Below are 126,463 nucleotides of genomic sequence, written 5' to 3' on the forward strand. Positions count from 1 at the left end.
GAGTGAGTGGGTGAATGAATAGATGAGTGCTGAAGAGGAAGTTTCACTTAGAAGCTGGCCAGCAGCCCTTGGCCAGACCTAGGATCATATTCGTACTCCATCCTTGGATGGAGGGAAAGGGGACAGAGGGCAGCGTGGGGACACAGTGTGATCTAGTCTTTCAGGTCACGGGATCCTTCGTCCACCACCATCTGCCAATCCCCAGACTCTGACAAGTCACAAAAAACTGGCGAGGAACATCTTGTTAAAAAGGCTGTATGGAAATGCCCATGTGAGGTTTGGACCCACAACTTCTGAGGACTTGAATGTGCTCAGCAAAATGATCAAAAATGCAGAAGGGACAGGGAAGCAGGCCCCCTGGCTTCCACTGGCCCAGGCTTAGAGCCTATCCAGGGCTTTCAGGAGCCAAAGCCTGCCCATGGCCAGATTGTATGGAGCAGTTTCCGCTTGGAGAGAAACAACTGGTGTTCCTGTGTGTGAGGGCTCCAGCGCAATGAACTACGGGTCAGCGACCCCAACCCTCTCGGCCCTTGGAGGTCCAGACCCCCCTCGCCCTCTAGGTGGTCTATTGCACACCTACTCTGTGTAGACAGCACTCAGGATACAGAAGTGGTTAAGTACAGCCTCAGTTCTGGAGAGCCCACATTACCGGATGGGAAAAGCTCAACAATGGATCATTTGAAAATACAGCTGGATAAAGCTGCTCGAGGAGGGACCTTATCAAAATTTTTATATTCTCACATCTGGCACAGTGTTTGGTGCACATAGAAGACACTGAATAAATGTTGACTAAATCCTCGAATTCATTTCCAGGAAGTGTCCTGATGGAGGATGCACAGGTTATTTCGAGAATGCCCAGAAAAGACCCTAACTCGTGGTGGTGGTGGTACTGGCGCTGGGTCAGAACAACTTCCTGGACGGGTTTGGGTGGGTTCAGCTTGACAAAGCTATGGAAGCTGGCAACTGTACCATACCTGTGACTATAGTTACAAGAGCATAAAGTGAGGGCAAGAGTGAGGGGAAGGGAGGGGAACAATGGGACCACAAGGCTGCACCAGGAGGCTCTTTCATGCCCCTGAAGAGCTGAGGCTCCTCCATGAAGCCTGTGGGGGGTGGGTGGGGAGGGGGGTTAGTCGCTGGTGGACAAGGACTGATTTGCAAGTGAAGAGTTCACACACCAATTCAACAAATCTTTACCTGAGCACCTGTTATGCACTAGTTGCTACAGGGACAACAGGTAGCCCTTACAGTCAGATGGGGCCGCTTCCCAGGCACAGCGGTAAAGAGTCCACCTGCCAATGCAGGGGACGCAAGACAGGTGGGTTCGATTTGTGGGTCAGGACGATCCTGTGGAGGAGGAAATGTCAAGCCACTCCAGTATTTCCTGGAGGATCCCATGGACAGAGAAGTCTGGTGGGCTACAGTCCACGGGGTCACAAGGAGTTGGACATGACTCAGCACACACACAGTCAAATGGGGGAGACAGTATGAAGGCAGAGCTGTAGGGTGCTGTGGGAGCAGATGGGGGTGCCTAGAGAAGACACAGGGCCAAGGGTGTGGGTGGGAGGCAGGGAGGGCATCCCAGAGAGGACTTGTCAGCTGAGCAGTGACTAAGGCAGAGTGGAGAGTGCAGTCCAAGATCTAAAGAAGCACCTGAGCTGAGCTTGCTTGGGGAAAGGAAGCGAGTTCAGTCCCTGTGTGTGGAGGCGGAGTGGGGACTTGAGGATCACTTACTGTATCCAAACAGAGCATGAGGGTTTGGATGCACTGTGGGAGGACAGGAAAGGGTAGAGTCTCTACATATTTAGTAGGTAATAAGGCTTCCCATGTTGGCTAGTGGTAAAGAACCCGCCGGTCAAAGTAGATGTAAGAGACTTGGGTTCGACCCCTGGGTTTTGAAGATGTCCTGGAGGAGGGCAGGACAACCACTCCAGTACTTTTGCTTGGAGAATCCCATGGACAGAGATGGTGGGTAACAGTCCATGGAGTTGCAAAGAGTCAGACACCACTGAAGCAACAGCATGCAGGTAATGAGAAAATTTGGGAATTGATTGGATATAGGAAATAAAGAGTAAGGGGTCTAAGGCTTCTGGTGGAGGGTGAGGGGCGGTAAATGGGATACAAGAGATGTTGGAGACATACTAAGTTTGACAGAAATGGGCCAGCCAGGAGGCCTCCAGCGGGCATTTCAATATAAGGGGCCGGGATCCTAGCCTCCAGTCCCCCTACCGATCCCTGGGTATTGAAAACTCACTTCAGCCCCCGGGGTTTTGTGAGATCTTCCCCTCGAAACTCCTGTTTCTGGGTGTTAGGAGATCTTCCTTCTACAAGTTGTGTTGGAGGACCCCTTTCTCATCCCTGGATGTTTCCCCCGCCCCTAGTCCCTGGATGTGGGAACCTCGTTCCTCCCACCCATCCGTGGATGTTGGCGCCCCTCCCCACCCCGCCCTCCCCCACCCGCGGGCATTCGGAGCTCCTCCCCCCACAGTCGGTGGATCGCAGTCACCGCCAGACGATGGCGGCACGGGCTCCGGCGGAGGCCCTGGCGCTGGCGCTCTGGGTCTGGGCTTTGGCTCCGGCGGGGGCAGTGGACGCCATGGGCCCTCACGCGGCCGTTCGCCTGGCCCAGCTGCTAACCCCGGAGGAGTGCGGCCACTTCCAATCGCTGCTGAAGGCGCCGGAGCCGGACGTCGAGGCTGAGCTGGCCAGGCTTTCGGAGGACCAGCTGGCGCAGCCCGAGCCTGTGCCCACGTCGGCGATGCCAGGCCGACGGCGGCGGAGGCGCGAGGCAGCGGGGAAGCCGGCGGCCGAGCCTGCCGACATGTCCGACGGCTGCCGGGAGGGGCTGGCGGCCTGGCTGGCTGCTGAGGCCCCGTCCTTGTCGTGGGACCGCGTGGCCCGGGCCTTGCGGCGCAGCGGCCGCCCAGACGTGGCCCGGGAGCTGGGCAAGAACCTCCACCAGCAGGCAACACTACAACTGCGCAAGTTCGGGCAGCCCTACATACCCACCGCCGACGCCCCCGCTGCCCCCGTCCCGGCCCCGGCCCTGCGTTCCCGCCGCTCCTCGGTCCCCGAGCCCAACTGGGACGAGCTGGAGCTGATCGTGGAGCGACTGCCCCAGGGGCCGTATCAGCGGAGCCCCGCGGGCTGGGCCGGGCCGCTGGCTCTAGGCTTCCTCACCGGCTTCGGGGGGGCGCTGGGCGCCGGGGCGCTGCTCATCCTACTCATTCCGTGGATCACCGGCGGCGATGGCGACTGGGTGCGGCTGGGCAGCCCCCGGCCGCCCACCCCGCCCCTGCTTCGGTCCGCCAGGGCTCCTGGCTGTGGGGAAGCGGAGCCACTCTTGACTGCAGAGCCGCTGGCGTCCCCGGCGGCCTGGGCTGCAGGCGGGCCCCATACTTCCTTGCCTCTGTGACTCCAGCTGTGAAATGGGAGCACAGACCTGGTGGCGTGCCGCTTTTGACATATAAAAGTTACAAAACACGTAAAGGTGGGAACGATCAGTTTATCTGTTGGTTGGAAATGACTGCATAGCCAGTGGGGCTGCCAGTGGAAGAGGAGGGGCTCAGGTGCCAGTCTGCCGGCTAGGGTAGGGGAGGCAGGCCCTCCCAATTCGCGTCAGCTTTAGTTCCTTCATCTTGCACTTACTCTTCTGCTAAGAGCTACCATTTATTGAGCACTGTGTTCCAGGCCCTAGGCTAAGCAGTTACATACATTATTTGTTACCCTCTTTAGAAACCCAAGAAGGAAGGTGTTATCTACATTACACATAAGGAAACTGGTCACAACTATTAAGTGGCATAGTCAGGTGTTTGAATGCAGAGCTGCTTTGAACCAAAAGTTTGAGCTCAGAGGGAAGGATCTGTGAGCAGCAATGGAGCTGGGGCAAAAGGACACAACGAGATGCAGAGCTTGTTTACTCTGAGGCCCTGCTGGAGCTGCGCCCACTTCCAGGGGTTGCTGTGCCCACTTCCAGGGGTTACTGTCTCCAAGCTGCTTTCTCCACTCAGGCAAGGCCTCCTGAAGCTCTCCCTGGAGTCCCAAACTCTCCCTACCCACCTGAGTGGGTGGGGCACTGCCAGCCCCACTGAGGGAGCTGAGCCTGGGTGAGCCCCTACACCAACTTCACTCAGACTGTGCTCCCACCACGGCAAGGACAGCAGATGCCTTGGGGTCCTGCTGGGTGGGCACCCCTGGGCCAAGGGGCTCCGGTGTGCGAGTAATGACAGAATGACAGGCCAGTCCAAGAGGAGAGTTGAAAACAAGATTGACGTAACCCTTTATTGCAAATTCTAAAGTAAAAAGATGTACAGTACAAAGTAAAATTGAAATTTCAGACTATAAACTTCCAATCCACTTATACATTCTCATTTCTCAAGCACTTCTGCCATTTCCGCATAAACGGAACAGGGAACAAGTCGAGTGGGTGAGGGAAGGAGATACAGCAAGGGTAAAAGAATTGTGTCTAGAACAATCACAAACCCCAGAAGCAAGTGAAAGGAAAGACATTTTCTCGACCTGCTGTCCTGGTGATGAGAAGCGGGGGTGGTTGGAGCAGTGCAGTTTAAAATGGCTCTCAGAATAGCAGCATTTATGGTACCATTTCATCTTCCGGAAGTCCAAATAAATACTTTGCCCTTCCCTAGTGCCTTTGCCTCTGTATCTCAAAAAACACTTTACAAAACATTTAGTTAAAGCCTCACAACACCCCTGTGAGGTAGGTCAGTATTATTATCCCCATTTTACAGACGGGGAAACTGAGGCACAGAGAGGTTAAGTGACTTGCCCAAGGCCACACAGCGAGTCAGTGGTTGAGCTAGGGATGGAACACAGGAGTTCTGTCCCTTCTCTGGAACCACTGGACCGCGCTCCCCTTTACCTATATACATTCTTCACACACACACACACCACACGTGCACACCCGCCCACCCCACCCCACTTAGCCTCTATGTACAGCAAACAGCAGTGGGGGGCAGGGGCAGGGGGTGCCTCAGGAGCGTTTTGACAGGAAATCTTGGTGCTCTTGGAAGGGGAATCCAAGAAAGCACAATGCTGAGCCACAGCCCAGATGGCAAAACTTGGGCCCCTCCCCACCCAGACTCCCTCTTCTCTCCTGATGTCCCCCCTGGCTGGCTAGCTGCAGCCAATTCTTTAGGGGGTGGGGGTACCTGAAAATGAACGAAGCTTTTTGCAAAACTTTGGGCAACATCTGAGAAAAGAAAGAGGCATCATTACAGAAGATGCCCAGGACTCAGTCACTAAGTCACAACCGTGGCCATCTAACCTCCACAGCAGGCCTGGAGGCTGGGGGCCAAGAGGGGAGGATGGGGACTGACCTACCAGCCATCTCTCTCCAGAGCGGAGCTCCTGGAGCGGACTAGAGTGGGCACTTCAAAATCCTCCTGAGTGTTCCTGGACTGGGAGACGTGGCCTAGAGAGGGGTGTCCCCAAAGCGGGGCGGGGTGGTGCCAATGAGACCAGCCGAGTCTGCTGGTTTGTGGGTGGGGGAGATGGAGGGCAGGGCCCAGCAGTAGCTAGCAGAGTGGAGGCTGTTGGGCATTGTGCTCGCCCGAGCTATGGGGCGTTGGAATGGTCTTCTTAAAATACTGGTGAAAAAGGCAGGAGTAAGGCCAGTCCAGCTGGGTTGGCTGGCATCATCTCTGGGGGCTCTGCCGGGGGTGAGGAACAGGTATCAATGGGCCTGGAAGCAGCGGCCCAGCAGGGGGAGGAAAGCCACACGCAGTGGGTGAGTGGGGACCTGGGGAGATCAGGACTTTGCTTTTCTCTCCAATCTTGGCTTTTTAGCCAGAACTTTGCAAGAAATCCCCATTTCTCTCCCTTTCGTTCCCCTCCTTTCCCCAAATGTGCTCAAGTCCCACTTCCCAGGTATAAAAAATATTGGGAGAGTCAAGCAGCAAACGCACACCAAGACAGGCTTCCCTTGTACAGTAAAAAGGGTCATTTTTATTGTTTCCTTTTGGCTTATGGAAGTGATGTACTTTTCATCACGTCTTGGTTAGAGCAGTGCTGGCCTCCATGCATCCACTAATACACTAGTCTTTACTATTGGTCTTTTACAAGCTTACGTTGGTTGCAGCAAAAAATGAGAGAACTCTGGGCATCGCTGTTCCAGGGGCTTTGACCGGGAGTTTCTGTTAATCTCTCCTCAGTCAACTTCTGATGCCAAGAGTGGCTCATTCAGAGGGGTGGGTCCAAGGCAGCTGACTTGGGAAGTGTCTCCTGCTCTCGCCCTCGGCTTTAAATGACGGAGTCTCCTCATCCTAAGCAACGAGGAGGTTAAAGAAAAGAAGAGGGGAAAGTGTTTTTCACACACAAACCAGCAACCATGTCAGCTGCTGCTCGGTGGCTTTGGCTCTGCGTTTTAAATTAACAGCATCACACATGTCTTTTTGCTTTTTGTCCTTTTTTTAAAGGTGGATTCTGGAGTATAAATACTGCACCAAGGACCTGGCTACAAAAAATAAATATTTATATCATATTTATATATCTATATATATATATGTGCAGTGATACTGTGGCTGCTGCTGCTTTTTGATTGGCTTTGTTAATATTTGGCAAAGCGTTGCCACTTATCCACTGGGTGAAGACGTGCGAGAACGCCTTCATGACTCTTTCAGTTCAATGCCTGTTAACTGCGGGTGTAAACTGCTGGTGATGGTGTCACTTACTACCAAAGAAGTGTGGAGCAGGGCGGGTGAGTGCGAGAGTGCGTGAACGAGTGGGTGGGTGGAGGGCCATCAGGTGGGGAGAAAGAAGGTGGGAAAAGTTTTTAGAAACAAACAACAAAAAAAGTGAAACTTCAAATAGAGTGGAGGTGGCTTCTTCCCTATGAAGCTGGCTGATGGGTGTCAGATACAAAGGCCTGTGTGTGTCACTGAGGAGACAGCCTGCTGGGTGGGGAGAGCAGGGCCTGGGGGAGGAAAAAAGGTCAGAGCTCAAAAAATCTCATTAATATGCTCTAGTAGCTTAATGACATCACTAGCACGAGCACTTGGAGGACGGAGCGGGATCTTATAGCTCTGTGGCCCATCTCAAGACCTAAGAACAAGAACAATTATGAAGTTTAGCCAAATCTTGCATAGAAGTGGTTAGAATTTATTGCACATTGGAACAAAAATATATATATTTTTTTGTTGTTTTGGAAAAGACCATTAGCAATAAAAAATTTTTTGTCTGTCTGTCTGGTTTGGGGATGTACATTGGCTGACAGCATCTAAATTCTAAGAAGAAAGAAAAGTATAAAAAATAAAAATAAACATGACAATGGCATAAGCCAGAAGCCATTTCCTATTTAATAAGTTAATACTTTGTATTTACAAAAAGGCATGCCAATAAAATAAAATGATATATTACAGTATTTATAATTCTCTTAAAAAGAATAACCACACGTCAGCTTCTGTTTTGTGCTGTTTACGATGTAGCCTGTACATGTTACTATACATTCATCCTAGCAGTTAGCAGGGTCACTGAAGAGAATGCCTTCCCAACCTGGAATCGGGTGTAGTACAAAAAGTTCTACGGATGACGTCGCAGAAGCAGGCTTCTGAGAACTGGACAGAGTTTCTAACGGTCCAGCAAGATAGGAAGCTCTGCTTACCGACTGGCTGTGGTTTGTTCTATGCAAAACTAGTCAGGTGGACTGTGAAATTACATCCAAAGTGCTCCTACTGCAAGGCCGACTGGTGTGTCTGACTATGGGTTGTTTTTTCCCCTCTACCGTATGGTTCAGGAAGAATTCATTTTGATTTGGTTTGCATGCTGAAGTCTCTCCTCATTCTTTGAATCGACTTCCTGACACATTCACCTGCAGCATCTTAGCTCTGAAATCTAGTCATCGGATGAGAAACCCCTGGACTAAGAACTCTCTTCCTGGAAGTGGGAGATAGAACAGAAGCTATGACGCTCCCCGCCAAAGCCACCCTCCAATGACAATGTGCAGGTCGCTAAGCAGATGGCGAAACTGGCTGAAAGGGAATGTGCTGGGGAAGCTGGAAGTTCTTAAGGATTCATATTAAATCGCTTTCTCATGAGAACCAGTGCAATAAAGAAATCAAGTGGGCTGGGTTCAGAGGCGGCTCCATCTCTCCTGAGGTCCCACCAGTGATCATCGATTCTAATAAGAAATGAAAGAAACCACAGCCATAGCTCAGCGCTGCTGCCCTCACTCACCTCTGTGGGTAAAGGAAGCCCTGCATGGTGCAAGAATGTGATGCAGGCAAGAGGAACTGTGCAGCAACTGAGCTTGTGACAACCACTCCATAGAAGAGAGAGGCCCGTTCGGAATATCTAAACCCCCTCCATGTGGACCCCAGCCCGGAGAAAGCCACAATGCAGAGGACATGATACGGATGAAGTGAGCACCCCTTTACCCCCAACGAAAGGTTGTTTTAAGTTCCCCAAATGACCTTCTAGAGATAACATGCTACTCTGAATAGCACTTTTATCTCTACCCCCCAAAAGTGTCAGTTCTCCAGTATGAAGGCTAAACAATCATCATAAATATTGCAAGATATAAATGAAAAAAATTTTTTTGATTTTTGTTTTTAGCCCTAAGATTTGGTTTTACAGTGACATTAATACAAGCCATTCGAGATCAAAGTTTCCCCACGTATGGGACACAGAGCAGCATTAAAGAGTTCATCTTTCAAAATGTGCAACAATGGCTGTATGTTAGAGATGTCTGTTAAACATATACACACAACGGATCCATCTGCTTGTTGGACTGGGTTTGTTTTTTTTTGTTGTTGGTGGTGGTGGTGGTCAATTGGTTGGTTATGTTTCCCTACCCAGAAGGTGTATGAAAGACTTCTAAGAATTCAGAAAGAATTGCAGCGGGCATGGAATGCTTACCATTTTTTCTCCAAATACAGTGAACGGTGCAGGGCTGGGTCCTGTCCAAAGGCTGACCCAGTGCAGGGGACAGGGTTAGTAGTGTCCTGTGGTGTATGGTTCTCATGCATGACTCCTGATCACGGCATGCCATCATGCAAATCATTTCTACGCATTGAACGAACACAATGTTTGGAATCGGCCTGAGCAAGTCCTCCTCAGCCTGAAGAAACCTGATTGTTTTCCCCCACCCATCTCCAAACCACGTGAAGCCCATGTGGAGAAGATGCGGCATTATGTCAAAGAAACTGACAAGTAAATGACATGGGCTAAATGTGAGTGTGTGTGTTTTTCCTTTTTGCTGCTTAGCTTAACTAATGTAAGAATGCAAATAGAGTTTGCATGAACAAACAAACTTTTAAAGTGATGCTTTCTGCTTCTGAGAATCAACAAAATAAAAAACAAACAAAAAAAATCCATCTGGCTGCAACGGAAATACACTGGTCCCGGCAGCCTGACCTCTGTTTTATGTATCCTGTTAGTTTTGTCCTAAGTTGCATTGACTGATGTGGAACATGCAGTAACCACCTGCCCAAGCATTAGAAAATCTGTGAGTCCAGGGAGCAGGGTCCTTTGCCCTTGGCAGGTCACTGCTCAAGATGCAACCGTGGTACGTGGTAAGCAGACTACGTTTGGTATAGATCTTCGGGATAAAGTGTCTCCACAGCTGTTCTGCATTGATAATATTCAGAAGTTTGTAAACAATCTTTCACTTGCAAGTTTTAAGTCTGTACAATGTTGAATTTTTGCTTTCCTCTAACACTTGGATTCTCTGACCTCTTTTTGTCTTTTGGCTCTTTCCCTTCGTCCTTCCTCCGCCCGTTGCTGTTTCTCCTTCTCGGGTTTAGTCACACTGTCATAGGAGGGGAGGGAGGCTGTGGATGGGGTGCTCTCTTTTTTCTCCCGGTGTGTGCCTCCATTCTCCAGCTTATTGGAAGTTGTCTTTTTGCAGATGAAGCCCCGCCTGGCTAAATGTCCCCGGTAGGCACGCTGCAGGACCACTGCTGATACCTCTTCCTGCTTGCGCCGCAGCGTGGTCGTGATTGGCTCATAAGACACTTTGGAAGGATTGGACGCCACGAACCTCTCCTCCATCTGTTGCCGAAGGATGTCCAACTCCCCACTATCTCCCAGGACCCGCTTGGTGAAGGCAAAAAGGATGTCCAAGCAGTGGATGCGATCCCCGCTGACCATTGGCAGATCCATGGCGATGAGCTCAATGGTGTTGGGCTTGGGCACGCGGAGGGGATGCTCCAGGGCATCTGCAAAGTCTGCCAGCTTACAGTACTCGATGAACTGGGTGGCATCGGGGTCGAACTTCTCCCAGATCTCATAGAAGGTCTCAAAGTCGTCCTCGCTCAGAGGGTCTGCGCTTTCCTCTGTGGCTACGCTGAAGTTTTCCAAGATGATGGCAATGTACATGTTCACCACAATCAGGAAGGAGATGATGATGTAGCTCACAAAGAAGAAGATGCCCACTGAAGGGTTCCCGCAGTCTCCTTTAAAGCCACTCCCTGGGTGTTCCTTATCCAAATTGCAGTCAGGGGGGCGGTTTAGGATGGGCAGCAGGAGGCCGTCCCAACCAGCCGACGTGGTGATCTGAAAGAGGCAGATCATGCTGTTGCCGAAGGTCTCAAAGTTGAACATGTCATCAATGCCAGCCTCGTGCTTCACGTATGCAAAATTAGACATCCCAAAGATGGAGAAGATGAACATGACCAGGAAGAGCAGAAGGCCGATGTTGAACAGAGCAGGCAAGGACATCATTAAGGCAAAGAGCAGGGTACGAATTCCCTTTGCGCCTTTGATCAGACGCAGGATGCGCCCAATACGGGCCAATCGGATGACTCGGAAGAGGGTTGGGGAGACAAAGTATTTCTCAATGATATCAGCCAGGAACATTCCTAAGAAGGGGAACGGGAGATAGGTTACTGAGATTGGAAATGCCCTTTCTCTTTACTTATGTCATCTGGCACTATGGAACCCTTAACTTCAAAGGACTTTATAGAGTGAGTGCCTTACTAGTCAATCTGAACTCATAATAAAAAAAATTTTCTCAAAAGAAAATCACATGTTTCAAACATACAGAAAAGCAGAGAAAACAACAGCACCCAGAGACCACATCTGCTTCCACTCATCACCTCCAAAAGCACCCACTATCCTGTAGATGGCATGCATCATCTCAGTGTCTTCATAATTTTGCTATGTATGAAAAATATAGGTAGCAGCCTACAAGGTTTAAGGAATTATACTGTATCTATCTTTCTAGATCTCTAATTTCCCTTAAATTTTTTTTTCTTCTAGATCTCTAATTTGCTTTTGAAACCTAATATTATGTTTCTGAGATTGATCTTTGGTATTAAATTTGGGTTTTGTTTTTTTTTTTCAGATTTGTCTGTGCATAACTTCCTGAGATGTTATGGATTCTTCTCCAAAATGCTGTCAAATTGCCACATTCACAAACAGTGAATGAGAAGTCCTGGCTCCACCCTGTGGTTGCAAAATCTTAGTCTGCTAAGGTCACCAATTCTCAGGGCATTTTCTTCCTGGCTCTAGAAAGACATTTTTGGTTTCTCATGGCCCCATGTCCCTACCCCACCAAACTAGCCTGCAAACTAAAGGGACTTCTCAGGAGTGGTTTTTAACGCACAGCTTCTAGATTTTGTGTTTAAAGTCATAAATCAGAAACCAGTATCAGCAGATAAAAATGTCAAGGCATTAATAGGATATGAAAGTAGGGGGCAAAACACACATATCAAAGGGCCTGTTTCTGTTCACATTCCTCCAGGGGCCCACCTCCACCAGACCACTTGCCTTTAAAACTACAGAGCGAAAATGGGAGGGTCACGGAAGGAAGAGGCAATGAAACGGCTGGGAAGTGACAAAGAAGGGCGGCAGTGACACCACGTGCTCTTCCTCCAGTGTCCTCTCCTGCTTTAGAGCCCCCCATGGGATAGTGTGAGCTTCATTTAAAGAAAGAAATATCCCCCAATCCTGGGGACTCATAAACACGGGGGCAGGGAACTGCAGAAGAGTTAGTTGAAGGTTTTATGCTAGGAAAGAGTCTTAACTCTCAGAAGGGACAAGGTGCTGGAAGTGCACACTAGGCAGACAACATGCTGGGGTCTCGTCTGGAGCTAGAATCTCAGGAGGCATTTGAACTTTCAAGAAAGTCTACCTCAGCTGGGACCCAAGAGGACTTTCTCAGCTCTCCTCTTTTTACCTCTCAATTAAGTCATAACCAGTGTAATGCAGGTGATGTCTGCATTCCATATATGATGGAGAGGAGGCTTCAGAGAGGAGACAATGCCTGAGTAAGGTTTTCTAGGACCAGTGTTTTATTGTGCCAGAGAAAAGTGGGGAGAGATAGGCAGGCAGCTATCGAGGCAGTGGAGTCAACTTTTAAGAGGTTCTCTAGGAGGTGCCTACAAGACCCAGTGCTGGGCTTCCCTGGTGGATCAGACGGTAAAGAGTCTGCCTGCAACACAGGAGACCTGGTTCAATCCCTGGGTCGGGAAGATCCCCTGGAGAACGGGATGGCTACCCACTCCAGTATTCCTGCCTGGAGAATCCCATGGACAGAGGACCCTGGTAGGCTACAATGGGTCGCAAAGAGTCGGACACAATTGAGTGACTAACACTTTCATTTTTCACTTTCTAGGAGGTGCCAGGGTAAATTTTACCCCAACGCCTCTTAATTTAAAAAGATTTTTTCCTACACTTTTGTTTCTGAACAAAGTAATGATACTAAAAAAAAAATCCCAAGCATCAAGAGAAACACTTCTTCCTACTTCTTTTCAAGTACCATCTGAAAATAGGGGGCATGGTTTGATCTGTGGGTTTTCCATCCCACTCAGTGATGGGTGAGCAGAAAAAGTTCAAGAACAGTGGTCAAGGGCAGCATCATCCAAAGTGTGTTTGGTGGGAGGTTTCGGGTGTGGAGCTGAGGCCAGGGCCGGGCTTGCTCGCTCATCAGCTGCGTGTCTCAGTAACTGCTCTGTGCCTTGGCTCCTCAGGATATTTACAGGGCTGTTGTGATGACTGCATGAATTAAAACACGTAAAGAGCTCAGAATGATGACTGGCACAGAATATATTCCGTTGAAGTCTGAGAAACATTATTATTACTTGAAAACAGGGTGTTGTGATTGGATAAAGGTGGGATGGTGTTTTAAATAGAATTCTTTACCCCAAGACTTCCAAGCGCCTCCTGTGGGCTAATGTGCCCTGTGACCCTCTGAAGGGAAATGCAACGTACAGTGTTGCCCAAAGTAGTTTCATTATGGGATTCTTTGCTTGAGGAGAAATACATGAGATTACACAACACATTTTTGGACATGGTGCTCTGGAGGACAGGACTAGACAGTGGGAGGACAGTTGCCTTCTGGTGGCCACAGTCACCACCTCAGCTCTGGGACCGGTTCCCTGTCTCGGGCACTCTGGCTCGAGTCACACCCACCTGGGACCAAGGCAGTGTGGCATCATTCGAGAAGCCTGTGAGGAAGGCAGGGAAATTTTGAGGAGGGTGGTCAATAGGACAGCATTTCCACTGCCTGCCAGGACACCAGCCCTTCCAGGCCCTTTGTTGGTTAAAACAAATGCCACAAAGTCACTGCTAAAAACCAACTTGAATTCTGTCTCTGCCACCTCTGAGTTGAGTGACTCTGGACATCTTCACAGCGAAGATAATAAAATACCTTGATTCCTGGGCTGTCATAATGAGATAACACAAGTGAAGAAACTCTCAAACTACTCAGCACCATAAAATTGTAGTAAATGAGTGTTGGCCACAGCCGAAGTGTTGACACAGCCACCATCACCAGAATTCTCATTAACATCCAATGTAACAATCTCTTACCAGGGCTTTTTTCACGTTACACTGCTACTGATAGATTTTAAAATACAATTTTTTTTTTTCCCTGTTAGAATGTAAACTCTTTGAAAGCAAGAACCAAATCTAATCTTTTCCCCCTCTTCAACCACAGAATTTGGAATCCAAGACTACCGTGAACACTCACAGACACTCGCTGACCCATGTCAGCGATGTGGGCAGCCCCACAAGATGACTGAGGGCACCATGGGGGTAACCCTGCAGGCCCCTCGGCCGCATGTCATTCGCTGCACTCCCAGGAATCCCATCCTCAGGGTCCGCCGGGTCCCCTCCCCTGCCCCTCCTGCCCCACTCACCCACAATGGAGAGGATGACCACCACGAAGTCGAAGATGTTCCAGCCAATGGTGAAGTAGTAGTGCCGCAAGGCAAACATTTTGAGCACACACTCACAGGTGAAGAAGATGACGAAGACCAGGTTGATCCAGTAGAGGATGTTCTCCATCTGCTTGCTCTGAGTATCTGTCTCCACCATCATCGTCACCATGTTAAGGCAAATGAGCATCATGATAACAATGTCGAAGGCTTGTTGAGTGACAAAATCAAAGACGATCCCTTGGATTTTGTTCTGGGTGGGGAGGGAGGAAAGACAGAAAAGGCTTCTTGAAAACCTTCCCCAGCAGACTGTGGGAGCTGCCTCCCTGTGAATCCAAGTTCTCTCTGCTTTCTCAGTTGCAGTGCTGGCCGGCAGCAGGAAATGGACAAAGACTACCGTCAACGTCCCCTCATCAAGAGCTCTTTGAAATCACCACTCTTTTCTTTATGCCATCACATGCTTCCGTGTGCCTTCCTGCGTCTCCAGCTGTCCCTTTTTGGTCTCATTTGCTGGCCATTTCTGCTCTCCCTTCATCTCTTCTTCCTTCCCTGGAGAGCTCACGTGCCATCTTTTCCTACTGCTCACACATTACCTCTACACTTAGTTTCCCAAGCGTTTTCTCGTCCAGCTTGTAGCTTTCCTCCGAACTCCTGGGCTGTTTGCTTGGCACTGCATAAGCATCTTGAGCTCAACAAGTCCTTTCTCCCACCATCCCCCAACCTGCTCCTTTCTCACTGCGATTATTCATCCAGTATCTAAGCCAGAAATCTAAGGGTCATTCTTGCTCTTCCCTTTCCCTCATCCCTCATTCAACACACTGCAGACCCTGTTGATTCTTCCTTGAATTCATCCACTTCATTCCATTCCTGTTGCCCTACTCTAGCCTAAGCCACAGTCTTCCCTCTGGACCTCTAGAAGGGTCTCCTGATTGGTCTTCCCGCTTATTCTCTTGCCCTTATCCAACACAGTCTCCACGCAGTGGCAAGTGTCGATTACTTAAAAACAGAAATGGATCACATCACTCTCCTACTTAAAACCTCTCACCGGTTTCCCATCAGGCTTGCAACAAAATTCCTCTGGTTAACCTGGTTTAAAAGTGCCTACCACAGTCTGGTCTTGCTCACCTCACACCCCCCACCTCTAGTTCATCACCACCTGGCCACACTAATATTTCCCACTTTTAAGGCCTCATTTGCTTTTCCAGGATCTCGTTCCCTGGCATTCTGACTCCTTTTCATCTGCTCAAATAGACCCAACTCTGTTGGAAGAGATCCTCCACGCCAGGCTTCCATTGTTTTCTATCATGGTCCTTCAGTGCATTTTTTTTTTCTCACAACATTCCACATTTTATAATTACTGTTGGTTACTTATTTATTATCTGTAGCCCCACTATACTGTAAGCTCCATGATGGTGGTGCCTAAATTTGATCACTTTTTGCATAGTGCTTGGTACACAGTAGGAGATGTGTAACTATTTGTGGAATAACTATTAACACTTCCTACCACACTGAGCATTTCTGTTAGTGAGGGAGAAAACACACGCAGGCTCCCATGTACAAAGTACTGAACAGAGCTTTAGAAATGTCAGCCCTCTTCCATTCCCTTTGGCCACACTTCTATCACACTGTGGAAACTAACATCAAAGAAATAATAGAAAACGTTCTCTTTCTTAAGAGCTCCCTGATTTTTTGGGGTACCTAGGCACTTAAGCATATGCTTCTTCTTAGGATTACTTAACTTGGTGGTTTTCAAACTGTTCTGCAGTGAGGAAGGGCTTTCCTTGCCCTCAGAAATTGGGGAGAGGAGGTCGCCAGGAACAGGGTATGTGGGGCTAAGTCAGGAAAAGGCTCTCAGACACCCATTCTTGTTTTTTGCTCTTCTCAGAAGACTGGCCCAAAACTGGGACTCCCCTTCTTGACTCAAACAAAATAGCCCCACTTTTATTTTTACAAATTAGGTTGTCAGGTATGCTTTTAAGAGTTCTGCTGTAGGTTTTTAAATTTTTATTTTAAATAAAAAGTTACTTTAAATAAAAGTTACAGAAGATGGAACTTTGAGCCTGGCTTTTGGGGGTCACATCCCACCTAGCAGGGTGTACGGCTTCAGGAACATAGCATCTCCTACTTTGAAGCAAGAGGACAATCCCCAACACAAGGGCCATGCAGAATCCCTGTCCCCAAGTCTGTTTTACAAAAAGCTCCGTTCAAGGGAGGCAATCAGGCCATCTGACTTCCCTAGTTTCACCTTCTCCTGCTCTCACAAATTATTTTCACTTTCAGGCACATCCCTGCAAAGACTTACTTGTTAAGGAGAGCATGGAGAAAATAATGACCAAATCCTATCTTGTACTTATAGGAAAGAGATCAGCTTTCACTGCACATTCTGCTGTTAATTTTCAGGTGGTCTCTTAAAACAAACATCTCTCTACCAGGGCAAGAGCCAATGTGGTCAACATGTCGATTCTCTGTTGCCACCCAAGGAAGGCTCCGAGAAAAGGCTGGGTGCAAATGCAAAGGTCACTCCATACCATAACCCATCCTCCCTTCTTCCTCAGATCTTTTCGTTTTTGGCCGCTCCGCATGACAGGGTCTTAGTTCCCTGACCAGGGACTGAACCCGTGCCCTTGACGGTGAAAGCACAGAGTCCTAACTACTGGACCGCCAGGAAATTCCCTTCCTTAGATCTTGTGGATGGACAGCGAGGGGCGGACTGAAGGGCACAGGCCGCCCCTCATTTGCCCCCTCCTTTCTCTGCAGTAACTCCGCCGTGTCTTTCTTCATATGGAGTCTCACCTGCCCTGGGCCGGTACAGTGAACTCACCAGAGGGCGGGGGATGGGCTTCTGTGGTTTCTTTGAGCCCAGCTTTTTCATGGCATTGTAGTACTTCTTCTGTTCTTCGGTCATGAAGATGTCCTGACCTCCAAAGTAAAGGAGGGAAAAAGAGGATGCGCAATTACAACTGGCTCTTACATGCTGTAGGTGCAGCCCTGGGAACCCGGAAGGCCTTACTCCCTTCACTGTAAACCAGGGGTCACCCTCTTAAGCCAGAGGTCAGTTTAGCTAACGGCTGTCCCAGAGTGAGGAAGACCTGACAACTATTCTAACTCAAAAATATACCTGTCTTTGTTTTCAGGTTGGGATTTCTGAGACCTGCTAGGAGATGGGAAGGAAGGAAGGAAGAGAATAGACTGACAGACCCTCAGGGAAGGGTAAATTTGAGAGCTATGATTCTAAACGCATCTTCATAAATTTTGGGGGGCTTGCTTCCTAATACAATTCTTAAAAAAGACATTTTAAAATGAAAGGAAAAAACACAAATAAATAAAATGAAAGGATTTTCAAGTTCTAGCTAGTGGCCCATTTCCGACAATATTAAAAATTTAGAAATCTTGGTGGGAGCAATTTGAGAAGTTCCTTGGAGTCTGTTGGGACAGACTTGATTTAGAAAATGAATGACAAGAGTAATCTTTTCAATTTGCTTTAGAAAAAGTAACCATCTGGGACAAGTGAGGAAGGAGCTTTCCAAGGTTGATCTCTCAAATCCCAAAGTGCTGGTGGTCCAGGGAGGAACAAAGATAATGCCAAAACGAGACAGTTTCTACTTCTAACTTAAGCTGTTCATCTGCTGCTTTCCTTCTCAGCTGTTGCTAGACCCTCTGGGACCCAACCTCCCTCTGGTGGGAGGTCAAACCCAGTAAAGAGCCTCAAGAACTGCTAGTGAATTTGGTACCAGTAAATTGCTGGTTTGGTCTAATAAGTGTGGAAAACCTCACACTGCAAAATCCAGCAGAAGACAACGAGCTGGCTGGGCCTACGGTACTGTGAGGCTGTGCCACAGTGACGTCGTGATGTGGATTCTAAAGAAAGAGAGGCCTTTTTCTCCAGACAGAGGGACAGAAGTGCCTCTCGTCTGGGTTGACCTCTGGCCACTGGCAATGCGGGGAGGAGACCTATCTTTTTCTTTTGTTGATTGAAGTTATCAATGATGACACCAATGAACAGGTTCAGGGTGAAGAAGGAGCCGAAGATGATGAAGATGACAAAGTAGATGTACATGTAGATGTTGTCCTCATACTTAGGCTGCTCATCAGGCTGTCAAAGGACAGGAGAGAAAAGAGAGTCAGCTCCTAGCTTGGGGGATCAGATAGATTTTGACACGCCAAGGCCATCAGCTACGTCAACCACTTGAGCCGCTGAGCAAGCTGGGTGGCAGCCCTAGATTCTGTCTGCTTTTCCACACTGGCAGGTCCTGCCCTGAGAAGGTGTTATTCCTGCCAGGACATAGGTGGAAAATATGCAAACTGGGAGGGGAAGGAGAAGGGAGGGCTGTCTGCTCGGAGCCACACTTAGTTCAAATCAGCACTGAAGAGGAGACAGCTCCATGAGGGTCAGGTGAAAGCCAACAGCCTAACCATCTGGAGCCACTGGAAGAGAGTGATTGATAACTCACTGAGAGGGGGAAAGTGATCTATAATCAATAAGACAAGCAGTAACTGTTCTAACCCTTTCTCTCTCTCTTGACTGAGCTTCACCATGCCATGAGCTTTCTAATCATTTAAGAAGGCTGTGATCTCACCAGGTATATCCTTACCTTTCGGGAATCTACGGCTGCATACATGATGTCCATCCAGCCTTTGAAGGTTGCCTGGCAAACAGAGTCAGTCATTAGACTGTGCCTGTTAGCGGGTGGGTGGGTGGGAGTCTAGGTAGGGTCGAAAAGGCAGGCTTAGGTTCTGTGAGAACACAAGTTAGGGAGTTTGGGTGCAGCCTCAAGTGGACGCAGAAATTTTCTGTTTGTTAATACAGATCCCATGGGAGCTTTGTCTAAGTCCCTGAGTATAACATCAAAGTCTGGCAAAGGAACATGTTGACAATGGTAGTTGAGTCAGCACTTTTACAAAAGGTCTTCAGAATGAGTCTAAGAAGGTGGCCCAAAGCAAGGGCAAACTCCTATTTATGACTGGCAGGGATCTACTGACGTTACTTAGAACTGACCCCTCTTTTACGAAGGAGTCACTTTTAAAAACCGTGTTAAACAAGTAATGGGGGTTTGAAAAACTCATAGTTTCACTAAGAAAAAACCTCAATTAGAACTTTTCCCTCTTCAGTAACACACATTTACCCTCCTGTAGTGGCAATACCGGCTTTATCCTAGGCAGCCCCTACTCAATTCTCCCATTGTGCCTAACCTGATTTTGGAAACTAATATGGGTAACCAATTTAACAGCCTCCATGTTTACCATTTAAGTAACTCAACCAGATTCTAAGTTTTCTCAGGGCCTGGGCAGTTCTTTATTCATCTGATGGCCCTGGTAATGCCCAAGCACAGTGCCTAGCATATGGTGGGGACTCAATACAACATTTGGCCAGCTAATGGGCACTGGTTTCTTGAAGCTGCTCCAATTCTGGTTCAATCTGTGGGTCCAATTTTTTGAACCGGGACAGAACAACTAAAGAGCTGTGGAATGGGATAAACCCCTGCTCATCCCATTAACTCCGCCTCCTTCTAGCTAACAGTTAAGAGTTTACTACACTCAAGGCTGAGTTGAGTGCTTCACCTGCACTATCACATTTAATCCTCCCAGAAACTATATGATGTAAAAATAGTTGTAATAGTAACAAAGAAACGTAAGAGCAAACACTATTAATTAAGCACATGCCTGCTGTGTGCCAGGCATTGTTAGGGAATGTTAATAAATCACCATGAATCCTCTTAACTACCATGCAAGGTATTACTATTCAAATTTAAGAGATGAAGAAAAAGACTCAGGGAGGTTGAGTAATTTGTCCAAGGTTACATATCCAATAAATGTCAGAGTGTGGCTCAAACCTACATCTGATTTCAAAGCCCAGGAGTTTTCATTGCATCATACTATCCTGTCAAACACTCCAGAAAATTGGCCAGAGAGAGAGAGAAAACTAGACATGATGAAATGCTTCATTTCTTGCTGTGATACATGGAGACCCTTCTCTGCAGTTGAGATGACATAGTGGCAGCATCATAGCACCACCATATTGTCATATTCTTCAGTTAACTCTGGCATAGCAGTTAATGTGGGATTGTTCTGCTCCATCAAAATTGCCCTTTTTTTCTTTTTGGTCTGTGACTTACCTATTTTCTCTTTAACTACATACTTCTGTCCTGGAGAAAGAAGGTGATCTCTCTGCAACCTTACTGTGTTGCAGAAATCCTTATTTGCTAAGCGGAACTCAACTTATGAGCACAATGACAGATTCCCTTGACTGAGGTCTTAGAGACCTCACAGTACTCTCAGGAGAGGTGTCTCCCTGGATCTGCTTTGGGAAATGACAGTGACCCCTTACTTAAGAGCAACCCTGATTCTGGACATAGGGTTGAAAAAGAACGAAAGGAGATTTCTGCTAGCTGTCCTATTCTCACAGGACTGAAAACAATCTTACCACTTGAAGAAGCGCCAGATATCCTGCCCCAACATTGTCAAAGTTGATCTTCACGTTCTTCCATCTGATTTCTGTGTTGTTCCCCTCCATGAGCTTTTCGCACTCTGTTTTATTGTTGACATCTTCAATTTCAAATCGGATCTCAGAAGACTCATTAAAGCAATAGTGGTACTTTCCCGCAAACAGGTTAACTCCCATGATGCTGAAAATCAGCCAGAAGATGAGACACACCAGCAGCACATTCATGATGGAGGGGATGGCGCCCACCAAGGCATTCACCACCACCTGCGTTGGAAGGGGGAGGTCGCTGAGTGTTGGCAAGAAGTACAGGCACGCGCACTCTTTTGATTTCCAGGGGGGGAATGACACTGTATGGCTTGTTATGACTATGGAAACATTATGTTCCCTTTGGAATTAGGGTAATCAGACAGATCCATAAACAGGACCAAAATTTTGTATTTCTCTGAAATATACTTTGGGGAATTCTAAAAATTACTTCTTTAGGGAACACAAATTCCCTTGCCCAAGTTGACCTAGGTCTTTCTCCTAGGCACCAATCTGGGACTGAAAAAATCATTTCATTGTCTAGTCTTCCTTCTTACCAACTCATGAAATATGGCCCTCACAGGACAATCTGAGTGATTTCAAGCTCGCCAGCTGCCTTTCCACAGACATTCCCCCTCTGCAAATCAAGGTGAGATTGCTCAAAACCACAGAGAACTACCCTGAAGGGTTAGCAGTGAATCACTTGACAGTACATAAAGTCTCTTTTATGACTATGCAAGGCCAGTTATCTTACTTCAGGCAAGAGCTGAGCATGCATCATTTTGCAGGCTCAAGAAAAAAAAAAAAAAAGCTATATTCCCTCTACCAAACAGTATAAAACAAAATCTGAACAGTTGTGTTTTTCACGCAAGGTTCATTATTCTTCTTCAGTCTTTTTATCTTTCTGACTTTGCAGGCTTCTCAGTCTGAGTCGGCCCCTGCTTGGCTAATGCTGATATCTCTCTGGTCAATCCCGGGTTTGACTTGACTCTTCACAATGTACTACTGGAAAAAGGGTTTTTTGGAGAGTTTTGGGTTAGATCATCGCTCTTGAAACCCCCCAAACTGGCTTATTGTTAAAAATCACTGACTACAGTAGACTCAGGAATGAAAAAAAAAGGAAAAGAAGTCCCATTAGGAATCTAAGTTTCTGGGTTGTTTTTAACTTTGCGTCATAACTTAGATGAGAAGAGCTAGACAGTACTTCCACTGCTGCAGCAGTTTTCACTAGAGGAGTTCAAAGTGCTTACAAAAATAGCCTTTCAGGTAGCGGGACAGAAAACAATGCTGGCGATCATTCCTGCCCTGATTCTTACTTGCTGTTGTCTTAAGCAGGACTGCTAAGGCCCAGAAAGGTGACCCTGAAATGGGAAGCCTGTTTTTCTTTTCTAGCATCCTTGGAGGATAAGCGGAGTTAAAATAGAGATCCTGTATATAAACAAACTCTTCTCATGTTTTGTTAGAAGAAGGTGACAAGTATCACCACACTCCTGCACCCGTTTTTCCGTGTAGGGAAGAAGATAGGGTCCGCTGCCAACCAGCACAGGACCAAAAGGGCTTAAAGGGCTGTGCTGTACAAGGAACACCAGGGGGCAGCTCTGGGCTCTAGTTTGAGCCTGAGCGGGATCCGATTTTCCTCATCTCTGTTGCGCCTTAGATTGTAATGCCACTCATTGGCACATGTGGCTGAGAAGAGCTGTCTCTTCTGTCCTCTATCAGAAAGGCAATGATACTCTGCTAAGGAGTCACTCTCCCTTAAATTAAAATATTAGTTTTGTGCTTCTCCAATTCATGTTAAGAAGGCCTTTAGACTGAGAGGCAGTTATTTCTTAATTCTTAGACCAAGAAATCTCTTTTAGATCTAACATTTTTGTCCTTAGAATAAAATAATTATACTTGCATTCTTCATCACTTTGAACAAGGAGAGCCAGGATATCTGAAATCTGGAAACTCCCCAAGGTTATTTTTGAGAATGATACTCATATTTGCTTATGTTACCAAATTTGTCAGGTGATCAGACTTGAATTTAACCTCTTTCTATAGCTGTTCACCCTTTGATGGGAGCACTATGAGGCAATGAAATGTGCAAAAGAACAGGCAAAAGGAGGATGACCTACAAATGAAATAATTATTTCTCAAAAGTAAGAGAGTAGGTTATGTAAAGTTTCAAAAGCTCCAGTCTGTGTGACAGCATTTTGCAGCAGAGCTTGGATGAGAGATAATGACCTTCTATTAGACCATCACAGGTCTGCAATATGGAAGTTGGTCCCCAAAGATCTGAAACCTAGAAATCTTGCTTTTTATATCAAGTCAGAATATACCTCCTCCAGGAACTCTTCTGGCTACCTTAACCCAGTCTAACCTGTCCTGCATGGTGTCTGTGTCTTACAGTCAAGTATGGGGTAATATTTACAGCAGGGAAGAATAATCAGCTACTTTCACTGTTATACTCACAGATCTGCACATAGGAATCGATACACAGAAGTATTTACTGGGTGTTCTGTGATACACAGGACATAGAAATCCCATAAAGTCCAATGTGTACTTAAAGATGTAAATGTGCTTTCACTTATAATGAAATGTACTTTCATTATAATCAAAGAAGAACTTAGCTTCATTTCATGAACAGAACAGTAGAGAGTTGATGACATTTCTAATAATTCTTCCTTGTGAACATTAGCTTAATATTCTCAGCAACCAAAGAACAAGAAAATATGCTTTCTTATTTTAACTCTTATACTACAGGTATCTATGTATAAAAGTGACAACTTAAGTTTCCAAGGATAATTACATAATTGGATCTCCTCTTCTGACCTCTAAGAGCTCAAATTACTCTATATTGTTTTTAATTATGATGAAATTATTTTTAAAGATCAGGTATACAAATATTACTTAAAGCTAGGATCTAGCAATCTATAAAGCTACTTTTTTCAATAGAAGTTTATATTTAGCAATTGATACAAATCTCATTGATGAAAAATTCCCACGTGTACTAATTCTTTCAGCATTTTTTGTCTTCTCTATAATGCCTGGAACATTAAATACTATAAATACTCATTAAATACCATAAAATCTGTCAAATAGCTTTTAACACATGGCAGAGGGAACATGGCTTTAATGGACAACTAGGTACTGACAATCAACAGAAATGCATGCATGTTTCATAGCATTACTACTGTGTGCCCTCAAAAATCTAATAGCACAGCACAGTCCTTAAATGAAGATTACTATGGAGGAGAGAAAAGCAAAGAACTACATTAAGTATTCCTTTGCCAACAGCATGAGCATTTCAGTGTTCTGGTCTTTGGTTTGAGGAAGAGTCTGAAGTCAGGGTCCCAGGACAAGCTAGGGCCTTATGTTCCCTCGCAAGTGAAGGTCTGAGCCTCTCACTGGAGCAGCACAGTGACAGTTGAGTCCATCTGCGTTGATGGTATTTAGTTCTTGTTTAACATTTTCTAAGGGTAGTCTCTCAAGTGGTGGCACACCCAAGGACCCAAACCAAGAAGTAGAAAACACATCCCTGTGGAAGGGCAACGTTCAGACGAAACGTCAATCCCTGACCCTGCTTATTACTGGGGGACTTACAATAAGCTCAGGCAAATTCACTCGTCCCTTCTTGCAGGTCTTGCACAAAAGGGCTGGGGGACTGCTGCCCAGGAACGGGTCATAAGCCCTCACCTCCGGCCCAACCAGAAATGGCCATGCTGTTGATGACTGGAGTCAACCAAAGGTGGGGTCATCCGTTACCAGAACTTTCCTTACTGAATGTCTACTGTTTCAAAGCCTGATTTTGGGTTCAAACTTGCGCCTGCCCTAATTATCTCATCTCAAAAAAACCTTTGTTAATGCTTTTCAAATAAAACTTTCTATTCAAAGGTCACCCATTCCAGATCCCTGCGTTCCTAAACAACTTGAAAGTTGACAAGTTTTGAAGGAATGAAACTGGGAGTCCAGGAAAGGAGAGGAAAGGGGGAGGAGCTAAAGGGAAGAGGTGTGGCCACCAGAAGGGCCCTGGTGTTCAGACTATTCACACAAGGTCCTTGTGAGTCAACTGGCCACAGCTGGTCAATGAGGGCTACCTCTGCCACTGGGTGGGACTGGCAGTAATGGGCTCCCAGACGGAGAAAGATTGTAGCAAGTGTCAACTGGGCATCTCTTTTTCAGGCTTTCTTTGGGTATCACTGGTTTCACTTTAGGAGATCTGGGACCCATCCTGGGGCATGGTGGAGGATCACAGGCTACTGAGTTGAGGCACAATGTTGCAATTATTGCCTTCAGTCAACAAAATGGATGATCAGCTCTATAACAAAACTATTGCTATTGCTAAGTCACTTCAGTCGTGTCCGACTCTGTGTGACCCCATAGACGGCAGCCCACCAGGCTCCCCTGTCCCTGGGATTCTCCAGGCAAGAACACTGGAGTGGGTTGCCATTTCCTTCTCCAATGCATGAAAGTGAAAAGTGAAAGTGAAGTTGCTCAGTCGTGTCTGACCCTCAGCGACCCCATGGACTGCAGCCTTCCAGGCTCTTCCATCCACGGGATTTTCCAGGCAAAAGTACTGGAGTGGGGTGCCATTGCCTTCTCCTAACAAAACTAGTACAACTTATTTAAAATATTTAACTAACCTCTTCTGAAAATAGTAGGAAGGTTGGGGAGGAGGGAAGAGCATTTTAACCCTATCTTCAATGACACCAGAGCCCCCTAAAATGCTAAGCCCTCTTCAATAGACTCTCTCCCTACTTACATTTGGCCTAAGCATAACAATGACCTAATTGCACACATTCTAAAATCTTTTATCTGTGGGAGAAAGACTTAGAATCCCAACTTTTTTTCCTTAATTCAAATAAATGTATGCTGCTGTGGAACGGACCTTCCTGCAGATGGTTTCAGGTGGGCTGCAGAAAGGTTCTATTGAGTAAACCAAACTGTGACTGTGCTACAGCAGAAATGCAAACGTCTTACAGAAAGCATTTGTCTGCGTAAACTAAAATCATAAAATCCCCAAGGCCAAGGGAGATGTTCATCCTCCTGGGCAGATGCGGGTGGCTTCATGGAACAGTGGCCAGGAACCCACAGATGAGAACGGAGTGACGCAGTACTGCTCTGGTACCTAGTTTCCCTGAGCAGTCTTGCTCTGTGTGGGTCATTCCAACAGTTTAATGTTTGATCTCTGCATATTTAAAAAATATCCTCTGGTTTGCTCTCCTGCATGTATTCAACATCTGAATTAAAGTGAGTTTTCTTGGTCTCGTTAAGTATAACAGACCTCTCTGATTACCACCGGACAACTATTACCATCAACAGCCAGTTGTCCATTTGATTTTAGGAAACTGACTATGTGTGTGCTCATGCACATACATGTGCCCACACACAAAAATTTTTTAAACCAAGAGAGACAGCAAAAAGGCACCAAAAGAGGAAGGCTTATTTCTCAGTTGGCAGGGTGACAGCACCTTGCACTGTTTGGATTTGGGTGGAGTATTGCCCAAGCAGGTAACAGCAGGGGTTGAGAAATTTCAGATGAATTAGCTGATAGTCATCTATCATTGTACCTGGTTGTTATTTTAGCAGTGTTACAACAGGGGACCAGAGAGCATGGGCAGAGGGGTAGGGGATGAGGAGGAAAGCTTTGCTATCAGACAGAGGCTGCCAGTCCTTATGGGACTGGGCTGAGAACAACAAGGTGCAATAAGAGGAATCAGAATAGAAAGAAAAGCATTTCTTTTCCCAGGGTCATGCCAAATTCTGTTCCGTCCCCATTTCCAGGCCTACCGTCCCAGCTTCCAGCCCCTTCTCAGCTGCTTTCTCAGCGACTCCAAGGCCACGGTCCCCACCTGGCCCACACCCCTATCCAGCACTCTCCCTGTCTGTGGCCTCTGCTTTTCAGTGAGTCTGTGGGTGACAATTCCCCTTCTTTGCACCTGGTGATTCTCCCTATTAAATCAACAGCCCAGAAAGCCGCCCCAAGTGCTACAGGTAAGCCAGGCCAAATGAGAATAGCCAATGTTAACATGGTCTGCGATGGCATGTTGTTGGGGGTGGGGCCAGTATTAATATGATGAGGCAGCTTAATGTGAGTCCCCTTCGCACAGGGCAGGTGCGGGGGAGAGAGAGTGGAGGATCAAGACAGCAGCTGCATCACAGAATTCGTGTTTGAATGATCTTCCCACCATGTGATCAGTTCTAGCATGCTTCAACAGTTTCCACTGGCATGCAGAAGGATCAGCTGCTCTTAGTATCTTACCCTCATCCCTTCAAATCGTGATAAGGCTCTTAAGGGTCTCAAAGCTCTTAGGGTCCTAAGGGACTTTATGGCACCTAGTTCCGAGTAGCCCAGGGCATTAGCTATAAGGCTGACTAAAGAGACCTACACGGAAACAGAAGAGAAAAACAAAAACAAAACAAAGGAAACAAAAGATAAAACAGCAACAACAACAAAAAAGAAACAGAGGATCCAGAGTGTTAGAATAAAACCCCTAGCCCTGATTACACAGACTGGGCCCCGCCCCCCCGGAAGAGGAAGTGCGTTACACCAGCTGCCTACTTCAACTTGGACTCAAACGACCTGGAAGGAAAGGTGGTTGAGGCAGAAGAAAAAAAAACAAAGGGAAGAGAACGTCGAGAGAGGGCAGAAGAACAAACATACAAACTGGCAAAGGGAAGAGGCTGACGGGATAGGGGGAATGAGGAAGTTCCATTGGAAGGAGAGGAGCCTGAACAGATGACAAAAACCTTACCCTCGCCCTTTACAGTCTCTGCAGGTCCCAGAAGTTCCCATTAAATTAAGCCAGACAAATTTAATGGTACCTATGGAAAAGAATACAGATAAATACACACACTCCACACAGGCTGCCCCCACCTCAGCTCATTCACCACGGACTTCCAACAAGGACAAGCTCTCTGACTCCTGGTTGACAAGAAACCATTTGTTTGAGAATTGGATCAGTTACTACATCAACAAGGAAACAGATTCAATGAGTACCATAGTAGGCTTTGCAGTTCCCAACAAGAAAAGGACCAAATGAAGAAACTTCTTGACAGAACTTTGGCTCCATGGGAACTCAAGTGACTCTCTCACTTTTAACTGCAACAATCCTTCCATCTTTTTAACTAGAATCACAGCTCTTTCATGGTCATGAGAACTTGGGTAGGTCTGGACAACTGAATCCATATTTTCCCTTATAATTCCCATACTTTCTCTCCACAAAGCCCCAAAAGAACTGGCCTCAGGTCTAACCTTTCTAGGAAAATCTTCTCTTATTCTTATCATCAGGATAACGGCTGGAAGCCTTCTTGGATGAATTTTTTATTTACAGATAAGGAAACTGAGACCCACACACAAGAATTTGCCCAGTATCAACACTGGCAGTTCTGCAGCCAGGATTAAAGGCCCAAACTCCTGATTCCCAGGCAGAACTCTTTCTTCCACAGACAGGCCAACACCCCCACTGGCTGGGTGACAAAAACCCCAAGAAAGGATTATGGTATCTGCACAATTTGGAGCTGCGTATATTGCCACACTGGGGAGAAGTAGTCTGGTGTCTAGGCCTGGAGTCACAGTCAAATGCTTTCCTGCTTTTACAGAGGCAAACCCACCTTATTCTACCAGAGCTCGCAGAGTGGCTATCCCACAGATCCCTTAACTACACGGAGGGCTGCCTGGGCCTAACCTGAGAGACACAGAGCTCTTCAGGGGGAAGACGACTGGAAATATCTTTAGTTAGACTGTTTGGGCTCTGGGTTTCTTAGAGAAGTATTTCCCTTATACTGCACCACAAGTCTGGGATAGGTTAAGATGCTCTCATCAACAATTCTTAAATTCCCTGTACTGGGAAGTAATGATTATAGGTTGGCTTAGCCTAAACTGATGGTATTTTAAAGCAAATTTAGAGGCAAAAAAAGAGAAACAATCCACAATTTGGTTCTTGGTTACATTTGATGCTTTTAAACTCTAGCTAAGGGAATTACTTCTCAAGATTCTGTATCTCTGAACTGTACAAAAAGTTTTTTCTTTTTAAAAACAAAGATATTTATAATTAAGCAGCAGGCTGGCAGGGGTAGAAGTAGCATGTCAATGGCCTAGTGAGGGTCAGGGATGAGTAGGCTCAGAGGTTTCAGAGTTTAAAGCAGTGTGAACCTTTGGCTATGCCTGTCCTAATAATCCATGAATGGAGACCTCTTCCCTGGAGGCCCGGGCAGTAGCCAAAGCAAGTCTGGAATGAACTGCTGCCCTATTCGGCTACTCAGGTTCTTTGAAGGGTAGATGGCTCAGAGTGTAATTTCTGTGCAAAACAACAGCCTCAAAAGCTTTATCTAGAACACAGCAGTACCAGCCAATCATTTTCCCTCCATCCATCATTGACAGTAAGAATCCACATGGAGTTGTCTTTGTCTACGACTGCCAGGCGCGTCCAACTCTCAACCCTGAAGCATCTAACACTGTCTCATATTCTTAAGTGAGACCTTGGGTACATCTGAAGGTAAGCTACTTTAACCAAATACTCGAGGTCAAAATACCCAAATCAATTCTGCATAACTATGCCAGGTAAAGATTACAGAAAACTAAGCTTCATATAAGGCTTTTTTCTGATGATAAATAGGCCCAAAGTGGGGAAAAGGGTGGAGGAGGTATAGATGCCAATTCAGAGGCTGGCTGTAAATGCTGCTGAGATGGTCTGCTATTCAACTGACCAATCTAACCAAGATCTCCTCCCAAAACAGCATCGGCAAGCGTCCTATCTGAGTCGTTAGTGGTAATTTTATAATCTGCTGAGTCTCCATGTTAAACACTCACTGGACATAATCAGAACATTGCTTAAAAGAATTAAGGAAAGAATAAAACCTGAAAAAGAAAAGGAACTGAGGGCAAGTAAAAATCCAGGCTATCTGTGGCTGCAGGCATAGAAGAAAAGGGAGACACTGCGTGACTTTTTTAAAATGACATGAACATTTCCAAATGCAGAGTGTTTTCAGTAGTGAATTCAGGATGAGGTGAATCGTCTCTGCAAGTTCCCATCCCTGGAACAGATATGCTGGCTAATCTCTGGATCTGCTGGGGATAAATTTCCCTGGGAAAAGATGATGAAATTCTCTTCCAGGACACAATCTCCAGGGCAGCCAAGGACCTGGGCAGAAGAAAATGTTGTCTCCGGGAACTCATGTGGCTTATAAACAAAGAAAGTTAATCTTGGAAGTTGTCTAGATCATCTCCATGATTCTAAAAAGTACTCTTAGAGGCTCCAAGAGGCAATGAGGAAGACTGAAAATCCATTAGAGGAACAAACAAGGTGATGGATAACAGGTTCCGGCGTCGAGTCACTGGTGGATGAGACGGGAGGGAAGAGAGTCTCTCAGGGAGGCTGCTAAATGAGGGCCGAAAATTCACACCTGCTGGATGTTCTAAACGCCAAAGGGCCCAGACTTTTTATGTAAAAGGACAGCAAAGCCTCTGATGGTTCCAGCTGTCCAGGTGTCAGTCTAAGCCTTATTCTCCATCCATAACTCGCACAGTGCAGCCAGGGCACAGACTGGAGCTACCACCCCTGCCCCGACTCTGGCATACTCTGCTTCCCCACACCTGGCAGGAGGTTTTGTGCTGTGGGTGTTGAATAAACATTTGATCCATGAAGAATAAAGGCACTGCTCTGTCTGAGAGAAAACTGAGCGAGACCTGTTCCCAGAATGCTGGATTTCCACAAGCCTCGAATGAGACAAGAGTGGCCTGGACAGCTAAGGTGAGCTTCCCAAGGGCCAGGGCCATCCCTCCCTGTCCCCTGTGACTCCCTATGGCTCCTGGGACAATTCTACACGGAGAATGGTATTTTGTTGATTTCTGTTTATTAGTTACTCGTCCAGAAGTGTTTCAGGAGCCAGAGTCAGGTCTCATGGCAATGGAAGAATCCAGCAACTCCCCAAAGTTAGGGGGATTTAAGGATTATTGTCAGCGGGCTCCATGTCTTTCTCATGTCTTTCGCTTCCCTGTCACTTAGTATAAAGAGTGCTGAAAGTATTTGCTAAATACATAGAGACCTGCAGAACGGTTACTTCTTCTATAATAGCAGCGGAATGTGGGGTACTTGATTGCCCACCCAGAGGGAAGAGGAGGGGAGTGGCACAGGTTAGGGTGAACAGGAGGCAGGTCAAGGTGGGGAAGGTCTGTGCTGAATCACAGCTTCCCTAGGGCTGCTGGAAGTGTGGGAGTGGACGTAACCATCTTGAGTTTCTGGAACATCTAGAAGACAAGGGGCCCCTAGGTCTCCCGCGAGGGTCCACCTGACTCTAAGCGGTCCTGAGGAGTCACAGTGAAATAAGGCCCCAGGGAACTTCCACTGTCCTGTAGGAAGAAAACTGGCCTGTGTCACCTCAGGTCTCTGGGTTTAATCCCAAACCCATTCCTCACCTCCTAGAACTCATGCTTCCCATCTGTGGGAGGAGGCAGAGGCCCTTCCGTCACAAGGGGCTGCCACCTCTGGCTAGAGGCGCTCATGCCCGCCACCCTGGGGCAAGACCTCCCTCTTCACTCTAAGGGCAGTGACCTCCTCACCCCACTGGAGCACAGTGACAGCTCTCGGAAGGAGTAGAGGATGCTGTGTTGGGAAAGGAGTGCATTAACCCAGCAGAGATCACCCTGGTGCGGAGTGCCTGGTGCCTCTGACTTCTGTGCTGCTTCGTGCCAGCCCAGAGGGGCTCCGTAGGCAGTTCACCAATGAAACCTATTTTAAAAGGACCAACCCAGCCGCCAAACACTCCCCTTCTCCACCCTCAGAAGGAAGTGAAGCCACCTTTGTCCCTGCTCCTGAAATTCCCATTCATTCTCATTCAAATGCTGATTTGACTAGAAGAAAAAAGCTTCAGTGATCAGACAGAATAAGAAGCACTCATCATAGTTAGAAAGCCCAATAAGGAACAGTTCCTGGTGGAGTGAGAAATAGTTATAGGTGACGTGGCTTCAGCCTGAAAAATAACACAGCAGGTAAAGACCACTGAGCCATGGAGATGGTCTTGAAACCTGGAGAAAAAAAGGATTTTTTAAGTTTGATCACCACTGTGGAAACAGCCATGTGTGGGAAGGAGTGGGAGTCGGGGGAGGGTTTCTTTTGGGTTCTTTCCTCTCTTTGGCAGATTTGTTCGGATGAGTCTGGTATGAAGACTTGAGATGGATGGGAGTGTACCTGGGCATGGTCAGCAGGAGAGTCTACTTAGATCCCACCCAGCCCACCCCGTCCTCTCAGCCCTCTCCTGGCAGCAGCAGGACAACACTGCTGGTCTGGGGCCAGAACCTTCCTGTTCCCAGTCTAATAACAAAGCTTGGACACCAGTGATTCCTCTTCCCATTCCTAATCTCAGAAACTTCTAGGTGAAACCACTAATGAACTGGTGACTTAGGCCCTGGAGCAAATGCGGGGACTTCAGCGTCGCTTCCCAAGTCACCACCTGAGTGCTCTGAAGGGAACTTTACCCAAACCTCCTATCGGCCTAACCACTGGGCCCCAGGCAACACTAGCCAGTAGAGGAAGGACAGTCCCTGTCTTTGTTTTCCTGCTGGCAGCGGAGAGAAGGAGAAAGCAGGACACGTACAGCCACGATGAGGAAGTCCAGCCAGCACCAGGCATTGGTGAAGAACTTGACGAAGCCGTAGGCTGTCCACTTGAGCAACATCTCCAGGATGAAGATGTAGGTGAAGACTTTATCAGCATACTCCAGGATGGTACGGATGGTCTTCCTCTGCTCGATGTAGATGTCCTCGAAGGCCTGGAAGAGAGGCAGCAGCTGCCTATAGCGCCTACAGGGAAATGAGCAACACAGAAGTACCACCCCCACCCCCGCAACCCCCGGTAGCCTTCCCACCTGTGCTGGCGGGTCATCAGCTCCCCGTCTCCCTTCACTCTGTCCCTTGCTACACATGGCTTTTCTTTGTAAAAAACTTTTCTTGAGATGTAATTTTCATACCTCATAATTCAGCTACTTAAAGTTTACAGCGCAATAGCTCTTAATGCATTCAGAGTCATATATTCATCACCTCAGTCGAATTTAGAATATTTTCATTACCCTCCAAAGAAACCCCACACCCTCCAGCTGTCACCGTCTAGTCTCCCGATCTCCTCCTAGTTCTGGCAACCACCAATCTGCTTTCTGTCTCCAGAGACCAGCTCCTTCTGGACATTTTGTATAAACTGAATCATATAACATGTGGTCCTTTGTGAATCAGGGGTTTAGGGAAGTAAGGGAAGTTGCTTTGAATGAGGCAAGCTAAGCAGTGAAGATACTTGGTCATTCGTATTCTTATCCTGATGAAAAGGGGGCCTTGGGCTCAAGAGGGATCATGCTGAGGTCTAGGATGAAGATACAGACAAGTGTGAATTCTAATCCCCAGGACTCAAAACACCAGCCCGAAGCACCGGAGTAGATCGTTACTCTTGGTCTACAGCCAGACTGTGTTGTTTGAGAAACTGGGCTCAGGCCACCCAGTCTTTCCTGCTGGTCTCTATACCCCTGCCCAGTCAATCCCCCAGCAGATTCTCCCCAGACCTCACCAGGGCACCACTGCTGAGTAGAATCATGAAGATGATGAAGGTCTCGAACCAGTTGTGCTCCACGATGAGGAAGCAGGTTTTCCGCAGGATCCACCAAGACTTGCCCAGTCCCTCCTCAATGTTGACCTGGCAGCACTTAAATCTCTGGACACAACCTGGCACCGGCGGGAGAGGCAGATCAGACTGTGGGACGTGCCCCGCCCAGAGCGCCCAGGCCCCCCAGGTGCTGCCCCACCACACAGCACAACAGGAGTTCAGCGGCTGACTCAGAATCTTTGACTCAGAAGTGGAGGGGTGGTGGGGCTGAAGCTATGCTGCCAGGCAGCCAGGGCAAGGCCCTCTGGTGATGGGAAGATATCCTATAAAGAAGCAGTGAGCGGGAGGAGAAGAGGGTAGTCAGGAGGCAGACACGGTGGAAGTCTTGGGGCTGATGTTGAGAAAAATGGACAAAGAAAAGTTTGAGAATAAAAACTTGTTACAGCTGAGCATCCAATGGGGAAAATGGTATCAGCCTCCCTGAAACTGATGAGGCAGGGAACAAAGTTCCTGCAGATACCCACAGAGCCCCCTTCTCCCCGGCCAACCACGGACCCTAGCATAAACGTTGTCTGCAAGCCATGCAAGTGCTACATGCCATCCGCTCTCCTGGCCCCCTTTCACCTTCCGTGAAGCAGGCATCTGGATCCAAGTACTCCTCAGGCTGCTCCACAGGGACTTCTTCTACTTCTGGTTTGATGTCAATGGTGCTTCCTTCAGAGGAGCTGGTGTCGTCCAGTTTCTAGATACATAAGGAGAAAGGAGAGAAGCATTGCTATAGCAGCGCGTCTGCTCTATGCTGACTACACTGCCTTTGGTACTGATGACGCAGCAGCTACAATTCAGGCTAGAAACTCATCATCATGCAATTCACCATGGGCTGACAATTATCACAGGGCCTGCAGAACCTGTCAGGAGGGCGTACAACATCATAGCCTGCTCGCGGATGACGGGGGTCCATCCTAAGTAGAAGGTGCCTATAGCTGGTCTCAGTGGTACAGCTCAGATAGATTGATGGCAGGGAAGTACTCGAGGGTTTCCTCCAGCCCCTGATCCAGATGACTCAGAAGCAAGAGGGACAATCTCAGGAATCTAGCGCGTCTGGGGTGGGTAGAATTGGTTCTCAAAGTTGAAAGTAAAGTGAAAGTCCCTCAGTTTTGTCCAACTCTTTGTGTCCCCATGGACTGTAGCCTGCCAGGCTCCTCTGTCCACAGAATTCTCCAGGCCAGAATACTGGAGTGGGTGGCCATTCCCTTCTCCAGGGGATCTTCCTAACCCAGGGATTGAATCCAGTTCTCCTGCACTGCAGGCGGATTCTTTACTGAGTCGTCAGGGAAGCCCAAAAGTTCAAAGTTGAGAGTTGGCTATTCCAAAATCTCTCTGCCAGGCCCATGGCTGGACCAGTCCCAAGGCTGATCATTTGTTCCTACACAGGATCAAGACAGGTTTCTCAGCTGGGACCTTACATCTTTGCTGCCTTCAGGATCCGACTCGCTGCTGACGTCCTCGGTGTTTAGGTTCTCAAAATCGGACTCGCCGACGGCGATGGGCACTCGCACAGTCAGGTTGGGATTGTTGATGAAGGACATGTGGTCCTCGTCGATGATGTACTTCTCCACGCTGCTGCCGATGCCGCTGGTGGTGCCATTGCCATTCTTCTGGAAGTCACCGTTCCGGTGGATGTCGGCGCCGGTGTGGTTGGCGATGCAGTTGGCTTTCTTCTCGTACAGCTCGTCCAGAGGTTTCACTTCGTCGGCCTCGCGCTGCTTGAAATGGGCCTGCATGAAGGCGTGCACTTTCAGTTTGATCCACGCCACGCCCTTCTTGATCCGGATCACGGAGATTTGCAGGTTGTTCATTTCTCCATCATCGTCTGTGGCTGCCAGGTTGTCAGCACTGAAGGAGCTCAGAAGCAAGGCCAGAAACAGGTTCAGTACCTGCACCAGGAGCATTAGGAAAATGGCGAGTGAATGGAGAATGGTGTTGGGTACAGTTATCCACTCAACTAGGGCTGTAAACTGCAAGCTCACAGGCTTACGTAAAAGACTCCAGAGTTTCTACTGTGTTCTGTTTGACTCACGTAGTGTTTTAAGTGCTCGTGTCACTATGTGGACATTTTGTTTGGTTTTGGTTGTAATACAAGGAGTTTAGTACTCCTTTTTTTGGTTCTTTTATAGTGCTATTCACATATATATGTACTTCAAAACATATTGCTTTTCTTATAATCAGAACAAGCAAAGGTTGTACCCATTTTGGGAGAAAATTCTCCAAAAATACAAACAAATACAAAAATACAAAAAATACAAAAAGGTGGGCATGGATTATTGAGAAGGATCAAAGAATGCCTAGACGCCACGTGTTCTTCAGCAGCAGGTGTCCTGGAGGACCCAGGTTAGAAAAAAACTAGGCTTGGAGAACCAGACTTTCATGTAACAAATCTCGAAGGTGGAACTGAAATATATTCCATGTTATCCTATTTTAAGAATTGATTTTCTTTGTTTTCCTAACATTTATCAAAATTAAGTAGCTCTAGCAAGAGGGTGATGGTGACTTTGGGGTTCTATATCTAAGTGTCAGGCCATTAGAAACAAGTTCATTTATTTTTCTTTTCTTAACCACACTGGGCATTAAGATTAATTTATTTTTATTAAGACTTACTTTTGAAAAGTGGGAGAGATGTTCACTTCTTGATTTACACTTGGCCCTTACTTTGTCATACTTCTGAAGAAGAGTAAGGCTTACATTTTAGGTGGAAATAATCATATGTACAAGGTGGGGGAAACAGAAACAATATATGAACTCTACGTATCTGGGTTACCTTGGCCATTTGCAGCATTACAGAGGAATACAGTCAGTTAAGTGGGGGTCAGCTGATGAGGGCTTTGAAGGCCAGGCTGAAATATTTGAATTTTAATTGGATCCACTATTGGTCCTTGAGTAAAGGAGTCACAGATGATGACAGAGATTTGAGAAAGTCATTCCTTCTAGGTACACATGTGGTAGGCTGGGAGGAGGGGTTGGGAGTTAGGAAGCTGTTCCTTGCATGAGTTGATAAGGGTCTGGATCAGGCTATAGGAACCTCAAACCTTAGCAAGCAGAAGAATCTCCTGGAGTGGGATGCTTGTTAAAAACGAGCATCTCCTTGGTCTCACCAGAAAGATTCTGATTCAGTAGATCTGGTGTAGGTCCTGGGACTTGGCCTTTTTTAATGAGTGAAACTCAAGGTGACTGTAACGAAGATGGTCTTCCTTGGACTTTTAGAAATACCAGATGGGTTGTAGAAATGGAAAGGAAGGGGCAGATCTCAGAAATACTACAAAGAAAGATGCATATATAGAAATGCTAAGAAGAAAGATATGAGAGACATCAGGTATTTACCCGGAATGGAGAGAAAAGTCAGAGGAGACTGACAGATTCCTAGAGATGACATGGGCAGAAGGACTGAGCCACGGGGGAACTGGGAACAGTGTCATCACAGGCAGAAATAATAGTGGATTTTGTCATGTGCTCAGGTGTCTGTAGCCAGTCATGGGAAGATGTCCCTGAGACTACCGAGGACAGGAGACTAGAGCAATGGGAGGTCAGGGCTGGTGATGTTGACTCTACAATGGATAGGAGCTGCAGGCAGCAGCTGTCTCCACTGAAGGAGTGGGAAGACTGGAGGGACCAGGACTGAGGGGAGATGGCTGGGAGTGGAGAATGGGAGTGACTAAGAAACATTACATTGCCTGTTTTTATAGGTCCAATGAGAGACTAGAGTGGGCAAGGCTGGTTCAGAGGTTGATGAGTAGGAATGCCCTACTGGCATATGCTTCTCTATGGCAGAAAAAGGAAGAAAACCACTCTCGGTGAGCTTATAAGGGGTCATCTGAGTGTGTCTTCTTCCAACCCTCCTTCTTGTACACTTGCACGCGGGCTCTGGCCTGATTTGAAAGATGAGTGCTTCTCAAACTATAATGTGTATGTGGATCACCTGGGAATCATGTTAAAAATGCAGATACTAAAAAAAAAAAAAAAATTGCAGATACTGATTGTGGGGAGTGGCCTAGGATTCTGACTCTCTAGTACACCCTTGAACGTTCTCACTGCTGCTAGTTCTCGGATGACACTTTGAGAAACAAGGTGTTAATTTCTGTTGGTGAACATTCTATTTCCAGAGGCAAGTGACAGCAGGTGGACAGAGTGAAGTAAGGAAGTGATTTAAAATTTATAAACATCAGATAAAATCCTAGGATGGCTTAGATCCATGGTTCTCAAAGAAGGGCAATTTTGCCCCCTGAGGACAGTCGGTAATGTCTGGAGACATCTTTGGTTTTTACAACTTGGGCTGGGGGTCACTACTGGCCAGTAAAGAGCAGATGCCAGGGATACTGCAAACACCTTACAATACACAGGACAGTTCCACAACAAACAATTATCCAGCCCAAAAGATCAGGCTGAGAAGTTCTGAGGTTTTTTTAATAGTAGAAAGACCACAGACTTTGAAGTCAAGGATCTAATACAAGCCCTGACGTTTATTAGCTGCGGGACTTTGGAAAAGTGCCTTAACTGCTGAATTTTGTTTCCACAGTTATGAAAAGGTTGACAGGTTGTGAGGCTCATGACCCACTAGGCCTCTGAAAACAGCAGTCTCTTTTCCTTTGTACCTTAGGGTTCTTGGGCCAAGACAGAATAAAGACCAACAGAGACATGGAAGGACTAAGTAGACTGGGCTTCTGGGTCAAGGGTCAAATGCTCAGAGCAAAGAAAAAAAGATGTACAAGTTAGTACTAACCACCAAGTTGCCAATAACCATGACCATCATGAAGACAATGAGGCACATGGCCTGGCCAGCCACCTCCATGCAGTCCCACATGGTCTCGATCCATTCCCCGCACAACACTCGAAAGACAATGAGGAAAGAATGGAAAAAGTCATGCATGTGCCAGCGAGGGAGTTCACAGTCCTGGTTGATCTTGCAGACACATTCTTTGTAGCTCTTTCCAAAGAGCTGCATCCCCACCACAGCAAAGATGAAGACAATGATGGCCAGCACAAGGGTCAGGTTGCCCAGGGCACCCACTGAATTTCCAATAATCTTGATCAGCATGTTCAGGGTGGGCCAGGATTTGGCCAATTTGAAGACTCGGAGCTACGGAAAAGAAGCCCAAACAAACCCAAATGAAATTCAATTAATTTATTCTTATCACATGGCTACAATAAAAACATACAAAATTAGTAAGATCATTACATTTACTGAGCACCCTTGGGAAATTCTCAGGGTTTTCTAACAGTATCTTAAAACTGAGAGAAACTGAGGAACAGATAAAGGAAAACTAATTAACTGCAAAATAAGTGAAAGACTTAGAACTAAGAACCAAGAATACTGCTTCTAGTCCCTAAATTAGTCTCTAGGTCAATCCACCTTTTAAAAATCCATACATGAACATATCCTTTTCCTACTGATTTTCCCTTGACTTCTCAGCAGTCATATTAAGGAAAATGTGATTTGTAGTGAACCGAAAGATCAGCTTGGTAAGGACAGTGAGAATAAATCATCTGTCTCTTTAAAAAAGAAAACATTTAAAAATTCTACATATCTCTCTTTTTGCCTGCCAATAAATAGGTAATGGTTGATATGAAACTTTGTGACATGCTTAGACTAACTGGGAGGAAAAGCAGTTTCGAAGGGGCAGTTCTAATACAGCAAAGGCCTTATGAAAAGGGACTACACTGATATTAATTCAGAGGGCAGAACTTTTGGTATCTGTTAATCAGAAAATTTCTGTATTCTGTGATGAATGATTATAAGGTCTTGGCTAGCCAGCTGAGAATTATAATAAAGCCCATGAACAGAGATCACCATCGTATGTCTTAAGTTAATAACTACACATGTAGTAGTATGTGTAACAGGATGTTAACAGGAATTCTCGTAGAAGGCAACCATGCTGATTTGGACATTTTTTTTCCCCTACTGAAAATCTGAGTTTTGTCTGAGAGTTCAAGATTTACCAGTGATGCTCTGTACGTAATCTGGGTCTCTCACAGTTTTCCACCATTCTGACTGGCTGTTAATTTATTCAGAGTATTAGTGATAATGCTTCTATCACTTAATTCTTCATATCTTCTAAATAACAAGAACTACTCTCAAAAAGTCTACTGTTGGCTGGATCCTAACCAAAGACCAGTAAGCAGAAGTTCCAGAAATGTGACAGATGTTATTTGTGACTTGGATTGAATGAGATTTCTGTTTTATAAACAAGTTTCATTCTAATCCAATTCTCTTTCTTAGATAAGCTGAATATCCTTAAATCCTTTCAGTTATCAGTGCTTAGGTATTTTCCCAATAAGAGAAACAAATCTAAGCCATTTCTGATGCTCTGTCTGACTGGGATACCCTCAAGGTAACTCAGCTTCTCAAGGGACTCAATCAGGATATCACTCATGCCTATGCTTCATAGGAAGCTATTCTGAGGATATTGTTAATTATTAATACATTCAGAGGCATTTTAGTAATTTGAACACTAATTTCTTCAAATACATTAAAAAAATCCTTCTTAGCTAAAGATCTGTGTTCAACAACTAATTTCAATATAACTTAAAAAAATATTATTTTATTCTCATTTTCTGGAAGGGGTCACCATGATAGAAGAAATGAGCCATCTTTGGAAAAGGGAGAAATATTTGCCATTTCAGGGAGATGTTCAGATAAAGAAATGGGCTCACGAGCAAATTCAAATCAGACCTCAGAATAGCTCTTGTGAATCCTTCTTCATCTTTTAGATTAACCATTATTTTCTGAGGAACTTCATAAAATTGATTTATGTTTGTTGACTGATTAAAAAAAACCTACTTTCTAGATTAGGTAACCAGCAGAAAAGTTTTTCAATATTTTAGTTGATAAACCAATAAACAGTCAACTGAAACTGGGAGCAGGATACAGCTAAGAATTTTGTAAAATCATCAGATTAACATATACAAAATTCTTCCTACTAGCTACAAGACAGGAAATGTAAAAAAGAAATTGGAGAAATATGGAATACCAATCGGAAAGATCGCAGCACCGAAAGCCCCTCCACGTCTGCTAGACTCAGTTCCATTAAACTGAGGGAGACAATAAATCCATCAAAAATGTTCCAACCTTCTTGGAAATAATAGTAGGGATCCATGGCTATGAGCTTCAGGAACATTTCCGCTGTGAAAATTCCAGTGAAAACCTAAAGAGGGGGAAGGCAGGGGTAAGAAAAAGAAATAATAGAAAGAAAACACCTCTATCATTATCTTTGAATATGGCAAGTCCAAGAAGCCACAAGCATCAGCCTTCACTAAATTCTGCTTCTGAGGACATCAATACGTGGATGTCCCCTAACAACTCTACCTGATGCAGGAAAGTCTTATTTTCCTCTTGAATGAAGAGGAAACGTTCCCATCTGTGTTGCTGGAACTACCCAATTCATATTGTTCAAGAGGACAGTTAAAAAATTATTCTAAGCAATCAGGAATATCACACAAGTGATTCGTAAAGGGTCAGCAGTCACTTGAATGTGTATGCCACATTTGGGTACTGACCAAAAAAAAAACCACTCACTGTGTTCTAATTATATTAGAAAAATACAGCATTCTTCCTGATTTAACATTATGTGTCTCCTTGACTGTAGACATATACTACAGAGCTTCTTTTAAATGGTAAAAGCAACAGAAGAACATTGCTTAAAGTGTGCAAAATATTAGAGAAATAGTCTCACTGCCTTGCATACAATTATTATTTTAATGTACTCCTTTTTTTTCAAATGCATAAAAATATTTTGTCAGAGTTTAAAACCACAGACTATATAATATCTTGGCTTTTCACTTATCTTGATTTATCATGACTCATTTCACTTGACACACTTTTTTCACTATCATGACCCATTCATGTTGCAACACAGTCTTCCTAGCTCCCACTTTCATTGCTTGTATAATATTCTATTGGTTAAATACATCCTCAAAGAATTTTCTCATTGTTGGAGACTCTGTTGGTGCTTCCTTTGGCTTTTTTCAATATGATATTCAAGGATGTAATCATTGTTCTAGATTTGGAGCTTACTGGGTACGAGAATGATGTCTTCTCTCTGCTGCCTGACTCACTCCCACCTTTCTGCCTTTCAGAGCACCGTGTTTCCCCAGTGCCTTCTGTATCCTGAGGGCCTTAGTAGCATAACATGTAGGCAGAAAGCAAAATCCCATGACCACCAGTTTTGACAAGATCAATACTCTCATTCTAGGCTAACCACGTAATATCTATTACTGAATATCCTGTTTTTAGAGGAGAGGACTTTATATGCATCAGATTTAAAATTCATAATAAGTTAATAATTGTAACCACATGGCTACCAAGTTTACATATGAAGGGGCTTGAGAAAATCTTCAGAGATATGGTCTGAGGTCAGAATTTAAAATAGTGAAAAATACTTAGATTATACTTGTGGTTTGGAAATACACTGAATTAATGTACACCAAAAACAAAACAGAATGACTTGATGAAAATAAAACAAAATGGATAAGTGGTTTGGAAATTTTTGGTTTCCATATACATTTCTAAGCTTTCCCTATCCTGGGTCGGAAAGATCCGCTAGAGAAGGGACAGGCTAGCCACTCCAGTATTCTTGGGCTCCCCTTATGGCTCAGCTGGTAAAAAATCCACCTGCAATGCGGGAGACTTGGGTTTGATCCCTGGGTTGGGAAGATCTCCTGCAGAAGGGAAAGGCTACACACTCCAGTATTTTGGCCTAGAGAATTCCATGGACTGTACAGTCCATGGGGTGGCAAAGAGTCAGACATGACTGAGTGACTTTCACTTCCCAGGTGGCTCAGTGGTAAAGAACCTGCCCGTCAATGCAAGAGACGCAGGTTTGATCCCTGGGTTGCGAAAATCCCCTGGAGAAGAAAATGGCAACCCATTCTAGTACTCTTGCCTGGAGAATCCCATGGACAGAGGAGCCTGGTGGGCTACAGTCTACAGGGTTGCAAAGAGTTGAACACAGTTGAACGACTGAGCACACTCGCATGCACTTTTTTAAACTGGCTTGCATCGGCTCTGACAGCCACACCAAGCTGCCCTCCTGCACAGATGCCCTGCTTGGGCCCTGGCACCTGACACCAAACCCCTCTCCATGTGGATGGGGCTTTCGAACCGGATCTTTTGAGGGGAAGGAGTATGGAAGGAAGTGCAAAAGGTTCACCTGACACCTAAGTTTAATTTCTGAGATTCTGACCAAAAAAGGAAAAACAAGTTGTTTTTTCCTCCTTCACCAAATACACGTGAATGTTATGGTTTCTTAACTGCAGCTTAAACTTAAGTTTTCAGCTGAAAGGAATCCTTTTCATATTGTCATTTTTCTTTCTCTGTGTCCCTGTAGTCTCTTATGTATACCTCTTTTTAAAGGGAGAGAGGACTCCATGCCCCTTGAAAGGGTCTTAGGGACCCCAGGGATCCCTGGCTATATCGAGAGCAGCTACACTAGAACATAAATTCTGAGGTGAATATTGGATGACATTCACAAAAGTGACGTTTATATACAGTTGTTGATGGCATCAAAGGGATAACCTTGAATTTGCTTTTCTCCATTTTTCAAAACAGCTAACAGCTACAAATTTATATTTACCCAAACTCCAAACAAGGGCAGCCCACTGTGTAGGCTGAAGGCATGAAGCAACATGCCTCTGTCACAGGCATTTCTTTTTTTTCCTTTTTTAATGTTTATTTATTTATTTATTTGGCTGTGCCAGGTCTTAGTTGCAGCATCAGGGTATCTTTTTTTCTTTTTTTTAGTTGTGGCATGCAGTATCTAGTTCACTGCCTGACTAAAGGATTGTACCAGGACTCCCTGCATTGGGAGTGTGAAGTCTTTGCCACAGAACCACCAGGGAAGTCCCTATCACAGGTGTTTCTACCAGGCCTCTGGAGGCCCAGCCTCCCGTTAAAAGGCAGCACCACAGAACTGCATCTTCTCTCAGGAACCAGCATTCCCACAGGATAGATGTTCTGAGGTTCATCACCCTGTGCTGTTACTGAGCACTTTCTGTGCATTCACCAAGAACCAAGGGGACAGCAGATTCAGTTTCCACTTAGTGCGCGTTAAGTGGGTTAATGTTTCTATGTAGAGAAACCTCTGATGGGCTGACGCTAAGGGCAGCACAGACCAGACAGTCAGCGCCTGAGCAGGGTCAGGAATGGTGCCCCAGCATGGGGTGTCCAAGCCCAAGCAGGATGTAGACAGCTTCTGGGTGGGGAAGCCTGGGATGGGGTGAGGAGGAGTCCTTGCAGGGGAAGGCCCACTCTGAGGTGTCTGAGTTCAAGTGGCAGGAGAAATAAGGCTGTGTGGAGGCCACCTGGCCAGGGAGGATGGGGCCTGAGAAGCGTGAGGAGGGGTCCAAGCAGAGGACACGGGGACTCAGGGTCTGACCAGGGGGAGGGGACCCCCATGTTGCAAGAGGTAACAGTGGCTTTTTCTTTTTTTTAATGAAATAATATACTAAGGATAGTGGTAACCAGGTTTCTTTTTGTTGGAGAAGGAATTATAAACATAGAAAGAAGAAAAACAGAATGAGTCCTGTAATGCTAGGTTAAAGTAAGTGGTGAGCCCTGTACAGAGAGGGCCCAGCTGTGCATATTGCTCCAACAGATGCTGACTTGTAAATGTCAATTTTCAATAAAACAATCAAGAGTTGCTTGAAAAATGGCAGACTCCAGGCCTGAGACAGGAAAAAAAATATAAAAGTTAGCCTGGAATATTTCTGAAAAAACAAGGAGGCAATGAGGACATGTTGACAGGACATGTTGAAAGGACATGAACGCTACCTTGCAGGGACTCCCACTGCCAAATCAGGAATGGTTTGCACATCTACGCACAGGATAATAATGGGTTAAAACCCATTGAATAAAATGGAAAACCGGGAGTCCACACAGATATAATAAAGGAACAAATCAAAAGTTTAATGAAAAGCAGGAAATTTAGATAGTTTCAAAGTGTCTTTCTCATAAACAGTTATTAATTATAAACAGAATAAGAGTAACTGTACACGGCAGAACCTCAATCAAGTGACCAAGGGACCAAGGGCAGAAATGGGACACGTGGAAATCACGTGCCACGTGGTAGACGCAATGAGAAAACAACAGCCTCACCTGGGCGACAGTCTTGCCAAATGCATGGCCTGAGTCTAATCAGGAGGAGGCATCAGACAAAGCCAGATCGAGGGAATTCTACAAAATAACTGGACAGCCATCTTCACAGGTATCAAGATCATAGAAGTTAAAGAAAGACTGAGGAGCTCTCTCAGGATGAAGAAGGTTAAAGAGATATGATAGCTAAACTCAAGAGTAACTCTGGAATGTCATTTGTTTGGGTATAAAGACATTATTGGGCTTATAAGCAAAATTTGAATGGGCCTGAGAATTTGATGGTAATGTACATGGTGATTTCCTGATGTTGGCAGTTATATCCTGGTTCTGTAGGAGAATGTACTTGTCTATAAAAGTACACTACAGGGACTTCCCCAATAGGCCAGTGGCTGAGACTCTGTGCTCCCAGTGCAGGGGGCCCAGGTCTGACCTCTGGTCAGGGAACTAGACCCCTCAACTGAAGAAACAAAAAAAAAGATCCTGCATGCTGCAACACAGACTGACGATCTTAGGCGCTGCAACTAAGATCTGGCCCAGCCAAATACACAATAGATAAATAAATAAAAATAAATAAATAATTTAAAAAAACCACACATTACAGTATTCAGGGGTGACAGGCTTCATCAGCAACTTACTCTCAAGACAGTTTTTTACACTGCACTTGAAACTTTTCTGGAAGACTGAGACTGTTTAAAAAACTACCTATAAACTCACTATTGTGTTCAAATGGTTACCAAAACAACAACAAAATGGCAGGAAAAGAATGATTACATTTACCTACTAAACAATACAAAAGTCACGTAGCCTCCCTGGGTTCAATTCCCTCTATAAACATGGGGGCTGGATGGAACTATCTTTATGCTTCCTCCTACTACGAAAAGTTTTTCTTAGGGAGAGGCTGGAAGAGACAGGGATTGCTAATTTATAGAATGCTGTTCTTACCTTCCCTCAAAAACATCCAAGGACACACACAATAGTGTACATCTGTGTACAAACACAGCCCAATTCACCGTCCCAGCTGTGGGAAGAGCCTCTCTGTCCAACCACCAGAGAAGGCCCTAGTCTGCCTCACGAGCTAGCTCATCCATCTTTTCTCGTTGTTCTCTTACTCTCAGGTTCAGGCAAAGGCTGTATCCACGTCTCCACATCTTTGAAAACTCTCCTACTGAACTACATGTACACAATTTCTAGGTATGGAGAGTACTTTTCACTATTTCCAAAACTTCTGTATGGGTTCTCGTTTTACCCTCTCAAATACTGATGACATGGTATTACTCTCAGTTTATAGATGCAAAACATTTCTGGACAGCAATCAATGGCTTATTCACAGCTAATATGTCCACACTAGTAAAGTAAGGCTCAAAATTCTCCAAGCCAGGCTTCAGCAATACGTGAACCGTGAACTTCCAGATGTTCAAGCTGGTTTTAGAAAAGGCAGAGGAACCAGAGATCAAATTGCCAACATCTGCTGGATCATGGAAAAAGCAAGAGAGTTCCAGAAAAACATCTATTTCTGCTTTATTGACTATGCCAAAGCCTTTGACTGTGTGGATCACAATAAACTGGAAAATTCTGAAAGATATGGGAATACCAGACCACCTGACCTGCCTCTTGAGAAACCTGTATGCAGGTCAGGAAGCAACAGTTAGAACTGGACATGGAACAACAGACTGGTTCCAAATAGGAAAAGGACTATGTCAAGGCTGTATATTGTCACCCTGCTTATTTAACTTCTATGCAGAGTACATCATGAGAAACGCTGGGCTGGAAGAAGTACAAGCTGGAATCAAGACTTTCGGGAGAAATATCAATAACCTCAGATATGCAGATGACACCACCCTTATGGCAGAAAGTGAAGAAGAACTAAAGAGCCTCTTGATGAAAGTGAAAGAGGAGAGTGAAAAAGTTGGCTTAAAGCTTAACAGTCAGAAAACTAAGATCATGGCATCCAGACGGTCCCATCACTTCACGGCAGATAGATGGGGAAACAGTGGAAACAGTGGCTGACCTTATTTTTGGGGGCTCCAAAATCACTGCAGATGGTGACTGCAGCCATGAAATTAAAAGACGCTTACTCCTTGGAAGGAAAGTTATGAGCAACCTAGACAGCATATTAAAAAGCAGAGATATTACTTTGTCATCAAAGGTGTGTCTAGTCAAGGCTATGGTTTTTCCAGTAGTCATGTATGGATGTGAGAGATGGACTATAAAGAAAGCTGAGCACCAAAGAATTGATGCTTTTGAACTGTGGTGTTGGAGAAGACTCGAGATCCAACCAGTCCATCCTAAAGGAGATCAGTCCTGGGTGTTCACTGGAAGGACTGATGTTGAAGCTGAAACTCCAGTACTCTGGCCACCTGATGTTGGGAAAGATTGAAGGCAGGAGAAGAAGGGTACGACAGAGGATGAGATGGTTGGATGGCATCACTGACACAATGGACATGAGTTTGGGTAGACTCCAGGAGTTGGTGATGGACAGGGAGGCCTGGCGTGCTGCAGTTCATAGGGTCCCAAGGAGTTAGACATGACTGAGCGACTGAACTGACTGAATACGTCCAAACCAGAGCTCCTGATTTTAAACTCCACCCTGTTCCTTGTTCAGTCATCCCCATTTCCCCCTTGGTTACCCAATGCCCTCAGTCTAGATACCCTTCCTGATATCTCTCCCTCCCTCTGAGTCCAAAGTATCCTGGACCATTCATTGCTCTCCGCCTCCACTGCTCCTCGTACATCACTTCTCCCTTGAAGACTCTGCCCCTGGAGTGCTCTCCCATTTTAGAGCTTGGACTGGTTGGCTTGGCTCCCTGGACATCAGCTGTTGACCTTCTCCTTTCTCCCTTTCCTTCATTGATGATTCTGAGCAAAGTTGTTTGAATGCTCACAACTCTAATTTCGGTGTGACCCTAAATCTCTAGGTTTTCAAGAAGGAAAAAATGATGTTATTTCCTGGCCCAGTCTGAGGCAATTCTGTTGGTAGTAAGTGAAAAGGCCTCTCAAAATCCCTTGAAAATCAAGGACCAATTCTTCCAAAAGCAAGTAAAAGCAAAGACTTTAGGAAAAAAAAAAACTATAGAAAATACCCCACCACTATCAATAACAAAGTTGATCAAGTAATATCTCTCATTACATAACCATTGGGCAATAACATAAAGAGTGTATCTATATGATGCTGTTGATTGGCTCCAAAATGCTGCTTGATGGCCAAGCCCCAGAAGTCAGTCAATCACACAATGAGCTGACCCTCGGGCACCTTTCAGAGCAGGTTAACAGATGTCCTGGGTAGTCTATGGGGGTGTCCTGCTTCAAGACTACAGGTATTTCACTGAACTGCCCATCACAGTGGTGGGCTGGAAGTGCATCACTGACTCAGTCATGGACATCGGAAAGATTACAGTAGCATCTTGGATATGTACTAGGGAATACAATCAGCTGTGACAACTAACCAGATAAGGGATCCCTTTTGCCATGTATGTATTCTAGAATTAGAAGTCAAAATGATATCACTATTATAATGCACTGATAGAGTATTAAGACTTAAGGTAGAAACTCTGTGTGTGTATGAGAGAAAGAGAGAGAGGGAGAGAGAGAAACAATTACCATGCAGTGATCATGCACAAATTACATGGTAACAACTAGAATGGTATGCCTATGGTGCAATTTCTAAGGAATAGTGAGGCCAGATGACCTAGAGGATTCTTTCCAATTAATTTTTTACTATCAAAATTTAATCAACTCCTGATTTTTATACTAAAGAAGATAATCCCCAAATCACAACTACTTGACTTCTGAATACACTGTATAATCTATTTTTTTAAAAACTGCATACTTATCATCTAAATAATATAAATTAAATTTATTACTTGAGCCAACATTAAAATAAATTTGGCACAGATCAACTAATGGTTAGAAACTGGCTGATAGCTCAGAAGTTGGACTGGGTGGGAAGACCAGCGTAGAATTTAAAATTTCCTGTAGATAGTCCCCCTATGAATAATGAAGACATGACAGTGTGGGAAAATTTATCATTACATGTAACATACTAAAAGACCTCCCCTATTTGGTGGTTGTTACTGAAGGTGAAAGGGGTAGTGATTTGCTGGAGTCATACAGAATTAAAGTGAGAAGCAGAGAGAGAAAGACATCCGCAAGTCCTTGGCTGAGGTTGCTGAAACCAACCCACTGCACCATGCCTCCCATTCTGTCACCGGGGTTGGATGCCTGCCAAGAGCTCCTAAATGACGTCTTCAAAGTTCTGCAGAAAGAGAAAACAGCCAAGGGATCACAACAGCTAGCAGAAGCGGCTGGGGCTGCGGCATATGTGGGAGCATTTGTCTTCCAATTAACTATTACTTTCTTTTTGACTAAACTCCAGTTCTCAGTATCAGAAAAAAAATATTACCCACAGGCAAAACCTGTTCAGATGGTGAAATCCGGAGGCTGTGCTCCATCTTACCAGATTTCCTACAGCCAAGACGTGTTCAAACTGTGGCGTCATAGGATGGTGCTCCATTGCCATAAACAGGGTGTTCAGGACGATGCAGATGGTGATGGCCAGGTCCACGAAAGGGTCCATAACAATTAAGTTCACAATCTCCTTCAGCTTTATCCAGTAGGGGTGACACTCCCAGATGAGGAAAGTGTTGGCAAATTTATACCAGCATGGCGGGCACTTCCTCTGAGACTCTTCCAGCTCTGTAGTGAGTCAAGAACAAAGGGAGCCCCTCAGTCTTGGGAAGGAAACGAAAGGGTTAGGCTTGGCTGGTCTCACTGTTATCGACACGAGAAGGAAGGTGGCTGGGGAGTGCTAACTCTCCTGAGAGCTTCCCTCAGTTTTCCTTCTCTTGAAGGCAAAAAGAAGGCTGATCAGCCCCAGGTCACATCCCTGTACAATGATCTAGTTATAAACAAAACTCAACACACCCGTTTGGGGAGCGTGGCAGCCCTGGTTCAGCTGGCTTTAACATGCACAACTGTACGATCTCAGGCAAGGTAGTGCTGACTTCTCTAAGCCCCTGTTGCGTCATCTGAAAGGGCACTGACTTCTAAGCTACAGGACTAAAGGAGTCCTTAATTCTCCTCCATCACTTACGCACTAAGCGGTGGACAACAGACAGCACACGGCCTGGCATAAGGTAACTCCTCAATAAACGGTGGATACACATTGTATCATTAAACTATTATCAGAGAAGCAGAACACTCTGAAGCCAGACATATGTGGGTGCAATCAGCTCAGACAATTGCTAACTGTGGGCCTTGAGTAAATTACTTCGATTTTCTGTGGGAATTAAATGAGCTAAAATACATATAAAGTGCCTCAGAACACCCCAGTGTGTAGCAAGTGGTGCTATGGAAGTATTTGCTACTGTTACACACTTTCTTTACAGCAGAACCTGCATTAATCAAGCCACCATGTGGGCTCTCTTCTGCTCTTGAGGCTGCGGGAGTTCGCAGTGCTGTCAGGAGCAGAAACCATGTCCGTTCCTCTCTGCTCCTTCCCTCCTCTTTGTCATCTCTCCTCCCTCTCTCCTTCTCTTGCTCTTTTACCCATTTCCACTCTCGCCCTTCCCTTCTCTATCTTCTTCCTCTTCCCTTCCCTTGACCTCTTTCTTTTTTCCTTTTTCTTATTCTCTGGTCTTCTCTTCTCTGTCTCTTTAGTCTGTTACTCTTTTAAAAGCAGAACCCGTTGTTTCCAAACAAGTTCTTATTTGACCTCCAATACATAAAACAGACAAACCAGGAGCTGCTCTAGCTGAGGCAGGAAGAGGAGCTTGGAGTCCAGTGTAATCCAAATCTTCCCCCCTGAGGTGCTGCCTCAGGTTCCTACGACTCTGATAAAACCAGACTGAGAATCACTGGATGCAATGAGCTTGAAGGCAGTTTTACAATGTGAAGATGGGAAAGGATGATCAAACACAGAGAGCCATTCTGCTACAACAATCTAGGTTTGCTGCTGCTGCTGCTGCTGCTAAGTCACTTCAGTCGTGTCCGACTCTGTGCGACCCCATAGACAGCAGCCCACCAGGCTCCCCTGTCCCTGGGATTCTCCAGGCAAGAACACTGGAGTGGGTTGCCATTTCCTTCTCCAATGCATGAAAGTGAAAAGTGAAAGTGAAGTCAGTCAGTCGTGTCTGACTCCTAGCGACCCCATGGACTACAGCCTACCAGGCTCCTCCATCCATGGGATTTTCCAGGCAAGAGTACTGGAGTGGGGTGCCATTGCCTTCTCCAAATCTAGGTGTGAGATCCTTTCAAATTAAACACAAAATATAATAGATAGCATTACTAAAGTTCAAGAACCTTGATCTGGAAGGATGTTCTTTAAGAGGTATAACTCTGAAAACTCGGCAGCATGATAGTCCTTAGAGGCCAGGTCTTGGTTTTGTGGGGTTGGATACAACTGTGTCTCCTACTGCCCTAGACCTACTCAAATCGACTAATGAAATCAAATCATTTGGGGAACAGAAAAAAATTTCCCAACATTTCACCAAGAACAAGATGGCTGCTTTGTATCAGTCTACTTCCCCCATTTCCAACCAGCTGGAAGGTGCCCATGGTGATGGCTTTATTTTAGATGGGGTGCTTTGGTTGGGCTTCTGATTGGCTCCCTGGTTGCTAAGAAAATAGGTTGCCTTGGTTTTTCAGATTTAAGGGCCACAGTAAGCGCCACGTGGGAGTCTGCGTGGGAAAGGAAGTCTGTGAAGAAAATTTGCTTTGGCTTCTTCCTCACAGAACTCCCTCCCTTCCCAAGGTAAATTTAGTTTTATCCCAAAAAAGAAAATTGAAAAGGTTCTCTTATTTCCATAAATTCTTATAGTACATATTTGGAAATTTGGTTCCGTTCCTTTTTTAATCTCCTCCTTTCTCCAAGTGTCTGCTGTTTACCGCAGGTGGAGGTTGAAGCGGTGACTGTTCACGTTTCTAACAGTTGATACAGTTGTAATGTTTTACAATGAACTAGGCTCCAAGTCCTCCCCAGACAGCAAAGGGCGGGGTGGGTTTCCCTACCCTATAGGGCACCAGAAAGGGATACTAGGCATCTCCTCCTCCCATTTACAGAGACCAGAAGATCGCTGGGATAATCTTTTCTGTTTCACAGAGACTAAGTAAAGCTGTGGAGCTCTAGGAGCTAGAAAAGATCGACTAGGGGAATAAGGAGGTTTAGGAAGTGCCTTGCAACTCTGCAAACTGTTACGGGCCCACATGCCTGGAGCAGTGGAAGACTGTGGTCTGGAGAAATGTGTTAACCTACGGAGAGAGACGTCCAAAAGTTTGCGGAGCTTCTTTTAGTTTGTTCCTGAACATTTTCAGAGAGGTGACTGTAATCTTCCCAACCTCGAGGGCACTGGGGACTGTTTGCAGAGAGAGGCCTCAAGATTCCTCCAAGATGGCAGCCTCAGCAGACCAGGAGGTTTCTGGAGGCAAGGGCCTTTCCCAGCTCACTTCAACAATGGGCCAGACACTGGGAATACATCTGGTGAACAAGAGTCGCCACCCTCACAGAGCTGACAGCCACGGTTGGAAAGGAAGATACCTGGTAAGCAATTGCACTGACACTTTTGAAGCTGCTTAACCTCAGAATCAATAATGCTAAGCACCATCACTTCCTCATTTTTACTTCAACTCCCTCCCGCAGCTACTGTTTGAGAAGTAAGACTGCATCACTCTCTGCCAATATCCCATGCCTTGTCTGAAATATCCCCCAAAGTTATGGCTCTGCTGACAGTGAATTCCACTGAGTTTACTGGATCCTGGTGAGCATGTTTGCAATAGGATGGGGGGGGGGGGGTCAGAGCAGGCAGGATTATCCCATTATTTACAGTATTCTGGAATTCTCCACTGTGGTTTCTAAACCATTATTTAAGAAGTCTGCTTTTTTGGACTAAAATGATGTCAGTTTCCTAACTGAAGGTCTGAAAAGAAGAAACGATTATTCATTCAATGCTGGCTTTCCTTGTTGCAGCAATCATTAAATACAGAGGGAGCAGTGGTTAAATAGGAATAGATCTTTCTTAATGTCCATTAATTCTTTCTCATATCATTCAGCTCCAGCCAACCACTGTTCTTTGCTTACAGCAGCTCTGTCTCATCAGCTTTAGCAAAGAAAATCAAATATTAGGAGAGGGAATCGGAGGGAAAGGCGGCACAGGTGCTAAGGCCCCCAAAAGGACTCCTGCAGCCCCAGTGCTCCTCCCCAGCTTCAAGCACAACAAAATTCAGCTCAGTACACATCTTTTGAGCATCCGCTTTTGCCACGCCCTGTGCCAGGCCCCTGAGGTAATCAATAAATCACTGTTGTACTGCATGGATAGTTCTCCTGCTCTGATGTTTTCACCAGGAATAAAATACGCCTGGTGGAGGCTGTTAGCTTTTCTTTCTCAACTGCCATAGACAGTCAGAGAAACCTTGTCTTGCTCTCCAAATGAAGAACAAAATTAGCCAAGGTTCTTAAGCTATTTAATAATATATCTTATCTTGGAATTCTTATGATTTGCAATTATTTACCTGTTATCTCAAAGTATAAAGTTTAAAGATGTTCTATCAGACGATGACCTCAATGAGAATTAAAGAAATCAGGAGCTGAAAGCAGTTAGTTCAGTGTTCCTTTTACTTGATACACTCTCAAGACCAGCCTAGGTTTAGTCTAACTCCTTGCCTATGTGTGCAGATGTGACCAGTCCAGGGGAGCTTGAGGTTCGTTTCTAGGGATTCTCCTTGCACCACAGATGCCTGCCCAACACACCCACACCCACACACATACCCTCCCCCAAACACGCACAGACCAGAAGTGGTATTTCGCTTAAATGACTCAAAAAAAAATAAAAAAATTGTTCCAGGAACACAAGAATAAAATGAGTCTCCTTATCTCAGGGACTCTAAATATTATGGGGTAGCCTGGGAGCGTGGACTCTAAAGAACTGCAGTCAGGAACAGTGTGGGTCTATCAAGTGACAAATCAGCTAAAATAACATGAATCAAACGAAGAAGCAGCATTTGGAGTCAACCAGAATCCTGTGAGAAAAAAAATCTAGTCACTGAATCTACCATCAAAGAAATCCAGAAGAGCCTGGCATACAGACCATGACTGGACCGAAAGTGGACCTGTGCTGGGGGACTTCGGGGTAATGGGAAATGCTTAGTTGCCTCTCAGCAAGTCAGGCTGCGGTGTGGAGGAGCCCCTGACATGAAGTCCAGGCTCTGACAGCCACGCTGCTGCAGACACGCTATGGTTCAACAGTGGCCGCTCTTCCCTGGGGCACCAAGTGTCAACGTAAGGGGGGTTTTGGCTTACCTGTTCACATGCCCAGTGTATTTATGGATATGTGGGGGTGTTTAAAGAGAGGCAGAATTAGGTATAATCAAAATGCACAGTGCATTTGTCCTTAAGGGAAAACCAAAAGCTTTGTAAGTAGCTAAAAAGGAAACAGGGAAGGCACGTCTGGTGGTCGGGGGCACGAGGGGCTTCCGTCATTTCATGTCATGACAGTTCTTCAGTGTACGCTCCTCTCTGTTTCACATCAGCTCATCTGTTCCTCACCTGTGACAATTACAGAGCCTTCCCAACATCCTCTGGCTCACTCTTACGTTGTTCCTTTGTACTTCTTACCTATCTGTGCACAGTGCTGGCAGCAGCTTTGAAGTCCTTACTGGATTCTCTGCATGCAGATTTGGGATGCTGGTTTCTATAACCAACAGACTCTATTCCTAAAGCTCAGAGACAGTTTTTCCAACCAAAACTCAGACCAAGGGACTATATTCATATTACACACACTACATATTTATATCCCAGCAGCTTGGACCAACATCACAGGGCACATACCTTCCACCAGTGTATTTGTAACAACACTCAATATACTGTTGATCCTGTCCTTTCGTCCATAGGAAGCCAGTTGGTCCATAGAAACTAAGAGAGATCCAGGGCCTTTCTTCTTAATTTCCACCTCAGTTGTAGCCTTAAAAAAAAAGAAAACAAACAGGAAGTTGGGTGAGTGAAGTCTTGTAAATGTTAAGGATATACCTTACTGGACATAGTCCAGAGGAACAAGAACATACGCTCTTCATTAGAGCTTTTTATTCTAATCCTACAGTCCTATTTACTTCAAGAGGTAGAATGACACAAATTGGCCAGGGGTCATCCTTCGTTCCAGAGAGGACAAGACCAAGTTGTTTAGGTGCGTATAAAATCTACGATGAACGCAAGAGCCTGGCTGGGACCCACATACTTCACCTGCTCAATCTAAGCACGGAGTAGAAAGACCAGATTCCCTGGGGCAATGCCATCAGAAGTAGACCCTGAGGTTTTCCTGTCCTCGTCTCTTCTCTACAGCATTTGGATAGAATTGGACCATATGATGAAAAAAGTCAAATTCACCTGTACTTGAAATTTCATGAAGGGCCAAGTCCCTGAGCACACTGAATATTACAGATACTGTCTCCTCCGTGTATAGGAACACCGTCACTCTACCAGACTGTCACTTTCAAATGTCAAACCTGGGCCTCATTGAACATTAGCAAGTGGAAGGTCTACCCCAGATATCCTCCAAGCCACTAGAAACAAGTATGGTAGGTTTTGCTATCTTAATGAAAGACATTGCCTCATATAGGTGTACCTTGCCTTTTTACATTTTTATTTTATGAGCTAATCTGCAATGTTCAAATTCCCAACCAATAAAAAGGGCAGAAAATACCATCAGATTGTTAAAGTATTTTCCACACACTCCACCCTCGGCAATGCTGGTACGGCAGATTACAGGAAAGGGTTTCTTAATGTCTCTCGATTGTGTTCTTTGTGCCAACCTGAATATTCTACACCATATTAGACTTAATAGGGTGGCTTACTGCTACTGCTAAGTCACTTTAGTCGTGTCCGACTCTGTGTGACCCCATAGACGGCAGCCACCAGACTCCCCCGTCCTTGGGATTCTCCAGGCAAGAACACTGGAGTGGGTTGCCATTTCCTTCTCCAATAGGGTGGCTTAAAACCCAGCTTTCTAGTAACCATGTTGTCCACTGTAACACGTCATCCATAATAAACTTGGGGGCTCCTTCCATGTGAAGGGAAGAGGGCAGAGACAGTCACCGTCCCTCACAGGGAAGACATATGTTTGTACGAAGCTAGAGAATTATTTGTCTAATTAGTGCCAGAGTGTTCTGAAAAGAAAACAAGTGTCTTTGGAGAGCTACATCAGAAAGTCTTTTTATTCTTATATATATTTAGATTTTAAGAACCATACTGAAGAAAGCTCCTGGCAGACTGTATCTTTATCCCATTGTAGTATTTTATCAGACAGTTTCAGATTCAGAGATTTGGTTCACCTTAGGGTTTTATTTGTTCTATTTTGTTTGTTTGGCTGAGCCACAGAAGAAATGGAAAAGAAAAAGAACCGGTTTCCTTGGGAATTCCTATATGCAATACTATACAAACATCTGCATTTTTAAGAATGACTTGTTAACTATTACCTCAGTTCATGATAATGTATATTTCTTTGAGAAATCACTTTTTGCTACAATTCCCAGCCTGATATTCATGACACTTTAAATGAGATTAAACTACTACAGTTTAAGAGTGATAATCATTTAAAAATGAACACAGAAAGTCCCAATACAGTGGACATTCTTATTTCTAACACCTATTGACTCTAGATTTTTACTGAACTGTCCTTGTGCAAATCTACAGTAGCCAGATTTCATAATGCTGACCTCCAAGGCACTGTAAAACCTAGTGGACTGGCTGGTTCATCAAAGATGATGAAACTGCATTTAATATGGCTTTGGTACTAATGCAGCTTACTGTTTTCTGGGCACACTGGATATAAGAATACATAAATTCTTCAGACTTTAATAACATCAACTCTAAAAAACAAACTTAGTGAAAATGCTATCTAAAAAGACCTGGTCAAATTATCAGGTTATCATTTATTGATACCTATTCAAAAGAAAACAATTTTTAGCTTGGGTTAAAAATATCCACAAAAATTAAAGAAAAATTAACCTCCAAACTTAATATTAAGATGGGACAGGTATTATTTATATCTTTCTATGTAAAACAAAAGTAAACTACAGCAGGACTATGTGAAGACAACTTTGAAATATTAAAATTTGTCCCATAATCCATAATGTGTTGTAGAACTATAATACACACTGTACATCACTTAAGTTCAAAAAAGAAACAAATGAAAGAAGATGCCAAGAAATGAATATCTCAAAGCCCATATTTAGGGAACTTTAGAGGGTCAAAAGAGAAATTCATTAATTATTTTTTTACAAAGGCAAGAGTATTTAGCTTCAGATCAGATCAGATCAGTCGCTCAGTCGTGTCCGACTCTTTGCGACCCCATGAATCACAGCACGCCAGGCCTCCCTGTCCATCACCAACTCCCGGAGTTCACTCAGACTCATGTCCATTGAGTCAGTATTTAGCATAGATCCAAACAAATGGCTCCACCAAAAATCTTGGTAACAATAAGATATCCAGAAAATTCCAACATATTTGCAAATTAAACAATAGTCTTCTAAAGATCCATGAATCAAAAAGATGATCACAGGGAAACTAAAAAAATATTTTAACTGATGATAATGAAAACATAATACATCAAGATTTATGGGATAAAACTAATGAAACTGTTAAGAGAAAAGTTTTCAGCTTTAAATGTTTATATTAAAAAATAAAAAAGATATAAAATCAATGCTCTAAGCTTCCACCTAAAGAAACTAGTAAAAGAAGATCAAATTAAACCCTAGGTAAGTAGGGTTTCATCTTATTTACCTTTCATCTAGGTTAGTAGATGAAAGGAAATAGCAGTAAGAATGGAAATCTATGAATTAGTAAATGGACAAACAACATACAGTTAAAAAAAAAAGGTCAAATATTGGTTCTTTAAAAAGATTAGGGGTGGGGGAAGGAAAAAAAAAAAAGATTAATAAAACTGATAATTCCCCTGGCAAGACTGATCAAGAAAAAAGTAGAGAAAATGCAAATTATAATTTTTAGGAATGAAAAAAGCAGATATTACTATAAATCCTATAGTAATTATTAAAATAAAAAGGATACATTATGAACAATTTTATGCTGTTTCATCTTAAATGAAATGGACAAACATATCCAAACACAACTTATAAAAACTGACATAAGAAGAAATAAAAAATCTAAATAGCCCGTATTAATTTACAAACTAATAATAAAAAATCTTATCACTAAGAGAACTCTAGACCCAGACAGGCCTCCACAAGTGAATTCCACCAAATGTTACGGATGGAAGAAATAATACCAATTTTACACAAATTCTTTCAGAGAACAAAGGTTAAGAGAATGCTTGTCACCTTGTTTTATATGGCTAACATAACCCTGATATTAAATCTGACAAGAATATTACAAGAAAATTAGAGACCAAAATCTGCCATAAACAGAAATGTGAAATTCTTAACAAATATGAATAAATAGAATCCAACAATATACACAAAGGATACTATATAATGACCATCAGGGCTTATTCAGGAAAGCAAAGTTAATTTAATACTAGGGAAAAAGTCAGTGTTATTCATCATATTAACAGAATAAAGGAGAAAAACCACATAATCATCTTACTGATGCAGAAAAAAGAACACTTAACAAAATTCAACACTTCTGCATAAAAATAAAATTTCTTAGCAAGCCATGAATAACAATGTAGCAGTTCCAATCTGACAAAGAACATTTATGAAATCTATAGCCAACATTACACTTCTCAGTGAAACATAAAATCCTTTTCCTCTAATACTGGAGACAAGGTAGGATGTATGCTTTTATCAATTCTATCCAATTTTGTATCTAAAGTCTTAGCTAGTGTAATAAAGCAAGAAAAATAAATTAAAAACATAAAGACTGCAGTTGCTGCTATTCACAGAAAATATTGTACATGTAGGAAAAACTATGGAATTTAACAAACAAACCCCAAAATCAAAACCCTAAAACAAAAAACCCTCCAAAGCTAACAGAACCAATGCACTAATTTATCAAGGTCATGAGCTATAAGGTCAATACGCAAAAATCAACTGTATTTCTATATTCTGGAAACAAATAATTGAAAATAAAAATTTTAATTATACCTTTTACAATAGTAATTTGAAATTAATTAATTTGAGTTGAATCAAAGACCTAAATGTAAAACTCAGAACCATAAATCTTATACAAGAAAAACATCTTCATGTTCTTGGGGATCAGCAAAGATTTCTTGGATAGGATGCAAAAAAAACATCGTGGAAGAAAACTAACTGATACACTGTACTTCATTAAAATTAAAAATTGACCTACCTAATAAAGGACTTGCATCCCCAACATACAAAAAACTAAAAAAATCCACAAAAGATAAACAGTGCAACTGGAAATGGGCAAAAGATGTGAATAAACAATTAATAAGAAAAGAGTAATGTGAAGCCAATAAGCATATGAAGAGATAACTGCATCATTTTCATCAAAGAAATGTAAATTAAAATCATAATAAATAAATAAACACATTTTTAAAAAGGGACTTCCCCGGTGGTCCAGTGATTAAGAATCTGCCTACTAATGCAGGGAACACAGGTTCGATCCCTGATCCGGGAAGATCCCACGTGCTGCAGAACAGCTAAGCCTATGAGCTGCAACCACTGAGCCCGTGTGACACAATTACCGAGTGGGCGCCCAGAGCCCACGCACTGCAACGAGAAGCCACCACTCGTCACAACTAGAGAAAGCCTGCGCGCAGCAACAAAGACCCGGCACAGCCAAAAAGAAATAAATAATTTTAAAAATCTTAACAACATTTTATATCCACTAAAATTCTAAAATCAACATTAATTATGGGCTAGGAATACGGAGCAACTGGAACTCTAACACATTGTTGGTGGGAGTACAAAAAATGGTGTAACTATCTTGGAACACTTGTTTGGTAGTTTCTTATATAAATAAAGTTAAACATATATTTACGATATGACCCAGGAATTTCATTCTGAGGTATTTATTCAATATAGACAAAGACACTTATTTACAAAGACAGCTGTACAAAAATGCTCTCAGCAAGCCATACTACCACAGCTGGAAATAATGTGAATGTCCAACAACAGGAACACGGATAAACAAATTGGGGTATATTTATACAATAAAACACCACTCATCAGTAACAAAGAAGGAACTACTGATACACAAAACAACATGTACATCCAAACATTCTGTTGAGTGAAACAAGCCAAATAAAAGCTACACCCAATCCCAAAGAAAGGCAATGCCAAAGAATGCTCAAACTAGTGCACAATTGCACTCATCTCACACGCTAGTAAAGTAATGCTCAAAATTCTCCAAGCCAGGCTTCAGCAATATGTGAACTGTGAACTTCCTGATGTTCAAGCTGGTTTTAGAAAAGGCAGAGGAACCAGAGATCAAATTGCCAACATCCACTGGATCATGGAAAAAGCAAGAGAGTTCCAGAAAAACATCTATTTCTGCTTTATTGACTATGCCAAAGCCTTTGACTGTGTGGATCACAATAAACTGTGGAAAATTCTGAAAGAGACGGGAATACCAGACCACCTGATCTGCCTCTTGAGAAATCTGTATGCAGGTCAGGAAGCAACAGTTAGAACTGGACATGGAACAACAGACTGGTTCCAAATAGGAAAAGGGAGTTCGTCAAGGCTGTATATTGTCACCTGTTTATTTAACTTATATGCAGAGTACATCATGAGAAACGCTGGACTGGGAGAAACACAAGTTGGAATCAAGATTGCCGGGAGAAATATCAATAACCTCAGATATGCAGATGACACCACCCTTATGGCAGAAAGTGAAGAGGAACTAAAAAGCCTCTTGATGAAAGTGAGAGGAGAGTGAAAAAGTTGGCTTAAAGCTCAACATTCAGAAAACGAAGATCATGGCATCCGGTCCCACCACTTCATGGGAAATAGATGGGGAAACGGTGGAAAGAGTGTCAGACTTTATTTTTCTGGGCTCCAAAATCACTGCAGATGGTGACTGCAGCCATGAAATTAAAAGATGCTTACTCCTTGGAAGGAAAGTTATGACCAACCTAGACAGCATATTCAAAAGCAGAGACATTACTTTGCCAACAAAGGTTCGTCTAGTCAAGGCTATGGTTTTTCCTGTGGTCATGTATAGATGTGAGAGTTGGACTGTGAAGAAAGCTGAGTGCCGAAGAATTGATGCTTTTGAACTGTGGTGTTGGAGAAGACTCTTGAGAGTCCCCTGGACTGCAAGGAGATCCAACCAGTCCATTCTAAAGGAGATCAGCCCTGGGTGTTCTTCGGAAGGAATGATGCTAAAGCTGAAACTCCAGTACTTTGGCCACCTCATGCTAAGAGTTGACTCATTGGAAAAGACCCTGATGCTGGGAGGGATTGGGGGCAGGAGGAGAAGGGAACGACAGAGGATGAGATGGCTGGATGGCATCACTGACTCGATGGACGTGAGTCTGAGTGAACTCCGGGAGTAGGTGATGGACAGGGAGGCCTGGTGTGCTGCAATTCATGGGGTCGCAAAGAGTCAGACACGACTGAGCGACTGATCTGATCTGATCTGATTTTATTTGCATATGGGCCTGCAAAAATGCAAGAAAACTAACCTACGATGATACAAATCAGAAATGGTGGTTTGGGGGAAGAGAGCTTGCCTAGAATGAGGTATGAGGGTACTTTTTGGGAAGTCTTATAGTAAAGAGGAGTTTCTGGAACAATTCTCAACTGATCAGACAGTGCCTCCTCCACCTCCCTTTTACCTACATCTTTGGTAATTCTTGGGTGCCAATTACCAAGTGTGCTACAGAAATACTGATCATGCAGTGGAGTTCCTTTGAGAAGGAAGATGGAATGCAGACTGCATAAATTTGTATAAGATGTTATCTGTATTGTGGAAATAAACAAAGATCAACTAAATAAGAAAATCAAAGGTTATTTATTCTGAGTTTGATGTAGTGAGGGAGTTAGGTCACATCATGCATGTTATGGCAGAAATTCAAAGGCAGGCAGAGGAGTAGCAAAGTCTTGAATAGGAGTAGGAAAAAACCAAAAGGCTTTAGGTGTGCCTGATTCAAGGCTGCTGGTGGGAGGCTGCAGGCAAGCTAAGCAGCAGCAGGGCAGCCTACGTGATTGGCTAGGGGTGCCTATTTGGCTTTCTCTGGGCAGTCCTAAATTGGAAACAGGGACAAAAATTATGGAAGTTGTCAGTTATTAATCTAGTAATCAAGCCCTGGCTGCTTTGGGCTGATTGTTACAGAAGTTACTGTTTAGCTCCCTGGACCGTCACTAGAGATAGCAATCTGGCTTTCTGAAAGTTTGGTTTATAGCAGGCTGGTTTCTTGATTATTTATTGTATGTGTTGTGTTATTATTGTGTGTGTCGTGTATGCCTCTTTGAGACTTCGTGGACTGCAGCCCTCCAATTCCTTTGTCCATGGAACTCTCCAGGCAAGAATACTTGAGTGGGTTGCCATTTCCTCCTCCAGGGGATCTTCCCCACCCAGGGATCCTACCGGTGTCTCCTGTATCCCCTGCATTGGCAGGCAGATTCTTTACCACTGTGCCACCTGGGAAGCCCTTGTTTATTGCAGACAAATAGATTAATTATTGTAGGTAAATAGACCTTGGGCAGGCTGCAGGTGAAAATTCTATTTTTATATATAGTCTGTTCATTGTCCATTTGTGTATGCATTTCTTAGTACTCAGCAGATCACACTGATTAATGGAGACAGAGCAAACATATTCATCACTGTTAACAGCCCAAAATGATATAATGTAAAAAAGCCTATGAGGAACACTACTTAAGAGTGCTAAGCACCAGTTGGGAGCGAAGATGGTATCCACAGAAAAATGCATCTCTACTACTAAGACAATTTAATCCACTGAGATCAGGGTACATAGGAATACCAAGATGGGCGGGTCCCTGTGGCAGTCCCTGCTCCCCAGGTGAGGGTGTGAAAGCTGGGACTGAAAGTCCAGATACTGGGCCAGTGTTTCTGTTTGTTTTTTTCCAATTAGAAAAAATTAAGATAAAATGTATATAACATAAAACTCACCATTTGAAGCATTATAAAGTAAATGACTCAGTAGCTTTTAGTATATTTACAATGCAGATGGGCTTCCCAGGTGGTGCTAGGGTAAAGAATCCGCCTGCCAATGCAGGAGACATAAGAGATATGGATTTAATCCCTGAGTTGGGAAGATTCCCTGGAGGAGGGCATGGCAACTCACTCCAGTATTATTGCCTGGAGAACCTCATGGACAGGGGAGCCTGGTGGGCTACAGTTCACAGGGTCTCAAAGAGTCGAACACTACTGAGGAGACTCAGCACACATGGGTGGACTCACAAGGCTGTCACCACTATTTAATGCCAGGACATTTTCATCATACCAAACACCACCACCTGTCTGCAGTCAATCCCAACCCCTGCCTCTACCCAGCCTCTAGGAACCAACAATCTGCTTTATTGTATGGATCTGCCTTTTCCAGACATTTCACATAAATGCAATAATATGGTATGTGCCTAGCTCCTCTCACCTAGCATAATTTTTCAAGGTTTATTCATACTGTAGAATGTATCAATTCATGTTGGCTGAATGAGATGCCATTATAGGGATTCCATTGTATCACATTTTGTTTCTCCATTCATCAGCTAGTAGGTACTTGAATTGTTTCTACTTTTTGGCTATTATGAATAAAGATTTTAAGAATACTTATGTATAAATTTTTGTGTGAACACATGTTTGAAATTTTCCTGGGTATATACCTAGGAGTAGAATTCCTGGGTCATGTGGTAACTCTATGTCTACCTTTTGGAGGAGCCGCCAAACTGTCTAAGCATCTGCACCATTTTACTTTCCTAACAGTAATGCTGGCTGTCGCTTCTTGTGTCAGACCACGGCCAACTGAAGGGAAGAAAACCTGGAGCAGACTTTTCCCCAGGTACAGCAGCTTCATCGTCACCTTCCATCTAGAATCTGCTTAGGATTCGGTGAGGTATGTCTCTGCTATTGGCTCAGCTGCCCAATTCTCATCACCTTGGACGTGCAGTGAAGGTGTCTTCCTCCAAGCATGCTGAGACCCAGGGACCAGAGGAAAGATCACATACTCATTTTCTCCCCTGCCTGATTTGTTTTAGGTCATTTTGGGGTGGGAGGGGGGGGTGGGCAGATGAAGGTGTGTATTTTTGTTTCATTTTGTTGGGGAGAGAGGAGGAAAACTAACAACTTTTAAAAGTCAGGAGCCTCTGCCTTTTAAAAATTCAGCCCCTAAAGAGTAACAGAGGAAGCAATTGAGAACCTTAATTACTTTAAACCCAGTACAAATTTTTTCCATTTCTCTTAATTCAAATGCAAAGTTTATTAAGCATTTAGCCACTGACTTCCAACCTCCTAAATTGTAGCTGCCCTTCTCAAAGAGATATTCTACCATATCTGCCGATGTCTGGTTTTGACCACATTTCCACAGATCTACCCAAGGAATCTCAACTTGTTATTGATTCTAAACTGATTTCACATGGAAATACGTAACTAGAAATTTATCAGCCAGTCACCTTTCTTGGGACTAAAATTTACAGTATTTTAGAAGGGGCCTTAGAACCTAGTCATTTATCTCCAGTTCAAGCCTTGCTAAAATTTTTGTGGTATGTATTCTGCTTCAAAACAACTGTACAAAAATTTCTCCTTCTCAAAAGATCTTTAGAATTTTAGAAGAAATCTGACTCTCTCCAAGTCAAGCAATTCAGCAGAAATCAAACTGTCTACTTTTCCGGTTAAAAAGACCAAAAATGCACATGTAAAGGAATAGAAATTTAATTTCTGAATACCAAGAATGGGCCAAGTAATATGCTTCAGATTTTATAAATGTTATTTAATGTTCAAATAGCTGTCTAACAAAGGTCCTTTAATCTCACTTTTTTTTTTTTTTACAGATAAGGCTTAGAGATGCTAATTTTTCAGGATCATGAAGAACCCAGGCTTCATAGTTAGCATAGTATAATAGTTAGTGGCTAACGCCGTGCAGTTAGATTGTCTGGATTCCAATCCTAACTATACTGCTTACTATGCAACCTTGGACAAGTGACTTTATTTCTCTAAGCCTTGGTTTCCTCCTAGTAAAATGCACACAGTAGTAGGATCTAACTCAGAGGGCAGGTGCTGTGAGCATGAAATGAGATAATACTTCTACATCTGCAGCATGGCTTCTGAGTCATGTGTGTTTTGGACAGTCAGGAGCACCCACTTCTTTACAAGGGAAGAGCAATGATTTTCCAGCTCAGAGCTGAAGACATGGGAAAAGTCCCCTTATCCTGTGTTTCAGCAAAAAGCAAAAGCAAAAATTCTCATAAAACTATCAAGAAATCATCACCACTCAACCACAACTGAATTATGAATGAAGATGTGAAATATTTTTGATGAGATTCTAATGAGGTGACATCTGGGTGTCTTTTTTCATTAAGAATATTGTATTTCTTCATTTGAGCCTAAATAAAAACTACATATGTGGCATAGCTCAAGCGTTCATGCTGTGTGAGACCAACCGTGGACCATCCACGGCTCCTATACCAGTGCATAAAGCATGAGTACGTAACTGGAAGCATTCTGATGGTTCAGGCGAAGACAAGTTAATCCGTAGCTGCAGACGCATCCAAAATGTTTTGACAGTGAGAATCACTATCTTCTAGCCCAAAGGGGTATAATAATTGCTCATTTGGCCCAGGCTGCGTGTAACATCATGAATATATTAATTCCTTCTAAGATAAATGACTGTTTTCCTACTTCCAAAATAAGCAGTCAGGAAGTTCTCTTGGATCAGAAAGACCTTGGTACCATTTCCACAAGTTTCCCAATCTCTGTTAACTGGATAAAACCACCTACTGAATGAGGAGACTAAATGAGAACATATGTATAAACTGCTGAGCATAGTGTAGTTAGAACCCAATATATGGTAGCTATAAGGATGAGGTCCACTATAGCAAACTAAAAAGAACAACAAAGTGCAAGAAAGGAAAAAACCCACTAGTAATTTCCCCTCCCAATACTGCTAACTTGTAGTCAGTCACCCTTTTCCCTATGCAGTTTGTCTTTACAGAGATGACATACCACACAAATGATATGCATTCTGCTTTTGTTTTGGTTTGTCTTTTTGGCTTATTCGTGTAACTTAGGTATTTTTCCACACCACTAACTACTAGGAGGTGCTTCCTTACGGCTTCCAACGAAACAGTTTTTCCTAGTTATGAAGCCCTTGAGAATAATATAGTCCTGCCTTCCTCATCTTCCTGCCACTTTGGGATCTGATCTCCTGACCTTGGGAATGCTCAAGTTTGTCAGCATCATCACTCAGGACCACTGCAAAGAAATCTCCTAAGTGCTTACAGGGTGCTGAGTGTGCAGGACCCCCCAAAATCCCAAAAGCAGTGTTCCATCGGCCGCAGGGTAAGGCAATGCAGACAGCCGTACTCGCCACAGCCATCTGCTCAACTGCCTCTCACATTTTTCTCCCACACAATATAACAGAAGCTGCTAAAAAAACAAAAACAAAACCTGCAAACCTGCTTATCTGCCTTTAAGCTGAAGTTCAAGCTCCTTCTTCCTGGACACCTTTTCTAATACTTTCTCTTCAAAGAAAAAGCAAGATATATTATTTGACTTAAATATTTTTTAAAACTGGTAGGATATCAGATTTTACTGTGGTTCTCATTATTTGAACTGTCCCAACTGTACTGTCCACGCTGATCTACCTGTCATTCTCCAGTGATTTCGTCTCTTATTTTTTCAGAGAAAATCATTTTCTATCTAATTGTGGAGCCCAAAATTTATATCTAGACATAGAATTAGTGAAAATCAAAAGTTATATTTAAAGTAAAGATAGTCATTCATAACATATATTTTGGCCAACTATCTGGTTTAGCGGGGGACTTTGGAACTACTATTTGTTATTATTATTGTTCTTATTACACCTGATCTGAAACAAACAGTTCTCAAGAAGAGCAATGGTCATGTGCCTAGGTAGAGACGACATTAAAATTAACTGAGAAATCGAAGACTCAGGTTTCTGAAAGGTTTTTCAGTGATGAGTTGTGTAACCCCAAGGAATACACTTTCACTGAGCCTGTTTCCCCATCTCAAAAACAGCTCCACTTTATCAGCCTTATGGAATTTTTACTTAGAACAAATAAGGTATGTAAAAGTAAATTGTAGCTTGTAAAGAACCATCTAAATGTAAGGGGGAAAATATTTTGCTTTTAAATAAAAGAGTAGGGAGAGAAAGGACAACATCAAACATCCTGTCTTTTGAATTTAGGACAGTCAACAGCTGTCCTAGGATAGTCAAACAACTGTCCCAAAGTGCTAAATAACAGGTCATTCTGAATAATTCCATCCTTGATCGCCCAGTTTTCCTCCACACATGCATCATGCTAATTAAAGGGTTGGCTATCTTCATGCTGTGTTAGAGGAAACTGAAGTGTTAGAACAAAACAGACCGACATGCTATCTTAAGCTCAGACCAGCTAAGGAGGGACTGAAGAAAGCTAAGGAATCAGAGGTAGAAAGGATCAGGATCATTAAGGTTATAAGAATTTAAAGCTAGAAAAAAGGTATAAACAGCTTAGAATCTAAAGAAATGTTAAGACATGGCTTTTCCCAAAGAGGGGTGCCATTATCCTAACCCCTAGCCAAGTGATTTTGTGAAGTGAAGCTATTATATGTCACTTCTCCAGAGCCTGACATTTGATTACATTTAAAATTCATCTTTCAATTCCCTGTTCCTTCCTCCCCCATGTACCATGTGTTCTTGCCCCAACCACCTACCTTCCCCTCTGATTTACCTCAGTCCCCTTAGTAAATGTCCAGCTCCCCACCAGTTTCCTTCACCTCTTTGCCTGGCTCTCCCAGTGCCCACTTCCTACCCTCAGCATCACACATGCACATGCCTCTTTGGAAAAATCACATCTCATTCTTGTAGAGGAGACTAAGAAAACTGTCCAAAGATATATTTGAACTTTTTTTTTTAAAATACAAATAAAAGAGCTTTAAATTCCAAGCTGTTTCCCTATGAGGAGGCAGGACGTAGTGGGGGGAGAAGCAATGGTAGTTTCAAACCCGCTTAGACTTGGTCATTGGTGGTGGCAAAGGCCCTTCTCATTCCATCTGGGCAGGATCCGCTGGCCAGAGGCATTCAGTCAAAGCAGGTGGGGGTGGGATGGGAAGAGAGGCAGACAGAGAAGTGCAAAGATGGAGAGAAAGAAACATCGATAAAATAAAGGGCTGATGGAGGAAGGGCAAGAGTCAGAAACAAGAAAGGAAGATGGGGGTGGGGATGGGGAATGGAGCAAGGAATAAAGTACAAGGGAAAAGAGGGTAAGTGAAGGAGGAGGGCTGAAGAAAGAAACAAATCTTGAGGGAGAAAACGGAAGCGGTAGGCGGTAGAGACGCGAGTCCAGACGGGAGCTGGAGAGCAAGTGGGACCGAGTGGGATGGGCGGAGCAAAGGAGAGAAGAGAGGGAGCGGGAGAGACTGCCATGCCTAGCCGCGGTCTACCGGTTTTACTTCCTTACACTGTCATCAGTAGCTGCCTTATCTATTTTCACCTCTGGCAGGAGACGCCCGCTGATGTGGGAGCCGGGGCCGCCGATGAGGGACACCACGCCATTGCAGTCCACTGTGCTGTTGCGCTTGACGCTGCGCCGCAGGCTGGGGAAGATGCGCGAAGAGCGGCTGCCCTGGCTGTAGCCGCTGTAGCCACTGTAGCTGCTGCGGCGCTCGCGCGCCCGGATGGGGATGAAGAGCGAGTCCCGGCGGCCCTCGCTCTCCTCCACCGTGCTGTGCTCGTCGTCTGCAAACTCATTCTCCGAGCCCGGGTCCCGGAACCGCCCGGGCCCCCTGAAGCTGAAGATGCTGCTCTTGCTGTTGTGGCGGGAGAGGAATGGGGAGCCTGGAATGCTGAGCAGTGACTGTAGGGGCAGGAGGAGAGAGAGAGAGAGACAAGAGAGGCAGGCATGAGACAGGAAGGGACCCCATAGAAACTGAACAAAGGCTGTTAGCTTCCCCAGTCTGGCCCCATCCTTGCATTCCTGTTAATCAGAACACAGGTGTTTCCAGAAAGCACTTTCGGATGTTGAATTTCTACTGCCCTTCAACACCCATCACCACTCACTTCTTGCCCCATAACCTTGAGATACACCCGTCTTTGACCTGTTAACCATTCATAAGTTCCATGCGCTGTTCACCTACGCACTGAAACGATGTTTTATCTCATGCTTTGTGTAGCAAATCCACTGGGAAATAGACACTGGGCGTCTATTTTTCATTACTATGACCTCACGTGGAGTGTGCTTTTAATCTACCAGGTTAGCTTCTATGCCACACTTGGCAAAAGGAGACATTTGGAAGTGGCCACTTACTACTCTTTCAATGCAGGTTAAGAACTATGCCAATAGTGGTTTTCCAGTTCTGCTGAAAATGGTATCTGTCCCCTTCTACTCCATTTTTTTTGCAATTCTTTTTTCATCAGAAGTTTAACTATTTGTAAGTTCCCAGAATTGACATTTTCAAGTCAAACTCATATTTATCACTTAGAAAATTTTCATTTTTCTCTTTCAGCTCATACTGCCATTCCATGTTCCCTAGAGAATTTTGTGCTAATGTGTATCTTTATGCTTTAATGCATTGTATTGACCCCCTTTCAATACTTTTCTGCAACAAGAAAGTATAACCTATACTTAAAACCAATTTCCCGTGACCATGAGCCTCTAAGAAATTAAAAAAATTCTCCTGGATTGTGCTTTTATTACAATTCTCATTAATACAACTGATCACAAATATTCTGTTTTATAAGTAATTACTAAGTTTAAAATTTTATTAAAATGTATCTCAATGAGATGAATGAGCTATTCTTTCCCCCAACTGGTGTTTTGGTGTTTAAATATTTGTAGATAGTATAACTTATTATTAGAATCATACATGGCTCAACAGAAGCCCCCGTCCCCTTTCTAAGAGTAGATTTTAAGTGCTGAGAAACTTTATTCATATAAATGGTATCTTGGAACAGAAGAACACTGTTACAGTAATGTCACTCAATTCTTTGAACTCCTTCCAAGTTATATGCCAAAATTACATAGTAAGCTATCAGCAAAATTTATTTTAATGATCTATCAGCTGACAATTAAATCAAGTCCTCTTTCAATATTGTTGAAAGCAAAGAACTAAAAAACCACCCAACCTGCCAAAGGACTTGTTACCCACTTGTTAGAATATTCCATTTCCTGATTTCTGATGGTATCAAAAAGGCTTTAATTATTATTTACTAATAATCATATCAGTACCTCTTACAGGGGTTATTCTTTTAAAGGAACTTTACTTGACCTAACAGAAAAGGTTGGAGTAATCAAAGCATTGTCAATTTCTATACATCAATGCCAACATTAATCTTTTAATAAAATGATCTTACCACATGCTTTAGAGATGTTTTCATTAAATCTTTAAAGCCACAGATTTAGTTCATTTAATTAAAAAAATGCCCATCATATGATCTAATTAGCAAAGCCAGTCCCCACTATCAAAACAATTGGCCAAATCAGACTTATTTTCATTGGTAAAAGTATGACTTCATTTTTCATTTTAAATAAATGTATGACTATGTATCCCAGTGACATCCATCCTGCTCCTGAACTTAAAACATCTGAATGCTCCTGATTATAATTCTATATTTCATTCTTATTAGAAGTATGTAAGAGAGGTAAATTCAGAAAGCCTTACAATGGATTTAAGTTTCCCAGATTAAAGAAATGCCAAAGAATGTTCAAACTGCCACGCAAGTGTGCTTACTTCACATGCTAGCAAGGTTATGCACAAAATCCTTCAAGCTAGACTTTAACAGTATGTGAGCCAAGAACTTCCAGATGTACAAGCTGGGTTTAGAAAAGGCAGAGGAACCAGAGATCAAATTGCCAACATTCGTTGGATCATAGAGAAAGCAAGAGAATTCCAGAAAACATCTACTTCTGCTTTACTAAGAGACTATGCTAAAGCTTTTGACTGTGTGGAGTACAACAAACTGTGGAAAATTCTTAAAGAGATGGGAATCAGACCACCTTACCTGTCTCCTGAAAAATCTGTACGCAGGTCAAGAAGCAACTGTTGGAACCGGACATGGAACAACGGACTACTTCAAAATTGGGAAAGGAGTATATTGTCAAGGCTGTATACTGACATGGATGTATATTGTCACTGCAGAGCAGACACACTGGAACAAGTTTAAAATTGGACAGTTTGAATAATTTCAGACAGGCTTTGGGCTATAGAAATGGTCCTCTAAGTCCTGGCTCTGGAGTGATTTCAGTTCAGTTGCTCAGTCATGTCCAACTCCTTGCAACCCCATGGACTGCAGCAAGCCAGGCCTCCCTGTCCATCACCAACTCCCCGAGCTTACTCAAACTCATGTCCATCAAGTTGGTGATGCCATCCAACTATCTCATCCTCTGTAGTCCCCTTCTCCTCCTGCCTTCAATCTTTTCTAGCATTAGGGTCTTTCTCAATGAGTCAGTTCTTCAGGTGGCCAAAGTACGGGAGTTTCAGCTTCAGCATCAGTCCTTCCAATGAATATTCAGAGTTGATTTCTTTTAGGATGGATTGGTTGGATCTCCTTGCAGTCCAAGGGTCTCTCAAGAGTCTTCTCCAATATCCACAGTTCAAAAGCATCAATTCTTTGGTGCTCAGCTTTCTTTATAGTTCAAATCTCACATCCATCCATGACTACTGGAAAAACCATAGCTTTGACTAGACAGACTTTTGGTGGCAAAATAATGTCTCTGCTTTTTAATATGCTGTCTAGGTTGGTCACAGCTTTTCTTCCAAGGAGCAAGTGTCTTTTAATTTCATGGCTGCGGTCACCACCTGCAGTGATTTTGGAGCCCCCAAAAATAAAGTCTCTCACTGTTTCCATTGTTTCCCCATCTATTTGCCATAAAGTGATGGGACCAGATGCCATGATCTTAGTTTTCTGAATGTCTAGTTTTAAGCCAACTTTTTCACTCTGCTTTCACTTTCATCAAGAGGCTCTTTAGTTCTTCTTCACTTTCTGCCATAGGGGTGGTGTCATCTGCATATCTGAGGTTATTGATATTTCTCCCAGCAATCTTGATTCCAGCTTGTGCTTCATCCAGCCTGGCATTTTGCATGATGTACTCTGCATAGAAGTTAAATAAGCAGGGTGACAATATGCAGCCTTGAGGTACTCCTTTTCCTAATTGGAACCAGTCTGTTGTTCCATGTCCAGTTCTACTTGTTGCTTCTTGACTTGCATACAGATTTCTCAGGAGGCAGGTCAGGTGGTCTGGTATTCCCATCTCTTTAAGAATTTTCCATAGTTTGTTGTGATCCACACAGTGGATTTAGGGCTGGGGAAATATTGGCTGGTGTGTGAATTAGATGAAAGGAGGCTGGGGATAAAGGTCTTGGATTGGCTGATCTGCACATGAAAGAGCAAGTTGTTCGCTATCTCCAGGAATTAAACTAGTACTGGGAGGGGCAGCTCTCTGCAGCCAGCAAGGCTCCTAGCATGTCAAAGCATCATAAAATACAGAAAATAAAATCTGCCTCCCTTCTCACAGCAAGCTTCCGTGGACTGGATCCATGATTTTTATTAGCAAAATATTAGGTGTTGACACTGCCTAGTATATTAGGTCTACATATTAGGAAAGAGGTCTGATTTTTATTTGACAAAAGATCACCAAATACTTGTTGTGTGCTAAGTGATATGGATACAATGGTGAACAAGACATATGACATGGTCCCTGCCCTCTCAAAAGCTACAGCCTAGTAGAAAATACTATGGACTGCATGAGGAAATATTATATACTATATTAGACCTCATATAGTATATAATAATACCTGACTATTCTTAACTGATAGGAAAGTGATAAGAAGTGATGGAAAGATAATGACAAATTCCGTCACCCAGGGACACTCAGGAATCAGGATCCTGAAAAAAATACAAACTAAAAAGTAAACAGTATATCTATTATTCTTTAATTCTTTGTTCCACTCTTGGCAAAAGAGTCCACTGCAATCAACACAGAAGGGAAAAGATGAACCTGTCCCATTTCGCCTTGTACCTCTGGTATCTAGCCCTGATCTGGCCAATTCCCTAAGGAGACATCCTGAGAGTAGCCACCCTGGCTCTTCCCCAGTCTTAATTTTCCTGGATTGAAGGGTTTCATTGATGCATCAGGACCTGTGGCTCTACTATCTCCAGGGATTCAGCTAGGTTATGAGATGGGTCCTGTTTTCAAAATGTTTCCTATCAACAAACCAGGAAGAAGCTTCTGGTCCTTTTCAGGCAGTCACATCACAGCTAACTAAAAATACTACTTTAGATCTAGGTGTCTGCTTGGGAGAACAGCTCTGGGATGTTTTTGATTTGAGGGCATGGCCTCAGATTACACAGAAAAATTAACTAGGAATTTCAGGGCATACATGTCAGCTGTCTACTGGAATGAAGCTTAACAATGACTAGGATGTTTGGAATGTAAGAAATTGATGATTTAAATGTCTTATTTCCATGCCATAGTTCATCTTTTCTTCACTTCACTTTTTCTTTCCAATACAACAGTGGTTCTTAAAATGTGGTCTGGGAATTCCTGGGTCCTTGTGCCCTTTTTACGGGGGGTGGGTCACAAGATTAAACTACTTCATAATAATATTAAGAAGATGTCTGCCTTTCTCACTCTCATTTCTCAGAGGTACAGACTGCAAGCCTGACAGTTTCCCAGAATTTAAAGACTTTTCTTAAGAGCTTGAGCGAGAACGTACGTGATTTTTTAATATTCTGTGTTAGTACTTGGAAGAGCTGCTTAATTCAGTGAAGCAGTATTTCCCAAATGATCAATGTAGGATGCTACAAATCATTCAAGAATTAAATATCTATGGTGTAAAATACAACAAAGGATTTTAATGTAACAGTACCAAGTTACTGATACAGTTTCAGCTTCCACATTGCAACTAACCATTTAAAAACCTACTCTTATCCAATTTTGGAACAGCATCAAAGAAGAATATTCACAATTATCTGAAAAGGTTATTAAAATATTCCTTTTCCAACTATATCTGTATGAAAACAGATTTTCTTTAAATACTTCAACCAAAAGGAATATTGCAACAGACTGAATGAAGGTATGCTATTCCAGCCATCTCCCATTAAACCACAGATTAAAGAGATTTGCAAAGATGTAAACAGGACCATTTTTTTCTATTAAATTTTTTTGATCTGGAAAACAGTTAATTTTTTCAAAAATATGTATGATTTGTGTTAAACACAGTAGGTCTATCATTACCATTTTTTCCAATAAATCAGTAAATGAACATTATAAAGTTTCTTAATTATTATTTCTAATACAATAAATTAAAAAATCTCTTTGGGGTCCCCAATAATTTTTTAAAGATATGAAGACCAAAATGTCTGAGAACTGCTGCAGCAGAATAATTAAAATACTTTGCAAAAGGGACTTTATAAACTCACCTAAAGCCTAAAAACATAGCAATAATTTTATGTTTCAAGAGGATCTCAAACTAACACTGGAAATCAACTGTATTCCAACAAAATTAATTAAAAAAAAAAAAATAGCAGCTCTCAGCGATCTGCAGTACAGGCCACTGATGTTCACTTGAACTGTGTGGTGGGAAAACCAAAGTCACCTTCACTGTTAAGCCAACCTAACAGATGACCACGTATGTGTGGAGGTGAGTGGGGAAGGGATGGCTAGAGACTGTAGTACAAAGCTTATAGTCAGAATGACCTGGTTCAAATCTCGACTCCAACACCTACTAGCTATATAACCTTAGATAAAAGAGTTAATCTCTCTAGGCCTCAACCATTTTTCCAGATAAAATCAGAGAAACTGCAGGAGAGTCCTAGGACAAAGAATATCACTGCCGTGCAGTTTCTAAGGAAGTCTTGGCAGTCAGCCGTGGCCTCAAGGAATCCACAGTTTTTTCCGATGGGGAAATGAGAAGAAGTGACTATTTTCATGCAAAGCAGGACATCTCAGAAGCCCAGCTTTATTTTTTGAGCTAGGGAGCAATCAGTGCAACTCTGTGCTGAAGCCTATAGATTAATCAGAGCCCATTCAATAGCGAAGTGTTAACGGCACTAAGGTATTTATTAACAAGCTTAGGATGGCTCTCAAGGCAAGGGTTGCATTACAACAAAGCTACAATCACACTTTGCCTCAAAAGAGGCTGAATTAGGGGAAGGGTGAGGTGAAGGTGAGACAGAGATGGTTCCAGGTCATAAAGAAGTTCCAGAAGGGGTTAAATCAGTTTTACAAAAGTACTTCATTCATTTTTCCAACAAATCTCTGAAGGTACACAGAAGTAGGCCTTAATTTTAGGACTTTATGTGAGAGAGGACAGGATATGAAGATGAGTAAATATAAAACCCCACATAGAGTAAACAGCAACACACAAAGAGGGACATATAAAACACAATGGAAAGATGAAATGGTAATTTCTAACTGGGGGTAGGATGGGGGCAGGTCAGGGACGGTTTCTTGGGAGAAGGATGTGAACAGTAAGTATAATGTGGACATTCACAAATGGAAAAAACAGGGCTTCTTAGAGAGGCTGTTTCTGGAGCAAAACAGAGGGTAGAAAAGAAGCATCATGTATGAGAAACATCTAATAGTTCTCTCTGGTGTGAGTACAGAGTGCTTGACGGGGCACAGGGACTGGAGACCATAAAAGGGAAGCCGAGTCCCGGAAAGCAGAGTGCTGTGAATTCAGTGCTGAAGGGCTGGGGCTTCTTTAGTAAACAGGCTGAACCTGATTAGGGGGAATTCCCTCTCCCAATCTTCTTAATAACTGTTTTAAGCTGTCACTATTTTCTTCACCCTCCTGACTCAACCTCTCATTCCCTTCGATAAGATTTTAAATTTCAATCATTATTGAACATGAGACTGTCAGGGGTCATCTTTCTCCATTTCTTACTCCCCATCCACAAACTTATCCACACACACACATATTGCCGTATGTATTTTTTTTGGGGGGAGGACAAGGTGCCCCTTTCCTGTTCAAGGCTACACCTATTCTCACATCTCCCAAGACTGTTCTATTTTCTTTTCTATTCTACTGTACTCCATTCTACTTCCGTCTCCCCTTCTTCTGGGTCTCCCCCCCATAACAGATTATAAAAATGCTTATTTTCACCCACATTCTTTACAAAAGTTTGAATAGAAAGTCTCTTCCCATTCAATATGGCATCCACCCTTACCCTGGACTGAAATCTGTCTTTTGAGCTCTCAAGGACTTCTGGTGCCAAATCTAACAGACATTTGCAGTTCTGATCTCATGATGCATCTCTGTTAAGCTTCGATCCACTGGTCGCCCCCCTCCCTCTCCTACCCTGTGCTCTCCAGTCCTCACTGCACTCTTGGTTCTCTTAGCAGCCCTCGTGACCCACATCCACTTGTTTTCCTCTGTGAGGTCCATCTCCGAAGCCCGTGAACACCGGTGTCACATTGCATGTCACTGTCCTTCCGCCTGACACAATCTCTCCAAGTCGTCTCAGCCAGTCTCTTGGTTTCAACCACTGTCTCTCAGCTCAGGACATCTTCCCTGAGCTATCATTTGACTATCCATGTGTCCAAATTGGTTTCCCAACAAATAATTAATATTTGGGATGTCCAAACTGGAACCTACTTTTCTTCCAAACCTGGAATGTTCTTTCTTCTGTCTTCCTGCTCCCTCACCACCACACACGTTCATTACCTGACTAACCCCTGTTTATCCTTTATTGACTTTCCCCAGAAAATCTTTGCTGAAGCTCCAGGCTGGGATAGATCTGTGCCTTCTAAAACACGTCTGTGTATTTCAACTATGGAACAATACCATCAGTCCTATCACGAAAATAGTTTTTTTGGTGTATCTGGCTACCCTACTATACTGTAAGCTCCCTAGGGCAGACATGGTGTTCTAACCACCTTTCAATCTCTAGGACCTAGCACAATCCTTGGCACATGGCAGGCACTCTATAAATGCTTGGTAATGAATAACCAGAGATATGTTGTAGAAAATGATTGGCTGACAATATAGAAAACATGAAAGAGAGAGAGAGAGAGAGACAGACCAGAGGGAAAGAAGCTGTACTGGATAACTGCAGTAGAACAAAGTAATATAAAGTCTGAACTAAAGTAGGGTTAATAGGAACAAAAAGAAGAGGGTGGACATGAGAGATTTTGCTGTGATAAACGAACTGGACTAGCAAAGGACTGAACCGGGATATGAGGGAGGTAAGGGAGAGGCACCATGAATCATCTCTGAGAAACAAGAAAAGACTCTGGCTGCACTGCCATAATCGGGAACTGCAATCTCTTCTATACCTTACAAACTTTCTTTAAAATGGGGCATTAAGTAGCTTAAGAATTGGATTTTGGTGGTGTTCTTTGAAGTCCAAAAATATATATCATATCATGAAATGTATAGTAATACAATGCTCAATAATTATCCATAAGTCCTCTCCCTTCTCTCTCTCTTAGCTTCCCAATTTAACAAAGTTGGGTAAAACTAGAGGCTTTTAATCTACCATAGGCTAATTTATCAGCATGACATTATAAATCTAGAATAATTAATTACCAGAACTTACCACACTCAAATAAGGTGACCTAAAGAGTTTCATGACTTTTTTTTAACCCAAAATTACATACAACTCTTAAACAAAGGTATTTGATCTGAATTCTGAAGTTCAGATGCTAAGAAAAGTTCTTCATGATGTTTTAGAGCGGTGGTCTCCAACCTTTTGGCACCAGGGACCAGTTTCATGCAAGACACTTTCCCACAGATCGGGGTAGGCGTGGGTTTCAGGATGATTCAAGCATTTCACATTTGTTGTGTACTTTATTTCTATTGTTATCACATCAGCTCCACCTCAGATCGTCAGGCATTAGGTCCCAGAGGTTGGGGACCTGTGCTTTGGAATACAAGGCCTGCTGGAGTGACACAGACTTTCCTGCTGCAGTAAGTTTGCCAAAGGTGACCAGGTTGTCCTGGGTGAGATTTAGAGCAGAGAAGGCAGCCTTTATACCCAAGTAGCACTTCTTCCTAGAGGAAAACAAAGTGGGGTGTGGAAGTGGCCTGAGGATGCAGGGATGGGACTGGAAAATGTAAACCCAGTGGGGAATATGAGAATCAAGTAAAATTAGGAAACCTAGAATTTCTTAGGCTTCTGTGACCCAGCACCAACAGTTTACCTGATTCATGATGGAAAACTTCCTCCCTATTCTGTTGTCTGGGAGCCGAAAGCCCTTCCTCCTCATACCATCTTCTGATTCTGACTTGAACACCTTCTCAGGATCCCCCTTCTCCTCTCCTTCAGAGAGCTCCTTTTGCTTCCTCTTTTTCCTCCGGTTCCGTCTCTCCTTGGCACTCTTGGAACTCAGTTTAGAGATTTCAGATGAGCTCCGGGGAGAGCCTGCCCCGTCTTCACCTTCTTCCTCTATGGCATCTTCTGAGACAGTTCCTGCTGAAGTGGCCATCGCCGCCGCCTAGGAAAGTAAAATTTCACAGCAACAGACCAGAGCGGAAGCAATTAACTAGAACCACACAAAGCTAAGCAAGTGGTGGAGATCACTTCCTTCCTTTCCCAAAGACAGGGAAAAAAGGAGGAAGGAAAACAAGTCTGTCAGAGGACACTGTGGTGGGGGCCTGGTATCTCCATTTCCTAGCTAAATTTGTATGGTGGCACACAGCCCTGCATAATCAGAGCGGAACTTCATGGTGAGAGCTTTGGGACTTACTCTGTTTAGTATATAAGACAAGAACTTGGCTGCCACCTTGATACCAAATCATCTTTTTTTGGGCAACTCTGAAAATCAATACTATATATTATGGCCCCAACAATGTAAAAAATACATGTATAATTGGATAAAAATTAAAAAGTAAAGTGTTATCAGTGATAAGAAAACAGACTCTGTATGATTTCAATACCTTTATACCACGAAATTTTTGCACTTTGTTTTATGACCCAGGATACAGTCCCATGTCTCCCAGTTTATAGTCCATGGGAATGTGAATAGAATTTGCATCCTGTTGTTGAGTGAAAATTATATAAACCTTAATTATGTTGAATTAGTTCATAGTGCTTTCCAGGTCTACTGTATCTTTCTACTTTCCTATCTGTTTGTTCTATTAATTTTTGAAAGTTTGATATTGAAACTCTAACTAAAAATCTTAATTTATCTATTTAAAAATAACTGTAATGTACAGTGGAACTATATGTAATTTTGTTCGGTATTTTCCAAGTCTCCTGTAAATATCACCATACTTTCATAATTTTTTCTAAAAAAAGTAAGATGTTAGGGTATTAGTAGAATCACAAGTTTCTTTTTTAAATTTTACTTCAATATTTTACTTGTATCTTCTTTTCAGGACTCGTTATGAACACAGACAATTTCTGAAGGAGATCCTAATGTTTCCCCCAACAAAAACACCTATGCTTACATGATGTATTATATAAACTGCTCTGGTCATTTTTTTTTTCTCTCTCCAGCTATCACAGGAGTTGTGCACTGAACGGTCGAGAGATTCAACAGAAGATCACATTCACAAACAATTTGGCCATTAAGACAAATGTAACAATTGGACTGACCATCTGCAGTTGTTATTTGGGTTATTTCAATCAGATCAATGACTTCTGTTAGTGTGCCTAAAAAGATCAACTGGAGTGGCAATCAGATGAGGCCTTAGTCACCATGATCTGGCAGGAAGGACTACGGCAAAGAGTTGATCACCAACCTGTGCTTCTTCCTGTTGCTTCTTAAGTTGCTCTAACATTGCTTTGAATTCAGCCTCTTTCTGCTCTGCTTCCTCCAGTGTTGCCTGATTCTGCTCTTCATAAGCCATGGCCACCACAGCCAGGATCAAGTTCACCAGATAGAAAGAACCCACAAAGATGACCAAGACAAAGAAGATCATGTACGTTTTCCCAGCTGCTCGTAAGGTCTGTAAAGACAAAAACCACTTCTTAAGTTGCTTGCATCAAACGAATCAGGCTGAAAACAACTCATGGGCTGATGTTCCTCTGCAGAGGCAGTACTGCACGTTGAACAGGACCAGACTTTCTTGTGTGGAACTTCTTCACACTGCAGACACTCAGCATCCCCAGCTGCCAAATGGCCTCCCCTACCCCAGACTCACAGGAAATGTCAGTAGTACCTCCTATTCACTGTGGCAAAAAAAAAAAAAAAAAAAAATCCTCTTCCATTCCAAATACTCCTAATACACTCCTTCCATAGAAAAATGCTTACTTTTTTAAAAGGAAAAATTGCTCTGAGCTAAGAATTACATTTAACTTTGTCAGCTGGTTTTAAAACAAGTGTGAGGAAATGAAAACAAAGACCTCAGGTCATTTATATACTGGTCTTCAAAGAGCATTTACAGAAATCTCATCTTTGGAATCAGGTCCAACTCATAAAAAGTCCCTATCTTAAGTGACATCCTTCCTTAGCCTTTTGCAATAGGATGAGTTTTTAAAGAGGGATATAATGTAAAGGATGTGGGGGTGGGGTAGGGGAGAAAAAGGAAAGAGGATCCTAAGATTATTCCTTTCACTAGCACCAGACATCAAAGAACAACTGGGTTTTAGGTTATATGCATATACACAGGACCCATTATCACTTAGTTTTCATTTTTATTCTCCTCAACCACAAATATTTCATGGAACTTAGCATCAGTTACAAATATTTCATGGGAATACTAGGCTGTACAACAGAAAGGAAGGATTTCAGGAACTCCTAATAAGAAACTTTCATTGGAAAAAAAAAAGTTGGTTCACTTACAAGGGTTTCCTTCATGCCTGAGGGGTTCACAATTCTTATTATCAAACTAACTAGCATTATCAAAGGCTTAGAGTCAAATGTAAAACAATGCGTTATTGGAGAATTTCTAAGTTGAAAGACCCTCAGCAGTCATCTAGACTAACTTCTCCATCACACCCAGCAAAATTAAATGACTTGTCCAGAGTCACCAAAGCAGGCCAACAGAATGGCAGTGACCGTTTAAAAAAAAAAAAAATTGTCACAGTGTTCTTGAACAAATACAACTGTGTTATAAATCTCAAAATGTTGACATATTTAGGCTCCAAGATCCTTGTGGATAAAATCTCTTCTTTATAATGTCTACCAAAGTGCCTTACACAACATGTTTAAAGAAGCCCTAAGCCCAAACATCCAAAAGGAGAAATACTGAAGATGGTCTGCTGAAATAGGAAGGACAGAGACAGCAGATTCCCAGGCCAGGCAAGAGGCTCCCAAGTCTGTGAGCGTCTACAGCTATACATGATGAGCATTAAAGAAACTGGGCCAAGAGCTGGGAGAATTCATGTAATTTTGTAAACCAGCTGACTCTGAGAAATACCACCCAAAGATTCTGTATGTCTTCACCAAAGGTCTCTTACACAGAATGTCCCCAAACCCCACATATTGTTATGTAAATTCCATCACCAAAAAACATGGTATTACTTACTAATTGATACAAGTTTTCCCAGTAGTCCTGGGTCATAAGGCGAAATAATGCCAAGAAGGCCCAGCTGAAAGTGTCAAAGCTCGTGTAACCATAGTTGGGGTTCCTTCCTGCCTTCATACACTGGTATCCCTCTGGACATTGCCTGAGGAAAGAAAAGGAAGCACCGGGCTTTTCAGCGTAATCCTACCCGGTCATCAGCTGGAAGTCATCTCTATGACCTTGCAGATGATAAACAGCCATCCATAGAGACTATGCCAACAAACAGGAATTTTTTAAAAAGAAGAGGAAAGAAACAAAGTAGCCAGGTGAATTTTTCAAAAATGATGTCCTGGGGACAGTCTAGGATCAGAATCACCTTAAAAATGCGGATACCTATGTCCTAGACAAGACTTAGGAATAAAAACTCTGCATATGGGATCCATGAATTGGCATTTTTAAGGGGCATGTCAGATGATTCTTACGCATGCCAAAATTTGAGAATCGCTGTCCTAGACTCATATCAATGTGCAATTCAACCAAATTTAACTTAGCTACTAACCTAAATGACAAAAGCCTAGACCTTCCTCTTAATCATCTCTATTCTCTTAACACTCACTGTGACAAACTGTATCACACTAGGATTTCAGTGATCTCGGTTATAATAGTTCTTCTGCTTTAAGACTCACCTGATGTTTATTCCAATGTAATTTCTAGTATCTATCAATACTTCAGTATAGAAAGTAAATGGACTTCTAGTTAATATCACTGAACTGTATATGTAAAAATTGTTAAGAGACCAAATTTTATGTTATGTGTATTTTGCCACAATGAAAAAAAGGCGGGGGCGGGGGGGGGGGGGATAATACATTGTAACTCTTTTCCCTCCCACATGCTGTCAGGCCTGGCATATTTGGGGTCAACCTTGGGTGCTAATCTATCATGAAAACAGTGCCCTTACTTGATAACTTTTTGCATTAAGACAGAATGAGGGGAGTCTACAAGAGACAGGCAAGATACCTGGTGTTACAGATCCTACCCTTAGCCTTTTATAACTTTGATCTTGGCTTAAGTCTAATAGCCACCTTCACCTACTAGTGAAATGTCAACTTTGGATGGACAAATATAAAACAGAAAGAAAATCTGAGTCAACCAATTTATTGGACCCACTACATGAGCACAAAGAAAGTGAAAATATTGTTCATTTTTGTGTGACACATTATTTCATGGGAGGAGAATAAAATTAAGTGAGCTACTTACCCAGCATCAGAACTGTTCCCACAGAGCAAAGGTTCCAGCATACCAGGAACTATGTAGAAATTTGCTAGAAAAGTTTGAAGAGGCAGGAAATGAATAAGGCAGATTTAAGTGAATGAGAGAATAAGGTTACACTGTTCCTAACTACCCCAGCAGAAACAGTTATTGATTTTAGCTCATATAAATCTTTTCTGACAGCAGTGAAACCTGATAAGAATTCCTTCCCATTAACTATTTTCCTATATGTATTTAACAATGAAAAGTGCTGCCACGTGGGCTTTAATGCAATGTTCTTTTCAGACACCGATTTCTACTTGTATTAATACTTCAGATCTATATGCCACGTTCCAGTACTTGAAACAAAGGGTCTAAAAGAGAGGTTTCTGAGTTCTTTACCCCTTTATACAACTCTACCCTTCTATCCTTATAACTTCTCTTTACCAAAGATAAACTGATCACTAGTAACCATGTCCTATTTTAAATTAGAAGACATGTTTCCCCTTCCTGTTTGTGTCCCTGAAATCCCCTTTGAACACTTTCTTGTGGATACTTACCCGCCTTTATTTCCTCAAGAGTGACTAAGAGTGGTCCTGCTAACTTTCCTCTCTAGTTTCATACAAGTACAGGCGGCGCTAGTGGTAAAGAACCCCCTGCCAATGCGTCTTTAGAGACGCGGGTTCTATCCCTGGGTCAGAAAGACCCCCTGGAGGAGGGTGTGGCAATCCGCTCCATTACTCTTGCCTGGAGAATCCCATGGACAGAGGAGCCTGGTGGGCTATGGCCTATAGCGTCACAAAGAGTCAGACGTCACTGAAGCGACTTTGCACACGTGTACACTACTACACCAAATATTCCTAAGAGTAACACCCAAATGCTCTGGTTCCTGAAATGAACTTGTTAAAACTCCTAAACTGTGATAGGATCAAACAGTTATTTGGAGATTACTCGACTCCCTAGACCAGACTGCTTGCTAAGGTCTTAGTAATTTTAAGAAACCTAAGTGAACAGTGAAAGTGAAAGTCGCTCCGTCGTGTCCTACTCTTTGTGACCCTATGGACTGTACCCCATTAGGCTCCTCTGTCCATGGAATTCTCCAGGAAGAATACTGGAGTGGGAGCCTTTCCCTTCTCCAGGGGATCTTCCCAACCCTGGGATCAATCCCAGGTCTCCAGCACTGTAGGTGGATTCTTTGCCATCTGAGCTACCAGGGAAGCCCAGGTATACTCTAAATGTTTAAATATCTCAGGGGAAAAAAAGGATTTTTCATCAAGTTTCTAAGCTCGATTTTCCAAAGCAAAAGTTCAGGGGTACGTGTGAGCAAAATATAAAGTTTCACTTATCCTTTTAAAGGGAGAGAAAAGAGAGAAGGGGTGAGAGGGCTGATATTTGCCAGCTTCTGAAGATAATCTGACCTCAAGGAACGGGAGAAAGTTCACAAAGCTCCTCCCAGCAGTCCTGGCCTTTCTTTCTGGCCCAGGCACTTTTGTACAGCCCAGGGGTAGCTCCGTCATTCGTACTGGAGACAGACTTTCTCCCCACTCTTGCAGAGAAAGGGCTACCTACTTTTATTGTTGATGTACTCTTCCCAATCAAAGCCCTTGGTGCCGTTTTCAAGATAGCTCTCGTTGAAGTTGATGGGCCACACCACACACTTGTTTCGCAGGTTTCCCATGAAGAGCTGCAGTCCGATCAAGGCAAAGACACTCAGGCAGAACACTGTCAGGATCATCACGTCTGACAGCTTCTTCACAGACTGAATCAGGGCGCCCACGATGGTCTTCAGGCCTGAGGGGAGAGAACCCCCAGAGTGAGAGTCGCCCCACAGCCCTCCCCACCTCCCCCAACCTGCCCCTCAGCCATGGCTCCTACTCCTCCCCCCAGCACCACCCCTGAAACATGGCCACTTCATCTTTTATACCACGGGAATAACAATGGGTCAGCAATATTATCAATTTTCCCAGGAGCATCAATTTTTAAGTCAATACTTCTGGAAAAGAAAGTCCCTTCTCCAGTATGTGGCTCTTTTATTCCTGGAAGTGCTTTCTTGTCTCTGACTGCTTCTCAGCGACTCAAATGAGTCAAGCTCTTACTTGCCCGGGTGTCTCCACAATTGCTGTTCCCTTTGCCTGGAATGCTTCCTCCATTCTCTTGTCCCTCCTGCCTGCATCCTATTCATCCTCCACTCTCAGCTAAATAGCAATTCCCCCAGAAAGCCTTCTCTGTCTTCACAACTCTTCTCCCTCCTCTACTATTACTATTTTAATAGCACCTATTAGTTTCCTCTGTAGCATTTATCATGGTCATAATTAATTATATCTGTCTTGTTCACAGCTGTATTTGTATGGCTTAGCCCACACAGGAATAGAGGAGGCATCCAGGTTGGAAAGAGAACTACGGGGAAGTTTCAAAGCCAACAATAAGTGAGAAGGTCCAATAATATTTTCCCAAGAGCTCTGGAAATGCCAATGTATTGAAAAGGTTAATTATTATCAATTCAGTATTTGTGGTTTGTCTTTTCACTAAAAATTACACGTTTTCTGCATCACATATATGTCCTGTTCTCTATAACTGACCTTTTTTCTGTCCTAGATTTTTAAAAAACATATAACCCACTTGAATTGGTGGCTTAAAGGCAAGCCACTGTTTCAAACGTAAATCTGCAGGCAGGTTTCTTAACTGCACAGGGAGAGATCAGTGACAGGAGACAAAGTAAAGTATGGTTGTGGGTTCACGACGTTTGGATCAAGACTGAGTCTACACGCGGTTCTCCTGGGCATGCCCACACATCAGCGACCTGTAAGACATGGCCAAGGGAGCACTGAGGACTCCCGGGGAGCCGAAACACCAGGACGGACAGAGGCAGACACAGAGCCTTGACACACAGGTCTCAAGAGGGGGCTTATCCCTAAGTTACTTCTGAAAGCAAGAATATCCAATGAAATTCTACAGAAATCCTAATCCTGGCTCTAAAGTATGAGTCTGGGTAGATAATTACTAATCTTAATCAAACTATACCACTTACTTGTGTGGCCTGAGCAATATACCTAACCTCTTGGGATGTGTATTTTCATCCCTAAAATGGGATGTGAAAGTGAAAGTGAAGTCACCCAGTCGTGTCCGACTCTTAGCGACCCCATGGACTGCAGCCCACCAGGCTCCTCCATCCATGGGATTTTCCAGGCAAGGGTACTAGAGTGGGGTGCCATTGCCTTCTCTGAAAATGGGGATACTTATAGTTAAATATCATAGGCTGTTGTGAGGGTTAATTAAGCATAACTAATATAAACCCTTAGCACACAGTAAATAACTCAAATGTTAACCACTTTTGTCTGAACCTCAGTTTACTTATCTGTAAAAAGATATTGACAATACCAATCTCGTTGGCTTGTTATGAGGTTTAAATAAGGTAATGAATATTAAATACCAAGTACACTGCCAGGTACTTATATCTTGTTAGCTATCACTGTTATCCACATGTTGCCCTCCTCCAAGAGGTATGACTGGGATAATATCACTGAGAGGCTAACCTTGTACGATGGTGATCTAATGGGAGATGTGGACATGACTCTTCTTTTGCTGTATTTTGCAAGTAACCACCTAGAATTTTCAAAGCTAAGCCTGAGAGTGGTAATGGATGAGTGCTTAGCACAAGACCTGGCACAAAGCAGGCACTTACTATGCGTGTGTGTGTGTGTGTGTGCATTTAATTGGAGGATAATCACTTTACAATGTTGTGGTGGTCTTGGCCATACAACTAATACATTTTAAAGTTCTTTATTGAAAGAGTAAATGAATATGAAATTTTCTTTTCTCTTACACAGATATCCTGAAAGACGTGGAAGAGAAATTAAAGTAAAAAGAGCCAAGAGTTAGACTGTGGAGACCTGACAGTGTGCAAAGGCCTGTGCTTTCTCACAGAGTGGGCCTTTCCTGGAGGCTGTGGCCACCAAAGGGATTAGGAAGAGCTTGCCTGGGCTCCAGCACATAAGGCATTTCAAGCCTGATTCCTTCTGCTCACAGGACTGAGCAGAAAGAGCACAAGGTAGGAATCAGAAAGCGGGAATTCTGGTCCTGGCTCAGCCTCTGTTTAAGATGCGCTGTGTTTCGGAACAAACTTAAGGTCACACACCAGACATGGGTAAGCCTAAGAACACCTGGCAGTGGGCAGAGGAGAAGCTAAAAGCCTTTAAAAGTAGGGTAGAGATATTTGTTAGCGATTAAGTGGTTGGAGTTTCAATCTTTTATTCCTAAAGTTCTGGGAAACTGTGTATCATTATCATGCAGTTAGGTAAGAAGGTATTGGTGGTATAAAATAAAAGGCAGCTATAGAGAAGGAAAAATTGTCCCCGTGTTATGGAACTTATTTCAGTAAGTTGCTAAGGAACAGAGAAGTCCTTTGCTACATTTGGTTGGGTTGAAGCAGGTGTATATTCGGTCAATAACTCAGTTCTAGGTCCCTAAAATGACACAGTTACGTTTTCAAAAAGAGTAATTTTTTTTTAAAAGAGTAGTTGATAAATCAGAATGGAAAAGAATATAAAAAGAATGTATATATATGTACACCTGAGTCACTTATGCTTTACATCAGTAATTAACACAATGTTGTAATTCAACTCTACATCAATAAAAAATAAATTTAAAAAAAAAAGAGTAGTTGATAGGTCACTGAAGAATGGCTGTAAAGTTTCTTTTCTTGGACTTCTTTATGAAGAACTCATACAGCAGTCTCTCTTGAATGGCTCAGACAATCACCTATCTGAACACTTGATGACAGTTTCAAGCCACTTTTTACTTCTATTTTCATGAACTGAGTTGTTAGCTGTTATCTGTATCAGTAACAAGAGGATAAACTTTAAAACAGTCAAACCAATGCATTTGTGACATTAATTCATTTTTAAAAACACATAATTTGAGCATAAGTCGAATCTGATTTTCCTTGGCTGGGAACTTTTTGGATAGTTCCAAGCCCCATACAACAGGAAATTCTAGGCAATGAGCTCAAACCATCTTCTATTCCATAAGGCCAGGCTCCCAGCAGCCTTGTTTGTCAGAAGCGACCTTCCCTTAGTAATTAGATGTCAGGGTGGACATCTGACCTAAATCTAGATCCTGAATTCCAGGAATTTGGAATGGGGCAAGAGAGAGAAATGGTATGGACCTAACAGAAGCAGAAGATATTAAGAAGAGGTGGCAAGAATACACAGAAGAACTGTACAAAAAATATCTTCACGACCCAGATAATCATGATGGTATGATCACTCACCTAGAGCCTGACATCCTGGAATGTGAAGTCAAGTGGGCCTTAGGAAGCATCACTACGAACAAAGCTAGTGGAGGTGATGGAATTCCAGTGGAGCTATTCCAAATCCTGAAAGATGATGCTGTGAAAGTGCTGCACTCAATATGCCAGCAAAATTGGAAAACTCAGCAGTGCCCACAGGACTGGAAAAGGTCAGTTTTCATTCCAATCCCAAAGAAAGGCAATGCCAAAGAAGGCTCAAGCTACCGCACAATTGCACTCAACTCACACACTAGTAAAGTAATGCTCAAAATTCTCCAAGCCAGGCTTCAGCAATACGTGAACCATGATCTTCCAGATGTTCAAGCTGGTTTTAGAAAAAGCAGAGGAACCAGAGATCAAATTGCCAACATCCGATGGATCATCAAAAAAAGCAAGAAAGTTCCAGAAAAACATCTATTTCTGTTTTATTAACTATGCCAAAGCCTCTGACTATGTGGATCACAATAAAATGTGGAAAATTCTGAAAGAGATGGAATACCAGACCACCTGACCTGCCTCTTGAGAAACCTGTATGCAGGTCAGGAAGCAGCAGTTAGAACTGGACATGGAACAACAGACTGGTTCCAAATAGGAAAAGGAGTACGTCAAGGCTGTATATTGTCACTCTGCTTATTTAACTTCTATGCAGAGTACATCATGAGAAACGCTGGGCTGGAAGAAGCACAAGCTGGAATCAAGATTGCCGGGAGAAACATCAATAACCTCAGATATGCATCAGATGACATCACCCTTATGGCAGAAAGTGAAGAGGAACTAAAAAGCCTCTTGATGAAAGTGAAAGAGGAGAGTGAAAAAGTTGGCCTAAAGCTCAACATTCAGAAAACGAAGATCATGGCATCTGGTCCCATCACTTCATGGGAAATAGATGGGGAAACAGTGGAAACAGTGTCAGACTTTATTTTTCTGGGCTCCAAAATCACTACAGATGGTGACTGCAGCCATGAAATTAAAAGATGCTTACTCCTTGGAAGATAAGTTATGACCAACCTAGATAGCATATTGAAAAGCAGAGACATTACTTTGCCAACAAAGGTCCATCTAGTCAAGGCTATGGTTTTTCCAGTGGTCATGTATGGATGTGAGAGTTGGACTGTGAAGAAGGCTGAGTGCCGAAGAACTGATTGTTTTGAACTGTGGTGTTGGAGAAGACTCTTGAGAGTCCCTTGGACTGCAAGGAGATCCAAGCAGTCCATCCTAAAGGAGATCAGTCCTGGGTGTTCATTGGAAGGACTGATGCTAAAGCTGAAACTCCAATACTTTGGCCAAGAGCTGACTCATTGGAAAAGACCCTGATGCTGGGAAAGACTGAGGGCAGGAGAAGAAGGGGACGACAGAGGATGAGATGGCTGGATGGCATCACCGACTCGATGGACGTGAGTTTGAGTGAACTCCGGGAGTTGGTGATGGACAGGGAGGCCTGGCGTGCTGCGATTCATGGGGTTGCAAAGTGTCAGACACGACTGAGAGACTGAACTGAACGGAACTGAAAGAGAGAGTCCAGTAGCCTTTCAAGTGGTGGGAATGATAATAAATAAATGTGGGAGCTAGGTCGTAGCCATATTCTATCGTTATATTAGGATATGTCTAAGAAGGAAAGGCAGTATGCCTAGACACAGAAAAAGGAAACAGATGCAAGGAGAAGAGAAATATGAAGACAAAGTAGCCCTTGGTGTCTGGGGCTTGCTGGCTCTGTGTTCTGGTTTCACTGGCTTCCAGAAGCCCCAAAACATTCCAGCCTTCAATGTCCTTGAAGGATGTTTGTATCTTTCTACTTGCAACCAGAGATGTTCAACTAAGACACCAACCCTGCATGGAACTCCTCGTTTTTCTGGGGATGGACCTGAACACTCACAATCAGCTGGTTCAACATCTGTTCTCCATAAACCAGAGGCCACTGCTGACGAAATCCATAAACATGAGTCCAGAGGGGTAAAAAATATTTTTCATGTTCTGCTTTGAGGTCTGATCAACAACTTGGTGAAGTTCTTTCAGCTTTCAAGAAGTTTAAAATAGAAGCTTAAGTTGGAAATGGTATTCATAGGGCTACAAAGGAACAAATCTTAATTAAACAAAACTGATCACTAAATAACAGAATGGCCATCCAAAAAGTTTACTCTCTAAGATTCTCATCCAGATTGTTAGGAGAAAATCAGAGGGAGGCAGAGGAAGAAGAAAGGTGATTAGCTTGATGTCTGTGGTAAAGGTAAGCACACAGTGACTCAGCAACCTTCAATGCAAACAGTCACTGCATTCACTCAGGCATCAGCCAAGACTCTTCTTCCTTCCATAGGAGTTGATAATTGCAAACGACCATATCTGCAGACATCAATGCCAATTTAAGGAGATGACGCCCTCAGTGCTTTTCTTAAGCTTAACCTTCATAGTCTGGCTAGCAGTGGCTGCCACATACTAGTTAATGCAGCCAAGCAAAAGTGCTCCCCCTGCAACCAGCAACACAGGCCAAAAAAAGTAAGAAATTGCTGGCAGAATTCTTGACCTGATGCATGCAGGACTGGAGAATACCACTGCTCTGGCTGTAAGGATAAGCTGTCTACTTCCTCTGCTGGTTCACAATACCACATACCAGAACAAGCAAGAAAACTGACTATCCAAAACAGAGCAGAATGCTCCTTCATATGACTCCTACACAACAGAGTGTGCAACAGAAGCCACGTGGGGGCAAGTTGGACAGTGAGAACTCTTGGAAAAGGCTAACATTAACTAGCACTGGGATGTGTCTGAGCAGAAGCAGTTAATATATTTACTACAGAACAAGGAAAGGCAGCTGGACTTAATGTACAGAAAGGTCAGCTACCAGACAGGAAGTGGGACACTTAAAGAACTCTGAGAAGCAAGTGAAGCTGCTCCCACAGAATTTTATGTCCAAAGGCACCTCTGAACCTCCTGTCTCATTTCCTGATGCCCAGCGATCCTTTGAATAAATGAACAAAGCCCGCTTACGTGCTGAATCCAGAGAAATCAGCTGTGCATACTGGGAACAAGATTTTCCACCAGGCTGATGCCAGATTATAAATAGTCAATTTATCTTTCCTGGTTTGTGACTCAGGTTGAGAAACGGGTTTGAAGCCACACGAGCTATTCCTGCTACAAAATGAACATCGGAACAGGCCTCAACAGCCGTTAACACGCAGCCCTCACAATAGTGAAGGAATGGCTCCTCAGTCCCACAGTCTGGCTCGTCCAGGCAAGTCCTGGGGTACAGTGGCACCCAGTCACCTTCTCTGCTGCAGATTCAGTCCTCGCAATGATAGCTATTAGAGGTTCATAAGATCAAGAGTAACGTGCGAGAGACTTGGGGGCCCTTGATTTCTTTACTCAAGACCAGATAGATTCGTATCACAAAGTCTGACCACAATGAAACTAGCTCCCAGTGGTGGGGCAGGGAGATCCCACGAGCCCTCGGTGTTCCACTCAGGACCATGGTGGTACACTTCAGCTGTCTACCTGGAGGAACAATGTGGAAAAAGGAGAAATAAAAAAGCTACTGGATTAATAACCAGAGTATTTTAAAAGAAACGATGAGTCTGAATACATTCTTAAAATGCATTCTATCCCCCTTTACTATGCAGTAGAAATTGCTACATTCATAATGGGGACATTTTAAAAAAATGCTTTCTTTGTAAATACTGGGCTGAGAGGGAGAAGGACCTCTCATTTTCCCTGCTTTGTATCTGATGCCACAGGTAAAGAGACAGAGAAGATAACAGAAATGAAAGAAGAGAAATATCAAACCCAAGAGAAAAATAATCAAGAAATTACAGCTCTAAAGAGAGCCAAATGGCGAACGGAGTGCTTTCAGAGGCTGTTTCAATGATGATGGAAATGAAAATGGACCAACAGCAAGGCCCTCCCAATCAGTTTTATTTATACCAGTAAGTGCTACTCTCTAAGGAAACTCTGAGACACCTGCTTTAAGATGTCTACCCTATCTTGGGGGCATGTCAGTCCTGTGGCACGTGGCCAAAGCACACAGAGGATGAAACTTCTGACAGTCACTCAGAAGTTCCTTTTTGTACCCAGATACATACAAAGTAAAAACAAAGTTTTAAGACATACAACTTTCTATACAGAGTACTTCAATGTCAAGTTGAATCTGGCAAGTTCCAGACCGAAAGACATTTTTTACAGGGTCTTTTCCTGTAATTGATCCCTTTAGCACAGTTCGCGCGGCACTGTTCTTCAAGTCGAGTCAAAGCAAAGGGACATCGTGAATGATAGGTATCCAAGTCTTGAGTTAGCAAATAAAGAGGATCAGAATATGAGTTCACTCTTTTCTAAGCCACAAAAGTGAATGAAAGTGAAGTCGCTCAGTCATGTCTGATTCTCTGCAACCCTGTGGACTGTAGCCCACCAGGCTCCTCCGTCCATGGGATTCTCCAGGCAAGAATACTAGAGTGGGTTGCCATTTCCTTCTCCAGGGGATCTTCCCAACCCAGGGATCGAACTTAGGTCTCCTGCATTGCAGGCAGACGCTTTAACCTCTGAGCCACCAGGGAAGCCCACAAGAATGGTCTAAATTGAAGCATCCTGTATAAAAGGCTGGAGCTAACTGATACACTGTACTCTCCAATCTTCAGGAAGTCCTGGCTGCCCTGACACATCCAGACTGTCTACCAAAGATGCTAAAAGGGAGGACAACATCAGCCCAGGTGAGCAGGACAAGTGCTCTAGGAAAGGAAAAACTCTCAAAAAGGGAGTTGAGAACTCCGTGAGATCTTATAGGTCCCTTGTCAGTTCTGTGGTAGGTCTCCCTTCTGTTTTTGGCAGCTTTGGCAAAAGCTTACAGTCAAAGTGGGTGCAGGAGAAGGCAAAGAAAGTAACAATTCCACTGAAGTGGCCTATGAGAAAACCTGGTACGCAAAGCAATGGCTTTTATTCAGAGGGGGCTATGGCCCCGCTCTGTGACAGCGGAGTCAAAATGACTCAGATTTCCAATCAAGACGTGGCTCAGGTCCACTGACTCAGACTGGTATTCCCACCACGGAAGGAGACCTGGGTAACAGGCAGGTAGGCACAGGGCAACAGCTCTCCGCAAGTAGAATCAAGAGCAAAAGAACTTGGGATAAAAAGTCACACTTTAAGAACTGACCGTATCTTTGACTTTATTATCCCTTAAAGTTATTGTCAAAAATCTCCCAAAGCCAGCTCAACTAGGAGGTGCTTCTAGAAATAGGAATCCAATAATTTATTCTAAACTGTGAAGTTGGTGTCTAAATCTTCACACAAACTTTCCTTGGGTTTAGGTTTCTTCTTTATAATTGCTACTGCTAAAATCATTTATAGAGCGCTCTTACAGGCCAGGCACTGTGTTTATAGATATATATTTATAATACAGAATTTAAAACTAGACATTAATATATACCTATAAAACTAGAACATTAAGGATAAACAACGTGACATCAGTCAGAGCTATCTTGCAGAAATGCTGTGGTCAGAAGTTAATCATACAGCAGAGACAGAGACAGAGGCTAAGAGCTGGAGCAGAGATAGCATCTGCTGCCCTAGTTAGTGAGGAGAGCACAGCTTTCCAATTTAGTTCTGGAAGAGAAGTTTTGAGATCACAAGAACATAAAGGGACAGATGCCTTGCGGAGTACACTGGGGGAAGTGAGCAGAAAACACGGCATCATATTTAAAAGAGGCCAGAGGAGGAAAGAGACCAAAGGAAAAATGACAGTAAAGACTTGGTGGTATCGATGTCTTACAAAAAGAAAAAAAAAAAGACAAGGCCTGCTTAAGGGGTAGGCTGCCATCAACAAGTTTCAGAAAGGTACCTAGAGAATGAGCTGGATTTTCTGTCAAATGGATTTATTAATAAAATGGCTAAGAACTAAACTTTGATAAGTCACAGTTATAGTTTTTTGCCAATAAGAATATACTCTAGGGGACTTCCCTGATGATCCAGTGGTTGGGACTTTGCCTTCCCGTATGTGGGGTGTGAGTTCGATCCCTGGTCGAGGAGCTAAGATCCTACATGCCTGGCTGCCAAAAAAAAATCAACCCATAAAACAGAGGCAATATGGTAACAAACACAATAAAGACCTTGAAGATGGCTCATATGAAAAAAAAAATCTTAAAAAAAAAAAGAATATACTCCACTGACATCTAGCCTCTGGTTGACAAGAAGTAAGCTACCACTGCTAAAAATAAAGTAATTCATTCTCAATAGGGTCATAATTTATGGGCCCACTTCATGGCCCAAGTTTGTAAATGCAGAAACTGAGGTTTACCGCCCTGAGGTTCTCAAGTCAGCAGAATTCTACCTCTGTACTTCCCTCTGTCTGCATGTGATATCTAGATAACGTTGAAAAGGAGAAAAGAGGAGTATTTTTGGTGCAGCCACAAGAAGAGCCATGCGATGCCTGGAATAGGATGACTCTGTCCTTCATGTTCCTGTTTCCACAAAACTGCAGTGGAAAGCCTGGCCTCTTGGGAGTCTTCCTTCCCTAAAAACTCCTGAATGCAACCAAAGTCCAACCAGCGACAACACAGTCTAGACTTCTGCCATGTTTCTGCCATGTTAGTTAGTCTACTAACTAAAATATCTTTCCTTCCAGATTTCAAGACTGGTCTTCCGAAAAATAGTTATTACCGGGCAGCAAGGATTTGAATTAAATTAATAGATCTCAACCTCGGGGGGCCATCGATGGGCTTTGCTGGGAAGGTGGTGCCTGTGAAATTTCACCTGGTTCTCAAAAGGATACAAAACCTTCAAAAGGTTAAGAACCATTCTCAATCAGAATCAAGAAAAAGTGGCAAAAAATGTAAAGACTGTCAATCAACTACCTCTCAACTAGCCCCTGATTACGTTTTTTTTCCTTGTAAAGTTTCTGTACTTTTCTGTTTGCCCATGTGCTTAGATGTATCTTATCTTACCTTTAACTTTTTTTTTTAATGGCACCCACATAAGCTTTCATTGGGATTTATGTCTGAGAATGGTCTCTGAATATATATGTCATAGATATCTACTGGTTCTTATTCTAGTGAATTAGACAGCAACAGTATGTGATATACAGTGATTATTAAAGTTCAGGTCACTAACACCAAGGCTCTTAAATTTGTCTGGAACACTGGACTAGTCAATGGGGTAAGGGCTCTTCTGTGATTAAATAATTCCATTAACACAGTAACAGTAGAAGTGCAATTCTTCGAATAACATCCCATCAGCAAACCATGCGACAGGAAGCCTAGAAATCACAAGCAATGGAATGATGGCGAATGTTAAAATTACTGTAATTCCACGAGGCTAGGAAGCAAATGATTCATATTCAAACAGACAGCTAGCTCCGTGACAATTTTTTCAGGTATCTTAAGATCCAAGTGACTCTTAAGCACGTGCTTTTTCAGAGCATGGATGGAATGGGGGTTGCATGCCTTGCAAGCACTGTCAGAGCAACTTTGGCTTAAGGACCAAAGAGCCATTCCAGAAAACATCTCCTGGGAAAAACATGCGAAATGCAAGGCCATCTCAGCTGTGCTGACGCTGCTTCAGGATGTGGTGGACAGAGCAAATGGAGGACATAAGAGGAGATGAGGCAAAGTCAGTCTGGTGTTTAAATTTTCTCACCTGGAATTACAGAGATAGTTTTCAAAGCTCGGAGAACCCTGAATGTTCTCAGCGCTGAGACATTGCCCAGGTCCACAAACTCTGTCACATATCTGTAGTAAGGGAGGTCACGCACAGACACAAATGACAAACACGGACACAAACACAAACACCAAAGGAAAAAAACGAAACCACAACAAAACAAAAAGTACAATACGTCACGTCAGGGCCCTAACCCAACACCTAACACCAACCCCGGGCCATCTTACCTGGGATTACCGAAATAGTTTTCAAAGCCCTCAGAACCCTGAAAGTGCGTAGAGCTGAAACATTGCCTAGGTTTACAAACTCTGTTATATACCTGCAGAATCAAACCAAAGTTAACTTGTAATGGTACCACTGGGCGAGGGTTTGAGAATAGGGGTAAGAAAGGGTCTTATAAGTAAGATATGATTTCATTTTTTTCCTTGAAAAAGAAAAGTTTCAAATACAAGCATTTAAGGAACACATTTTATTTTTTTCAGTTGGGCAAGGAGAAATCCAAAGTGTATTTGAAAGAAGCGATACCACCAGAAGGCTCCTGGGGCTTTCTCACGCAGCATCATGATGTGCAGATCCCAATCAGAATGACTACTCTTAGTCCATTCTCTTTTTCCAGTTAAAAAGAAGGCCAGGAGGTATTCAAAGGCTTATGTCTCCAAGTTTTGTGAACAATTTCTTAGGAAAAGGAGACAGATTTCTGCAGCAGGAGCCCCATGTAAACAAATCTACATTAAAATAACTTCCTCGCTGACAATGGAAAAAATGCCTACATGTCTGCATATATGACTTATCCAAGAGTTATCTGCGTATCACTGCAGTCATACCTACATATGAAGTTTTAGCTTGTGACATACAGGAAAAACCAGATCATGGGATCAGAGCCAATATTCTGTTAAGTATTCATTTAATCACCAGCTCCGTGCCTAGCGAGGACACTTACATTTTAAATGAACACCAGTGTGTATTCATAACTCTGGAAAGCTAGAAATTTTCTTAATATAACAGAAAGTCAAAGTTCCAGTTTCAAATGTTCAGTGTATATCATTCATTCAGACTTTATAGTTGAAATACATCTTTGTATCAGATGCTCAGACCCAAACATACACAAATGCACTCAATCTCTTACATATCTGCTGTGTGCACACACACAAACACACACACAATCTACACTACACCTTTACCCCCTACCAACCCACGAAACACTTTCCCCAACATGAAAATACAAATAAAGTCTGCTACACCTTTTCTATCACCATCTAAGTTTCCTGAAGAGATACATTTTCGTTGTTAAAACAACACTAATTACATAGAGTGGCTAGCATGCCAGTGTGGGGTTACACTGCTCCCAAGTAATAATAGTTTGAAGCTCTGGTCAGCAATTCTTTAGGAAGTAAGCAGATTGGATACTTGGCTTATGTTTTGACTCCAAAACGTGCTCTGAATTCTGCAACATCTGGACAGCCTCAAGAAATTACATGTAACATAATATACCTAGGAAACTGAGTTCCAGCCTAAGGTTTACACCTAAAAAATAGGAAGTCTTCACCAAGGCCTCCTAGTGGTAACTGTGTGTACCCTGGTCAATGTTATAGGGGGAAACAAAATATAAAGGAGTTGCAATAGAAAATCACTTCCTACTTTTGCTCCCATCTGCTCATCCTTTCCCATATGCACACACTGCCACTGCCTGAACCCCCAGAGGCCTTCATAAGAAAGAATCAGACACATGTCCATACCACTTTACATGGTTATCCTTTAATTCCTCACACAACTAAGCCCATAAACTCAGACTTACACTGTCAAACAGACACACCCAAGAGTACAACCACACACACCCCGAACACCAATAAAGTAAGCAGAGAACTTACGCCATCATGATGACACTGAAATCCAACCAGTTCCATGGATCCCGTAAAAAGGTAAAGCCATCTATGCAGAAACCTCTTGCAATGATTTTCACTAGTGATTCAAATGTATAAATCCCTGTGAACGTGTACCTGTTGAAGAAATGGATAGCTTGAGGCAATTTCTTAACAGAAAGGAACTTTAAATGAACCTTCTAAGAGAACACTTGCAGACATGCAGCCTCACTTACAGAGACAAAACAGGAAGGACACAACTGATGCAGCAGAAAGGCAGTGAGGAAGAGAAAGGGATGCATCTTATGAAAATGACTGAAATGCACAAACCAAGAAAGTTGGAATGTGGCACTGGGTCCTGAAGGGCATCACAAAGGAATAGCTCTGTATGGCCACCCAGCAGGAGGCCCCAGAGCTCATTTTCACTTGAAACAAGTCAACAAGAAAAGGAAAGCTAAAGCTGGAGAAAAAGGCAGTATCATCAGGAATTGAGAATAGAAGATGGTGATGGGCCGGTCAAAGCTTTGGCTAACACAGGCTACCACAGCAAAGGGCAGAGGTGGTGAGTCGTCACTTCCACGGCAGCCTTTCTCTTTCTAGAGTTGATTTCTAAGGATATTTCTTCAATTTCACATGTATCCTCACCCATGAAATAAAACGTGGGCAATACTCCGGAAACAATAATTTCCAGAGTTGATTTCTAAGGATACTTATTTCCTAAATTGCAGATGTATTCTCACCCACTCAGTGAAATAAAAAATGGGTAATAACCTAGAAATAATAATTTCCAGAGTTGATGTCTAAGGATATTTCCTAAATTCCACATGTATCCTCATCCATCTCTGTCACATGAAAAGTGGGCAAATGATTTTCTTCCTTGGTGGATAAGCTGTGCAGTGCAAGATGCAGTAACCAGAAATATTTAAAACAAGTGAGCAGAAAAATAAATACATGAGCTACTTACTCCACATTCTTCGACCAGTCAGGAGGGTTACTAAAAGTCATGAATACACAGTTGGTCAAAATAGTGCACATAATGATCATGCTAAATACTGTAGAAAAGAGTCAAGGGAGAATACACAAACTCTGGCCTGCTTTTATCCTCAGGAAGCAAATACATTTCACATTAAGTATCATGAGAATTAAAATCAGTAACCTGAAAGGAGACAAAGCACAGAGGAGGAAAAGGCAAGGTGATAATGAAAACTGTGGCCACCACCATGAACCATATGAGCGCCACCATATGTATCCACACCCGGCCAGAGAATGTGAGTGGACATGGCAGGGTGGCCACTCTTTTTTTCAAAAGGGTTGTCACTGTTCTCCTTTTAGATAAACATTTTTCCTTCTTACCATTTATGCCTCTAAATACCTTTCTGCCCAATAACCAGAAATCTTGCAGTCTGCCAGATGCCAAAGTCATCAGATGAGAAAAACAAATTAAATCTTATCTATGTTATTGAGAAGTCATTTATTGTTAATTATCTTGTATTACCAATTATTGGAAATGTTCATGTATTTAACACTTTACTTTTTTTCCATAGCCCTTCAAAGGGCTGTGTCCTTGCAGGGCAAGGCAACAGTTAATGTCTGCTGAATCTGTCAAATTTGAGAAACCAGTTGTGGTAAGGACTGAGTAAGGATTTTAAGGACATCTGTACCACCGTACTCCTAAGAATTAGGTAACAAGGCAAATCCATCTGATCTTTCTGAGAGTGTCCAGGAATGTTTATGCGTAGCAAATCATTTTGCTGCCATTTCAATTCCATCCAAGATCTTGCTCAGCCCTTCTTGTTCTTGTCTGGCTTAGTCATTAAGTTGTGTCTGACTCTTGCGACCCCATGGACTGTAGCCCGCCAGGCTCCTCTGTCCATGGGATTTTCCAGGCAACCCACTGGAGTGGGTTGCCATTTCCTTCTCCATGTTCTTGTCTACTGAGAAGAATTAAACTGCTTTAGATCAATACGAGTTACTTAAAACTGCACAGAAGTCACATCTCATTTGTTACTAATTCACTCTCTCTTGCTAGTGACATTCACTACCTTCATTCTATTAGTGGAGTTTTAAAAAGGAAGAACACTTCTTACAGCTGGATTTTTTTCTTCCTACAGCTGGATTTTTCTTCAGGGAATAATCACATGTTCTGGTTAGAATAGAAAAAAACATCATCCTCTGATCCAACAAGAAAGGAAAGAGTCCATTGTGAATTATTTATTTTCTTATAAACCTTTAGGTTTCAGAACTATGTTGCTTGCAAAACTCACAAATTCCAGATCAGGCTGCTAAATTCTTAACAAAAATAAAAGGTGCAAAAGCTTAACAAACCTGTTTATGAAGCAGCAACTGCTGGTTTCTTCATCCTATTTGGAGGATACAAAACTCTGAAGCATGGGACTAAGTACTGTCCAATTAAATACCAACCATGAAGGTTTAAAGTTACTAAGTGAAGTTGCTAAACCCATCACGTAATTTTTCATCTGTCATATGCTCTCCTATATTAATGAGATACAAAGTCAAGCCGCAGGAGTAAATTGGCATTTTCTTTTAAGGGGAGAAAAAATATATATAAAAAATTCGTATCAATCCTGCAATCTAGATCTAAACCTGTGCACCAAAGAGGCCATTTAATCTGAGAGATTATCTTACTTTCTAAACTTGTGGTTAAGAAATCAAAGAAGATCTCTAAAACACTCGCTCAATTATTTATAGTAGCATTTCAAAAATTCTAATTGGGCTTTAATATGTAAAAAAGCTGAATAATATAACTTGTTATGAAATTACTAAAGTCTGAGTGCTCTAAAAATTAAGACGTCAGTAAAGCTACCATCTTGGCGGATGGCACCCCACTCCAGTACTCTTGCCTGGAAAATCCCATGGACGGAGGAGCCTGTTGGACTGCAGTCCATGGGGTCGCGAAGAGTCGGACATGACTGAGCAACTTCACTTTCACGAATTGGAGAAGGAAATGGCAACCCACTCCAGTGTTCTTGCCTGGAGAATCCCAGGGACGGGGGAGCCTGGTGGGCTGCCGTCTATGGGGTTGCACAGAGTTGGACACGACTAAAGTGACTTAGCAGCAGCAGCAAAGCTACCATCTTAACTTGTCCCTCTTAATGATACCCACAAAATTCCAGATTCCCGTGATATCATCCTAAGAAAAAAGAATCTGCTGAAGCTCAGCTAAGGCTTTAGCAGTTCTGACTGGAGGAATAGTCAGCTACACCACTGATAAAATAGTTAATATACAATTAGGTGGTGGACATTCAGAAACTACCAGGGACCACAGGACGGCTGCACTCACTCCACATTTGCAGAAAAGGATATGAATGTATCAAAATTTTAATAGCTATTCTTCTTATCAGGTTAAAAGGACTTAAAATGTACAAGGCAGGCGTGGCACTAAATCTGAAGAGAGTTTTCCCTCTGTTTAATACTACAAAGGTCTGTGGAGAAAGAAAGAGAGAAATTATTAAAGCACAGGAATTAATCACCACATGAAATAACATTTTTCTAGGCAAGAAATTAACTCAAAAGGACCCATGTTTTACTTCCCAATTTGGTGTCTAAGGCAAGAAACCTTTAGGCAATATACTAAGGAAAGAGAAACCACTTTCCCTCACCTCCCTACTGCTCCAGATTACATTACAAACAGATGACACTATCTTGGCAGTTTTAAAGATCAGACTTTTCTTTCAGAAATAAGCCATGTTACCTATACCTAAGCTATCTGTTCCTGCTCTGGACAAGATTCTGAAGTTTATTAATTTAGGATTCATTCACTCAACAAATAATCACTGAGTGCCAACGATGTGCCAGGCAATGTTCCAGGTGCTTGGGAAGGATTGGTGAACAAGGCCACCCTAGTGAGAGGAGCTTATGTTGTAAGATGGGAGACAGACAATAAATAAAAAACCTAATGAGTAAGTAAATTATATCAAATGTGATAAGTGCTGTGGGAAAAGGAGGAAGATTATCGAAAGGCAACTCAGAGAGTGCAGGGGTCAGAGGATGGGTGAATGTTTCGTTTTTTAATTGAAGTGTTATGCCAATCTCTGCTGTACCAGCAAGGTGACTCAATCATATACATATATACATTCTTTTCCATTACGGTTTATCCCAGGAGATGCAGTGCTGTCCCCTGTGCTACACATTAGGACCTTGTTGTTCATCCATTCTAAATGTAATAGTTTGCATCTACCAACCCAACCTCTCGATCCTTCCCTCTCAGGTGATCAGGGTAAGCCTACTGAGGAGAGAGATTTGAGCAAAGACTCAAGGAGGTGAGAGGAGTTATTCACCTTGTCGATATTTACCTACAGAGTCTAGTCTATTTACCTTTTAAGAACCTCCATTATCAGCCTTGCCAAATTAATTCAACTACATTCCTAGCATGAATCCTCCTGTCGTGCAAAACCAGAACAGGTTATAGTAATTCAAACTTTGGCCTTGGCTCTCATTGCCCATCCTACTCAGATGCCTCTTCCTGTTGCATGAATTTAATTCAAATATTTTGGAGCATCTGCTTTGTGCCAAGCATTGTGCTAAGCTTCTTGGATACGAGATTGAATAAAGTTGTACTTTTAGGGAAGACATATACATGAACTAGTAATAATAAACATAAAATTCAATAACAAAAATATATGTAATGTATGAGAGGCAGCAGAAGAGAGAGATTTTTACTTTCCCATTGGATGGGCAATTCAAGGGAGGGGAGTGAGCTGGGAGGTGTTCACAAAGGCAGGTTACTAAACATTTGGAAGGGGTTTTAAAGGATAAGTGCCAATTAGGAGAGATTAATTGGGCAGATAAAGGGGGAAGGGTTAGCAAGGAAAGGGAACAGCATAGGATTACAAAGACACAGTAGCACAGAACTGGGGGTGTTTCCAGGGAATTGATATGTAATTCAGTGTTGCTGGAGGTTTAGAGAGAGGGCGAGCAGCAAACTGTGGAGCTGGAGATGCAAGGTCTGCTAGACTGAGGTCCTGCGGACACAGGCCAGCAGCCAGCACACAGGCCTAGCATCCAACCGTGCAGGTGAAAAGGCACATGGTCAAATGCTGGCCCTTTTAAGTAGGCTTTTGTTTTCACTTTGTTTTTTAATTTAAAGTAGTACACGTTCATAATCATAAAAAAAGGAACAGAAGACAAGTTCCATCTCATTACTCAATGATAACCTTTGCTTGGGTATCATCTTTTCTTATGTATCTTTTCAAAAATTTTCTGTATTAATATAAGCACACAGATAGAGCCTTAAAAAAGACTCTTCTCTCCCTCCCTTACCCTCCCCTCAACTATACTATAAATACTCTTCTGCACCCTGCATTAAAAAAAATGAACCCCCACAAAGAAAAACCCAGGGCCAGATGGCTTCTCTGATGAGTTCCACCAAACGTTTAAAGAATTAATATCAGTCCTTCATAAATTCTTCCAAAAAATAGGAGAAAAGGGCACACTTCCCAACTCATTCTGTAAGGCCAGTATTGCCTTGATACAAAACCAGACAGTGACATTTAAAGAAAAGAAACCTATGGACTAATATCCCTTATGAATATAGACACAAAAACCTCAACAAAATACCAGCAAACAGTATCTGGCAGCATATAAAAAAAGGATTACATACCACCAAATGGGATTTATCTCAGAAATACAAAGATAATTTAACATATGAAAGCCAATCAATGTAATACAACATATTAATAAAATAAAGGACAATTACTGCATGATCATCACAAAAGATGCATAAAAAGCACTTGACAAAATCCAAAATTCTTTCATAATAAAATACACAGCAAACTAGTAATAGAACAGAATGTCCTTAACCTGATAAAGGGCATCTATGAAAAATCCACAGCTAACATCATATTTAATGTTAAAAGACTAAAAACTTTCTCCTTAAGACCAGGAATAAGACAAGGATTCCACTCTCATCACTTTCATTCAACATTGTACTAGATGTTCTAGACACGGCAATTAAGCAAGTAAAACTATTTCTAATTGCAGATGAAATAAGTTCTTATATGGAAAACCCTAAGGAAGATATAAACAATAAACAGAGCTCATTAACAAGTTCAGCAAGGTTCTAAGACATAAAAGCAACATATAAATATCAGTTACATTTCTATACACCAGCAGAAAACAATCTGAAAATGAAATTAATACAATGCCATTTATAAGAGCATCCAAAAAATAAAACACATAGGAATAAATTTAATAGAAGTATAAGAGTTATACACTGAAAACTATAAAACATCAGTAAAAGAAACAGGGAAAAAAGTAAACAAATGGAAAGACATCTGATGCTCATGGACTGCAAGGCTTAATATTGCTATGGTTCAGTGCAATCTCTCAAAATTTCAACTGCCTTTTTTGGCAGAAATTAGCAAGGTGATCCTAAGATCTGTATAGAAATTTAAGGGAACCAAATTACAATCTTGAAAAATAGGAACAAAGTCGAGGACTCACACTTCTGCATTTTAAATCTTACAACAAAGCTATAATAATCAAACCTGGAACTAACATAAGACTAGCAAACACAACAATAGGATAGAATTGAGAGTCCAGAAATAAACCCACACATCTACAGTCAACTGATTTTTGACAAGCATGCCAAGACAATCCAAAGGGGAGAGAAGAGTCTTCAATTCATGGTGGTGGGACGAACAGATGCAAAAGAACAATCTGAACCTCTATCTCACACCTGATGTGAAAATTAACTCAAAATGGATAAAAACCCTAAATGTAAAGGTTAAAACTATAAAACTCAGTGAAGAAAACAGGTGCAAATCTTTTAACCTTTGGATTAGGCAACAGTGTCATAGACGGGACACCGAAAGCACAAGCAACCAAGGAAAATACAGATTAAATTGAACTTCATCAAAATTGAAAACTTCTGTGCAAAAAATGACACTATTAAGAAAGTGAAAAGACAACCCAAAGAATGGGTGAAAATATTTGCAAATCGTGTATCTAATAAGGGTTTTGCAGCCAGACTACATTACAAAAACACCTACAACTCAGTAAAGAGACAAACAATCCAAGTTAAAAATGGGCAAGGATCTGAATAGACATTTCTACAACGGAGATATGCAAACAGCTAATAACCACATGAAAAGACACTCAATATTATTAGTCATTAGAGAAATGCAAATAAAACCACAATGAGATACCACTTTACACCCATTAGAATGGTAATAATTTTTAAAAAGAACACGGAAAATAACAAATGTTGGCAAGAATATAAAGAAACTGGAACTCTCGTATATTATTGGTAGGAATGGAAAATGGTTCAGCCACTTTGGAAAACAGCTGACAGCTCCTCAAAAGTTAAACACTGAGATACCATACGACCTAGCAATTCCACTCCTAGCTATACACCCAGGAGAACTGAAAACAGGTTCAAACAAAAATGTATACATGGATGTTCACAAAAGCATCAAAATGCTGCAAAAGTGGAAACAACCCATCAACTGACAAAAAATGTAAACAAAATGTGGTATATATCCATATGATGGGGTAGTATCCAGTCTTTAAAGGGCTGAAATTCTGACATATGCTAAACATGGACGAACCTAGAAGGCATCAGGCTAAGTGAAATAAGCCAGACACAAAAGGACAACTATTATATGATTCCGCTTATATGAGGTACCTAGAATTAGCAAATACATAGACACAGAAAGTAGAAGAGAGTTTATAGGGGCTTTGCTATGCTATGCTAAGTCGCTTCAGTCGTGTCCGACTCTGTCCGACCCTAGAGACGGCAGCCCACCAGGCTCCCCGTCCCTGGGATTCTCCAGGCAAGAACCCTGGAGTGGGTTGCCATTTCCTTCTCCAATGCATGAAAGTGAAAAGGGAAAGTGAAGTCGCTCAGTCGTGTCCAACTCCTAGCGACCCCATGGACTGCAGCCTACCAGCCTCCTCCATCCATGGGATTTTCCAGGCAAGAGTACTGGAGTGGGGTGCCATTGCCTTCTCCAATAAGGGGCTTTAGGCAGGACGAATGGAGAGTTATTTTTTAATGGGTATAACTTTCTGTTTGAGATGAAAAAGTGGAAATGGATGGTGGTGAAGGTTATACAACATGGTGGATATATTTAATACCATTGAATTGTGCCCTTAAGAAAGGTTAACACGGCAAATTTTGTGTTATATATAGTTTACCACAATAAAAAATATATACAGTTGACCCTTGAACAACATGGGTTTGAATGGCGCAGGTCCACCTGCACATGGATTTTTTTTCAACAGGAAATCCTGCAGTACTACATGATCCAGTCAGTGGAATCTGCCGCTGCAGAAGCGCAGATACAAATGACTCACAAGCTCTATGGGACCGAGGCGTGAGGGCACCACGCATGCAGAGGGCTGCCTATAGTTACAGGTGGATCTTCGACTGGGCCCTTCATGCCTGTGTCGTTCAAGGGTCAAATGTATATTATTACCTGAAAAGTGACCAGTAATGTGTTATGGATAAATTTTTAAAAATCAGTTTTATTCCAAACCAAATAATAGAATTAAGAATAGCAGTAGCTAAAAGTGTTTCCTAACCTGTTTGGAACTTCAGAAAGATTTAAGGACCTTTTTGAAAAAATAAAGACATCTGGGCCAAGAAAAAAAGAAAGGAAGAGAAGGTAAGTATTTATACATGCTACAACATGAGTGAAACTTGAAAAACCTTGAGAAGAGTTCAAACACCAAAGGCCACATACTGTAGGGTTCCATTTACATGGAATGTCTAGAATAGGCAAATCCTGATAGAAAGCTGGTCAGCCTAGGATTGGATGGAGAGGGGATTAGGAACTCCTTGCCATTGGGTCTCTTTGTTGTGGCTGTTTAGTAGACAAGTCACGTCCAACTTGTTGTGACCCTATGGACTGTATAGCCCACCAGCTCCTCTTGTCCATCGGATTCTCCAGGCAAGAATACTGGAGTGGGTTGCCATTTCCTTCTCCAGGGGATCTTGTGACTCAGGATCAAACTCATGTCACCTGCATTGGCAGGTGGGTTCTTACCACTGAGCCACCAGGGAAGCCAGTGGATCTCTTTAGGGTGATGAAAATGTTCTGAAATTAGAAAGTGATGATGGCTTCATAAACTAGTGAATAAAAAGCCAAAGAATTGTACACGTTAAAATGGTGGATTTTCTAGCATGTGAACTGTATCTCAATGAAAACACCACAAAAATGAACCATATGAGAGGCATAAGACATATTAAAAAGTCTACAGAATGGTACCACAAATATCTCTATATCCATCAGTTAGCCTTGGAAATAACACTTTATTAATACTTAAGGTTTCTTTCCGCAGCCCTTTCCAACTCCATCCCCTTCCTTCCCACAGAGGTCAGTGTTAACTTTGAATTTGGTACCAAGGTCCCACTTTAAAAAAAAAAAAGATTTGTTTGTTTATTTTTGGCTGCGCTGGGTCTTCTTTGCTGCACACAGGTGCTCTCCAGTCGTGGCGAGTAGGGGCTACTTTTCATTGTGGTGCACAGGCTTCTCACTGCTCATTGCAGAGCATGGACTCTACAGCACGCAGGCTTCAGTAACTGCCGCTCACAGGCTCAGTGCTTGTGGCACATGGGCTTAACCGCTCTGCTGCATGTGGGATCTTCCCAGACCAGGGATCGAGCCGTATCCCTTGCACTGGCAGGCAGATACTTAATCACTAGACCACCAGGGAAGCCCAAGGTCCCACATTTTTATGATAAATTTGCAATCACTCTGACCTCCCCCTTTCCTGAACTCTTATTACACTCATAGTTTGTGTCTTTCCTTATTCTCCAAGTTCTTTTTGTACCCTCCCCTCCACTCTCCACCCCTACTAGGTTTCAAGCTCTTGGAGAGCAGGAAACAACTTCACACTTCCTCCCACAGTTTCAATATAATGCTCAACCCAAGTACTCCCAATACACAGTGGCTGGCAGATTTCTTTAAAGTTCCTGTCCTCTCCTCTTCTCTTCTTTCCGTTCCTGGCAGTCACGCCATGTTCTCCACAATAGAAAAGCAGTGCTGGTGTCGAGCCATATGCATTCTGGAAATACTCGATGAAGTGGCCCCAGTGGAGAGCCTGCACTGAGATCATATCCTTCCTGTACTAGAAGGCACTGCCCCAGGCGGTGGTGGGGGGCGGGGCGCGGGGGGGGGCGGCGGGGGGGGGGGTTGATAACTGCAGGGAAAACAATCCTAAAAGCAAGAGGCTTGGGGTTAGGCTGAAAGAGGCCAAGGGCCGAGCTCTGGCTCTCCCATATTGTGGCCTCTCAAAGGAACAAAGAGCCCTGCTTGAAACTTCTAATCCAATTCTGAGAATATAAATAAATACTATGTTGTAAAACACACATACACACACAAAATTAACAAGTGATACAGCATTATTAACAATAGTACAAATTTTGTTCTAATTTCACAAAATTTTATGCTAATGTCTGTTATTTGTTTTCATACCTATTGAAGACTCCACTTGTTTAATTGCATTAAGCAGCTTCAGCAGCATACAACAAATTCTGGTAAATTCTCTTTTCATTTTTATTCTATTACAATTCTTCCCCTAATTTTCCTTATTATGGCTTCTTAGATACACCATCATTTAAAAATGGACATTTAATTTCCAAATACATGGGATTTTGTTTAAAGTATCTTTAATATTAATTTCTCATTTGGATACTAATTTCTCATTTAAATGAGAAACTTAAATTTGCTTCCTTCTCTGCAATCACTCTGTGTTTTTTTCAGTCAACTTTATTGAGACTTTTGATGGCTAAGTCGAAGCTCCCTCTTGGTAAATGTCACACTGCACTTGAAAATATGTGGGTTATTTTCAAATTTCTTTTGATATTGATTTCTAACATAATCTACAATGATAAGAGAACAGTCTCTGTATGATTTCAATACCTTTAGACCATGAAGTTTTTGCACCTTATTTTATGTCCCTGAATATATTCCAGTGTCTCCTAGTTTACAGTCTATGGGAGCTTGAATAGAATTTGTATCTTCCTGTTAAGTGAAAACTGTATAAATTTTAATTATGTTGAATTGGTTCACAGTGCTTTTCAAGTCTACTATATCTTTCTACTTCTCTGTATATTCATTCTATTAATTTTTGAGAGTTTGATATTGAAACTCCAACTTAAAATCTTAATTTACCTACTTAAAAAATAATCGTAATATATAGTGGAATTATATGTAACTTTGTTCTGTATTTTCCAAGTCTCCTGTAAATGTGTTATCATACTTCATAATTCAAAAAAAATAAAAACTAAAGAGCCCTGAACTTTCCTGAAATCTCTTCTCTGAAGTACTTGTATTCCTCTGCGTTTCTATAGCAACCCCCTCCAAGAAAATGTCAAACCTTTTAAATAACCTCCTCATTCAACCTCATAATATTTCCATGAAGTATGTGTGAAGGAGGGATTATTATCCTCTGTGCATTTCACAAAAGCTCAGGAGAGGGACACCACCTATCAAAGGTTAGGCTGCAAGGAGCAACATATGATGCCAGGTTTAGAGTCTCTCTGCAGCTTCTATTTGCCAGATGGAGAAGTAGTTCAGTGACAGTAACACAGGGAATGAACCTGGTGACGGGACGGAGTCTCTGGTGGATGAGAAACCTGAGCCCCTGAGGTACACCGCATGAAAGCCTCAGCAACGACGAAAGAAGTGCTGGCCCGTGTCCCAGGATCCAAAACCACCAGGCCGGGCCTGGATAAAACCTCTTACCTGCCTTAGAAGGAGATAAGCATCAGAGTTTTTTAAAGTAACACCTCTGCACCTCCCCAGTTTCTCATCTTTTAGCCTGGCCACGATGGAAAGACAGGTCTAGAGGAACCGCGGAGGGTATCTTCCTATCTCAGGATCAGAGCCTGCACGGCAGCACAGAACAGGTGCTCAATAAATGCTACTCGAGGACTGAACAAATGCTTGCGTGGCTGAGGTGAGGGAAAAGAAAAGCAAGGCATTAGGAAAGTCGCGTTGTCAGGCCTTGGTTGAAGAAAAACCAGGAGGGAGCTCGGATTCTAAATGAGTACAGTGATGCGTTGGCAAGGGTGATGCTGATGTTCCTGAGGAAAACTGGATTTCTACAGTGAATTTTTAAAAGATGGTTTTACAGGAATAAAGGTTTCCTTAAGGACATTTTATGTGTGAAGTAGAAATTTCATAATTAATTTGGATACTGAATACTGCATATAGAATAGTTTAACCATCGCTCCTTTCTAAGTATTTATATCCTCTATCAAGTATAAAAACAGGAGATCTTTTTTTGGCTCAAAGAGAAATAATCTCTAGTTTACACTAAATGTCCAGAAATGAAGGTGAATCCTCCATACTTCAAAGTAGCAAGTTGTATTACAATGAAGCATACTTTATTGTTAAATAATTAGATTTACACATGCTTAACTTATATGCAGTTTTTCAAATATCATCTTTTGCAAAAGGCAAGATGGTGTTTGGGCCAACACACGGTCTCAAAGCTTAAGAATCTCCTCTTACACTGGGACTTGTAGTGCTTATCTGAGAGAATAATATGTATCAGGGGTCAGCAAACCTTTTTTGTAAAGGGTCAGAGAGCAAATACTACAGGCTCTATGGACCACACAGTCCCTGGTACAGCAACTCAACGCTGCCACTGCAGTTGCGAAAGTAACCACAGACAATATGTAAACAAGTAAGAGGGACTATGCTCAATAAAACTTTATTTACAGGCAAGGAAATTTTAATTTCCTAGAATTTTCATACATCACAGAATATTGTTATTATTTTTTTTTTTTTTACTTTTCCCCAATTACTTAAAGGGCTTCCCTGGTGGCTCAGATGGTAAAGAATCTGCCTGCAATGTGGGAGACCTGGGTTCGATCTTTGGGTTAGGAAGATCCCCTGGAGAAGGGAATGGCAACCCACTCCATTATTCATGCCTGGAGAGTCCCCGTGGACAGAGGAGCCTGACAGGCTATAGTCCCTGGGGTCACAAAGAGTAGGACACCACTGAGAGACTAAGCACAGACTAAGCACAATCACTTAAAAATGTGAAAAGCCTTCTCTGTTATTTTTTGGCTGTGCCATGCTTCTTGCAGGATCTTAGTTCCCCAACCAGGGATTGAACCTGTGCCTCCTGCAGTGGAAATGCAGAGTCCTAACCTCCTAACCACTGGACCACTCTGCAAGTCCTGTGAAAACCCATCTTAACTCATAGGCCATACAAAAGCAAATGGCAGAGCTGATCTGGGCCAGGGGTCAAAGCTGGTAAATCCCTGTTTTGTAAGAATACCAGTTCTGACTTAAGACAGACTGGTTGCTTAAGAATAATCTGATCATCTTAAACAAACAAACAAACCCACAGGTTCACAAGTCCCACCTCAGAGATTCTGATAAACAAGCTGCAGAGGAACCTGTGCTCACCAGGACTTGAGAAGAGCCACATCACCTCTCAGGTATTAAAACACATAGGTTGTCCTTCACCTGTCTCTACCTGGCAGTACGACCTGGGGAAGCCCCTACAGCTCTCTGGATCTCATTTTCCTCAGCTCTAACTTAAGAGAGGGCGCTGCCTGATAGGTGTGCCCAGGTCCTTTCCAGCTCTGACATCTATACGCCTATGATTTAGAAAATATAGAGAACATCCAATATTGTAAAAGGGCTTCCCTAGTAGCTCAGTTGGTAAATAATCCACCTGCAATGCAGGAGACCCTGGTTCCATTCCTGGGTCGGGAAGATCCCCCAGAGAAGGGATAGGCTACCCACTCCAGTATTCCTGGTCTTCCCTTGTGGCTTAGCTGATAAAGAATCCGCCTGCAATGCGGGAGATCCCTGGGTTCTATCCCCGGGTTGGGAAGATCCCCTGCAGAAGGGAAAGGCTACCCACTCCATTATTCTGGCCTGGAGAATTCCAGGGACTATATATAGTCCATGAGGTCACAAAGAGTCAGACATGACTGAGCGATTTTCACTTCCCAAAACAAAGGGCAAACCATAGTTTTGAGGAGAAAGCCTACTATTCTATTCATTCCTTCACATTCCATCTTGGTGGACTCTCCTGAGTTAGTTATTTTGCTCTTTTGAGTGAAACTGTCAAGGCCGGGGTCAACAGTGCTTAATACTATCCTGACAATTGTACTTATGTGAGAAGTGGGCAGCATGGGGCAGTCCATGGCAGTATTGTACCACGGGATGCTTTTTCCCACTCTAGATCCTCTACTTTTATTACCTTTTCTGGGCAGAACAGTGACTATGTAAAAGAGAATGAATGAGGAGGATTGGTGATGGGCTGAATTTAAAATATATATATATACAAAAGCATTTTAAAGTCATATGCATGGTTGATTTAAATCTCAGTAGGGGATGACAGAGGATGAGCTGGTTGGATGGCATCACCGACTCAATGGACATGAGTTTGAGTGAACTCCAGGAGTTGATGATAGACAGGGAGGCCTGGTGTGCTGCAGTACACGGGGTCCCAAAGAGTCGGACATGACTGAGCGACTGAACTGAACTGAACTGAATCATTGTTAAACTGCCGGTAAGAACCCAGAAAAGGGGAGTCACCCTTTGTTAAATCCTGTGCTCCAACACCAGATCCTTTAAAGCCCCAGGAGGAGAGCGAAGGACAGCTAGCTTTGGATTCTTACGAGAATATTTCTTAAGCAACGGTCACTTGGTACCCATGAAGTCCAATATTTTACCTAATCTGCCTTAAATTAGATCTTTGTGAAGTAAATGAGTTAAAAGGGAAATTGATATTGAATTGTGGTTTATGGCCCAGGGGAAAATATCAGTTTATAACAACAGCCACTGAATGAGTGTGAGTACAAGGCCTATTAGCAGCAGTAGAACAGCTCTTAACGAGTTATGGCATGGAGTATTAATAAATGTGTCATGCCAGCATAAGATGAGCCTTCTGAAAAGCAGAGGCTTTTCATTTCTAATTAGCCATGTGGGGCTTGAAGCACACGTTGGAGGAGCCTTGCCACTGCTAATGCCAGGTAAGAGGCATTCCCTTCAGGGTCTACATAAGGAACAGCGACATTGTGCAAGGCCAAGTACGAGCTCATTTATATTCATGCCAGACAAATCCTAGCGCACGGCAAACACAATGCAATAAACGCACACAGTTACCAAAGCACTGCATGCAGCCAACTCGTGAGCAGTCCCCCACCCTCACCCTGGGACTGGGTTCATTTTTTTAGCCATTCATTAAAATACTAAAGGGTGCATAAATTGGAAAGGACATTACAGAGAACTCAGTGTATGGGTGCAGTACATCACAAACAGAAAGCTTCTTAGAAGTTTATTACCCAGTCCCGGGTTTGCTGTGAGTCACAAGACCCAGGAGAGCAGTTCCCCACCTAACCAGATTCTTCCTCCCCTGAGAGGTCATCATTTCCACCGGGCAAAGGGGACCTGCAGGCACCTGAGGGCCTTCTGAGTCTAATGAACCCCTAGGGGCTCAGTGATTGAGCTAATCTATAGAGGGGGAGGTGGGAATCAATACCCTTTGGCTCCATCTGCTATAATTGTTATCCACACTGCTTTATGACAGTCTGCCAGAGTTTGGACCCTCGATCCTAACTGTTTTGACTTCTGGAGCTGCCTAATCCTCTCATCTTTAAATGACTTCTCTAGGCTTAAATTCTTGCCTGCTAACCTAATATATATATACACCTTATTCTCCCAGATCTTTGTACCTCTTCTGAACCAGGTAACTAGCTGATTAGACTTTTAGTAGTTGTTAGTTCTTTCCTGCCTAAGTATACATTTTTTATTCTGGTAACTTCTAATGGCAAATCCTCTCTGCCTAATGGTTTCAGAGTGTGCACTCACAGAGAGGTACTCTTCCACCAATAATACAAATACAGCTGATTGGAAAAACAGCTGTAACAGTGGTAAGAGCAGTAGTGAGCAGTAGTAGCCAACTGTCCACTGCTGCTGCTGCTGCTGCTAAGTCGCTTCAGTCGTGTCCGACTCTGTGCGACCCCACAGATGGCAGCCCACCAAGCTCCCCTGTCCCTGGAATTCTCTAGGCAAGAACACTGGAGTGGGTTGCCATTTCCTTCTCCAATGCATGAAAGTGAAAAGTGAAAGTGAAGTCGCTCAGTCGTGTCTGACTCCTAGTGACCCCATGGACTGCAGCCCACCAGGCTCCTCCATCCATGGGATTTTCCAGGCAAGAGTAATGGAGCGGGTTGCCATTGCCTTCTCCAATTGTCCACTAATCAACAGCTATTTGGCATTCACTTCTGAGTAATTACACAGCCAATATAGCAGGCAACAAATAAATGTCCTTTCAAAATTTCCCTGTTTTAATAAAGAAAAGCATGATGCTAAATCTAAACAGATTCTACCTCAGACTAGGAAGCTGTTCAGACATAAATGACCTGTACTGTCACAATGACTACACCATGTTACAGGGAGTCCTGATGTCTTTTATTTACTTATATATTTATTATATTTTGGAAATTTTTTTTGGCCACACCACATGGCCTATGTGATCTAGTTCCCTGACCAGGAATCGCACCCATGCCCCCTGCAGTGGAAGCATGGAGTTATAACCACTGGACTGCCAGGAAGTCCCAAATTACACACTGTACTGTTTTGGGGGTGGGGGTGGGCTGCACCACATGGCTTGCAGAATCTAAGTTGCTCAACCACTGACTGAACCAAGGCTTCCACAGTTAAAGCACCCAGTCCTAACCACTAGGCCACCAGAGAACTCCCCTGATGCCTTTCTTAATGCTAATCTGCTCAGTGGGTCCCTCAAGTAAAATGACAATTATAGTCCCAACATGTCCTAGGAAAGGCTCCAGCAAAGGCGCAAGTGGCCTGAATTTACAGAGCGCCTGAGCCCTGGCACCCAGCTTAGAAACACTGAACCGAAAAGCAGGACATTAGGACACAGGCATTTTTTTTCCTTTAGGCTTATACTTCAGTTTGAACTACATGAATATTTGTAGCCCTCCTCTTCCAAGGCTCTATTTCACTATGTTGAGAACAGAGTGAGAGGCCTTTAAATCCCATGTTTATATTTTAACTTCCCTTACTTATTAATAACTGCACCTGTGTGTCTATTTGAAGAAATAACATTTAGCATGTATTAAGCATTTACTATGCAGAAGGAACCCTACTGAGATGCCTTTTACAATACCTGTCTCATAGCAACCACTTGATAAAGAAGGTATATTTTACTAATAATGAAATTGCAACAAAAAGGTCAACTTGCCCAAGACCACAAAACTTAGAACTGAACCAAGGCAATCTAACGCCACAGCCTATTCTCTTTAATTATCACGTCATACTGCAATTTTTTAAAAACTTCAAAACTACTTATCAGCTCTGACTCCTCACTTTATAGACAAGAAGCCAAGCACAAGGATTTTCCTGGTGGTCCAGTGGCTAAGAACCCACCTCCCAATGTGGGAGACACCAGTTCTACCCCTGGTCTGGGAAGGTCCCACAGGCTGCGGAGCAACTAAGCCCGTGAGCTACAACCACTGAGCTCATGTGTCTAGAAGCCATGCTCCGAGACAAGAGGAGCCACCGCAATGAGAAGCCCTTGCACTTGAGAGAGCCTGAGTGCAGCAACGAAGACCCAGCATAGCCAAAAATAAATTTTAAAAAAATTAAAAATTAAAAAAAAAGAAGAAATCAAACACAGTGTGCTCTGCTCAAGCTGAGTCATCTGATCCAACCCTCAGACCAATGAAGAAATCATTTTTACTAAATACTTTTTAACTCTGACAAAAAAGAAAGCCCCCTGCGTATGCCGGAGACATCACAGCAGCTGTGTATGGTATTTTCCCAAGTTAAGCTCAATGAAGATGATGCCAGCATCCCGTCTCTCTGTGGCTTTGCTGGTTCCCGGTGCTTCTGCACGTACTTTCTCATGTGCTTTGACCTTGTGACCCCCATGTCCTCCAGCCCACATCTGGAGCAGGTGACACCGATTCCTGCCTACATCCTGATCACCGGAAGACACACTGGCAGAACAGCAGCTGCTTCAGCACTGAGCCAGCATGTTCCTGCTCCCCGAGGCAGGGCGGCTCGGAACCTCCTACCTGGCCTCCCTTCCTCACCATCCTTCAGTCAAATTTGCCGTTGATCTCCTTCTCCCTTATGCTCTTGGGGTCCCCAGCCTGCAGCTGCTCTAGGCTAAAGAGGAAGGTGGATTTAGTATGTAAAGCATACTAACGCCTCTCTTCATCGCACTGTGCTCGTACCCTAGAATTTCTTCTCACTCTCCTCTCTCTTAGAAAGCTGCAGAGTAGAATGGTGAGGAGGCTTTGAGGCCACCTGGATTCAAGATCCAGCTCTGTTACTTATTTGTTGTTACGATTTTAGGCAACTAACTCAGTTGCCAAGGCTCCATTTTCTTATGGATGAAATACGGATAATGACTGACAGTAACCTATTTTATCAGATTATGAGGGTTAAATGAAAATTCACAAAAAGTCCTGACTACAGTGCCTGGCCCAGAATAAGGACTCAGAACAAATGGAATTATGATGATGCTTTTGCGGTCATACAGACCATGGCTGCTCCCTCTGTTCCTTGGCAGGGTGGCAGGAGGAGACTCTCAGAGCTAATATTCAACATATTTAGCATTCACACACGTGGCACAGGCCAGTAGGACCCTTGTGCATAAGCCAGACCAAGAGTCTACAGTCACTAGGGCCAAAGTCACAGGACACTGCACTGGTTCCAAATGGGCCCCAGGTTATCTCACACTGAGAACTCCGGAAGCAGAAGAAAATAAAAACTGCTGAGTATGTACACAGTGGGGCCCAACCTGCCTCTCTCCGTTATCTCCTGCTCACCAGACCACACCCATGCTCCAGTCACGGTGAACTCATGGTTCTAAACACTTTAATGTTGTTCACGCCTCTCTGTCTTTTCATGCACTGTTCTTTAGACCCAAACTACTCTTTCTTCTCTTCTCCAACAAGTGAAATGTTTATTAAACATACTTTAATACTTCAAGGTACAGTTCAAATATCACCTTTTCAACATTTAACTTTCTCACACAGAATTACCCTTCCTGCTGGTGTGTTCCCACTACACTTTGTACTTCTGTTATAGCACTTAATATAGTATTGTCATTTTGTTTACACACTGATCTCCCTCATTGGACCCCGAGATCCTTACAGGCTGTTAAAGTGCTGTACTCAGTATGCCAGCAAATATGGAAAACTCAGCAGTGGTCACAGGATTGGAAAAGGTCAGTTTTTATTCCAATCCCAAAGAAAGGCAATGCCAAAGAATGTTCAAACTATGCAAAACTATACTCATTTCACATGCCAGCATAGTAATGCTCAAAATTCTCCAAGCGAGGCTTCAACAGTACGTGAACCGAGAACTTCCAGATGTTCAAGCTGGACTTAAAAAAGGTAGACAAAAAAAAAAAAAAAAAAAGGTAGACAAACCAGAGATCAAATTGCCAACATCCGCTGGATCACAGAAAAAGCAAGGGAATTCCAGAAAAACATCTACTTCTGTTTCATTGACTGCACTAAAGCCTTTGACGGTATGGATCACAACAAACTGGAAAATTCTTAAAGAGATGGGAATACCAGACCACCTTACCTGCCTCCTGAGAAATCTGCATGCAGGTCAAGAAGCAATAGTTAGAACCAAACATGGAACAACAGACTGGTTCCAAACTGGGAAAGGAGTACATCAAGGCTATAGATTGTCACCCTGCTTATTTAACTTCTATGCAGATTACATCATGTGAAATGCCAGGCTGAACCACAAACTGGAATCAAGATTGCTGGGAGAAATATCAACAATCTCAGATATGCAGATGATACCACCCTTATGGCAGAAAGCGAAGAACAACATAAAATGCCTCTTGATGAAGGTCAAAGGGGAGACTGAAAAAGCTGGCTTAAAACTCAACATTCAAAAAAATGAAGATCATGGCATCCGGTTGCATCACTTCATGGCAAACAGATGGGAAAACAATGGAAACAGTGAGAGACTTTATTTTCTTGGGCTCCAAAATCACTGCAGATGGTGGCTGCAGCCACAAAATTAAAAGACGCCTGCTCCTTGGAAGAAAAGCTATAACAAACCTAGACAGCATATTAAAAAGCAGAAACATTACTTAGCTGACAAAGGTCTGTCTAGTCAAAGCTATGGTTTTGCCAGTAGTCATGTATGCATGTGATAGTTGGACCATAAAGAAGGCTGAGTGCCAAAGAATTGATGCTTTTTAGCTGTGGTGTCGAAGACTCTTGAGAGTCCCTTGGACTGCAAGGAGATCAAACCAGTCAATCTTAAAGGAAATCAATCCTGAATATTCATTAGAAGGACTGATGCTAAAGCTGAAGCTCCAATACTTTGGCCACCTGATGAGAAGAGCCAACTCGTTAGAAAAGACTGATGCTGGGAAAGACTGAAGACGGGAGAACAAGGGGACGACAGAGGACGAGATGGTTGGAGGGCATCACTGACTCAACGGACATGAGTTTGAGCAAGCTCCAGGAGATGGTGAAGGACAGGGAAGCCTGGCATACTGCATTCCATGAGGTCACAAAGAGTCGGACACGACTGAGCGACTGAACAACAACTGTGACTTTCTTGGCTGAGCAAGCAGATGTCATATAATACCTGTCTGGGACAAGGTAGACAGTTCATACATATTTGCTGACTGAATGAATGAACCTCTTAGTCATGAGGAGATGATGTAGCTAAAATCAACTAACTTATTACTATATCCAACTTTATGCAAGGTGTCTAATTGACGTTTTCCACGCTATAGCTCATCCACTCATAAAAATTCATTAATTTTAGTTTGAAAAGTTTTCTTATGTTTTCTATATCTTAGATTGAGGCAGAGCAAGGCCTCATAGGCAGGGCCTCATACTGAGGCAATGCAAAATTATCTAAAAATGACAGAAATTATCTAAAAATGACAGAAAACAAAACCTGTAATACACTCTCTAGAGACAGCATGGCATGGTAGAAAGACGAGTACTAAATTCACAGATCCCAGGAACTGAAACCTGGGTGATTCCACATACTAGGTGAGGGAATTTCAGCCGTAAATTAACGTTTCTGAGCCAAAATTTTTTCTCACTTGTAAAAATATGCAACATTCTACTGACAGTTCCCTAATATTGGTGATCCTCAGGAATACAGAAAACTGGAGAGGCATTAATAATACCTAGAATTTGGGTGGTATCATCAACTAAAACAGCAGATGAAATAAGATAAGTAGGTTTGAGGGAAGAAAATTAGTTCAATTTTGAATACACTGAGTTGCCTACGGGAAGTCCAGATAGAGCTGCCTGGCAAGACACTGAATATTTAAGGAGTGTTCCAGGCTGGAGATATAGACTCAAGAGTAGTGAGAGAATGGATGAGATCAGTCAGGAAGTGTGCCAAGTGAGAGGAACACAGGCCAAGGACTGAACCCACGGGAATGTCAACACTTAAGGGAAAGGTGGAAGAAATGAAGGAGAAAGAAGAGAAAGAATAGTCCAAGGTGTAAGATGAATTAGGCCAAGGAAGTAAAGAGCTGCAAGAATCAGGGAGTCATGAATAGTGCTAAATACAGCAAAGAGGTTCAGTGAGATAAGAACTGAAAAAAATATCGATTAGATTTGGCAATTTGAGATCACGGAGGATCTTATACTGAGAATGCAGTCAAGAGGGGAGGATGAGAGTCAGGCTGCAAGGATGGAGGGGTGGGTGGGAGATGCGTGGGTGGTGAGGGCAAGTCAAAGGCGACTCTTTAAAAGCTTCAGTGGCGTGGAAAGACAGATTACGCCTCCTGGGGGCATGGGGTCAAGCGTGGATTGATGAAGATGGGAAGGCTTTGAGTACGTTTATAGGCTGAGGGGAAGAACCACTCTGAAAGGGGAAGACTGAAAGTACAGAAAAGAGAGGGGATGACTGACAGTCAAGTGCCAGAGAAGGTTGACAGGCAGGGTCAAAGGCACAAGGAGCAGGACTGACCTTGAGAAGCAGATGGGTTGGGCACCTTATCCTCTGAAATTGGGGGACTCTTTTATTCAAACTTAATTCCACAGGCCAAAGTGTATAGATTCACAGTGTCTGGAATATGACTGCGTCTTCAGAGCAGATATCAAACATATCGCTAGAGTCAGAGTTGACTCTAGAAATTTCATTTCATGGGGAAATCTTAATCTTGAATTCTGTCAAACAGTTATACACAAAGAATTTACAGCTCATGTAAATTTGGAATCGATCAGTAAGAGAAGCATCCCTCTGTACAATGATGTCACAGTCTTACTCTCCTTGACTTAGAAGGGATTTAAACTCTGGTAAATTATAAATCTAATAAATTAGAGAAGATGATCAATATCACTGTAATCTTGAGACATCCTTCAGCATTTAAATGGTCATTATTAAATACCCCATTCAACAGGTTAATTCTTAATAGAATAAAATTATTTCATGACCTATGCTCTGTAGGAACTATCAGAGACCAATTCCTAAAATTACCAGTCAGTGGGATTTTACGGTTCAGGAGATTTGCTAATAAAAATAATACACATCCAAGAATTCAGGTAAAAGCTGTTACACCACAATGTGGCTCAGACCTTTGGAGCTGCAACTCAGAACTTGTACAAGGTCCAGAGAAGACCTGAGGTTCTTTTCTGGGGAAAATGCTAGGTTTATCTATATGTGCCCCTATAGCTCACATGAATGCTGAAACCTACTGAACTCCCACCTATGTAAAAATCTGAGATTGACAAACTCAACGGGGTGACAATACTGGCTTTTACACAACTCAGAATATCTGCAGTATGGGTCCTTTCAAAGATTATAATTTGACTTCCCTGGTGGCTCAGATGGTATAGGTCCTTTCAAAGATTAAAGTTTAGTATTTGCTAAAAGTCTATTTAAGATAGCACTGTAGCCCTTGATTCTTCTGGATTCTCCAAGTTTAGGTCTCTGTACCAAGGTTAGAGTACCACAATCTTTAAAGTACCTGGACTCTATTAACTTTATTAATGTACCTATCACTACCTGCAATAATTTTTATTTCTTTAACAGTTTATTATCTGTCTCCCCAACAAAAACTAACTTCCAAGCATAGTATATGGAACTTGCCTGCTTTGTTCCCAAGGGCATGGAACAGAACCTAGGTATGTAGAAATTGCTCAGTAACAATTTATCAAGTTGTCAGATAAAGGACTGAATGTCCTTAAGCCTCTACAATCAATCACAAAGTCCTTTCAGTTTATACTCACTTTTGATGTCACCGAGTCCCCTCACTTTTCACTTCCACCCCGATCGTTTGCTTAGACCCTCACCATCACTACTTCATAGCCGGCCGCTCTGTCCAAGCTCTCTTTCCCTCTGGTCCATACCACACATCACTGTCACACTCACCTCCTGAAGGCACAACTTTAATCACATATCCTTACTCCCATTCAAAACTCTTCAGCCGTTCTCTATTACTTAACAAGTGAAGACCAGACTTCTCAGTCTAACATTACAAGCTCTCCATGACTTGGCTCCAGCACTCCCTTCCCAGAGTCACTGCCCACTCTCCAAATTCCAATCAAATGAGACGAGTCCACTTTCTCTTACACTGTCCTACGCCCTGGTTTCTGAGTCTTTGTTCATATTCTTCTCTCTGCCTATAATGTTACAGTCTATCTCTCATTTCTAAAATCCAAACCCTAATCCAAACATTACTCCTACTATGAAGTAAATAAGGCCTGTTCTGAGGCCCCCTATCAAAAGTGATATCACACTACACACTATTATAAGCTACAGAAGGGTAAAAACTGACTTTATTAATCTTTGTTTCCCACAAGCGAACCCAATACCCCCAAGGCCTCACACAGAGGAAGTACTCAAGAAGTAATGACTGAATAAACAGATCATATTTTATATGAGACAACCCAAACTAATATATATTCCACGTCAGTTTCTCTCATTTCCGTTAGAGTCAGTTAATACTGGGAGGGTAGCACAACTCCCACGGCCAAGAAAGCAGCCAAACAATAAAAGAAGACGGGACAGAACAACTTAGAATATTCAGGAAATTACATCCTTTGTATAATAAAGACTTGAGACCAATAAATCAAGAAGAGCACTAGGTGGAGGCCATCACCTAGTGGTCTCTTGATGACATCGCTCCTCATTCTAAGGCTCTACAAGAGGAGAGGTCAGACTGGTGGCATGTAACAGTAGTTCAGCCCTCCAAAATCTCTAAAATATCAGGAAACCTATTTCCTGATCTACTTGTTCAGCCCCTAAAGGAAACTAATTCTTCAGGAAAGGAAAAGATACGCTGGTAATCGGTCTTTTCCCCCAGAGAGTTCCATTTAGTTTGGTAGATGGGAAAACTTTTCATTTGGGGAAAAAAAAAAACCCCATGATGTACCCTTTCATGGTCAAAGCACTTAGAAAAGTACATTGTGTTTTCATATGCATTACCTCATAAGACTAACTCATTCATTTAACAGATACGGGTTGAACACTTACTATAGGGCATGAACACACTGCTCTGGCTAATGAGCTTACAAGAGGATGAACAAACAAACAAATATATCGTATGCTAGGTGTATAATGGAGAAAAATGAAGCAGGGCTGGTACAATAGGCTGTTTTGTTTTGTACTGGGTAGGCAAGAAATATTCTTCACAACAGCACTGTAGGATACCTGGGATCTTAGTTATTAGCATAATTTTAATCTTCCAGATTAGGGAAACTGAGATGCTGAATGGTTAAGTGACATGCCGGAGATTCTCCAGAATCAAGTGGAAATGGGATTAGAAACAAGGTTTCCCAACTTCTGGTCTATTACTAAAGCTATAAAAGAGGAATGTGATTTAAGAATGCTTAAGTTCCTTTCCATCTAGATAATCATACACATAGAATAGAAAAGAACTCTGTATATGAATGTCATTAACCCATCACCCTTATAATGGCCTTCCAGCCACTGGCTCACAAGCATTTGCCTCAATTTGATTTGGTGAATAAAATAATGGAAACATTTTGTTTTTTTATATTGTTGCAAAACACTTTTTTAAAACAAAGTTTTAAAACATCTAATTTTTATTTAAAACGGAAAGCAGCATCTAGGCTTATTATTGGAGTAGACAATGGCACCCCACTCCAGTACTCTTGCCTGGAAAATCCCACGGACGGAGGAGCCTAGTAGGCTGCAGTCCATGGGATCGCTGGGAGTCGGACACGACTGAGCGACTTCACTTTCACTTTTCACTTTCATGCATTGGAGAAGGAAATGGCAACCCACTCCAGTGTTCTTGCCTGGAGAATCCCAGGGATGGGGGAGCCTGTTGGGCTGCCGTTTATGGGATCACACAGAGTCGGACACGACTGAAGCGACTTAGCAGCAGCAGCAGCAGCAGGCTTATTATGCAAAAACAGGCAATGTTAATATCATATTAGCAATATTTCAAATCACACGTAATGAACATACTCTCCTTTAACTGTCTCTGCTCTGCACACCTGTTGAAAGTGTGTGAAACTAGATTCAGCACGGATTTTCTGCCAGGAGCTCATGGGTCTGTGTGTGTGAGAGCCTTAACAGTTCTTCATTTGAGGAAGCTGATGGCACTAATACTAGTGAGGTAAGGAGAAAACTGTCAACGTTGCTGGGAACGGAGGCCCTGCCATACCTAACCTGTTGTTCAGTCGCTCAGTCATGTCTGACTCTTTGAGACCCCATGGACTACAGCACACCAGGCTTCCCTGTCCTTCACTATCTCCCAGAGTTTGCTCAAACTCATGTCCATTGAGTCAGTGATACCATCCAACCATCTCATCCTCTGTTGTCCCCTTTGCCTCCTGCCCTCAATCTTTCCCAGTATCAGGGTCTTTTTCAGTGAGTTGGCTCTTCGCATCAGGTGGCCAAAGTACTGGAAGTTAAACCTAAAAACCACTTCTTATCAAACACAGGGCTGAGATCTTAATGTGTCAGGAGGAGAAATCAGTTTCAATGTAAAGAATCAAGTTAGGCTATTAGGAAAAAGAGGCTTCAGGGCTAGGCCTGGATGAATCGGGAGAGTGTCACGAGGTGAAGTTAAAGGACAGAGTATATTCCAAGAGGAGGGAATGAAGACCAGAAGGCAGGGAGGACACTAGGGAAACACAATAGCTTGCTACAGTAAACATATATGATAGGCATACATGTAAAATGTATGTCTAGTTGCCCACTCTTACCTTGCAGATATTACAGACAAGGAAGCTGAAGCCCAGAGAATTTAAGTGATTTGGCCAAGGGCAGACAAGGGGCAAAGGCAGAACTAAAATGAAGGTTTTTATATTCCCAGTAGGTACTCTTTTCACTGCACCATTCTGCTGGTAAGCTCGGGGATTGATAATTGAAAGGAAAGATAATTTTCCTTTGAAAGTAAAAAAATGTGAAGACGTAGGTTAAGTAAAAGTGTCGTGTGTTAGTCGCTCAGTCTTGTCTGACTCTACGGACTGTAGCCTGCCAGGCTCCTCTGTCCAGGGAGTTCTCCAGGCATGAATATAGGAGTGGGTAGCCATTCCCTTCTCCAGGGGATCTTCCTGACCCAGGGATTGAACCTGAGTCTCCTGCATTGCAGGCAGATTCTTTATGGTCTGAGCCACCAGGGAAGCTCTGGTTAAATAAATTCCCTCCAAATTACAGGTATAGCTGAACAGTGGTAGCAATACTGATACTGAGCCCAAGTCTCCTGAACAAATTGTCCAGGGCTACCAGACTACTTAGAGCTCCTTCACTTGAGAAGGTAAAACAATGGAGCTAACACACAGACCTCCTTTCCCTGAGAAGCATGGCCTTCTTAGGGCCCATGCTAAGAAGGGCTATTACACCACAGGAATCATCAGGGATGTGAGTGAAAAAGCAGGTCCCCCAGCCCATCTCCATATGTGCACGTCCAGTTTCAGAAGAACCGAACCAACTGAGACAGAAGGTCAATTAATGAAAAATTAGAAAAGTGGAAAACTAGAAACACGTTGTAACAAACTGACAGGAGGCACTGGCTTTTGACAAAGTTATTTTACATTATTAAACTTATAAAATGAGGAGGCTGAACTAGATGATGTCTAAGGCCACCATATTCTAATTTTCTATGATTCTAGGTTGACTCCAATTTGCAAGAAATGACAGACATGAAAACTTGAAGGTAAACTGAACTTTAGGAGACCATATGTACTTTTTTAATGCAATAGGTATATACCCTATTTAAAAGCACATAATCAATCCTATAATTTGGATTTTTGTTTATAGGACTTTCTTACAAGAGAGCATATCCACTGAACAAAAAGGATACACATAACAGTCACTGGTTTTCAGGAACAGGAGAAAGAGTAGAAGCTAACTCTGAAGGCCTTCTTTCAACTTAATCCATAGATTTTCTTGCTGCCAACTTAAGACAGCTCTTAGAAATATACAAGGCCGTTTAAAATTCAACAAATTGCTATAAGCAAACATGGCCCATTCTTTTTAACTTTGCATAATATTTCATAAAACAAAAAAATCAAGAGTCATTTAACCACTCACTATACAGAAAATAAATAATTTTTAAAAATTCAACAAGTTATTATTAAGAATTGGAGAGTATAGTTTGTAGTGAAGACAGAAAGACTAGGAGCAACAGAGAAAAAGTCCTTGGTTTGATTCACTAAAGAAAGTGTGGAAGGGGAGAAATGAACTGAAAATTTACCCTGTTAAAACTTAAGATTCTACAGTATGAAAGAAGGGAAAACAAATAACAAAATTAAGACTTTAATTGACTTTAAAAAATAACAGAAAGAAAACCAAGAACAAAGGCATTCACGTCAGTTCAAGTTCCTAAAAATAACTTGTTTGTTTTTGCTTGTACATATACTGTTATAAATAGCTTCCCTCATAGCTCAGTCAGTAAAGAATCTGCCTGCAATGCAGGAGACCTGGGTTCAATTCCTGGGTCAGTAAGATCCCCTGGAGAAGGAAATGGCTACCCATTCCAGGATTCTTGCCTGGAGAATTCCATGGACAGAGGAGCCTAGCAGGCTACATACAGTCCATGGGGTCACAAGAGTTGGACACGATTTAGTGACTAAACCACCACCACCATACTGTGTAAAGAAACTCTGGAAGATACTACTAACAGTGCTTACCTGTTCAGGGAGGCAGGACATGCGCAGATGAGAGATGGGTATAAACGGGAGACTTTTTACTGAGGTCTTCTTTACTGAATAGCTTTTACTGAACTTTTAACCATGGAAACATATTACCTATTTTATTTTTATTTTTTGGCTACAGCACACGGCTTATGGGATCTCAGTTTCCCAGCCAAGGATCAAACCCACACCCCCTGCAGTGGGAGCATGAAGTCTTAACCACTGGATCACCAGGAAAGTCCTTATATTACCTATTTTTAATATTAAATACATTTAAAAGTTTAAATGTCCTTTAAATTCAATTATTTGCAGGTAACACTTGAAAAACAAGAAAGTCAAAGAACGGAGACATCCAAACAAAGTACCAAGAAGCGAAGAACATGTTGTAGCACCGGGAGGTCTGAGACAATTCAAGGAAAGGGTGATCTGGATTGTGGAGGACCATCTGGGGAAGTCAGGTGAAAAGTTCCATGAATACCACTGTTCAGGGCCCCACGTAACTCACGACAGCTCACACCAGTGCCAGCTTGTACAACAGTACCTTGAAAATGGGAAACACATATCTCATGGCCCTGTGTCCCTGGACACTGTAAAGTCTACAATGGATGAAACCAGAACTTTACTAATAGGGAACTAGTTTTCTTTCATCCTCTAAAATAAAGAGAGAAGGAAATGAGAAACCAGTTTCCATGAGTCCCAAAAATGATCAATGAGGTAGAAAACGAGAACCAAAAAGAAAAAATTTAAGAAATCCATTTGTAGCATTAAGCAAAGAAAAGAGATTTTACTTTGCAAGAATTACTTAAGGCAGCCCTTGAGAAACAAACAGAAAGAATGTCCTTACTTAAGGTCATTTCTCCTCTCAGGATGTTTTGGTTTGTGGGTTGATTCCCAGTGTGCTTCCTCATAGGGGAGACCTTGCTAATCCAGCCCAGTGAAAGGCCTATTTAGTAAGAAGTATTAGTAATGCTGGTGAAGATATGCAAGTGAATTTAAACAAGCCTATTTCTTTAATCAACTGAAAAAGTCCTTATTTAAAAATAAAATTAATACCTCTGAAGTGCTACTAATGCTCTCTCTTGTCATGGGTGTTTATTTGCTTTATAATAATCATTAAACTAAGCATTTATATTTTATATATATAAAAGCATTTATATTTTAAGAATTTTTCTGCATGGTGGTGTATTTCAGTTTTGTTTTTTTTTTAAAGAATTTTAAAAACACAATTAAAGTTATCCTTTCCATAAACTATTTACCCTGTGGTGAGGCCAAAGGCCAAAATCAGATTTCCTATCATGAAGAGTCAGTCCCCTACTGGACTGCCATTAACATCTGGCCTACCCAAAAAGGGGTAGCCATTAGGGCCAGAGACCCACTGTCTTTGGGTCCTCACTTCCAAGTTAGCACCACTGAAGTCTAAGGCATTGGGAATGAAAAGAGGTTGTCTACAGGGCAGGAACCAGGGGAAAAGGCATGCCAAGGAAAACTAGGTTCTGACAATGAACCTAGCTCTCTAGTTTTAAGAAGACGAAATTTAATTTGTATTTGAGTTGGAAAAACAAATAGTTCAAATAAAAGTAAAGAGGTTTTAG

At 42.8% G+C, this 126,463-nt stretch overlaps 2 protein-coding genes across 8 annotated transcripts; one reads left to right on the top strand and one right to left on the bottom strand.

Moving 5' to 3' along the window:
- Positions 1 to 2,484: 2,484 nt before the first annotated feature.
- Positions 2,485 to 3,489, top strand: TMDD1 (transmembrane and death domain 1). Its single transcript, XM_086399374.1, has one exon. The coding sequence runs from the start codon at positions 2,516 to 2,518 to the stop codon at positions 3,413 to 3,415; it is 900 nt and encodes a 299-aa protein (XP_086255500.1). The 5' UTR covers positions 2,485 to 2,515; the 3' UTR covers positions 3,416 to 3,489.
- A 761-nt stretch (positions 3,490 to 4,250) lies between these two features.
- SCN8A (sodium voltage-gated channel alpha subunit 8) lies at positions 4,251 to 99,220 on the bottom strand. Of its 7 annotated transcripts, none has more exons than XR_015163640.1 (24): positions 97,752 to 99,220; positions 96,797 to 96,925; positions 95,156 to 95,247; positions 83,582 to 83,803; positions 82,022 to 82,085; positions 80,786 to 80,927; positions 79,058 to 79,264; positions 77,515 to 77,808; positions 67,864 to 68,226; positions 54,107 to 54,239; positions 48,743 to 48,981; positions 40,172 to 40,345; positions 37,924 to 38,280; positions 34,616 to 35,086; positions 33,774 to 33,891; positions 33,114 to 33,268; positions 32,158 to 32,331; positions 20,536 to 20,820; positions 18,707 to 18,760; positions 18,070 to 18,207; positions 16,936 to 17,040; positions 14,097 to 14,367; positions 8,872 to 10,814; positions 4,251 to 7,059 (listed from the first exon to the last, which is right to left on the bottom strand). XR_015163640.1 is itself a non-coding variant. In XM_086399371.1 (23 exons), exons 1-23 carry the CDS (start codon positions 97,829 to 97,831, stop codon positions 9,667 to 9,669), a joined length of 5,415 nt encoding a protein of 1,804 aa, XP_086255497.1. In that variant the 5' UTR covers positions 97,832 to 99,220; the 3' UTR covers positions 4,251 to 9,666. The 7 variants fall into 7 exon arrangements, 4 of the variants coding, with proteins under 4 accessions (XP_086255497.1, XP_086255496.1, XP_086255499.1 ...); XR_015163641.1 differs by having other exon boundaries at positions 5,945 to 6,281; XM_086399371.1 differs by lacking the exon at positions 95,156 to 95,247 and adding an exon at positions 94,908 to 94,999 and having other exon boundaries at positions 4,251 to 10,814.
- Positions 99,221 to 126,463: the final 27,243 nt, after the last annotated feature.

Source organism: Bos grunniens, chromosome 5 (genome assembly GCF_055505025.1).
Source record: "Bos grunniens cultivar Pamir isolate PY7600 chromosome 5, Bosgru_T2T1.0, whole genome shotgun sequence".
Taxonomy (NCBI): domain Eukaryota; kingdom Metazoa; phylum Chordata; class Mammalia; order Artiodactyla; family Bovidae; genus Bos; species Bos grunniens.

Coding starts and splice junctions, on each gene's coding strand:
- TMDD1 (XM_086399374.1), top strand. CDS start 2,516: ATGGCGGCACGGGCTCCGGCGGAGGCCCTGGCGCTGGCGCTCTGGGTC.
- SCN8A (XM_086399371.1), bottom strand. CDS start 97,831: ATGATCATTATGTGCACTATTTTGACCAACTGTGTATTCATGACTTTT. Junction 95,000..96,796: donor TTCAGTGTCATCATGATGGC/GTAAGTTCTCTG, acceptor CCCTTACTACAG/ATATGTGACAGAGTTTGTGG. Junction 77,809..79,057: donor AGCAACAGGAAGAAGCACAG/GTTGGTGATCAA, acceptor TTACTTTCCTAG/GCGGCGGCGATGGCCACTTC.